General features: G+C 46.1%; 2 protein-coding genes, 1 long non-coding RNA gene and 1 pseudogene across 5 annotated transcripts; 2 read left to right on the top strand and 2 right to left on the bottom strand.

Moving 5' to 3' along the window:
- Positions 1 to 12,943: 12,943 nt before the first annotated feature.
- LOC149355531 (uncharacterized) lies at positions 12,944 to 32,196 on the bottom strand (annotated as a pseudogene).
- A 12,060-nt stretch (positions 32,197 to 44,256) lies between these two features.
- LOC149355530 (uncharacterized) lies at positions 44,257 to 47,255 on the bottom strand. Its single transcript, XR_016291535.1, has 2 exons — positions 47,004 to 47,255; positions 44,257 to 45,027 (listed from the first exon to the last, which is right to left on the bottom strand). It is a non-coding gene; the product is annotated as an uncharacterized LOC149355530 (long non-coding RNA).
- Positions 47,256 to 47,333: 78 nt separating this feature from the next.
- LOC149355529 (inhibitor of growth protein 3-like) lies at positions 47,334 to 74,723 on the top strand. 3 transcript variants are annotated; one of them, XM_089583833.1, is made up of 10 exons: positions 47,334 to 47,475; positions 47,667 to 47,738; positions 49,346 to 49,446; positions 49,662 to 49,727; positions 50,637 to 50,733; positions 51,915 to 51,962; positions 52,777 to 53,060; positions 55,920 to 56,152; positions 65,616 to 65,811; positions 74,573 to 74,723. In XM_089583833.1, exons 1-10 carry the CDS (start codon positions 47,448 to 47,450, stop codon positions 74,687 to 74,689), a joined length of 1,242 nt encoding a protein of 413 aa, XP_089439959.1. In that variant the 5' UTR covers positions 47,334 to 47,447; the 3' UTR covers positions 74,690 to 74,723. The 3 variants fall into 3 exon arrangements, with proteins under 3 accessions (XP_089439959.1, XP_089439960.1, XP_089439958.1); XM_089583834.1 differs by lacking the exon at positions 74,573 to 74,723 and having other exon boundaries at positions 52,804 to 53,060; positions 65,616 to 67,043; XM_089583832.1 differs by lacking the exon at positions 74,573 to 74,723 and having other exon boundaries at positions 65,616 to 67,043.
- Positions 74,724 to 77,394: 2,671 nt separating this feature from the next.
- On the top strand, positions 77,395 to 109,133 carry LOC149355528 (inactive selenide, water dikinase-like protein). The gene is made up of 4 exons (XM_089576134.1): positions 77,395 to 77,441; positions 81,656 to 81,840; positions 82,948 to 83,160; positions 108,949 to 109,133. Exons 1-4 carry the CDS (start codon positions 77,395 to 77,397, stop codon positions 109,131 to 109,133), a joined length of 630 nt encoding a protein of 209 aa, XP_089432260.1.
- The last annotated feature ends 7,891 nt before the right edge of the window (positions 109,134 to 117,024 follow it).

The following is a 117,024-nucleotide window of genomic DNA, read 5'->3' as shown; positions in this document are numbered from 1 at the left end:
TCAGTCTGGTCAACTACATCGAAAGAAAACATATAGAAACTTAAAATCTGCCAGAAACGTGCCTTGCGTGCTATTGCTAATATCCCTTGTCGTGCACACACTTCCGATTACTTCTTGCGCTATAAGCTTCTTCCCACGGAATGCATTTATCCTTACCGTCCAGCTTGTACATATCGCTCATCCGTATCGGCGTGCAATCACAGCATCCTGAATTTGTTAAACCTTCACCCCCACACTTACATTTACAATACACGTCATAATGACGCATGGGTGGTGCCTCACTGTCACACAGAGTACGGTCGCCAGTCCATTTTGTATCATGCTGCTATTCTTCTTAATAGCCTTACGCTCATCGATACTTACCCGGAAAAATTGTCATTACGAGCGCTACTGCACATTTCCTTGCAGCCAACATCACATGATTCTCTTGTATGTTTGCGTTTTGTGTTTTTCTTGGTGCCTTTTATTTTTTATTGGTGCTTTTTTTTGCTGTAAAATGTCTTCTAATTTCTGCTACCACTAAAGGTAACGTTTTTCCAGAATTTTAAAAAACTTAAAATTATTAAACTGAATGTGTTTTAATCTGAGTGTGTAATTTTTATGTTTAAAACCTGATGTGTTCTCGAATGTGTGTTTCGAATGTATTTAAAACTGCATGTGCTTTCATTTGGAGTGTTTTTGTTCTGTAGGGTGCAAATTTTTTAGGTCTGTGAGATGAAGTGTGAAATTGAATCCTGTATAATCTGTACGAGCACTACTGCCAAACTGTACATAGAGGTGGCCGGGCTTTGTAAAGCCGCAGTTATGCGGCTTTTACCCGTCACCCCCTTTTCTCCTTGAGAGAGAAAATAAAGACGATTTGATTTTGATTTGAAATTGCCTTTCTTTCGTACAGGTTTGTCTGCAGCCAGGCCATCTTTCATCTGGATGGCTAACCGCCTCATTCTTGCTACCTTCACCTTTGAGTGTACTGCAAGTGACAGCCACACGGCCTTTGAGAAGGTATGCAGCCAAACGGACTCCCACCTCTCATGCTTCCTGGCATGCCAGGAAGCACAAAAACTGTGTGGTGTGCAGGAGCTCCCCTCCATCCATCAGGGGAAGGGTGCCGTGCAGGAAGAGCACCGCATCCACAAGAGGTGTGCACACCATGCCTGCATTTGCAGCTGCGTGGGAAAATTGCCACAAGCAAGGCATTCCATCTCTGATGTCTCCTCTGAAAATACCTGTAGAGCTTGTCAAAGAGTGTTTTGCAGAAGTGCTCCAATTCAGCTGTAGGCAGCTCTGCAATTCTTCTTTGCCACTTTGCTTTGCCGAAACTTGCCTATCATATGCTAGCGGCAAAAGTTCATCTAAAGCAGCAGCACCGGTACAGTGTACAACACTGGGCTCCATTCGGGTCGCTGCATCTACCACGGGCACCGTTCACTCGCGTGCTTGTGTCAAAGGCAAGGCAAGGTCCATCGCCTACGGTGAGGCGATGGACAAAAATCAGAGCTCGCCTCCGCCACATAGGCGGCAGAGCTCTCTTGGGTGAAAAAAAAAGAAAAGATCTATTAAGAGGCCCCCAACAAGCAAGGTTCTGAATACATCCCTTGAAAATTATCATGGCACTTTTTATTCACTGGAACTGGCATGGAATATCCTTAAAGACTATCGCGATGCAACAAACCTCCCAATTTCTCTGTCGCCTTAGCATTGTGCCTACAGGAGACCGACTTGGGAGTTACTTGGAAGGCACCAGTCACAGCACTCTAGGATAGTTCAGCTCCTATAAATTACATTAAGATGGCCTCTGCTCCTGCCCTCATGAAGGCAAATTCTGTTTTTGAAATGACTGCACTGAACAGAAGCATCACTGATTGCTGCTGCTTCCTTTGACAATCCACACACAATTCCTCGTAAGGCAAAATGGCTTGCACTGCAGTTGTAGCAAAAATCTCCATCTATTTTTAGAGATATCGGAGAGCAGGCAGGAGGTGATAAATCGTAATATTTTTCAAGAACTGCATGTGCCATCAACTGTACAGCTTCATTATTACTTCAGTGACACGATCATAGAAAGCAATGTGCCAAACTAATCATCATAGTGAAGGTATTCTGGAGCTGTTCAAATGCCAGCTTCTTGCCCTGTGAGCCTCTCCAACTGCACCCAAGTGGTTTTCGTGGTCAGCAAGAGCCATAGCAGAGTCTGTACGCAATCCTGGATGTATGTCCCCCCAAATCTTGAGAAGTGGTGAACCTAAGTAAAGAAAGCACAGTGCATACAAATGGCTAGATCCAAGCAATCAATTTTCATCCTACACGGCTTAGCAGCTTTTCGAGGTCACTGTCTTCCAACAAGTACTCATCAACCAGCAGCAGCTCCTGGCAATGCAGGCCAGTCATTGGGGAGATAGTAGTGCTGGCTTTGTGTTTATGACTTAAACACCCTCGCAGTTGTCAATTTGTGTAATGTACACATCTGATTATCAAAATGCTCCTTCTCAAAAGCTGAAAGATGTAAACAGATATTTACGAGTAATTCTTTAGGCCGCTCATACTCGTAATTGTTTGATGAAGACTGCAGAAGTACAGATAAAAAGTTGCGTTCTTCCTGCTCGCATGCATTTTTCACTGACTAGTTCAAAATGTGGTGGAACTCCTAGTTATTACAATTATTTAGATAACTCTGTTCACATAGCAGTATGAGAGCTATCCGAGTAAAATAAAGGATCATTCAGAACATATTACTGCTTTAATTTAGAGCAGTGAAAGTAGTGTATCCTGAATAAATTCAACTGAGTGCATACTTCCTGGAAAGCGTATAGTTATAATTCTTATTCACACTTGCGTGCAGGGTAGTGGTACAGATGTGTATAGCACAAGTCATAATCGTATATATTAAGAATATAATGCGTGCACTTCAAGACTTCCCTTGAGCGAATAACACTGGAAACTATTAAACACAAATCATTTGTAGTTCTAAGCTATAAAAATTTAGTGCATTTGAATTTCTCACCAAGGAATCACTGGCTGAAGCAGTGGAGTTGCTGTTCCAAGGATGTTGAAAAATGAAAAATGGAGAATGAGAAAATATTTTGCACTAGCACTTGTAATGCTTCACAAAAAGATAATTGCTGCAATATGTATAAATAGTTTGTGCTGTGTGATGCAGCACTCTCCACTGCACACAATGTAGATGCGATGCAAGCTGAACTGATGAATTATACTACAATCAAGAGGCTGTATACACAAGGAGCAACAAGTGGCTGTAATTGTTCAGCACATGCCTGCTCCATACACTGTCATAAGTCCTTGATTCCAGATTGCTAAAATCATTTGGTCTTATGCCAAAGTCTAGACTCTCTAGACAAGCACCCAACTTTCCAAGCACAGTAGAGAAGAGCTAAGAACACTACTGTGCTCCATTTGCAATTTGTAAGGGAAATTTAATGATAGTCCCAGCAACTACAGAGTAAAAAAAAACATTGGGATTTCCAGTTAGAACCAACTGATTTTTTCACACTATTGGAACTAATTGGGCACAAAACCAAATGGTTCCAATTGGGCAGAATACCAACTGGTTCCAATGGTGTCCAAAAATCAGTTGGTTCCAATTGAATTTGGAAACCCAATTGGACCAGCTAGGGTTATGCGTGTCATCCAAAAAATGGCCTGTTTGGAAACCACCTGGCAACATGCAAAGTTTCACACAAGACAACAGACATTAAAGGATACTTTCAGATAATTTATTTATTAGGAAAAGTCAGAAAAATGCATGTATTCTTGGCATTACACCTCCGTGGCCTTAACCCCAGACCTAGAAAGGACAGAAGACAAACTATTACTCACCAATAAACCACTTATTTTCAGTATAAAAAGCAGCTTTGAGCTTTGACTATAAGAGCAACGAAATGCAAACTGTACATGTACAACCTTCTCTTGTGTTTGTTACTTGGAAAAAAAAAAGGTGAAGAGTGCTGAATAAGAATGTTTTCCTAAATAACTACTGAAAATCTTTTCCCATGCCCTTGCTTGGGTGGCACAAAATGAAAAAGCAGGCAAAATACCAGAAGTGCATATCATACTAAGTGCACTGAACTATACATCCTGCACAGTATTTGTATACACACATACCGCTTGGCTGTTTTTTCACTTATAAAGTGATTGAAGGACTTCATGGCATTCACCATGAGTCTGTGTGGCAGGCCGTGTTAGTGCAGGTGCTCCTTGTAGCAATCTGTGAAAAAACAAAAAGTTACAAAGTTCAGTGTACCGATCAAATTAGCTTGCCATATGCCAATCTGCATGTTCCAGCATTTATGGCTCAAAGCTAACTAATGGTTACATCTGACGACAGCTAATGCGGCACTCGGTTATCCTGCACTGTCCAATGTTTTTAAAGCTTTCCAGTGGAAGCCGTACACTTTTGTATCCATGTATCACAAGCACATTTCTGTGCAAGTCAAAAAGTGCACAACCCTCCCACCCTTGCTGTTGTTTATAACCATATGATCTGACTTATGCTGCATTTCTGTACCTCCCAACATAGACACTTTCCACGGTGTCAGCGCTTCTTGTCTGGGGCAGTCCGGGTACCGAGGGCAGTGTTTTCCCGAAAACATGACAAAGTATGCAACATGTATACCCTGGTCATCACTTAATATCTAAGTAAAATGGTTGGTTGGTTTATGGGGTTTAACGTCCCGAAGCGACTAAGGATATGAGAGGCGCCGTAGTGGAGGGCTCCGGAAATTTCGACCACCTGGGGTTCTTTAACGTGCACTGACATCGCACAGTACACAAGCCTCTAGAATTTCTCCTCCAAAGAAAGAATAAGTAAAATGAAACCAAGTACATGCCTTTGCCTTCAAGGCACTTGTTTGCCAGTGCTGCTGGGTCCCACAGAGTCACAAGAAGGTCTTTTACAAATAGAGAGTCTTTTGCCCGGCTCTATATTGCTTTCCACACATGATCAGGGATTTTGAGTCCATTCCCAAGATCAAACTGTAAATCCAAAAATTAATAAGTTTGTTCACAATTGTTTCACATAAGTCACAGCCATGCATGTGTCATGCTTACATAGTAGTGCCAAATTCGAATTTGAATGGTGAAGAGTACCTCATAAATGTACATCACCTGTCCGTGAGCAAAAAAACCAAAGTTCACTCATTATTTTTGCATGCTGTAAGACATCCAAGTAGAAATTATATTCATCTCTCTCTGAATAAACAAACATAGCTGTAATCATGGCAGTTAGTTACAACACAAGTAGACAATGCACCCTTTTTTAAGTCTCCACTATTCCAACTGCCAAACATGAAAAGCAGTGATAAGTAAAACACAGGAGCTTACTTGCCCGTTCTTTTTAGCAAGCAATATTATTGGCAGTGCAAGACAAAACGCAAACTGACCCTGCATGCCTAAATTGCAGCCATCAAGCTCTCAACTTTACTGCATTGGAAAAGCTGTGCAATGGCTTTCCAAAATTGCCCCCGAACCTTGTCGGCTGATGAGTCCTCCAGCGCTTCATTGCTGCAACCAGTGGTCTTTGGTGAAGGTGGCGGGCTCTGTCTATGTGGCCCAGTATGGGAATTGTTGGCCAAGCTTTCCGTGACAGGTCTGCGTGGCTGAGGTGGAAGCCAATGCATATCATCTTTCGGGCATACAGCAGCTGTGCAGGTTTCACATATAACATGCTTAAAAGCAATAGCAGCCCATAAGTTTGAGCACAGCATGCATTCCTTTTACATTGCGTGCGAGCTTTGTCTTGTTGATTACAAAAACAGTACCCCTTGACAATGGTTGAAAAGTACCTTTCATTCCAGCATTGCGAAAAAATTCCCTCTGGACGTCAAGCTGAAAGGTACCATACCTTCATTCCTCATGTTGATTATATCTGCTAACGGCAGGAACTGAGGCGCCGCCGTCTCGAACAGCACCTGATGTAGTGGAATGTTGCGAGCAGCTTCTTCTAGATCCTCACAACCCGGGAACCCCACCTCTGGTGTCAGGCCCAGGTAGACGTTCGGAAAAGCTTCTAGCCAAAACTTCGCTTCGAGCCAGCCGCCGGCAAAGCCTTCAAGGTGTATTGGGTGGTAAAACTTAACTGTCTCTCTAATGAAGTTCACGGTGTCTTGAGTTGCGCTGCGGGAATATCTGACCACGGGGAGGTGCCGTTCGGCAGCCAAAACTACCTGCCTCTTACAGGCGTGTTTTTGCTGCTTGTGGTTGGGCCAGCGCCATCGGAGTAATCCAGTCCGATCGCGCCTGCTCCCATCGCCGAGTCATAGCCAAGGGCGTGGACGAGGGCCATGTCGACCGCTTCCGAGTATTCGTTGGCATAGTATGGGGGGCATCTGGAAGAGCCCCAGAGGCAGTCTTCCTCCAGCAAGGCTTTCCATCTGCTGCACCGTTCCAAAGCAACTGGGTTGTAGAAGATTGCACTGCAGCCACTGTACAAATATGAGAATGTATGACGATGATTCAGGAGGAACTCGGCAAACGTTCCGACATTGTCTAACCTCCTAAACACGTCTTTGCGGTGGCAGAACATGTCTACGATGTCATTCTCCCATGCTGCTGCATACGGCTGCGCCCATTCAGCTGCAGTTCGAATAGCAGATGAAGTGTCCGGACAGAGCTCCTGGGACAAAGACTGCATGTCCACGTTCAGCTGGCTTTTAGCTGACTATGGCTGGTTCTCTGTTGTTGCTGTCGATGGAACGAGCCAGTGCGTTTGCTACTGGTATCGAGCACACTGCGGGTCTGTAGTCTATCCTAATACGTGTTTTTCTCATGCTGGAGGGAACACGTCAATGGGCACGCACCTCGAGGGCCTGCGCGCTCAGCAAGGAAAGAAGGGAGTAGCCGGTGCCACTATGCACACCAACCTCTTCTTTTATGTTCATGTAAATAAAAAAAGGACATTTGCTTGGCCACAGCCCTTCTTTGGGTGCCACTGTACCATAGCGCATGCTAGTGCGTTATTGAACCTGTCTTTTATGCAAATGTTCGCCTTATTTTTATGGGCTGCGGTAAACGGAGCATACCTCATATTCATCTGATCATCATCATCAGCCTGACTATGCCCACTGCAGGGCAAAGGCCTCACCTATGTCTCTCCAATTAACCCTGTCATTTGCCAGTTGCGGCCAACGTATCCCCACAAACTTCCTAATCTCATCCACCCACCTAACTTTATGCGCTCCGTGCTATGCTTGCCTTCTCTTGGTATCCACTCGTTGCCCTTAAAGGTGCACTGAAGAGGAATTTGAACTCGTTTTTTTGCCGCGGGAACTCAATCTGCACGTTCCGAGCATTCTTAGAAACTTCGATTTATTGCCCTGTGTGGCTGATTTTCCTAATTAAATCGAATTAACGTCCGGCTCCCGCCTTTTTTTTTAATTCTCCCTTGTACGGTGGGCGGAGTCGACCAACGCGCGGAGTGCCTTTCAGCCAGTCCCGCGGCAGCTTGCCGCCCTGCCATCGGCGGAGTAATACGTAGTAGTCCGTAGAAGCAAATAGTCCGCACGTATTTTTATTTCTGCGGGCTTATTTTGCGGCTATATTATCTGCGAATGAAACTATTTATTCACGGAAACCTAAAAAACAAAATAAAGCGAAAGCAAAGCCTCCACGGAGCTGGCTGCAAGGCACTCCACGTGTTGGTTGACTCCGCCCACCGTACGAGGGAGAATTAAAAAAAAAGGCCGGAGCCGGACGTTAATTCGATTTAATTAGAAAAATCAGCCACACAGGGCCATAAATCGAAGTTTCTAAGAATGCTCAGAACGTGTAGATCGAGTTCCCGCGGCAAAAAGACGAGTTCAGATTCCTCTTCAGTGCACCTTTAAGGACCTAACACCTAACATTTTTCTCTCTGCAGCTCACTGAGTTGTCCTTAACTTAAGGTGAACCCGTTTCGTTAGCTTCCATGTTTCTGCCCCGCAGCTGCGATGCAGCTAGTGCATCAAGGTGGACCAGGGGTTTTGTACCCCTGGTCCACCTTGATGCACTAGCTGCATCACGTTCATGCAAGTTGGCATTTTGAATTACGCTTGTGGAAGAGGTGGATTTCGGAAGCAAGGCAGTTTATTACCTTTTTTCTGCCTGAAACGGTGCGCAACTTGTCACCTTGTACTGTTTTAATGACAGCATGTTTTCAGCAAAAATGAACATGCATATGTCACCATATATGGTGAGTTAAGCTGACTTCGCGAGGGTGGTTGATGCACGCAGATCTGAAGTAGCAGGTGTGACAAATGGCAATCAGAGCCAGTTGTGGTTATGAGAGAGACAGAAGACACCTTATGGCAAAGAGTGAGAGGGCGGGATATTAGGTTTCTTAAATGTCTGTGGTGCTTGCAGTATGCTAAGCAAGCAGAATGAAATGCATTGAGCAAGTGTGCACATTCTTGAGGACATTTATAAGCAGACATACCACGGCCCACATAGGATGAGGATATCATACATTTAAGCAAGACATAGGTAGGATACAAATACTGTTTCAGTGCCATTGCAAAAATTGTTTTCTAAATATATCAGCATGCAATTAACTTTTGATATTTTATAGGCAATATTAGTTTTAGAGATGTCATTTCGAATAATAACAGTAGCGATTTTTTGGTATCAGTCAGGGAATTGAACTGGAAGTAGTGAGAAATCTACCTGTATAACTGGGGCTCACAAAACAGAGCAGAGACGTCCCTGTATTGCGAAAACTTATAGCAACAAGGACGAGCAAGACGATTGGCTGTGTGTACCTAATCATTTTTGTCGTCCTTGTTCCAGGGTGGTGATCGTTACTAGCTTACGCACCTACATACAATGAGCATGCCATCATGCGGCTGTACAACTTAACTTTGCTCCACATTTCATGCTTCATGGTCATTGTGCATTTGCCAAACAAAAACAGAATCGCACATCCCACACGTCACCAACTGTTCACATACCTGGCTGTGGGTGTGGAGGTGTGTGTAGATGCGAAAGTGAACTGCATGTGGGTGCAAAGATGAATTGACAGCTGATATGTCCTTGTGAAGGTCTTCCTGCAGTGAGTGCACTTGAATGTCCTCTTTGCATGTGGATGCGAATGTACCTCACCCTATTGATCTTCTGGCAGAAGCTCTTGCTGCAATGTGTGCACTTGTATAGCTTTTCACTTGCAAGAGCGTGAAGGTGGTTCTTCAGGAAGAACTTTCTACAAAAGGTCTTGCTGCAAAGTCTGCAGTGAGAAGGCCACTTACCGCTGTGTGTTCTATGATGGTTCTTGAAGTGAATCGTATGAACAGCTGTGGCACAGCCACACATAGGTCACAGGAACCGCTGCCTGCCTGCTTGCAATTTCCTTGCAGGTCAGGAGCTCAATGCTCTCCCAGTAGTGGCAAAGCCTGCACAATGCATTAAAGCATGTTTTCTAGGTGAGGGATATGCCCTATTAATTTTGTTGGGAGCACTTTTGAAGCAAGACCAATGATTGATGCAGGTCTTTTAAGCAGGTGTTCTAATATTTGACAAAAATGATGCCACAGTTGGTGCATTAAAGCCAGACCATAAACATATCTGTTCTCGAGTCGGCATGGAGCTGAACAGTGCACACAAAAGCACATTTGTGGCATTAAGAAGCTCCACAGTTCATAGCTAAAGACCTTTTTCAAGTAAATATCACTTACATATTTTAATCAAACTTTCCAGTTGCTCTTTCAGGCATCCTATGTGTAAAGTTAGTAAATATGTGTGAGCACAAATAATAAAATACCGAAAAAATCAATGGATTGCGAGGCACAGGATTTGATTTTGAAATAGGCGTAAAAAATATGTCGCACTCTCCGATTTTCACTACTAGTGTGAAATAATGAAGTCTTACTGACATTGCTCTAATGTGAATTATTAACAAACAATTAACGAATTATAACCAAGCTTTGTCACCTTTGTCTTGTCCCTTTACACTTTAAGCCTTAAAGGCAAGTACAACTAAGTATGTGACTGTGCTTGCCTTAAAGGCAAGCACAGTCGCACTGCACCAGTGCTAGGGGATCACTGACATCTTCACATAGCTGCCACTAAACTTTAATAATCTCACTAAATTTAATGAGACTGGCCTGGTCACCACAAAAGCTTCTCTGAGAAAACAATAGCAAGTATAGGGCAATGCATACAAACTGCACCTTACAAATATTTTGAGGTGCGTGGCAGCAACAAAAAAGTGTGAGATGCTAGCAGAAACTGTTGCTCTTATTGCAAAGTGAAAATAATGTAAAAGATCATTTATTTGGAGTATATGAAAACTTCAACGGAGATTGAACAAATCAAAGTAGCTAAAGCAAACAATGTTGATGATGATGATACACGTTATGGTGCATAGGTTGCACTTTTCTAAACAGCGCCACGGCACAAGGTACTTTTTTTTGCACAAGGTGGGATCAGAGACCCATTGTCTAAGCATTTGGCAAACCATCACATAAAACCTCAATTGTAAAACAATACTACCTCAGTTTTGTTACAATGGTAAGCAAACATGCGAATTCACATTACAACAAATAAAGGCACACTCTTGAACACATTGCACTGCAGTGAAAAGGAGGAATGGCTTTGCCAAAAGTGATCCACTGACTAGTAACTTGCCTTTCATCGACTATGGCACAGAATCCTATAAATACAAAAAAGTGATATCTTATCACTGGCCAAATGTTCGAGGCATTCCTACTCATGCGCTTTGCTCTTTTAGGCTTTATCCATAAACACATAGAGAACTGTGACAAGATTATATAGACCAGTAGAAACAAAAATACATCAGCCAGGAACAAAGAAATTAATGCTGATGTTCTCATAGGGATTAGGACACCAGTGATAAATTAGGATCACAAAAGGAACTGGATTGTTGCAGTGCTTCTTGTATAATTCTGGTACCTGTGCTGCGTACGTAACCTGACTTTAAGGCACTGGATCTGAACGCCGCCCTTACAAGCAATTATTCTGATGCTTCCAACTACATTCAACTTGCATACAAGAGAGTGCAAGCTCAGCACTTCTTTGACCCTTAAAGTGACCGTTAAGACAAAGTTTGATCTACAGTTCCCAAATGCAGAGCATTCTACAGATTTAAACTCATTAGTTTCACTGACAATTTCTTGTTCATATACTCAAAATCATCAGCGATGCATTGGCCACACTTTTTCTGCTGCTTAATGCATTACCAGGCAAGAATGTTTTCAATATGATATGTTTACTGACCAATTCTGGTACCAGAGGAACACAATGTTCAAGAGGTCAGCCAACTTTGGGGCCATATTCAAATGAAAAACTTGTCAAAAAGCATCAATTAACCCCGCCATGGCCACATTCCTATTGGTTGGCCGTACCCGGTGGCCATGTTGCTTTTTTGAGTCATAGGTGGCTGTCGTTTATGTCACGGACATGACAGTAGTGATGACGTTGCACACCTAATTGTACAGGCACAAACTGACGTTTTTTTGTGATCACTTTGAGGTGGTGAATTTGACCATTGCGTTTTTGACAGAAAATGGCGGCGGCATATGTGGCTATAAGACTGAGGCGGCTGCGGTGACGCAAGCAATGGCGAAGGAGGGCGCACGAAGACGCGTTTGACTTGCTGGATGAGCTGTTCTGGTGCCTTTTTCGACTGGAGAAACAGACTGCGGTGTGGCTGTGCGATGAACTCGCCGTTGAAATGGGAGGTGTGCATGCGAGTGCATTGTTGATGTGGCGGCAGGTGCTGTGTGCACTGTGGTTCTTTGCCACCGGCGGCTTTCATGCTGCCGTTAGTAACGAGGCGCACATCGGCATCATACAGCCAATGGTAAGCAAGCGCGTGCGGCAGGTGGCGGCGGCAATATGCAAAGTTGGCGTGCAGAAGGGCTGGGTTCAGTTCCCTGTGAGCCCTGAGAAGAAGGCGGCGGCAAAGGAGGGCTACCTTTGCAATGGCAGCATCCCTGGCGTCGTCGGGTGTGCCATCAAGGCGCCACGGGGCAATGCGGCTTACAGGGCAGCCTTCTGGAGCCAAAAGGATATTATGCCCTGAACGTAGAGATCGTAGTAGAATTTGGCCTCTGCTTGCTCACATGTGTTCGGCTACAAGTTTGGGCATCGAAAGTGGAAGTTCACAACTGAATTTTTACTGTATGTTCCAGATTTGCGACGCCAACATGTGCATTCTGGCCGTCAACCCCCACAGCCCAGGATCATGCCATGATGCTTTTGTGTGGCGCTATTCGTGGATCCAGCGAGAGATGGAGGGAGGGCTACTAGCCGATGGAGAGTTTCTGCTCGGTAAGCAGAAGAAAGCCCTGTCAAACATCAGGCCATCCCACTTACACATAGCACTTTGCAGTGACCTGCATGCACTGAAGCTAAAAGAATCAGCCTCGTAAGTTAGTGTTTTGAAGACACGGTGTAGTATGATATGCATGCCTTGTCCAAGGAGACTGTATCTTACTACTTATCACGCCGAACACAAGGCATATGAACCGTTGGTGAAGTGTACTGCATTATCGGGGCAATTTAAATCAAGGCAGAGGGTGTCTGTGTTGTGTAGCAAAGCATAGCACACCATGATAAGTTACAAGGCTGCTCTTGCAGCAGCAGTTGCTTAAAAATCTCAAATATGCATTGTATTCGTGTCGATAAATATCAGGTGTTTCACAATGTGTCACTGCGCTACGCAATGTGAATGCTCCGTTGTATTGTAGAACTTGCTTCAATGGTGTTGGAATCAGCGACGACAAAGGACATGTTTAACTGTGTGTCATTGTTGGTTACACAGGGGACAGTGGCTATCCACTGGAGCCCTGGCTATTGACACCGGTGCCAGGCTACCCAAGCACTGCGTCTCCACAGGGGCTGTACAACACGGCACTTGCCTCCATGCGATCGGGGGTTGAGTGTGCCATCGGCGTGCTTAAGAGCCGCTTTCAATAAGAGCCGGAGTGAGCGGCTTGCATCACCGCAGCGTGTGCTTCACTGCAAAACCTCTGCAAAACCCAGCAGACGAGGAGGATGCCACTGGCCCGGATGAGAGCGGACCGCCTCTGCCAGACGGCTACATGCATGGCACAGGAACTCACCTGACATACCTGCGGGGTGCAGCCATGAGGAGCAGTGTTGTCGACCTGTTCCGAGAAACACGTTGCCAGAGGCTGGACTATCTCCGCATGGTACGTCGGCGGTTTTGGAGCAGTCTCAGCCAGCGCAGTAGCAGTGAGCAATGCCTGCCTGGAAGCCTCCGGTGCCAAAGAAAGAAGTGCTCACACTAGCTGCTGCTTCACGGACAGTGCAATTGCCAGTGTACCTCCCAGTTCATCGGCAGTATGTCACACAGTCATTGCGCAGTCTCCTTCCCCAGTCGAGCTAGGTGTCGAAACAGCTTGTCAGACAAGTGAAAAGTGTCATCATGCACCCTTCTTCATCGTTGCTTGCGTCAACCCACCTGCCTCTTTGCTGACGTCACTTTGCAACATAGAACAGTTGCTTGTGTTCACCACCTTTGCGTGTATTCATGTGTGTGGCACTTCATAAATGACGTGGTTTGGGTGAACAAGGCAAAAACTGTTCTTGGTGTTTTTTGGAAGAGGAAGACCACACACACGCACTGTTTTGCATCTCATGTATTCAACATGCACATTTAACCAGTTAGACACAGTTTGGCATCCATTTTGAACTTGAAGCAGCGCATGTACTGCACACAACACAATTGGCACAGATGTAATGCACTTGGCTGTGCCTCGTGATGCACAACTTGTGCCTTTTAATTCCTGATTTCGATTACTACTGCAATAAAAAGCATGCATTCGATCTTTAAAAAAATATCTGAAGCAAACACGAAGTCGAATTAGCATATTCAAGTTTATTATGTCTCACAATACAGAAAACCGACTTCCTGCTGGTAATGAGCAATAAATATATTCAAGCAAGTCATGAGGCAAGCTTATAGTGAACGTCTTACTGGTAACTGCAAGAAAAGGAAACCGAGGAGGTCGCGTAGGGATGTTATTGACGTCGATCTTCATCCACTCATGCGCGCTCGCAAAGTTCACTTCTGAGCAGTCTTCTTTATCGGAAAAATTGATCAGCGCAATGTCATCACTGTCATCCTCACTCTCTGAAACAATGTACACTTCGGTGTCTGAATCACCATCATCTGAAGATGACAAGAAAACCGTCTTTTCCGAGAAGACGGGCCACCAAAACACGCATTGCCTCCGCTGGATGCCATTTTTAAAACCCAGGTTCCCATACAAAAAAAACATTTATGCAATAGAAAAAAACGAAATTAACAGGTCAGTGCTTCCATCTGTCGAGAAAAAAGCCATCTAAGCCACACACGAGCGCTGCTCATCCGAAATGCTGAAGGGAAGAACTTGTTCAACAAGGACGAGCTACAGTCGTCCAAAACAGTTTGGGGACGGCTTGGCAAGGACGAGCGCAGCTTGTCCAAAACGGTTAAGGGGTTAAGCATTTGGCAAACCATCACATAAAACCTCAAGTTTAAAACTAAACTGCCTCAGATTTGTTACAGTGGTAAGCAAACGTGCAAATGCACATGACAACAAATAAAGACACACTCTTGAACACATTGAACTGCAGTGAAAAGGAGGAATGGCTTTGTCAAAAGTGATCCACTGACTAGTAGCAGAGACTTGCCTTTCATCAAATATGGCACAGATTTAAACTCATTAGTTTCACTGACAATTTCTTGTTCATATACTCAAAATCGTGAGTGATACAATTCCCACACTTTTTCTGCTGCATAATGCATTACTAGACAAGAAAGTTTTCAATATATGTTTCCTGACCAATTCTGGAACCAGAGGGACACAGTGTTGAAGAGGTCGGCCAACTCTGGCCACAGCTCACGCTTGCAAGCTGCCGTGTAGCCCTGGGAAAAGGGTGAAGACGCGTAAGCCAGTGGTGGGTGCTGCTCCATAAACTCCAAACATAAGCTCTTGTGCGCGCAAAATTCGAGCCAGTGCCTTTGAAGAAGCTATTTCAAATGATAACTGCAGCAATGATTTGGGTATCAGTCAGGGAATTAACTGGGAATAATGGGGAATCTACCTGAATAACTTGGGTTCACACAAAAGAGCTTAGACATCCCTGTATTGCAACAACTTATAGCAACGTTACGAAGCAGCAAGGATAAGCAAGACGATTGGTAGTGTGTGCCTAATCATTTTTGCCGTCCTTGTTCATTCTCAGGGTGGTGATTGTTCCTAACTTACATACCTAGATACAGTGAACACATCATCATGTGGCCATACAACTTAATTTTGCTCCACATTTCATGCTTCATGGTCATCATGTTTTTGCCAAACAAAAACAGTCACACATCCCACATGTCACCAACTGTTCACATACCTGGCTGTGAGTGCGAAGGAAGTTAAACTGCGTGTGGGTGTGAAGGTGAATTGACAGGTGATATGTTCTTGTGAAGGTCTTTCTGCAGTGAGTGCACTCGAATGTCCTCTTGCCTGTGCGCATGCGAATGTGCCTCACCATATTGACCTTCTGGCAGAAGCTCTTGCTGCAATGTGTGCACTTGTATGGCTTTTTGCCTACAAGATCGTGAAGGTGGTCCTCTAGGATGAACTTTCTAGAAAAGGTCTTGCTGCAAAGTCTGTACTGAAAAAGCCACTCACTGCTATGTGTCCTCTGATGATTCTTAAAGTGAATATGAACAGCTGTGGCATAGCCACACACAGGGCGCAGGAACCGCTGCCTGCCTGCTTGCAATTTCCTTGAAGGTCACGAGCTCAATGCACTCTCAGTACTGGCCGAGCCTGCACAATGCATTAAAGCATGTTTTCTAAATGAGGAATATGCATTAAGTGCACCTGTAGCTATTGACCTTTGACCTGCTCCTCTCGGGAAGTTTTGTACTTTTTTTATACCAGCTCGACAGACATCACCAACTATGCGACACCATAACAGGGACTACAAACAGCTCTGCATGGCTCTGAGGCACCAGCTAAAGCAATCTTTTAGCGCTGATCATATGGGCTTCAATAATAAAATTTTAAGGAATACACCACATAGCATTTGTTCCATGTTAACCGCATTATTTTCCCAGTCGCTATCAACTGGCACCATTCCTAACGACTGGCGCATAGCTAAGATAATACCCATTTTCAAATCAGGTGATCATGCTTCTCCACTTAACTATCGTCGCATCTCCTTAACAAGTACAGTTTGTAAATTATTCGAGCATATTATACATACTCAGGTCATCAACTACCTTGAATATCATAACATTATTTTCGATCATCAGCACAGTTTTCGGAAGGGCTACTCATGCGACACCCAACTTGCCGGTTTTATTAACAATATTCATGCACTGATTGACGCTGGTTTTCAAGTTGACGCACTATTTTTAGACTTTTCTGAAGCATTTGATCGTATTTCACACCAAAGGTTGCTTAAACTTCACCAACTCAAGATTCACCCTAATATTATTGCATGGATAGCAGATTTCCTCTCATCTAGAATCCAGTTCACATCAGTTAACAACTCTAACTCATGTTACGCTAATGTTACGTTTGGAGTTCCACAAAGCAGTGTACTGGAACCTTTACTTTTCCTCATCTATATTAATGACTTACCCAATTGCGTGACGTCCAGAATCAGACTATTTGCTGACGATTGTGTGCTTTATCGATGTATAACCTGTAACACTGAAAGCCAGTTACTGCAGTCTGATCTTGAAGCAATAAGCACATGGTGTTCTAACTGGTTAATGCCGTTAAATCTTTTTTGCAAAACTAAGCACCAACAAGCCACGTATTCCTACCTCCTACTTTCTCGATAGCAATAGTGTAGAATTCACCACAAGTTACAAGTATCTTGGCATTAACCTTCAATCCGACTTATCATGGAATCATCATATTAATCTCACTCTTGCCTCCGCTAACCGTACTTTTGGACTTCTCAAACATAATTTGAAAGAGGCCGCGACACATGTAAAAAAAATAGCATACACCACATTAATCCGTCCGAAACTCGAATACGCGTCTGCCATTTGGGATCCTCATCAGAATTATATCATCAGTAACATTGAAGCCCTGCAAAACCGTGCTGCGCGATTCATCTTTTCTGATTATTCATGTTACACCAGCGTCACCTCATTGAAGACTGAAGCCAAGTTAGAAAACTTAGCACTGCGCCGAAAAATTTCCCGTCTATCACTCTTCCACAAGCTTTATCACCATCCTTCCCTTCATGATGAATTCTTTCAGCAGCCACCGCCAGTTATCTTTCCACATTGCGATTATCCTTACAAAGTTAAACGCATTAACTGCCAGTCATCCCATTATGCCTATTCTTTTTTACCACACACAATAACCGAATGGAACACTTTACCATCCGACATTGCCACAGAATCTGATCTAAATAAGTTCCAACACCTTATTCACTCATGTTTCAACAACTAAAAAGGCTTTTCTTTTCAGCGCACTTTCTTCCGCCTTGTCTTCTTTTTATTTTATATTTTTTGTTTTGTACTTCAGCGCACTTTTTCTGATGTCGTCTTTTTCTTGCAGTGCTGTTATTTATTCTCAAATTTTGCTACTATGTGCATTGTTGTAACTCTTTCTGTGGATGCCTATTTTTTTATTTATATTTTGTGATTTCTATTTTACTTTAATGCAATATTTTAACCTTATACCAATGCTTTGTACTTACTCCCCCCCCATGTAATACCCTCAAGTGAGGGCCTTTGGGGGTATTTTGAATAAATAAATAAATAAATATCTGCTGGCTGACTGTATAGTTAAAGGACAAGAAAAAAGAGCAAAATTCACTACCACTACCTAAAGCCCCCGCAAGAGCACCTTGAGTCGTAAGGTGATGGTGCTTGGCGGCGCCACGGACCCTTAGCCCCAATACCGAAGCTGTAAGATGAAGAGTAGAAACCTTGAACGGTGGTGGTCGGGGCCATGGTCAAGCCCTGGCCGACGGGCTCCCCATCTGTTTCCCAGGTGGGGGGCTCCGGGACCTTCTTGTGTCTACAAGGGTGAAGCACGAGTGACAGAATAGGAACCCTTAACCCAAACAGGCCACATGGATTCTCAATTTTTCCCTCTAAAAAAAACGATAAGAACTTGAAACGGTACCGCACCGAAGGAATCAAAGTTCCAACTTCAAAATCTGCTGAAAATTTCCCACAGTTCCTGATATTCCTCACTGTTGAGCAAAATGCTCCAGTGGCCTCGCAATCATTGTTTGTAATACAAAATTGGCTAGTGACTAATATAGGCAAGGTATACAAAGCAAAAAAACTATCATCTGGAGATCTGCTTGTACAGGTCAAGTTCAAGAAACCAGAGCGATGCATTACTCAAACAACAGAAACTTGCTGACCTAGACATTGCAGTAACACCTCACAGAAGCCTGAGCAGCATTCAGGGAATAATTTCTGAGCGGCTGCTAATGGCAGAGGATGAAAACGAGCTCCTCGAGAATTTGTGAGACCAAGGCGTAGCGGTCCTTCGCCGCATCACTATCAGGCTTGAAGGAGAAGAAAAAACACCACATCGTGCTAGCAATCGGCAGCACTCGCTGCCCCCAGTCTGTCTGGGTTGCATTCATCAGGTGCCCAGTGCGCCCATACATCCCCCAAGCAGCAGATTTTTATTGGCCCAAGCAAGGCAAATCGTCATTGGCCAATGCTTCCATGATTGGCAAAATGCTGGACACCAATCAAAGTTTGTGTTTGGATGTGGTGACAAGCCAACCATTGGCCAATGTAAGGAAGGCCAAGCATGGACAATCATTGGAAATGACTTGGGCCATCATAGGGCCTGTACTCTTAACACCATGTTGAATCCAAGCAGTTTCTTTGCTTGTAGGCCAATCATGTTGGCCAATTAATGTTTTAGCTTTTCCTAGCGCCTTGTTTTTTCAGTACCTGCAGCTGCTTCTAGCGCTCCCTGGTCCATTCTGTGAGGAGTTAACTGTACAGCAGTTTGGGGCCACCACTTGCCAAACATCTCAAACATATACAATCGCTTCTAGGAGATGATGGTCTCAAAAAACACCATTATCGCCACTTGGCAGCATGGTGCGAAATGCAACAGTATAGCAGCTGATTGCATTGCTGCAAAAGACTTCTGCAAAGAAAGGTGCAATGTACTATTTGGACCAGGCATCTAAAAATTGCACATTTTTGTAAATCTGCCAAAGTCTGTACGCATTTTTTTTTTTGCTCCACATTTACAGCACTATTCAAATGTCGTGAGGCACCGTGAATTCAATAACTGTTGGAACACTCTTTGCAAATGCATTTTCTATTCTCACTGCTGCGCTGAATGCGAGAAATCTGCAGCAACTTGGGCAAAACAGCAAGAGACAATTCATGAGGTCTTGTATCTCGATGAAGGATGTTTTTCAGATAAACTGGAAAAAAATATCCCTGAAAATGCTGTAATCAAAGTTTCTGCCCTATAAAATTAAGAAACCTCGGGTTCAAAAGGGACCAGAAAAAACCGTTGTGCATTGAACAGCCCTGTACTCAGGCAGTAGATACTGACATTCCAGAAGCAAGCAGACTTGCTGCAATTCTGCATGAACGAGTGAGGCACCCTAGGAGATGCTTCAAATGCCAAAAGTATGGCCATGGCAGCAAGACATGTAGAGGCAAGGAGACCTGTGGCAAATGTGCAGAAACCGCAAACATGACAACTGCCAATCAACTGAAACAAAATGTGCAAATTGCAAAGGTCCTCATGCAGCCTACTCGCAAACCTGTGAAGCATTCAAAAAAGAAAGCAAATAATCAATCTGAAAGTGCGAGAAAATATATCTTACCCCGAGGCACGAAAAAAAATCAATAATTAAACATCCAGGTCATATGTTGACACCGTGCGCTGGGGGGCCCAGCGGCGTCTGGTGACAGTGGGCACACTGTACATCACTGTTGATTTTTGCTTGCCCTTTCCCCCACCCGAACGGCACTCCAGTGTCGGCACGATCAACATCCCAGAGGTGCACCTGACAGCAGCCTCTGGCACAACCAATGCTAGCGGGAGTGGTAATACACCACTCCAACCTCAGGCCACTGGCCAGGTGCAGCCAAGCCTGCCCTGCCATCTCAAAAGAAAGGCTCGCTGGCCCTTGAGCTGGCAGGCCGCATGGCTTCCCCCCATCGGGAGAAGCCACAAATCCGTACACCCGCGGGTTCCCCGTGGAAATCCATCGCCTCCTCCTAGGCGATGGATATAAGCAGTAGCCCGCCTCTGCAGCAGCGACGGCGCAACTCCCTTGAACACAAAAAGGGGAGGGAAAATTCCAATAACGGCCCCACAAAACCGGGAGCTTAGGGTTTTAAATACATCTCCAAAAGGCATTAGATATGACGTTCCTAATTCACTGGAACTTTCGAGGCATACTAAAAAACTACAGTGATGTAAAAGATATTCTTTCTTTATATTCCATGGTTTTTTTGTCTGTCCAGGAGACAAACTTGGGATCAAAACATAAAAATATTTTAAGTAAATATAGTCTTTCGCCACAACCAAGAGAAAGCAAATAGGCTCTCTGGAGGCACTGCCATAATTGTCCAAAGTAGTGTGGCCACTCTTGATGTCAAGCTTCAGACTACATTTGAAGCTGTTGCAGTCACTGTTGTACATTTTAAAACAATTACAGTATGTTCCGTATATCTCCAACCACACCTGACAGTAACACTCCATGACTTAGAAGAACTTTTAAAGCAATTACCACAGCCATATCTGTTAGTTGGTGATTTTAATGCTCACTCCAATTTGTGGGGAAGCAAACAAACTGACGCTAGAGGCCGTGTTTTAGAAGATTTTATTCTATGCAATAATATATGCCTACTCAACAGGGGCAAACACACATACTGCTCTCCAAGCTCAGGAAAATGGAGTTACATAGATTTGTCTCTTACATCGCCTTCCATTTTTACTGGTTTTAAATGGGATGTCTTGGACAATCCGTATGGCAGCGATCATTTACCCATTCTTATCAACCTAGCATCTTCTCCGCAAATCATTCCTACAAAACCATGACATTGCAAGCTTCATTTGGCCGACTGGGCACTATTTCAAGAAAATGCCAGCCTAGAAAAATTAGATCCACATAACTTAAGTATAGATGAACGCTATGAAATGGCCACAAACTGCATTATTTCCACTGCACACCTGGCTATACCTCAGTCTTCAGGAGTGGTGAAACAAAACCACAAAACCTGGTATACAAAAGAATGTAGAGTAGCAAAAAAGAAACAAAACAAAGCATGGGGAAACTTTTGGAGGTATCCCACGCAGAAAAATCTTATAAGGTGCAGTGAAGAGGAATCTGAACTCGTCTTTTTGCTGCGGGAACTCGATCTACACGTTCCGAGCATTCTTAAAAACTTCGACTTATTGCCCTGTGTGGTCGATTTCCCTAATTAAATCGGATTAACGTCCGGCTCCCGCCTTTTTCTTTTAATTCTCCCCGTACGGTGGGCGGAGTCGACTAACGCGTGGAGTGCCTTTCAGCCAGCTCCGTGGCGGCTTTGCTTTCACTTTATTTTGTTTTTTAGGTTTCCGTGAATAAACAGTTTCATTCGCAGATAATATAGCTGAAAAATAAGCCTGCAGAAATAAAAATACACGCGGTCTATTTGCTACTACGGATTACTACGTATTACTCCGCCGATGGCAGAGTGGCAAGCCTCCACGGAGCTGGCTGAAAGGCACTCCACACGTTGGTCGACTCCACCCACCGTACGGGGAGAATTAAAAAAAAAAGGCGGGAGCTGGACGTTAATCCGATTTATTTAGGGAAATCGGCCACACAGGGCAATAAGTCGAAGTTTCTAAGAATGCTCAGAACGTGTAGATTGAGTTCCCGCGGCAAAAAGACGGGTACAGATTCCTCTTCACTGCACCTTTAAAAGGCAACAGCAGAAGCCCGATATATCTGCCATTGTGCAGAAAAGACTTCTTGGCGAAGTTACGTGACATCCATAGATAGCTCAACCACATCAAAAGAAATGTGGGAGAATGTACGAAAGCTTAATGGCAAATACTCCCGATTCACACTTCCTCTTCTAACAGCCCCTGGTATACAGGCAAACATCGAAGAACTGGCAGAAATTTTAGGTGAATATTTTCCAGCAATTTCCAGCTCATCACACTACACAGAATTATTTCTAAAGTACAAAAACACAGCCGAGAAACAAAGACTCCCTACAAGTGAAAATACAAATGAGTCATATAATAATTTATCTACAGTTCAAGAAATCAACACAGTCTTGACCGCTGGTAAACAGACTGCGCCCGACCCTGACGGAATACACCATCAAATGCTGTCCCACCTCTCTGAACCTGCCGTAGAGGCACTTCAAAATTTTTTTTAATAAGGTTTGGGTATCGGGTAAACTACCCGATTCCTGGAAGAAGGCCATCATCGTTCCATTTTTAAAACTCGAAAAACCACCAACCTGTCCCAGTAGTTATAGGCCGATAGCCCTCACCAGCTGCCTTGCGAAATCCTTTGAAAGTATCGTGAATATTCGATTAAACTTTGTGCTCAAAGCTCGTGAGCTTCTCGATGTTCATCAGTGCGGTTTCAAAAAGGCATGCTCCACAACAAACCACCTAGTTCGTCTTGAAAATACTCTCTGCGAAGCTTTTGTACACAAACAACGATGTCCTGCTGTTTTTTTCAATTTAGAGAAAGCATATGGTACAACCTGGAGGTTCGGGATTCTTCACGACTTGGCTGAACTTGGCATTCACGGCAGTATGTTGAACTGCCTAAAAGACTTCCTGTCAAACCATTCATTCCATGTACGCCTCGGTTCAACCCTCTCGAGAACTTTCATTCAAGAAAATGGAGTGTCTCAGGGGAGTATATTAAGCATGACCCTCTTTGTTATTAAAATGAATTCTATTAGTAACATAATTTCAAGGTTCATTATGTATTCAGTCCATGTCGATGACCTTCATATAGCTTGCACATCCTCAAACATATCGACATGTGAAAGACAAGTGCAGTTAGCAATAAATAAACTTTCAGCATTTCGGGCTGACCGAAATGGTTTCTGGTTTTCCCCACAGAAAACAGTGGCCATTCTTTTCTCACTCAACCGTGGCCTACAGGCAGATCCTAGACTACACCTGAATGAAACCGAATTACCAGTAAAGAGTGACCACAAATTTCTGGGCGTAACTTTTGACAAAAAAGTGACCTTCTTGCCCCACATAAAGAACCTGAAGAAGAAAGCTCCTCGATAATTAAATATCTTAAAATTGCTTTCACGTAAATGTTGGGGGTCTGATAGGACCTGCCTTTTACAGGTCTACCGCAGCATGGTTCGCTCTTGCTTAGATTATGGGTGTATAGTGTACAGTTCAGCTTGGCCGTCCTACCTGAAGCAATTGGATTCAGTACATAACTCAGGTCTGCGCCTTGCAAGTGGGGCATACAGGACATCACCCATAAACAGTCTATATGTAGAATGTAATGAACCACCCCTAGCAGGTAGAAGAGCCATGCTCACATGTGCATATGTCCTAAAAACTCATTCACTACCAAAACATCTCTGCTACTCCATAGTTACGAAGTGCCCATCTGAGCAGCTTTTCAGAAACAAACCGAATGCAACGAGACCCCTTATCCTCTGTTTTTAAGAAATTTGCCAGGAATTATGTATTCTGGACAAACTACCTGATGTTGCCCAGAGACCCAAACCACTGCCACCTTGGTACACCTTTCCCACTGTAGGCGACTACACACTGACACAATTTCAAAAAAGCAAACTCTACGTGAACACATATTACAAGAATTTTTGGCGTTAGAAAAAAAATGCAAAGAATGCTCAGCATTTTATACAGACGGTTCCAAAACAACACTTTACGTCGTAAGTGCTGTAGTGCAAGATAAATAGGAAAAAGTAGTAAGGTTGCCTCAGTATGCATCAATTTTTTCAGCCGAATGTAATGCCATTTTGGTGGCTGTATCAAAAATAGTAAAAAAGAACATTCAAAGCAGTATTATCTACATGGACTCGCTGAGTGTAATCACAGCACTGAAAGCCAGAAATGTAAGAGAACATTTAATAGGAGATATAATACATAACATAATAACTGCTGAAACACAAGGACATCAAATAAAGCTCTGTTGGATACCAAGCCATCTTGGAATTAGAGGCAATGAGATAGCTGATGTGTGCGGTGCTCAAGCTCACCTTAAGGAAGTTAGGACTGTAAATATACCCTGTGCAGATTGCATAAAGTTAGTTAAAAATGAACTTAAAGAAAAATGGCAGTCTGTATGGAATAGTGAAGAAAATAACAAACTACATTTAGTAAAACCTATTCTGGGAGATTGGAGACCATGCAGGCACCAGGAACGTTTTATAGAGGCAATTTTATGCTGCCTGCGCATCGGACACACAGACCTAACAGTTAACTTTTTACTAAAAAAACAAGACAAACGTTTATGTGAGAAATGTGGAGATGAACTCACTGTAAGTAACATCCTATTCTTGTGCACAAAACTCAAAAGGCTAAGGAAAAATTATTTTACTGTATTTTACAATGAACGCATTCCCTTCCACCCCAATTTACTTTTAGGACATAATCCACTTGCAGGCACCTCATCTGTTTTTAGATTCCTGAAAGAAACGGCGATATTAAACAAAATAAAGTATCACAGAGCCATTAATTTCTCAAATTTCCTACCCCGTGCTTTGACGCATTTGGTGATGCACCTCATTCATTCTTCTCACGCCTGAGAAGAAGGCTGAGGTCTTTGTTTTAATATGTTGGGCTCCTCAGAGTCCTTGTCCGCACAAGGACTGTCGCTGAGGACACCCAATTTTTGAAAAATTATACCATGTGTTTGGCGCATGATAGTCTGTGTTGCTTATGTGCCATAAAACCCAATACAATACAATACTACCTAAAGCTGCACTAAAGACAAATGCTCCTAATTGCTCTCAACTGTAAAGTGCAGAATTAATGAGCACTCACCAACAATAACCTTGAAGAGCTCCATGCCCACTAAAGCCTTCTTCTCCTTCTGTCCGTACAAACTGTAGTTAACACCCACGGAGTCATGGAGAAGGTGCTTCAGCATATTGGCTGTATTATTGCGCACAGTGGTGCCACCGATGTGTGAGAGATCCTTGCGCTGTTGCAAAGTAGCCGAGCATTGCCTTGTGCAATATTAGAGAATCCATGCCCTGCTTACCAGTTGCTTGCGAGCTGCCTCAGAGTTTTTCAGGTTCCTCTCTGCTTCCTCCACATCATTTACAGTCATCAAAGGGTAACTGTGCCATGCAGGCTCCTCAACATCAACCTCACCTGAACAAATAATGAAATTATGACCTCATTCAGTGCTTTTATAAATGCTATTTCTTTTAGAATTCTATATGTGTTGCCACTGAAAAAGAAGAACTGAAATACAAATAAAACATACCAAAACTTTAAGGCTACGATTTCTTTTTACTCAACTACAAGAATAATTTTGAAGACAGCTTTGTATGAACTATTATGATCTACCGACAGCTATATGTACTTTTTCACATCAACTAAATTTACTACTTTCATCTCGTAAGTAATGCCTCACTGAGATCAAAATCTAATCAGCCCAAAAAAGTGATAAAGCCATTAGGTAATTTGCCTGAAGTGATTAGGAAAATTGTCAGGAGGAACTCGCTCACAGTTTTAAACTTTTCAACAGATTAAACATTTTAAACAAGGCCTATGAAACTCCTAAACTGAAAATTGAATTTACTAAAAGTGAAAACATTAAAGTTACACTATCAACTATTAGCAAAAAAAATCTTGCACAGGCCACTTGAATGAACTGCTTCAATAGAGCAGGGAACATGCACAATTTAAATGCCTTCACTTGATATTTCAGTCCTGATCACGGCTGCCAAGCTTTCATGATCATATCTTGAAAGTATAAGAAATAGGCAGAAAGCAAGCACTCTATTATCAGTTTGAACAAAGGAAATAATGCAATATCAGAGAAGATTGATTTCTGCTAAAAGTAACATTTGACTTCCTGCAGTGAGTCTGATTTAACCAGGACCTATACAAATTTTGGCATTGGCAAGTGAGCATCTCAATACAATATGGCAGGATGCAATTTAAAACAAACTCCACACCATTTTTATAATGCTGACTTGTGCATAAAATAGAGCAAACATATATCATGCAAGTTCTTTTACCAACGCAGTGCAGATATTAAAGCAAAAAGAAATTAAAAAGAAAGAAATTAAAGCAGTGCAGATATTCAGTGCTTAGGGTGCACATCTTACCTTCTTCAAATGAAACATTGGTTAAAGGGTCTCTTAATGTGTTGTCTGAAAGAAAAATAAACTGGTCTATTTCCAAAGAATTCAAAGTAAATGGGGTCAGATATTTGAAGCATTGCATTACCAAGAAATTGAGCTCCAGCCATCAGTTCATGTGTGCAGTTTCCTTAAAAAGAAAATTGTACAGCAACAATGAACCAGATCTCTACATGCATTCCAGACATACGGCTGAACTGTTAGACATTCCTCTCAAGGCTTACCTCGTGCACTCTGTGCAACTCCCTGTGGTGGGACTGTGGATGCAACCCAAATTGAAAGAATAAATGCAACAATTCAATGGGATAAACAAAAGAAAACATGCTGGCATTGATATCATTTCACTGTCATAAGGAAGGGTGCTGGCACACTGCATCATACCGTATTGGCCTGGCTGGCTGTCTTGTGGCAAGCAAGAGAGTCTTCCTGCCAAGAACAAGGATACTGCACTAGGACTTCAGCAAACCATCTCTCTTGTTATAAACTTATGCACTAGGAACTAAAATGCCAGCTAAAACTTACCCTGGGCACTCTGCATAAGGCCCCGCAGAGAATCTCCACCAAAGAAGCACAAGCAAGAAGACATCAAGAAATCAAAATAATGAATGAGATGGGATGATCATGCAGTGGCATCAATCCCCTGCCATGAATCAGGGAGCTGGCATGTCTTATCTTACCAGAACGCTGTGACTGCAGTGAACGAGTGTGACCTTCTGAAAAACACAGGAGCAAAAGCACCAAGGCTTAAGCGAACCAGCTCTTCCAACCAATTTGCCAGCAAGAACTCACCTGAGGTAGTCCGCAAAGACTTTTGCGGTGAGCCTGGATCAAAGAACAAAATTGGAACGACATCAAACAATCAAAGAAATGAATGAGATAAAAGACACGTATGTGGTGTTATCATTCCCCAGCACTGAACCAAGGAGTTGACACGACGGATCTTACCAGAACATTGCAACTGCAGTGAATGAGTGTGGCTTTCATTCATTCATTCATTCATTCATTCATTCATTCATTCATTCATTCATTCATTCATTCATTCATTCATTCATTCATTCATTCATTCATTCATTCATTCATTCATTCATTCATTCATTTTATTTCTACTTTTGCCATACAAATTACCAAAACACTGATTGAACCCATAGCCAGAGGCTAGTGTGGGGTTCAGAAACAAAATATATCAAGGCAATGACACAGCACTTGTGAAAAATGAACAGCACAAAATCACGGCGAAAGACCCAAATACATCATACAACAAGGAAAAATAAAATAATGTGCATTTTACAGCAGAAGGAAAAAAAAAATCTTTCATGAACAACATGGTACAACAGACACAAACCGAAGACAATTGTCACATATGTCAAATAAGGCTCATAAAGTATGTTCGCAATGCTCTATTTGTTTCATGAGACTGTTTTATTTCTGGGGGTAAAGCATTCCAAACCTTGGCTCCTGAAAACTGCACCAATCTTTCGCTGTAAACGTTATAATTCGGTGGTAGATTAAAGTTGCTATGTGTAAGGTTTCTTGTGAGTCGAGAAGATGAGCGAAACAGGGAGGCATTGAAAGGTTGATTATATTTGACTATGTTGTTTACACACACCGCTATCTTTAAAGAGCGCAAAAGGTCAAAAGGAAGGATATTTAATAACTGGAAAAGTGGTTTACTTGGCTCGGTATACTTGCTTTGTGTTACAATTCGGATAGCCCGTTTTTGTAACCGCCGGATAGGATCAAGGTAAGTATTGTATGTCAAACCCCATGATTCTATACAGTATGTTAAATGACTATTAATAAGTGCAAAATAAAGGATACGCAGTGTTTGTGTGTTAAAACAATCGCGGGCCTGTAGTAAGGCGTAACAGCCTGAGGCCAACTTCGAACAGACGGCGTTAATCTGACTTTTCCAGTGAAGATGTTCATCTAGAATGACTCAGAGATACTTAAATGAGTGTGTTCGTTCAAGTGAGTGGCCATTAATAAAAATGTTAATTTGGTTGCTATGGATGACTTTTCCTCTTGAGCTAAATACTATATATTTGGTTTTGCTTGAATTAATTGTTAGCTTGTTGGCAAAAAACCAGCTTGAAATTTTTTCCAATTCAGTGTTTGTTTTTGCTTCTAGATCCTCATGGTTGTCAGCTGTAACTATGATCGCAGTGTCATCTGCGTACATTAAGCATTTCTGCAAAGCATAAGAACAAATGTGCTAAGGCTTCAGTGAACCAGCTCTCCAAACTAATATGCCGTCAATAGCTTACCAAGGGTACTCTGCACAAGCTCCCGTGGCAGGTCTCGATCAAAGAAACAGAAATGCAAAGGCATCAAAACGATTTAAATGATGAAAAAAATCCCTGCAGTGTGCCATCATTGCCCTAATAGGGAGCACAGAGTTGCCATACAAGATCTTACCAGATTGGCTTGGCTGGCTATGCTGTACTGAGTAAGAATGGCTCCCTGCAAAGTGCAGGTACAAAGGCTTAAGCAAAATGCTTTCCTTGGTCCTGAGCACATGTTGCATCTGCTCAAACACAAAGACAACTGAAATGCCTTACAGGGTCTACTTTGGACACTGTGCAAAGAACCAGAACATCTACGAAACAAGTAGAAATGAAAGGATGGAATCGAACTCATCCATGTATTGGTATTTCATAAGTACTTAAGCAGCATACTATTAACTATAACATGTGATTGTTAGTCCAGCATTGTCCTGTGTACTTCTCCTCCATGTTTTCGTGTCTTTTTATCGCTGGTCCCGTCAAGGGTATGCAGAACACGGGATAATATTCTTTAACTTCTGGCTTCAGTGAATGTAATGTAAAAACAATTTGATTTTAATTTATTTTAAGAGATACGACAAACGTTCATAGATGTGTTATGAACTTACCCGTGTTGTCACTTTCTTCCCTCTGCAGACTCCTGCAAAAGTTTCCATAACTGGTGCCATTGTTACAGTCGAACAAAATAACCATTATCTTTGGAGACGGAAAGGTGGCTCCGGAAGGTCAAAACACTGAGCTCCAGTCTCGTCATCATCATATGAGCTGGACAGCAGCAAGAATTTTTGTCGTTTGCCTCGCCCTTTTTCTATCAAAGTGTCATTCAGTATGAGAAAAAAAATTTACTCGAAATAAAGAAACCAGAAGCACATACCCTGATCTGTTGATGCTTCCAAATGGTCTGTATCTTCTGCATTACGCAGTTTTTGTCGTGCTTTGTCATACTTTTCTATAAAAAGCATTTAATTTCTTTCATCAAGCAGTTTACTGACAAACACTTGGCTATAAATTGCGAGTAATTTATTCTAGTATAGCATCAGATAGCAATGGCTTAGTGGTCTGCCTATCTTGAGGTAGGTGCAAAGTTTGACCCACTGCTTTTGCCTACTCACTAGCTTTACACTATTTACAAGCCTTCCCCTTGCCTGATGCTTGGGCTCTTTGTGTGAAATTCTTGGAAAAATGGGTGCCCCATGAAGTGCGGACTATTCTTAGGCGTGACGCTCTTAACAAGCTATTGTGAAAGCAATAAATCATAGCTAATTACATATTGAAAGAAACCTGGCAGTTATTACTGACATGCTGGGCAAGATGTTGAGTCACATAAAAGTTTCGGTTCCCAAACTAAACCGGTGCACTGCTCTTCACGTCTCTACACAAGAAAGCCAAGCTCGCATGAACCTTGGTGCATTTTCCTAGCTAGTATGTTGTGCATGTATGCTTCCAATGCAAAGCCCATAGGCTCCCATGTTTTTTGCAGGCATTCCATATTTCTTTGCCTCTAAAATGTCTTTTCTGCATTCTGAAGGAAACCGTATCAGTGGAACTTCATTGCATGCATATATGCACAACTGGAATGCACAACTGGAATGTACACTGCAAGTATGTGTGCCAGAGCACTAACTTGTGCCTCACCCTATTGATCTTCTGGCCGAAGCTCTTGCTACAATGTGTGCACTTGTATGGCTTTTCGCATGCAAGAGTGTGAATGTGGTCCTCCTGGATGAACTTTCTAGAAAAGGTCTTGCTGCAATGTCTGCACTGAAAAGGCCACTCACCGCTGTGTCCTCTCATCATTCTTAAAGTGAATGTGAACAGCTGCGGCATAGTCAAATACAGGGCACAGGAACCCTGCCTGCCTGCTTGTGGTTTCTTTGAAGGTCACGAGCTCAATGCACTCCCAGTATTGGCTGAGCCTGCACGATGCATTAAAGCATGTTTTCTAAATGAGGGATATGCCCTATTGATTTTTTGGGAGCACTTTTAAAGGAAGACAAATGAAGCAGGTCTTTTAAGCAGGTGTTCTAGTATTTCACAAAAAGGATGCCACAGTCAGTGCATTAAAGCCAGACCATAAACAAATCTTCTTTTCACAAGTCGGCATGGTGCTGAACAGTGCACACGAAAGCACATCTGTGGCATCAAGAAGCTCCACAGTTCATAGCTAAAGACCTTTTTCAAGTAAATATTTTTTACATGTTCTAATAAAACTTTCCAGTTACTCTTTCAGGCATCCTTTGTGTAAAGTTAGTAAATATAGTAAATATGTGTGAGCACACACAATAAAATACCGAAAAAATCAATACATTGCGAGGCACAGGATTTGATTTTGAAATAGATGTCAAAAATAAGTGCACTCTCTGATTTGCACTACCAGTGTGAAATAATGAAAACGAAAGCAGGTATGGGGCAATGCATACAAACAGCACCTTACAAATACTTTGAAGCGCATTCCAGCAACAAAAAAGTGCCAGATGCTAGCAGAAACTGCTGGTCTTAATGCAAAGTGAACATAATGTAAAAGATCATTTATTTGGAGTGCATGGAAACTTCAACGGAGATTGAACAAATCAAAGTAGCTAAAGCAAACAATGTTGATGATGATGATACACGTTATGGTGCATAGGTTGCACTTTTCTGAATAGCGCTGTGGCACAAAGTATACTTTTTGTTACACAAGGTGGGATCAGATACCCATTTTCCAAGCATTTGGCAAACCATCACATAAAACCTCAAGTTTAAAACTAAACTGCCTCAGATTTGTTACAGTGGTAAGCAAACGTGCAAATGCACATGACAACAAATAAAGACACACTCTTGAACACATTGAACTGCAGTGAAAAGGAGGAATGGCTTTGTCAAAAGTGATCCATTGACTAGTAGCAGAGACTTGCCTTTCATCAAATATGGCACAGAATCCTATATTATGATAAAAAGGTAATATCTTTCCCCACTTTATCCACCTAACAGAAATCGAAATGCTTCAAGGACTCTCCGAACAAAATGTAATTGATGTCCACAGGATCAAAATCCACAAGGATAACAAGGGAATAGACACTAAACACATGGTCCTTACATTTAACACCAGCAGCTTGCCCGAAACGATCGAAGTTGGATACTTGAAAGTCAACGTCAGGCACTACATACCCAATCTCCGCCGATGTTTCAATTGTCAGAAGTTTGGCCACGGCTCACAGAGTTGCTGCGGCCGTAAAACTTGCGCGAATTGCACTTCGAAGGACCACCCTTCTGAGAAATGTGACGCAGCCCTACACTGCGCAAACTGCGAAGGAGACCATGCTGCATACTCCAGGGCGTGTCCGTCCTGGAAGAAAGAAAAAGAGATAATCACCATAAAGACAAAGGAAAATATTTCACTCAAAGAAGCGCGGAGGTGTTTTGCGCTTACCAACACATTCTCCTTCACAGCGAAACCAAACTTCGCTGATGTGGTGCACAGGGGCGTAGCACCACAGAGCACTCCAGCACCTGCTGAGGCCACTTCCACCATGCCTGTGGCAGGGCCATCCATGCCCCAGGCAGAGCCAGCGAAGGCTGCTCTGCCAACTCCAAGCTAGGGAGTGGCGGCCCACGGGTCAGCATCCCGCAGGACTTCCCCCCTTCGGGGGAGGCCTGACACCCACACATTCACAGCTTCCCCGTGATCGTCCAGCACCTCTTGCGAGGTGATGGAGGTAACTCCCAATCCGCCTGCTTTGCAACGGCGAAACCGCTCTCCTGAGCAGAAAAAAGACAGGGCTGTCATAATGTCCCCAGAACATAAATAAACTCCTTATCGTTCCTACCCAAAAAATAAAAATGGCTTTTCTAGTTCAGTGGCACTGTAGAGGAATGTTGAGGAATATCAATGACATAAGAGATATTTTAGGGTCGATATCGCCCGTAACCTTATGTGTTCAGGAAACCAATCTAGATTCACGACATATGAATATCCTGAAACATTATAAACCTTTTAGACACGATCGTGAGCAGGCAAATAGACTTTCAGGAGGCACCGCGATTGTCGTACAACGCGGCATCCCTGCTCGAGAAATCAAACTCAGAACCAAACTTGAAGCCGTTGCTATCAGTGTCGTCAGCTATAAAACAGTTTCTATCTGTTTTGTATATATTCCTTCACATTTTACTTTAACAGTCCATGATCTACAGAAACTCTTCAATGATCTACAGGAACTCTTCAATGAACTTCCAGAACCGTATCTAGTAGTTGGGGATTTTAACGCTCACTCCCCTTTTTGGGGAAGCGAACGCTGTGACGCTAGGGGTCAAATGATCGAAGATTTTATTCTTACGAATAATGTAGGTCTTTTAAATACAGAAAAAGGCACATAGTGGTCCCCTACCTTGGGGAAAATGACCTGTTTAGATTTTTTTGTTTAGTTCACCTTCTGTTTTTACGATTTTAAATTTGATGTCATTGACAACCCATATGGGACCGATCACCTCCCTATACTAATCACTTTAATATCCCCACCGGAAATAATCCCAACAAAACCGCGACGCTGGAAACTTCATCTCGCTGACTGGTCACTTTTTAGAGCTAAAGCAACTTTAGAAAATATAGTTCTAGACGGTCTACTATCGATCAAATAAATGAAGAGTTCACGAATCGTATCATGGTTGCTGCACTCACAGCTATTCCTCAGTCTTCTGAAGTGGCGCCCCAAGGCCACATAGTTTGGTGGACAAAATATTGCAAGGAAGCAAAAAAACAACAAAATAAATGATTATGATTATAGATGGTATGATTAGTTTTGTTTGTTTTTTTGTCCTGTTTATATGTGCATGTGTTTCGGAATAAATCTTCAGTTGTGAGTTAGCGCTCGTCCTCGTCTTGTCTTTGCTTCGTCCTCGTTTTTTCTGCGCAATTTTTTCAGTATGCATATCAACCAACTTGCCCAACTTTCTGCTCTACCAACAAAATAGAGCTTGGGGTAAATTCCACAGGCATTCAACACATGAAAATTTCTTAAATTTTAAGAAGGCAAGAGCTAAAGCTCGGCACGTCCGTCGCAGTGCCGAGAAAGCATCATGGCAGAATTATGTTTCATCTATCAACAGTCAAATCTCATCTAAGAAAATGTGGGAACAGGTTCGAAAATTAAATCGCAACTTTTCACCATTCACACTTCCTTTTTTAACAACACCTGGCACACAAACAAGCATAGGAGAACAGGCAGACATATTGGGGGAACATTTCGCTGCAGTTTCAAGTTCATCACACTATATGCAGTCCTTTTTAAAATACAAAAACACAGCTAAAAACAGAGGCTGCCAACAAGTGAAGGTGCGAATGAAATCAATAGAGTACTATCTGCTGGCAAAAAAACTGCTCCAGGACCCGACCATATATACACTATGCAATGCTAGCAAACCTTTCCCAGCCTGCCGTAGAGGCAGTTCTAAGATTTTTTAACAAAGTTTGGGTATCGGGGAAAATGCCCGAGGCCTGGAGAAAAGCCAATATTGTACCATTTCTTAAACCTGGAAAACCTCCAACCTTTCCTAACAGTTATAGACCCGTAGCCCTGACCAGTTGCCTCGCGAAATGCTTTGAAAGTGTCCTTCAATCCTGTGAACTTCTTGATAGCCATCAGTGCGGTTTTTAAAAGGGATGCTCCACTACAGATCACCTAGTTCGTCTCGAAAATACTATCAGAGAAGCTTTTGTACATAAACAACACTGTCTTGCTGTATTCTTAGATTTAGAGAAGGCATATGACTTAGCGTGGAGGTTCGGGATTCTCCAAGACCTTGCAGAGCTTGGCATCCGAGGCAGAATGTTGAACTGCCTAAAAGATTTCTTATCTAAGAGCGTACGTTGTTGGGCTAGTCGGTCAATCTAACCGTTCATTCCATGTACGCCTGGGTTCAACCCTTTCAAAGAATTTCATCTAGGAGAATGGGGTACCTCAGGGGTGTATTTTAAGCACCACGCTCTTTATTGTAAAAATGAACTCTCTAAGTAAAATAATCCCAAGGTTGGTTATGTACTCCGTCTATGTAGACAACCTTCAGATAGCTTACACATCCTCCAACATATCAACATGTGAAAGGCAAATACAGCTAACAATACATAAACTAGCAACATGGGCGGACAGAAATGGCTTCCGCTTTTCTCCACAGAAAACTGTGGCCATTTTGTTCTCACTCAAACGAGGTTTGCAAGCTGATCCCACCCTACACCTTAACGAAATAGATTTACCCGTAAAAAATGAACAAAAATTTTTAGGCATAACTTTTGACAGAAAACTTACTTTTATGCCTCACATAAATGCATTGAAAAAGAAAGCCTCCCGATCCCTTAATATACTTAAAGTACTCTCCTGAAAGCACTGGGGTGCCGATAGGCCATGTCTTTTACAAATTTATCGCTCTGTAATGCGCTCTTCCCTGGATTATGGGTGTATAGTATATGGATCAGCGAGACCATCGTACCTGAAACGACTGGACCCAGTACATAATTTAGGCTTGTGACTTTCCACTGGTGCATACAGGACTTTGCCCATTAATAGTATTTATGTAGAAACTAATGAACTATCACTTACAGAGAGAAGAACCATGCTCACATGCTCTTACATTTTAAAAATCCATTCACTACCTAAACACATCTGTCACTAAATAGTCACAAAGTGCACATCGAGAAAACTGTTTAACAACAAACCACTAGCTACCTGGCCACTTCTCCTATATTTTGAAGAGATGTGCCGAAACCTCGGTATACTTGACACATTACCCGACATTGCTCAAAAACAAGATCCATTGCCTCCATGGTACAATTTTCCTGTAATCTATGATTTAACTCTTACGCAGTTTTGTAAAAAACAAACTCTACCGCAGCATGTATTACAAGAATATCTTGCACTGGAGGGAAAATACAGCACTTTCACGCCTTTTTATATAGATGGCTCAAAAACAGATGCCTATGTTGGAAGTGCTGTGGTGCAAGGGGAATGGAGTGAAATAGTAAGGCTTCCACAGTATGCATCCACCTTCACTGCTGAATGTTACGCCGTCTGTGCAGCCATTAAAAAAATAGTAAATGAGAACCTCGCAAACACTGTCATTTACACAGGCTCCCTAAGTTTACTTACAGTTCTTTACTCTAGCAATGCAGTCGCTCCTATAATTGGTGACATCATACATAACATAGTAATAGCCACAGGTCAAGGACAGAATGTTAAACTCTGCTGGGTGCCGAGTCAGGTCAGAATAAAAGAACACGAGAGAGCAGACTTCTGTGCTGCTCAAGCTCGTGACAAGGAAATTGGAAAAGCAAATATACCGTTTAAAGATTGCATTAACTTAGTCCATCGTAACATAAAACAAAAGTGGCAGTCCTTATGGAACAATGAAGCAAATAACAAACTACACTTAGTAAAGCCAGTTTTAGGTGAGTGGAAGTCCTGCACCCACCAGGGATGTTTTAAAGAAGTGATTATCTGCCGACTTCGTATAGGACATACACACCTCACGCATAATTTTCTGTTGACACAGGCAGACAAGCCCAACTGTGAATTATGCGAAGAAGAGCTAACCGTTAACCATACCTTATTTTCGTGCAGAAAACTCAACACTCTGTGGAAAAAGCATTTTGCAGTTTTTTACAATGAGCATATACCTTTCCATCCAGTATTGCTCTTGGGTGAAAATGCACTTGTAGACATTTCACAGGTTTTTAAGTTTTTAAATAGTGCAGGGGTTTTAAACAAATTGTAGATATAATAAATAGTGATCACTTTTTTACAACAAGCAGATTGTTTTGAACCACTTCTCAGCCACTCTCATCCTGAGAAGAAGGCTGAGGTCTTTATTTGATTTGTTGGGAGCCTCGACATCCTTGCACAGCCAAGGATGGTTGCAGAGGTTACCTGACCTTTAAAGCTTTTACCATAAGTCACTTCTAAAATTTCGTGTTATACTTTTACCAGGTTGCACGAAATAACTTTTTAGGCCCATTACACCACCGTTGATTTACACTTTTGCATAACATCCTATATAAAACAATTTTCTCTGCCCTGAGCTTGATGCATGATAGTCTTAGTTGCTTATTTAATCCCAACACAACACAACACTAATTTATAAAGATTCAACAAAATTGCAATTTGGGTGCATTTTTAATGCATGAGAATGCATAAGGCAGAAAATATTTAAGTCCAGAGAATAATGGTATAACACAAGGGGCTGACTTTCAAGATTTGTTTGGACATATTGCCCTTATATTGAGAAGCACTATTCAAGGAAACTGTAAATTCAAAACAGCAAAATACCTTAAAAATAGTGCCATATACATGGCAGGAGGAAAAAAATCTGCACATCTGTCCACAGATGGAAGTTGTCAACAAAAAAACAAGTGACTTTACACCTGCTCCTGCTGCTCTGAATTTATGTGGTGTTTGTTTTGTACCATGTTTAACTGTTGGCCAATGTAATGCCTGCTGTGTATCCAAACAAATCGTGTTAAGTCAGCACTTGTGTCATGTCAACCGTCTTCTTGATTAAAAGTTTTTTATGCTGCAGACCAAAGAGGTTATCTTATGGTGATGTGTGGTGCTATATGGGTACATGTGCAAGGCATGATAAGCATGCCTATAAAGCTTGGCACTAGGAATGTTCGGTGTGTTTTGATGTCAAACGTGATCTCGAGGCCCAGGTTCTTACCACTGCGGGGGTGCAACAGCTGTGTCTCTCTCTGAACATGCACGATTTGATTTTTAGCAAGCGTTTGATGTGACCAAGGTAGCCATGCGTGTAGCTGTATTTTGCCTTTGCTGCTTTATCTGCAGTGTTCCTTACTAGTCTAGCAAGTTACCTGCAGTCACACTTTTACACTCGTCCTGTTTACACAAAATGCGTTGGAAGAAGTATGATGGTACTCATCTTGGCAATGCAACTAGACGCATACTAAAAGACACGTTGCCGGATGAAACAGCCAGCCACTTCAGTTGGCAAGGGGGCAATGGAAAACTGCATTTGAAAAGAAGAGCCTATTGCCAAGTAATGTTTGGTACGTTATGACTCTGTCTTTTATTCACAGATGGAAAAATTGACGTATGCACAATGTAGTGAACACTGTATAGCAGGGCCAGTAAAGCGGCTAGGCAAGCTGCTCTGTATTAATCTATTGGCCTTGGTTTCTAGCTTTTTTGGTGGCCATAGTGTATTACAAACTAATAGTTACGTGCTCAAAGCAAACAATGGCCACGCTTTGCTTTATGTGTAGCTTCTAACCAATTTGTAGGGCTGCTGGAAGGGAACACATGGTTTTTCTTCCTGTTTTTCATACTGCCTTGTTAATGGGTGCTGTCTAGCATCGCACATGACCTCCGCAAGGCTGCTTTACCACATAGCACTGCAAAAAAAAAGAAGATATAGAATTTTTTTCAAAAGTACAGCACATTATAAGAGAAAAAAGGAGAAGGACAGTGTGATTTTTAAAAAAATAACAGGCATGGCTGTTTTGGATTTTTAGTGCAACACATGCCACTCCTACAAAACATGTTGGTAACACATTTTTTCATCATTTTTACATTTTTGATACCTGTCACATGGCAGTGATAACTGCAATCTGTTGTGTGTGAAGTTAAACAACTTTACTTACATAAATAATCGAGTCAAGCTTGGCTTTAAAGTAGACTGAGTGCCTTATTTTTCCTGCTTTTCTGTGAAAATCTTTGTTTTGCCCTGTAGTGTTTATGGTAAAATATTTTTTATGTTGAGGGTTTGGTAAGAATGCATTTGACGTCTTGTTAAAGGTTATGTCTGTTGTAGTTGCACAAGAATGTCATTTTTTGCAGATGGTTTGACTACCAGTTCTTTGCTTCGAGATGGCATTCTAGCTCAAATTGAGCAGGTTATCAAATCATGGCTTTGGCATGCAAAATAGTTTATGGAAAGAAAGGCAAGCAAGAATGCAGTAAATGACAGGCAAGAGCATCATTTTTGTCTCAGCATGCACTCATAGTAGCTTTATGTTCATTAAAAACAAAGGAGCATAATAATTAAGCAAAGAGTGGTAGCACCAGTATTTTCATGGGTGCTGCCAAGTGGCCTTAAGATGGTGGTTTCAAGTAACAGCAAGCATGTTTGTACCCCCGTCACACGTTAATCCTTAAAGGCCTTTCCAGCAAAAGTTTCTCGTTTCACCAAAGGAGCAGTGACGCTGCAAGCATTCATTCTCCTGAAAATGTTGAACAGCTGGACTTGTGCTCCTAAGGTTGCATAAAGAGGCAGAAGTGTAGCTTTAAAGCTAGAGTGGAGCATTTTATTCATTTTTTGAGCTCAGAAATTTATTTCATGATGTTTCCTTCAAAAAAGAATACTGATAGCTTCTCTCATCAGCAGCAGCAGGTTTTGTTTATCGCCCTAGCCACCATTTACTCGGTGTTGCTGCTGCATTTTTACTGTCTTGAGATCTTAGCATAACATAAGACGCATCCAAAAACTATATTCAGGCACTTTTTTTGATATCTGATATGTTTTCAATGATATTTAACTGCTTAGGTTTTCTTTTTGTGTTTAGTTTTCTATGGTGGGGGGTGCTACAATCGCAGCTTCTTGAATGCTGCTAGCTTCAAAGGTCTCGGATGGCTATCTTCATTTTTGAGACCGTTTGAGGCGACTGCGCATTACGCATGCTGCGTAGATACACACCATGTGCCTTTGAACAGAAGGGCCCCCATTCTCTAAGGCCTTTGCAGTGCCCATGTGACAGGCGTGTTAACCCCATCTGAAATATAACAGCATTAATGCAGTGGTAGAGATGCCATGTCAGATTCTGACACTGTGCACTCAGGTAATTAAGTGGCCTTGTCCAGGTTGTCAAATTGTATCATAACTGCAGCACAGTAAGCTACTCCGCACTCATCAGGAGTGGCGTGACAAAACCATAAACTATGGTGAACAAGACTGTAAAGAAGCTAAAAACAACAAAATAGAGCTTGGGGTAAATTCCGTAGGTATCCGACACAGGAAAATCTCTTAAATTTTAAAAAGGCAAAAGCTAAAGCTCTGTACGTCTGTCGCAGTGCCGAGAAAGCATCATGGCAGAATTATGTTTCATCTATCAACAGTCAAATTCCATCTAAAAAAATGTGGGGGCAGGTCAGAAAATTAAATAGCAACTTCTCACTGTTCACTATTCCTCTTCTGACAACACCTGGCACACAAACAAGCATAGGGGAACAGGCAGACATATTGGGGGAACATTTCGCTGCAGTTTCTAGTTCATCACACTATATGCAGTCTTTTTTAAAATACAAAAACACAGCCGAGCAAAAAAGACTTCCAACAAGTAGAGGTGCTAACGAAAAGTACAATAATCTAATTACCCTCCAAGAAATCAATAGAGTACTGTCTGCCGGGAAAAAAATTGCACCGAGACCCGACCAGATACACTACGAAATGCAATTTCTCATCTTTCCCAGCCTGCCGTAGAGACGCTCTTAAAATTCTTTAACAAAATATTCATAGAAGGTAAAATACCTATGGTGTGGAAGAGAGCTTTTATAGTACCATTCCTTAAATCTGGGAAACAGCCAACCTCTCCTAGCAGTTATACACCCATAGCCCTGAGCAGTTGCCTTGCCAAATCCTTCGAAAGTGTCCTTAACATAAGATTAACTTTTGTTCTTCATACGTCTAAACTTCTTGACAGCCATCAATGTGGTTTTAAAAAGGAATGCTCCACTACTGATCACTTAGTTTGTCTCGAAAACACTGTTCGAGAGGCTTTTGTTCACAAGCAGCAATGTCTTGCTGTATTTTTCGATTTGGAGAGGGCATACGACACGGCCTGGAGGTTCGGGATTCTTCAAGACCTTGCAGAGCTTGGCATCCGAGGCAGGATGCTGAACTGCATAAAAGACTTCTTATGTAACCGTTCATTCCATGTACGCCTAGGTGCAACCCTTTCGAAGAACTTCGTCCAAGAGAATGGGATACCACAGGGGTGTATTTTAAGCACTGCACTCTTCGTTGTAAAAATTAACTCTCTTAGTAAAATAATCCAAAGATCCGTTATGTATTCAGTGTATGTAGATGACCTCCAGATAGCCTGCACATCCTCCAACATATTAACATGTGAAAGACAGATACAGTTAACAATAAATAGACTGGCAACATGAGCAGACAGAAATGGTTTCCGGTTTTCTCCCCAGAAAACAGTCGCCATTTTTTTCTCGCTCAAACGAGGTTTACAGGCAGATCCCACCCTACACCTGAATGAAATAAAATTACCTGTAAAAAATGAGCATAAATTTCTAGGCATAACATTTGACAGAAAACTCACTTTCCTGCCCCACATAAACACATTAAAAAAGAAAGCCTCCCAGTCCCTTAATATACTTAAAGTGCTCTCCCGAAAGCACTGAAGTTCCGATAGGTCACGTCTTTTGCAAATTTATCGCTCTGTAGTGCACTCCTCCCTGGATTACGGATGTATAGTATATGGGTCAGTGAGACCATCGTACCTGAAACGACTGGACCCGGTACTTAATTTAGGTTTGTGTCTTTCTACTGGTGCATTCAGGACTTCGCCCATAAATAGTCTTTATATAGAAACTAATGAACCATCACTTACAGTCAGAAGAACGATGCTCACGTGTTCATACATTTTAAAAATCCGTTCACTACCTAAACACATCTGCTACCAAATAGTCACAAAGTGCCCATTAAGAACACTATTTAATAACAAACCGCAGACTGCTAGCCCACTGCTCTTGCGTTTCAAAGAGATGTGCGAAAACCTCGGCATACTAGACACATTACCTGGCATTGCTCCAAGACTAGATCCATTACCTCCATGGTACCTTTTTCCTTCAATGTGTGATTTCAGTCTTACAAAGTTCCATAAAAAAGAAACCCCACAGCAGCATATAATACAAGAATTTTTTGCACTCGACGAGAAATACAGTACTTATGGCTCAAGAACAGATGTTTACGTTGGAAGCGCAGTGGTACAGGAGAATTGGAATCAAATAGTAAGGCTTCCGCAATGTGTATCAATCTTCACTGCCAAATGTTACACCGTCTGTGTAGCCACTCAGCAAATAGTAAACAAGAAGCTCACAAACAGTATTATTTACACAGACTCACTAAGTTTACTTACTGCGCTCCACTCTAGAAATTCAATCACTCCACTACTTGGTAACATCATACGTAACATAGTAATAGCCACAGGTCAAGGGCAGAACATTAAACTCTGCTGGGTCCCGAGTCATGTCAGAATAAAAGGAAACAAGACAGCAGATTTCTGCGCTGCTCAAGCTCGGGGCAAGGAAATAAAAAAAGTAAATGTGCCGTTTATAGATTGCATGAATGTAATACAGTGTAAATTTAAAGAAAAATGGCAGTCATCTTGGAACAATGAGGTAAATAACAAACTACACTTAGTAAAGCCAGTTTTAGCTGAGTGGCAGTCCTGCACCCACCAGGAACGCTTCAAGAAGTGCTTATCTGTCATCTTCGTATAGGGCACACACATCTGACGTATAATTTCCTACTAACAAAAGAAGACAAGCCACAATGTGAATTATGCAATGATGAGTTAACAATAAACCATGTTTTATTTTCATGCAGAAAACTAGAAAGACTGAGGAAAGAGCATTTTACAGTTTTTTATAGCGAACACATACCATTCCATCCAACTTTGCTTTTAGGCGAACATGCGCTTGTTGACATTTCACAGGTTTTTAAGTTTTTAAATAGTGCAGATGTTTTAAACAAATTGTAAATGTAATAAATAATGGTCAGTTTTTTTTACAATTTGCGAATTTTTCGAACCACACCTCAGCCACCCTCTCGTCGTGAGAAGACGGCTGAGGTCACTATTCCATTGGTTGGGGACCTCGAGATCCTTGCACAGCCAAGGATGGCTGCTGAGGTTGCTGACCCTCTTTAAAGCTTTTACCATAAGTCACTTCTCAAATTTTGTCTTATACTTCTAGGTGCACGAATTAACTTTTTAGGCCCTTTACACCCTGGAGGTTGGTCACCCTGCTCGCATCACTTCAACCTCTTGCTCCAACATCATATACCATTCGGCCTCCCCCGCGGTGATACTATGCTGTTGTGCTGCCTGTGGCTGGGAGTGGCGTTCACAAACGCCTATTCCCATCTCATCGCAATGGCTGACTCTCCTGCATGTGACCAGTGCGGTTGTGACGAGACGATCAGCCACCTCCTCTGTGACTGCCCTCGTTTTGAGCGAGAGCGCGGCCTCCTAAGTGCTTCTCTTCTCCGCTTGGACTCGCGTCCTTTAACAGAGTCTAACGCTCTGGGGCCTTGGACACAACCTTCCAGACAACGGAAAGTGGTGAAAGCGCTCCTGACTTTCTTAAGGGACTCGGGGTTGCATTCCCGCCTATAATCTTAATGTTTTCAGTGCGCGCCCTCTGTCTCTGTGACATAGTGGTCGCTGGTCACTTAGAAGACTCATTTCCTTGCCGCTCTTTTTCCTTTTTTCCCCTTTGTTCCCCTCCCCAAGTGTAGGGTAGCCAACTGGGCATCGCCTGGTTAACCTCCCTGCCTTTCCGTCCTTTTCTCTCTCTCTCTACACCGCCGTTCATTTAGACTTTTGTATAACATCTATTAAAACAATCTTTTATACCCTGAGCTTGGCGAATGGTAGCCTTAGTTGCTTATGCACCATTAAACTCAACTCAACTCTTTTAGAAATGTAATCCATGCACAAAAGCCAATTTATGGATGCCACAGCAAATCAAGCAGGCCTGCTTCTTAATCATCAGTGCTTGCATAATCACAAAGGCAGCACACATAGACATCACTTTGTTCATGTGTGGGACCAGGCTTAGTGGCATTCTGTTGCTTAGGATATGATACATTTTCAACATGGATGCGTACAGACGCAATCTTGTATGTCTGGTGCATGTCTTGTTCAGACAGCTGTACACCCCCTCAATTAAAAGGAGACATTAGTAGAACTGCACCTTCACCTTCTATAGTTGTCCGTACACTTGGGAATCCTTTGTCACTTAAAACTAAGTCCCCGGTTTGAGAAGCTGCAGGAAGCCAGAGTCCTGGCTTATGAAAGAATCAGTGAGCCATCCTTCATAAACCTTAGAAATAAAACTTATCATTCCATTAAGAATTATGCCCATCAAAAATTTCAGCTTGTATCCTCCTTTGTAGTGTGAGTACAACATATGCTGACAATCAGAATTTCATGGCGTTTCTGTGTGGACCTTGGTGAAATTTGGATAGTGTTGTTTGAATGGGGAGGCAAAGAAAGCTTAATTATTTCTAGGGAAGGCATGAAGACCCAATCTTTCAGGGGAATGCTTAGAATATCAAGTGTCTTTCTGATCACAGTTGACGCTGTTGTGGCTGATACTGAACATAGCTCCCAAGGCACTGTATGTATCCCAAGCTGTAGCTTGGCAATTGGCAAGGAATAAGCATAACTTGTCTTCCCTTAACATCGCATTACACCTGTAATGTGGCGCTGGCAACAAGTTCAGCAGGAGGCAAAAACTTGCATTGCCTCTTCCTTTTCCTTTAGGGATTCAAAACCAAAAAATCTACAGTTTCACTTTCAATTTCCATCTGTGCTTGCAACCTTCAGGAGAGAATAAACATACAGGATGATGAATTGAAAAAGGAAATACATTTAGGTAAAAGGAATAATAGATATAGAATGATATTTGTACTCTCCTGCAACTAAACAATTTCATTCTAAAGAGAAAATAAACACCGGTATTGTAAAATGAAAAACAGGAACGTTATACAGGAACAACAAATTAAACATGAACCTTGCTCAATAATGCAAGTAAACTGGAGTCAAACAAGAAGTGGGGGCTAACAGTTAGACAACACCATAGTTCAACACATTAGATAACAAACAACAGCATCATCGTTGCACTTTGTGACTCATTTTTATGTGTGCAACTTGAGTAGACGCTGCAGTGCCATTTGTTGCTGAGAGAAGTATAGCTAGCTTTCCTGAAGTAGCACATTCTTCTGTTTGGCATGCCTGAAAAACATGAAAGAAGAATGTTTTGGGGCATTTAGAAAAACTTCCTGTGGAGCAGTTGAAGGGACACTACAGCACTAGTGGCACGCTTTGTTTGCAATGACTGCACAGGAGCCCCAAACTAAAAGGTATCCTTACAGCGCCCCTCTTTCTTGCCGTGGAATGACTTTCTTGTCCTGCACCACACACAAGCACCAAAGAATGCGAATCACTCATGTCGTTGAGCAGAGAGGCAGCTGTGCTTGTTTCCAGATATGCATTGCTGAAATCCATGATGTTCAAGTCTCGATGCACATCTTCCAGAATGGACGCTTTCAGCACCTGCATTGGTGCCCCATCAGCTGTTCTTTGCGATGGATGCTCATCTTTTGCAACAAGCTGTCTGGCTGAGATTTCCTTCTTGAAACGTGCCTGCTACCTACCTGCATTGGACAATCAAAAGTCAATGTTACTACCAATCTCCTGCAAGGTTCAAGCAAACCTGCCATGAAATGTAATCTCTGAATGTTTGCCTATGCACCTATTATTCATATTACCTGACATTGTGATTTCACAACCCAGACAACACCAAATGTCCTGAGGACGTCCTCAAATGGTCAAAACGTCCTCATCCCGAACAGGACATTCTGAGTACTTTTTGAGCACATCACGGCCAAATGTCCTCATGAGGATGTCCTCAGTTTGTACTTCACGGGACTCGAGGACGAAAATTTCTCAAATGTTCTAGAAACGTCTTATCGCGGGACAATATTGTGGCGTTGAACTAAGATAAAACCAGCTTTATCTCTCGCACTCGGCTTTCATTCCGTAAAAACTGCAGGTTTATTAAAAGATACTTGTGTACAATGCAGATGTAATGTAGGAAACCATTGTGGCTGAAAATATTATGTGCCTTCAGGAGATATCTTAAGATATTTTGGTTTTCAAACCTACTGCATGCTTCTGATGGGGTTGGACAGTCCAGATTTTTGGAGATTTGTCGGATTGGCTTTTCCACTGAAGTGGCAGAATTCAACTCCCGAGAGAGTTATGTAGTGATCGCTGTAGGAAAATATTGCATGCAGAATAATGCCTGTAACTGCCAACAAATATGGGGAACGAACCAGTCACTTGTTGTGTATGTGAAACATTTGCAAAATTTGTTTCCTAGAATCCAAGACAAAAGAAGCACACAGAAAGCTGTTTCGCAACCCCTGTGCACACTGCCTACAATAAATAAGCAAACAGTGATCCACATGCCTTGGGATACATCGTCATCTGATGTCCTGAAAACAGACTGAGAAGGTCCACCAGAGGAAATTTGAGGATGTCCTGAGCACGCACTGAGGCCGGACAACAGGAATAAATGAGGACCTTTTGAGGATTAGAAGCAGACGTCCTCAGGACAACACAATGTCCTCAAAAATTAATCCTCAGGACGTCCTGAGGATGTAGTTGTGTTGTCTGGGAAAACTGGTAAGTCAACAGAACATACTCGGAAACATGAGCAATTTCCACTGGCGGCCTCCCAATTTTTTTTCATACCTATTCGCCCTTTCCTGATCAGATTTTTTCTGTAGACAGGTGGAAAAATGGTTGAATGTAGGATGGATGCTGGCTGATTTCACTCTTGCTGTTTCCCACAAAATGTCTGCTGCAAATTCGCGTATGTTCTTTGGGCTGCCACAGAGTTATATCGAGACTGCACAAGAAAGAACAGCATTCTCTCTTTTATCACACGTGCACACGAACATGCACGCATGCACTCACACACATTCACGAACACAAGACGAAGGCACACACACACACAATGACGCGAACGAGTGCACGAACGCTAACAGGAGTACACACGAACACACCAGCACACGAAAACACAGAAGCACAACATATGAACAAATAAAAGAAAATTGCAGAAACTCTCAAGGTAGCAAATGAGAGAACCGCCGAGCTTCTAAGCATTCAATAATATTCACAAGTTAAATTTCTACCACAGTAATGAGGCACAGCAAAGAGAACAAACAAAAACAATGTCAAAAAATGTTGAAATTAAAAGGAGTCCGTTCCGACATGAGAAAGCTGCTTTCCCGACGCGTAAATTGCAGGCGTTTTGACGCCTGTGTTTTCTTCCACTCTGTCTGCGTTGTTGCGCTGTTTGCCTTCGAAAAAAACTTTTGACAACGTGCGTAGTTCAGCTGAATTAAACTACAGGACAACAATCACATGCGAGTGTGAATTTCAACAGCGACATCTAAAAGCACAAGCCGAATCAAAACACTTAATGTTCTCACCATGCCACTGTAATTTGGCTTTCATACACACATGCTGCAAGAAGGCAGCCAGCTCGAGATAACTTTCTGCAGTCATTAGGAGTCGCGTTAACGAACAGAAACAAGTAGCTGAAAGGGCTGTCACGACTTACTTGACTCTAGCGGTGATCCAGGCTTCGTGGGAATCGATACAGTTTCACAGGTGGGTCGCGTTCCCTGCTGTCGTCTGCGCTGTTGTGGCAGCCCACGACACAGCAATACTTTGGACCCGCTTCTGCTTTCGTTGGGCCGTTTCTGCCATTCCGAAAATTCCTCTTCAACACTCTCGTCGAAGCAGTAAATCACACATTACCCGTGCGGAGACCGCTGCGCGCCGGCCGGTCTGAATAGCACGCGCGCGCGCCGCCGCAGCCGCTGTCAAGCAGGCAGTAGTTCCTCTTCGCTCCGCGCGGCGCTGCCGTCGCGCGACGAAACGAGTTTGGCTTTCCTAACGGGACTTTTTCTGGCAAGGCCTAGCTTACAGCGCTTTGCATAGCTCTGAAATTTGAACTTTTTTTCGCCTGCTTCGTTCAGAGAAGTGTCCCCACAGTAGGAAGATGCATTACCTCGAAGTCTACATGGAAAGTGAGTAATTCTGGGTGTTTTTACTGCTGCCAGTGTAGGCATTTTCTGTGTTTTTGACCAACGAATTTCTTGATGGGGTGAATGAAATGCGAGTGTCGTTCCGAGCGCGCGCGCTCGTTCGTTCTGCGCGATTGCAGCAGAGTTGTAGCTATGAACTCCTGTTTTGTACTCATGTTTCTTTCTCTTCGTAGTGATCGAGCATCTCCCTCAGGAACTTCGAGACAGGCTCACAGAAATTCGTGAACGGGATCTACAAGTCCAGAGTAAGTTGTTTTTGAGCTACCTTCACAACCATTCAAATGTAGGCAAGCACTGAGAGCTCACCCCAGTAAAAAAAACCATTGGAACCAAATGGAACTAATTGGACATTCCCATTGGTTTCAATTAGATTTGCCAATTGGAACCAATTGGTTCCAGTTGTGTTTTTAGCCCCCGACCAATTGGACCAGCCAATTGTGCCCATTAGGCCAGGCAGTTATTTCACACAGAAAATATTCACAAAATATGCTATGTTCATTGAGAGGGGTAGCTAAATGTTTGTGAATAATATGCTCTAGAATCTTGGATAAATATTTCTACAACTTAACATATTGTAATGTGCAAAAGGAAAACTGATTTATGAGGACTGCAGGGAGATGCTGTACCTAGTGTCAATCAGCATTATCTACGGAATTGAAATTGACATGTTTTTATGGAAATCAAAGGCAACAGGCACACATACATCAAACACAAGCAACACTGCACATTCAGGCACTAGTAGCATATATTAGCTCAATATGTATATCCAGAGAACATACTTCAGCTCCAACTTATATATACCCCATTTGTGAGGCTCTCATGCTGGGGCCAGTGGCGCTTTCGTACTGAGCGCAGTTATTTAATTTAATTTCAGCTGCAGTGGTGGTGCAGATGATGAGTACAATTTAGTAGGTTAAGCTGCTGATAGCTCTTATTGGTTCTACCTTGTTTGTCATATTGGTTCTACCTTGTTTGTCAAAAATGCAAACATTCATTGGAAAAATTGGGTGTAGTTGGGCTGTCCAATTGGATGCAATGGGTAAGACCAATTGGGCCCACCAATTGAAAACCCAACTGGTTCAATTGGATAGTCCATTTGGACCATCCAATTGGAACACCATTCCAATTGTAACCAGTTGGAAACTCAGCTAGTCCAATTGGAACCATTTGGAAATTCAATTGGTTCCATTGGTTTTTTTTTGACTGGGACTTCTGAGTGCGTTGACGAGTAACGTCTAGCTGCATAAAAAAAATGTACCTCTTATTGTAGCAATAAACTGTTCTCAAATCAGAGACAGAACTTGAGTAGAGAATGATTTGTCTCAATTCATACCTCCCCAAGCAGTACTGAAACCGGTGTGTGAGCTTCATGAAGTACTGCTCACCTCAGATGCGTTAGGTATCTCACGTGATCTGCACAGTTATATTAGTATGGCTGTACACATTGGCTTTTTAATGCAGCTTTACTTGTGGATGTTGGGCTCCTTGTTTTGAGGCAATTCCTGCATTACATGGAGCACTTGTTTCTAACATGGTTTGAGCTCATTATTTTCTTGAAGAAATTGTTTGTGTGTGTCATGCATAACAGGCATTTCATTACAGGGAGCAAGTCTTGTAACCTTGCCAGGATGTAAAATTCATCATGGAATGAACTGCGTTCACATGCATGTTTTCCGCTGGCAGAGATGGCCTGAGTTTTAGGATGTGCGTTCAAACATCGGGTAGTTTTTGGTTAAACGGCACACTGAAATACATGCGATATAGCTTGTGTGATGACCGAAGCCTGTTTCAAAATTAAAGTAAGCTCAGTGTTTGACTCTGCAAACCTTTTTTTGTTGTTGTTCTCTTTCAGATGCTATGGACAGCATTGGCGAGCGAGAAAAGCAATTCTTTGTGAATGCCCGAAAGATGAAGCCCGAGCAGCGGGACATGGCCTTTGACAAGATCCGAAAGGTGGTCTTTGCACCTCAGAGCAGTGCTATCTTGCAGCTGAGTGCATAGAATGCTGCACCGTCTCATTACTCTTTAAAAGGCTTTTCACAAGAGAAGTGTGGTAGTACTTGCCTTGGTTCGTGTTTGCACTTTTTGCGCTGCTTGTGCCTGACGGATGCATTTGGTGTCGATGCGCAGTGGATCACCGGTGTGCTTGTTGCATGTCCTTCTTGCAGGACTATTACAAGGTACTTGAGGTCGCAGATGTGAAAGTGCAAAAAGCAGAGCAGGCTTATAACCTGGTAAGCTGGCAGCCCTTGTTTTTAAAACTCTGTCAAGGTGTTACCGCATTGGATCATTTCCCATATTCCCATGCATGCGGTCCTGGAGTTGCAAAACGCTTGAAGCTTTTACATTGTAAATTAAGGGTACAGTGATGAGAGCTCCATCGGATTTTCGTTCTCTGTAAAATTTGGTTGACCAGCAAACGCCGTTTTATTTCTTCCGTTAGATTCAAAACCGGGATGTTGATGGTGATGTCTAAAGCGTTATAGATACTGCTGGCTGGGGATGAATTGTGGTAATGTGTAGCCTCGGAGATCCAGACACAAGAGTTCATGAGGCCATTTCGGCTTGCTCGTGAAAACAGCCTTAGGAGCCAATACTTGTATTTCACTTTCTGGCCTTTTTTATTTCAGAAAGTTTTTGCTGTTAAAATAGAGTAATAAGTTTACTTGTTTAAAGACTGGCTTTGTTATTCTTTGCAGCACATATGTGTGCCTGTGTTGTTCCTGTCCAACTTTAATGGTAGAGGAATCAGTAGGGCATACTGCTTTGTCAAAGAAAGTTAACTCTTATGTCTTTGCTTAGTCTGGCATACATTTGTTACATTCTCCTGGCAGCCAACACAACTTGGGAGAAGTATGGATTTTGTGGTTCTCTTCCCTGCTGCTTCGTACTTAGGAGGGAAGAGGGGTGAATAGGGGATGGTAATGGTTGGTGATGCAGAGAGAAAATTGGTGTGGCTATATACAAACTGGTCACCAGTGCACCTTGTCACATCTGCAAATCAAGAAATTTCTGTGAACGGAGCCAGATAAGCGACCCCCTAACACTTTGTTTCAATGTTGTGCGACTGCAGAGCAGTGGACCTGCACTTGCTTCACTATTGTGTGTTCTGATAGTTTTGTTTTTGTTGCACTAACCATCAGGGGGACCGTTACTTGCGGCTCCTTGACCAGGAGATTGAGAAGTGCAAGATGGAGCTTGAGGTGGACAATGCAGGCATCACAGAAATCCTCGAGAGGAGTAAGAGCACCAGTCCCACTTTCTTCATTTTTCTTTGTTTTTTTATTTGCATGCACCATTAATTTTTTTTCTTGAAGCCTACCACCCACCCACTTTGGTTTCCAGGACACGTGTGCACCTGCGGTGCTTACTGTAGTCGAAAGTAACGCTAGAGAAGCCATGTTTATTGTGTAGCATTCCTGCACATTTGGAAGAATGACAACTTCTAGTGTTTTTATTTGCCAAAGGAGTCCCTCAGTCGCTGTTGTGAATCCACCTCTGCACCTTTTCAACCACACACACTAGGTGCACACAAGACAATTGGTAGCATTTTTTTACTGCACTTTCGCACTGGTTGCACCTGGGCTCACCATGGTCACACTGACCTTGAGCCATTGCTCACCAACCATGGGCCTTGGTGGCATGGACCTTGAGCCCTTGCCTAGCAACCGCCCTGGTGGGCACATGAACTGCACTGCACAGGAAGGGAGGAAGTGGGAGTGAAAGAAGAAACACAGAGGGGCCCTAGTGAAGAAGATGAATTTGAGGAACGGAAATTTCACAGTGACTGCTCAGGTATCTTGGTGGACACCCATCATCTGTTGAACCACAGGGAAGACCAGCTCCCTAATTAATGCGGCTCATCTGTTTCTAGAGGAAGGGGCGAAGTGAGAGTGAAAGAAGAAACAGAAAGAGAGGCTGTAATGACGAAAATGATTTTAAACTCTGAATCCAGGTCCAGGGATGAGGATGAAGGAGGGGGCAAAAGACTGACTGCAGTTCCACTCAGAAGAGTGGAACTGGGCCAGCTGTGGCCAGCTATTGTGTCACTCCAGGTTTAACCACAGCTACACCACAGCCAATTTCTCTCTCTCTCCCCCTTTGTTTCTTCCCTTTGCCCCTTGCAAAACGGTTCAGGTTTGTTCTCAGAGGGAAGCAGTTACTGTGCTTCTCTTTTCCTATTAACTTCTTTGTCTTCTTCAGAAGGCGGTGGTGTGAGAAGCCTACCGCATTGCTGGAGAGCAACATACAAGTTGTTTTGGGTGTCACTGGAAGGATAATGTCGCAGTATGTCCAGTTCCTTCATAGCTTTCTGTGGTTAGGAGAGAAATGCTTGCTGCTTCGTGATGTCATGCTGCAGCCTTGCTCTGGTGCATTCATTGGTTGGGTGGGCTGATGCTTAATGTATTCTCTTCCAATAGGATCCCTAGAGCTGGACGAGGCACCGCCATCATCTGTGAATGCTAAGAGTAAGTGGAACTTTGATACCACTGGTTGCTTGTCAAGTGACTGCATGTACCATCTTGATACCAATTACAACTTTATCTTGCGCAGTGCTTGCTTATCTGGTATAGTCTTGATGCCTTACAAAAGCAGTGCACATTTTGTGCTGCTGGCATAGCTCAGTTTTTCAGTCATGAGAGAACTCTTAAACACTTGGGTTGTTACGGAGACATATTTGGGGGTTTTTTCAGGCCAGTATCATTGCTGACATTGCCTACTGGAGTGGTTGTCACAGTTATGGGTGGAGCGCGAGCCTAGACTAACAGTTCTGTTGTGTGCTCAACTGCAGCATTACTTTCACAAATCCACTTCTGGTATGATAGTGAACCTTTCAGATGAATTAAAAAACACAGGGTGACGTTGCGGATATGGTATCCCAATAGTGAGCAGGTTTGAGCCTTGCAGTAGCAGCCATAGTTCAATGAGCCTAAAATATGAAAACACTTGCATACCAGAATTTTCGTGCATAATAACCTTACCCAAAATGTTGGAATCACTGCAGAGCTCTTCGTTATGTTGTGCCTCATAACTGCTCAGTCGGCTTTGGCGCATTAAAATCCGTATATTTATTCTCAGTGCCTCAAAGGCCCCTGTAATGATCCTTTCCGCGAGAGGTGAGCACATCTGTTCACAGACAACTTGTTTGATGATGCACTTGAAGTTGCCATGATTACTGTTGATGACAGAAGTAGCGGGACTCATCAAGAGTGTTTGCCCATCATTCCAAGCTGTGTCTCGATAGCTTGGTGACCCAAAACAACCCCACCGCACTTTGCCCAGAGCGCAAGCATGTGGCGACCTCTCTAGGTGGCTCATCGATGTGTGTCAGCGGGCAGCACCCAGGGAAGCGTCAGGCCGCAAAGCGGGTCTTCCCGTTGTTCGGCGAGGTGTCGGGCGGCCGGCCAGTGGCCACCGTGGTGGGCGCTGCGGCTGGCGCTGTGGCAGGCACCGCAGCACTGGCACCCGCAGACAGGCTCCTCATTCCACCCTCGGCCCTCACCTACGGTCTGGGCAGCAACACCATTGCTGCAGCCACGTCACAGGCCACCACTGCCACCCAGCAGGCAAGCATTGTCACTCATCGCTTTCCTGGAACGGCCAAGTTCACTATATTGTTTCTAAAGCTAGCCATGTATTAAAGTTTTTAAAGGGCAATTTCAGGCATGGGCCCACCAAATTGAAAAAAACGCTCTTTTTCACAAGTGTGCGTCCCATCTTAGAATATGCCGCCACAGTGGCTCTATGGTTATGGCACTCGGCTGCTAACCCGAAAGAGTTGGGTTCAGTCTCGGCCGTGGCGGTCAAATTTCGATGGAGGTTAAATTGTAGAGGCTCGAGTACTGTGCGATGTCAGTGCGTGTTAAAGAACCCCAAGTGTTCAAAATTTCTGGAGCCCTTGAATACGGGGTCCCTTATAGCCCGAGTCACTTTGGGTTGGTAAACACTTTCAAAAACCAAACCAAACCATCTTTTAGCATGGTTGTGCGACTTTGGATCCTGAAACTAAACCACTTATTAGCGAACGTGAACAGATTCAGAAACCTAGAGCACGATTTGTATCCACATACTATCATTTTACCCAAATCTCCTCTCCGATACTATGCAGAAGTTTGGGCTGGCCTCTCTTAAAAGATAGATGGAAGTGTATACAGTTGAAGTTGTTCCATAATATCTTTATAGGTGCAACAGATTTGATAAAAGATGCATACATTAAAGGTCCCAGCTATGTATCCTCCTTTTTAGACCATACTAACAAAGCTCAAGAATACATGTGCCGTGTAAATATATTAAAAAACTCATTCTTTCCCAAAAAGAGTCCACGATTAGAATAAATGCCAGAGGAGGTCGTTTCAGCCCTGCCATCTTCTTTTGGAAATATTTTGGCGTGTCTTTTGCCAAACTAATAATTGTGTCCATCGCATTGCTTTTTCTCTCTTTTTGAAATTCCTGAACACAGTTTTCATGCAGACATAGTATATGTTCCCATTTGTAGTTGAACATTTTCGGATAAGTATGTACCATGTCTGAGTTTCATTACAGTGTGCTTTCTGTATGAAAATTTTATTTTACCTTGCCTTTCTGTTTGTTTACTCTTGATTAGTACTCATTTGTTTTTGTGTTTTTTACTGCTCCTTACTGCTCGTTTGTTTTTGTGCTTTTTTACTCTCCCTTAGTAATAGTTTGTTTTGAGATTAAGATGTGTTGTATTTTTTGTTTATATTGTTTCCTTTTCTTTTTTTTCCTTTTCTATATACTTTGTCACCTGTATGGAGAGGTATTTTGCACCCTGTAGCCCTCACTACAATAACGCCCACAATGGGCGCTGTAGGTATTAGAATAAATAAATTGACGAGGCACCGGGGACGTCTCCCTTCCACTTTTTGTTCTTAGTGAAAGTCAGTTGTTTTGCTCTTTTGTCTGTGTTCATGTTTTTTGAGCAGCAAAACACACATTTATTGCTTAGAAAATTGGATTTCAAAGGGAAGGCGTTTTTTTTTACTGTCACTCGACGCAAACTTGGGAAGTCAATGCCCTAAAAGGGCTCTGCGATCACTGTATGGAAGTGAATCGCAGTGAGGCCTGGGATGAGAGATCTGAAACACAAGAAAGGTATTGAAGGCAAGTCCCAAATATAGTATAAAACTAAACTTACTGCCAGATGTCACCTCTGTATGAAGTTTGAGTGCGAACAAGCGAGTAGTTAGGCCAAGAGAATTTTTCAGTAGTCTCTCAGTGGTGCAGCACTTGGTTTAAGCAGCTGGTAGTGGAGCGGTCTCTAACTGCAGTGGCTCAATGGTTCTCTTGTCTTGCTGCCAGGAATGTGTCCACTAATTGTGCACCCAGTTGTGGCAGCTGCATTTTAATGGGAGTAATGTGCAGAACACTCGTGGCAAAAGCAGAAGAGGGGGCGAAAAATTTAGAAAATACCATTTTCAATCTGATGATGTGTGGCTGCATCATGCCATCACTCTTTTCAATTATCTCTCCACGGCACGGTTTTTTTATTATGTAACAGAGGGTGTTTTTATGTAACAAATATCGGGGCTACACCTGACATCCTCATTCATGCTTTTTGGAGGTGCTCATGATAAGATGATCAACTGTTCATGGTTCATTCATATTTCTTTTAGAGGAAGTGTACTGTAATTCAATAAGAGGCTGGAGCAGTAGTTCACATAAAAGAATGCAAAATTGCTGGAAGATGGGCAGTTTCAAACAAAAGAATGGGAACATGCACCGAGATCAAAATGACCTCCCTTTGTATCAAAACAAGCTTAAAACCAATGCTTTTCAATGCTCCTTGACATAATCTGTGCTAGTGAAGGTTCTTTGTTTAGAACTGCTCTAAAAGAATGTTAAAACTCAGCTGGCATTTGGATCTTTTTTTAAGCAGAGCCAGTAATTGCATGTTGCCAGCTTGGTACTATGGGTATTTGGTGGGCCATTTTATGAAAGCAGTGATGTGAAATCTTTTAAGTTGGAACCGTATGTACTGCTGACTGTGAAGTTTTTTTTTAGAAATTTTATGCTGTACACTTGTTTCCATGTGCTGCTGCTGAGGGCTAACATATTGTTGCAGCAGTATGGTTGTTCGTGCGTTGCTTACTTGTACAGCCTGTAATAAGGTGACGATCATTCTGCAGACAGGCCAAGCATGAAAAAAAACAAATCTTTCCAGGCATCATCCCTGCAGGCTTTCCAACATAAGTATCTGTGACGGGTGGAGGAATCAAGGTGCTACCTTTGCTCATGTTGTCTTCTGTTTGGTCTTTTTGCAAAAAACAGGCTGCAGTAGAGCACTTTATTGGCTGTGTAGCCAAAGATCAGCAGGATCGCTTTAGTATGTATTCTCACTGTACCATCAGCTTACCGTCCCCTGTTATGGCTTTCTTTCTTTCTGCCTTCAATGGCACCTCGTGCAGATGCAGCAGGGCCGGCACACAGCCAGCCGCAAGGCAGGCTGTGAGGCCGTCAATGCCTGGCTGCAGAGCCTCGCCTCCCAGGAGTTCACCGTGGGCTCGACGGACATTGGCTACTTCTCCTCTCCGCCACCAGCCCCGACCCCACCCCTGCTCATGGCCAGCCCCACACCGGCTGCCACAGTTGCAGTGCCACCCGCAGCTGCCCCCAAACCAAAGCGATCCTCGTCCAAGATGTGAGACATGTTTCAAAGCTTATGCACACTGCATACCGTACGTCACTGTCTTCATGCAAAACAGTTGAACCCACATATATATCAAACTGTCAGATAAGTACCTGTCAGTTCAATATAACATGTAATTCAGTGAGTAGTACTGGCAGTAAATTTATGAGCATACAAGCACATTTAGAGTGAAAAAAAAATTTATTTCTATGATAGCACTTAGTGCGCTCAGATTGCCTGGCAAAATAGTTGCGCATTTTTTTTCCCGTTTCTTCATCTCTATTGCCTTGGAGAGAACGCATTTTTGGACGTTATTGATGGACCATGAACAGCTGAGCCTGCAGCCTTCAGTCGCCATTGTTAAGAGTGGACAACGTGGTCCTGGAAGCCGGGTGTGACTCATCGCAAAGCAAGGGATATGACGAGGCCTGGCGCCGGCGGCAGAAGCATAGACGACGACGGCCGGGGTTGTTGCTCTCCAAATCACCGAACCTCCGAACCGATCGAAGGACGCTGTCTCCCACGGGCCTGGGAGAAATTACTGTCAGACGAGTGTCGTCGTTAGGCAAAGATGCGGCGAGAACTTGGGACAGCAGCAACAACGCTGGAAGCAGAGATGCACATGAAGCACGGCGGAAGCAGCGGTATACGTTGGCCGAGTCGGCCTTCGGGTCACCGGACTGGATGATGCTACGCAAGGTCACGCTGAGCGAGGCTGTTAATTGAAAGACGCTGTGTCGAAGGAGTCTCGTGCTTCGGCCATCCGGCGGGGGAGTTCGAGAAGGTTCAACCACCTGCGAGGAGACTGCAGGATTCTGCTTTCCCACGGAGGCAACGCACAAAACACTTGCGGCAGTGGTCAAGGTGACGCATCTGTGTTTGATGACTGTCTTCCCCTTCTCATCCCCCGAGCTGTGAGAGAGCGAGAGGGCATCAGCACCACCCTGCCGTGGGTGGTACCGCCAGCGTCATCAATGGCCCATCCGATTGGACAACGTGATTCGAACTAAGTTCCCCAGTCAGGGATCTGGGGAACGCGAACCGTATTTAACGGGATGTTGTTGTGTGATCGGAGCATTCGCATAGCATTCGAGTCGATTCTCATCTGTAAATATGTAGAATAAACCCTTCTGTACAGTTTCCTCGATAACGCAGTCCGACATTGTCATTCGGAGCCGGTACCTGCGAGGCTAAACGAGTTAGTCATCTCCAGGACCCCTCCGTCTTCAACTCTGGTTCCAGCGGTGGGATAGAAGCCCCATCTTTAACACTGGTTCCAGCGGCGGGGTTGTGAGGCCCCGTTCCTAATCCTGGTTGGCAGCAGCTGGGATGGACCGTGCGACATCGTACTTTCTCCACGGGTGAGCGTTTTGGCTTTTGCTATGGGATTCGCCAGGCTGTAAGATTCAGAGAATAATCTTGACTGGGAATCAGGGCTTTGTCGTTTGAGAGGGGTTATTCTCAAGGCATTGTTGTGTTAGCAGAGCCAAAGCGGAGAAAGCGTTGTCATGGACCTAATGAGGTTGTACAAGTCGGACTTGCTGTTGATATGCGAGGAACTGTCGGTTGAAGTGCCTAGCAAACTAACCAAAATTGAATTGGGCAAATTCATTCTTAAACAAGTCAAGCATAACGATCAGTTGCTGGTAGATACGTGGAATTTGGTACAAGGGGAAAAAGCCCGCAAAGTAAAACCCGACCAGGAGGCTAAAGAGAAAGCCGAACAGGAGGAAAAAGCGCGCACAGAGGAAAAAGCGCGTAAAGAGGAAGCTGATCGGGAGTGGGAAAAAGAGAAGGAACGGCAACGGCAACAGTGGAAGGTTGAAGATGAAATAAGGAAACTAAAGCGTATACAGCTTGAAAACGAACTGCGAAGAAAAGGCGGTATTGTGAGAGCCGGAACTCCTGAAAGAGCAAGCGATGCTTATGAAATAGGTCCGCAGGCAAGACCCGTAAAGTCTGTGACCGTAGGCGAGTTGGTAAATCGCGACACCACGAGGGAAGTGGCAGAGAACGTGTGCAACCGGTACGGTAGTCCAAGGAAAGCCGCAGAATCCGAGACCGTGTCCAATGTAGTTGGACGTAATGCTAAGAGAGAGCATTCCGAGATAGCGTCTCAACGACACGAGTGCGAGGGTTCTCCTCCAAGTGAGGTAGGAGTGGCAACGGACAACTTTGTCGGGACTGTTACGAGCGCGACCCTCTCAGTAGAATCGATACAGGTGTCAAACCGGCAGGACCGCGAAAAGGGAGATTTTAATATCGAAAAAGGTTTCGAAGTTGAAACAGCGGAAACCCCTTTTGAGAGTAACAACCGCGGTAAGATCGAGTTGAGATGTCACAGTGGCTTCAGTGACAAAGGCTCGGGAGAGGCTACCTTGGCAAAGCTGGCGCAAGAAGAATGCGAGGCTGCCGAACATAAAGATAGAAGTAACAGCCAGACTGCTAGACAGAGGGAGAATGGCGCGCAGAGCGACAGCCAAGCGGGCTCAGTTGTAGCTGAGCACTGCAGAGTAGAGAATGGCGCGCAGAGCGACAGCCAGGCGGGCTCAGTTGTGGCTGAGCACTGCAGTAGAGAGAATGGCGCGCAGAGCGACAGCCAGGCGGGCTCAGTTGTAGCTGAGCACTGCAATGTAGACAATGGCGCGCAGAGCGACAGCCAGGCGGGCTCAGTTGTGGCTGAGCACTGCAGTAGAGAGAATGGCGCGCAGAGCGACAGCCAGGCGGGCTCAGTTGTAGCTGAGCACTGCAGTTCAGGGAATGGCGCGCAGAGCGACAGCCAGGCGGGCTCAGTTGTAGCTGAGCACTGCAATGTAGACAATGGCGCGCAGAGCGACAGCCAGGCGGGCTCAGTTGTGGCTGAGCACTGCCATGCAGAGAATGGCGCGCAGAGCGACAGGCAAGCTGGAGAGGACAACTCCCGAGGGAATGAGCTGGGGATCTCAGGGGCAGTTTCATGTCCGTCTGTCAGCTGCGTGGAGCTGGCACTCTGCTGCGAAGGCACAGAGGCCAGTTTGGAATTTCATGAAAATTTCCGAGGTGCGACGGAAAAACTAGAGATAGCTAGTTGTCATCAGGAGACGCACGCGACACAGTCTAGGCGCAGAAAAAGAACAAGGGCAAGAACCAAGAGAAAACGAATCAAATTCAAAGCCCTAAAGTCGGTTGCGCGGACAGGTGCGAAAAAAAGAAATGCGGTGGAAGGAAAGGCGAAGCCTTCCCGCGTTGCGCCTCGTAAACTTGCAGCTGCAGTTGATGATCTCGCGACGCGTGCAGCTCGTTCGAAGGCTGACTGCAGTAATGAAAAGGGAAGAGCGCGTCTTCCAAGCAAAACTGGCGCGAAGTGCATAAAGGGGCATCGGCCTGCAAGAAAGACTAGACCGCGCCGTCCGGACAAAAAGCCAGTTAGGAAAAAGGCAAAGCGGCCCAAGAGATCAGAAACCGCAAGGTTGCGCGGCACTCAGCACATGCGAACGCAGGCGTCGAACAACCGAGACGACACATGCAGGCGTGTTCGGCGGGCGCACTTGAAAAGGAATCGTCCTTCACATTTGGCACCGCATTCTAGGAAGCGCGCATGGCGAATGGGTAGCCGAGCTTCCTGCTTGGGGCGAGAGAAAGAGGTACCTTCTCGCGCTGGTCACTGCTCGTCGTCCAGAGCCAGAGTCGGTTATCGACATTGTAGGCACGACCAAGGTTTTCGGAGAGCCTCGAGGGGGCGCGGAAACGACAGTGAGAGTCGGGGATCGTTTTTTTCTGCAGCCTTTTGTCACGAGTTGACCGCAGTACAATCAGTCAAAGCGCGACCCCGGCGGGCGCGTCTGAAAGACTAATCCTTTCAACTCGGCGGCGGGGAGTCAGCTTTCCCCCCCGCGTGGCGACTCCAAGTAGCTGTTTCGTTTTTTTTTATTCCTCTTTTTTTTCTGTGTGTGTTTATGAAATCAGGCAGGGAAAGGCTACTTTTGAGTTAAAACAAGTTGATCGGAGGTTACTGTTTTTTTTTCCTTACCTTAGAAAGGATATGGCGTCACTGAGTTAGAAATCACAGGTGTTGATTTCCCATGCTACCAAGAGATAAGGGCACTCACAGGAGTGCAGCTCGAGTAGAACTACGCTTAGCGTCGCGTAGGCGGAGCGTTGATCCCTTGATTGACTGACACCTTACGAAAAGGGAGCCTCACTGACATACACGGAAATGACCGAAGAGAAAACTCGTCTGAAGGAAGCGCTCGTGTCCCAACCTTTGCTTCAGGCCTCTTATTTCAGAAAGAAGTTCAGTGTGACGCCAGTGATAGAGGACTGGGTGCTATTTTAAGTCAAGTTGGCGACGGCCACGAAGAGCACCATGTTCAGTACGTCAGCCCCAGGCTGACATGTAGAGAAGCGTTAAGCGCTTTAGACAAAGAGCGCGCGTTTGGTTTAGGCGGCACAGATGCTGTAGGGTTACCAGAGTTACTTGAACGGCGCAAGGTTCAGGTTTGAGACTGGTCATCGTCTCAAACATGCTTATGACAGTTTTGTCCCCCCAAAAATGGTCGCTTGCTTAGACGGAGTCCTGGTCTCCAAAAACAATTTCTCGAGGCGTTTCAGGAACGGAAAACCGCATGGAAATGCTGATGGATTCAGCCGATTGTTGTAGACAGGAGTACATGGTAGGACCACCTACTGTGTGTGGGTTTTTGTTTTTAACGTTGGTCCAAGCAGTCCGTCTTTGGCGATTTCAAAGGGGATAGTTTGCGCTTTCTCGGCACCAAAATTACGCCAAAATTCAGTCAAGTTTTAGTAAACCTTTGTTGTCATTGTGGGAAGCCTGGTGGGTCTTTGGCAAATTCCGAGCGCTTGCTTGTGGGTCAGTGCCCTGTCTCGTGGAACAGTCCACTGATGCCATTCTTTGTTGAATGTTCGAGCTTGGATGCCATTTCTGGAAACCAGCCCTTCCACCCGACTCCGGCCTCATCTCTTCCTGCCCAGCGGTCGTGAACGCTGGCCATTCGAGATTTTTCGGGCCGCGGACGAGCTGTTAAGAGTGGACAACGTGGTCCTGGAAGCCGGGTGTGACTCATCGCAAAGCAAGGGATATGACGAGGCCTGGCGCCGGCGGCAGAAGCATAGACGACGACGGCCGGGGTTGTTGCTCTCCAAATCACCGAACCTCCGAACCGATCGAAGGACGCTGTCTCCCACGGGCCTGGGAGAAATTACTGTCAGACGAGTGTCGTCGTTAGGCAAAGATGCGGCGAGAACTTGGGACAGCAGCAACAACACTGGAAGCAGAGATGCACATGAAGCACGGCGGAAGCAGCGGTATACGTTGGCCGAGTCGGCCTTCGGGTCACCGGACTGGATGATGCTACGCAAGGTCACGCTGAGCGAGGCTGTTAATTGAAAGACGCTGTGTCGAAGGAGTCTCGTGCTTCGGCCATCCGGCGGGGGAGTTCGAGAAGGTTCAACCACCTGCGAGGAGACTGCGGGATTCTGCTTTCCCACGGAGGCAACGCACAGAACACTTGCGGCAGTGGTCAAGGTGACGCATCTGTGTTTGATGACTGTCTTCCCCTTCTCATCCCCCGAGCTGTGAGAGAGCGAGAGGGCATCAGCACCGCCCTGCCGTGGGTGGTACCGCCAGCGTCATCAATGGCCCATCCGATTGGACAACGTGATTCGAACTAAGTTCCCCAGTCAGGGATCTGGGGAACGCGAACCGTATTTAACGGGATGTTGTTGTGTGATCGGAGCATTCGCATAGCATTCGAGTCGATTCTCATCTGTAAATATGTAGAATAAACCCTTCTGTACAGTTTCCTCGATAACGCAGTCCGACATCGTCATTCGGAGCCGGTACCTGCGAGGCTAAACGAGTTAGTCATCTCCAGGACCCCTCCGTCTTCAACTCTGGTTCCAGCGGTGGGATAGAAGCCCCATCTTTAACACTGGTTCCAGCGGCGGGCTTGTGGCCCCATTTCCAACACCATGCAATAGCAATGAACCATGCTGAGGGCATGGAACACATTGAAGCACGTGGGCACAGGTCCTCTCAAGTCCTTGTCACAGTTCTCATCCACGACGTCAACAATGATATCTTCATCCCCAAGCTCCTCTACGGTTTTAACTTTGTTGTCCGTGGAGACAAAGTTTCCTGTGGATGCCTCATCACAAATGGACCAGGAAATTCAGACTGCTAGTTCCACAAATCAAGACCCACCATGGCTTCGTCGAGCTCACCCAACGAAGAATTTTGCTTTGTCTTCTCGGGAAAACAGCGAGCAGAATGTTAGAAGCAGTTCCGTTGAGTTTCGTTTTTTCACATCGTTCCACGAGCCACTCTGCACAGAGAGACCACCTAAGAGGTCAATTTTTATGTCTCTTCCAGTCCTCAGGTTCTGCAGGAGCTTATCAATTGGACGTTTCCTATAACCAACCTTCACCGTGTGATTTATCCCCTGGTCCAAGGGTTGAAGCACCAACATAGCATTCGGCAGCTGGAAGCAAAGAGTTTAGTGTTTCTGCTCTGCTGTACTAGCACTGCAGCAGTGTGCCGAGAAGTTGTCTACAATGAGGCAGACGTGATCTTGGTGTACTAGGTCGTCATTCCAACACTTCAGCCACTTCGCAAAAAGTTCGCAGGTCGTCCGTGCTCTTAGATTGGACCTGCAGGTCACCGGAACCAGAAGCGCATTCGGAACCAGAAGCAAGTCTCCACAAGCATTGTGGAGACTTGCTTTTTCCAATTATGAGTGGGCAAAGCTTCATCGATCCATCTATGTTCATGGCGAGCAACTGTCATATTTTAGTTTTGTTAGTTTTAGTGTGAAAGCACTAGTCCAAAGGTTCAGAGCCGAGCAAAAGAGTCTAGTGTATGCTTGTGTGGCAGGCTGGCCTAGCGCAAGCGCTCCTTCCCGTGGCTCTGACCACTCATCGTCATCTTTTACGTAGCACAAATCCATGTTTCCGCACTGATTCGAATGTAGTTCACTGCAGATTTGTACATTCACTTGTTAGCTGACAAAACCAATAGCTTTGGTTTTGCTATGTGCACAATCTCAAATAGGGTACAGATTTCTAGTGCATTGTGATTTACTGTTGAAAATGAAAGTACTTGACTCTTTCATCTCCTCTGTTTGGTTTATTTTGGGCATCACATTAGAGGAACATATGCATATAATACGACTAATGCTGTATAAACGCGTGTAAGGGCCGCACATTTATTTCCAGATTCGAGGGCCAATTTTCGGGCTGCGGCCCCTATGTGCGTTGTGTAAAAAAGAATTTTTTTTGAGTAAAAACATACCAATCAGGGAATGAGCGGCACTTATTTTGCGTTCAATCATCACTTGCGGAGTATTTCGACTCTGAGCTAGTGCTGTGCTCTGGTACACGCTCATCCCAAAAGAAGCCGTGCAGCATGTGCACTTTCAAAGCGTAGCCATTGTTCTGCACTTCCATCACATAGCAGAGCAGCTCTTTTTCCAGCTCGGGAAACTAGCGCGGCTTGCCTCGGAAAGCGCGCTTTTTGCAGCTTGTGTTTCTCAATGCATCCTTTTGGTTGCACCATCATAGGACGCTTTCCTCAGCCACGTCAAATTTCCTGCCCACCGTGTTCGAGAGCTAACTCCCCGCCATGTAGTAATTAAGGCGCTTGCTCATCGTGCTAAAGCTTCAACGCTCGGCGGCAGCATGCGAAAGCCACAACCACGGTGACTACGGCGAGCACAACACGCCACAAAACAACCAAAGGCTGGAGGTGGCGATGCCGGTGTGGATAGTGGAAGGTCACGGCGAAGGAAAATGTTGACGATGATGATGATGACTGTAAAGTGGCTAGATTTTGATGATGATGATGATGATACAACCTTCCCTTTCACACGGAGGGCGCCTAACAAGGGTGCCCTGGCTGGATACACACATACACTAAAAAAAAATAACACTATCAAACGCGAAGCGGCAAATACACACACAAATACTGCGACCTCGGGCGCTATCCATGGACAGCACTTGGAAGCTTCTGCGCGCATGCGTTGCCTCCGCAATCAAGCAACCATTGCTCGAAGGCCGGAGCTGATCGCAGAGGCCACGGCGCATGCATTTAGAATGCTATTCCCACCAGGATCGTGGAAAGTTCGGGTGTGGCCCTTACACGGATTTATTGTTTTTTAAACACGTCATTTAGGGAAACGGGGTGCGGCCCATACATGAGTGCGACCATTACATGTGTTTATACGGTTTAAACAATTGCAATAAAAATCTGCTTGTGACAGCAGTAAATAGTGCTAAAGGAAAGTACGAGTACATCGTTGAGTGCATGTCAGCACAGCATAATTGTATGATTTCACAGCTCGTCATGTTTGGCGATTGCAAAATTCTAAGCCCTTGAGTAATTGTCTGGATTACTAATCAGAACAAAGGGATTTTATCAAAATATTGTACTCAATAATTGCAAGGTCAGGAAATGAAAACCACAATAAACTGGTGCATGCAGATGTAGGCTCTACTTTTTGCTAGTGCTTAAATCAAGTAAATTGAGTTCATGAGTTTCGGCATGCTTGAACTGGAATATTGAAACCTGGTAGCGTGTGGTATTTTGTAGCAGTGAGCTAGTTTTTTTTATTATTGCCTGCTCAACCCAGTCAAAAAAAACCATTGGAACCAATTGGATTTCCAATCGGTTCCAATTGGACAAGTTCAGTTTCCAATTGGTTCCAATTGGACGGTCCAAATGGACTATCCAATTGGACCGTATGGGTTTCCAGTTGGTTCCAATTGGAATGGTGTTCCAATTGGATGGTCCAAATGGACTATCCAATTGGACCATTTTGGTTTCCAATTGGTGAGCCCAATTGATCTTACCCATTGCATCCAATTGGTCCGCCGAACTGCACCCAATTTATCCAATGAATGTTTGCATGTTTGACGAAAAAGGTAGAACTAATATGGTACTTACAATAAGAGCTATCAGCAGCTTAGCATAATAAATTGTACTCATCACCTACACCACCACTGGAGCTGAAATTAAATTAAATAACTGCGCTCAGTGGGCAAGCACCACCGGCCCCAGCATGAGAGCCTAATAAATTGGGTATATAAGTTGGAGCAGAAGTGTGTTCTCTGGATATACATATTGAGCTAATGTATGCTACTAGTGCCTGAATGTTGCTTGTGTGTGATGTATGTGTGTCTGTTGGCTTTGATTTCCATAAAAGCATGTTAATTTCAATTCCATAGAAAAATGTTGATTGGCACTACCCAGTCAAAAAAAAAACCATTGGGACCAATTGGTTTCTAGCCAATTGGTTCCAATGGTGCCCAAAAATCAACTGGTTCCAATTGGAAATCTCAATGGTTTTTTTTGACTGGGAACTGTCAAGAGCATTCCAAGGTGTTTGAGAGGACAGTAACTGTGGCAGTCTGTTGAAGTCGAATCGAATTGCTAGTGATGAGTGCCTCGAAGTGGTTGACAATTTCGCTGTGCGACATGCAGGCAAGGCCAGGCGTCAGGCAAGCAGCAGCAGCCTGCTTTGTCACCCGCGAGTGAGGACTCTGGGGAATCCCTGGTGCTTCTGGGCGGGGGGGTGGATGAGGCAAGCCTGGACTGGGGCTCCGACCCCAACGAAACCCGCTACTGCATCTGCAACCAGGTGTCGTACGGCGATATGGTGGCCTGCGACAATGATGATGTGAGTAGACGCACGCAGTGCGCCCCAGCACATTGTTGCCTCAGTTACCAGTGCTCGGGGCCTAATGAGAAAGTACAAGGGAGGTCGATGGTGGTGGCTGCGATATTAAGGGGCAGGCAGGAATAGGCTTACATTTAACTGGTCGGCAATCGCTCCACGTGTGTCACCGTGGTCTAAACAACATGCAATCCTACCACTGCTCCAGAAGGCCAGTGTTTTCTAAGAACTTCAAAAGTAGCCTCGCCAATGTGCCTCTTAGTCTGTAGACCTTCAGGGAACATGATATGAGTGACGCTGTCTGGAGACATTCCATCTCCTTGGGCTGCGCAATAATATCATGCTCCTGAGAAAAACATGGGTATACTATGCAAAATGGAAGGGAGGTTGATGTCATTGTTGTGAAGCGCTGCACAATGCTGCACCCCATGGTGCAATGTTGGGAAGTAAGCATAATGTAATAAGGGCTAAGCGTGCTACCGCCCCATATCGCTATTAAGTGTTTTTGCGAAAATATTGGAATGCCTTGTACATAAACGACTTGCCACATATGCAACTGATTTTCATTTAATCTCTCCCAAACAGTTTGGCTTTTGCAAAAATAAGTCGACTGAAACAGCACTAATTCAGATTAAAGAGAAGATAATCGAGAATATCGAACAAAAGGTTTTTACGGTTGGTATCTTCCTCGACTTAAGGAAAGCGTTTGATTCCGTAAACCATCGCATACTAATCGAAAAACTAAATGCTTATGGAATTCGGGGACATGCCAATAACTTAATTCAAAGGTACTTAAGTAATCGAAAACAGTTCGTTAAACTGGGTGATTATGTGTCCGAATTGAGAACTATAAGGGTGTACCACAAGGGTCAATCTTAGGTCCGCTTCTCTTTTTGTTCGTTATTAATGATATTGAAAATATTCCTTTCACTCTAGACATACTCTAGTATGCTGATGATACAAATGTTTTTTTTTTCCGGATCAAAATTGAAAGAAATTGAAGAAGCAGCCAACACTTAACTTATCGAACTGGCTTATTAGCAATGATTTGCAGTTAAACATCAAGAAAACAAAATATATCCTATTCAGAGCAAGAAACACACCTATTGACTACGAGATTAATCTCACCTTCCACACTGAAAGTTTGCAGCAAACAAAAACCATTAAATTCCTCGGTGTCCACTTTGAAGAGTTTCTGAGCTGGAATGATTCAACAGGAAAATGGCGCAAAAGACGTGGACAAAAGAGACAAACACGACAGGACCAGCGCCAACTTACAACTGAATTTTATTTCGCACCAAACCCGCCTTTATGTAGGCCAACACGCCCTAACATCCGTGTAATCACGCACAGGCAGTAGAAAAGATCACAGTAAGATATCTAGCACATGAAGCGCAATAGCAACCACGTAACATACTATCATGGCTAAAAAAAAAAAACCCCAAAAAAACCAACAAAAGTATAGCAAACAACATTAAAACGGTCATGGCCAAGCAACTCTTCAACACCAAAAACGATACACACTCATGAGTGATACCAGATGACCAACAAGAAACGTGGAAAAAAGATGAAGAATGAAGCGTTAAGACCAAAGCAGTGTCAAAGGTAAAAAAAGGTTGAAATGGATGAAGAGTGCAAACCTTAAAAATTGGAAACCAAAAACCAGCAGCCACATGAATGATAACCGATGACCAACCAGAAAAAAGATGGACGCGAAGCTGAGACCAAAGTCGGCGTCAAAGGTATCAAAACGAGAAAAAAATTGGAAACGAACAACCAGCAGCCATATGAATGATAACCGATGACCAACAAGAAACATCAAAAAGGATGAATGCGGAGCTCAGACCAAGGTCAATGCCAAAGGTGTAAAAAACGAGAACAAAAACCACGCAAAAACCGCACATCGTCAAAAAAATCGTCAATAATTGCAACCAATGCCAAAGGAAAGAGCGTGCACAACAAAACAAAACGAAGAGCCTACAGAAAACTTTCTAGAAAAGTGTACTCCTTTGTTGGTCATCGGTTATCATTCATATGGCTGCTGGTTGTTCGTTTCCAATTTTTTTCTCGTTTTTATACCTTTGACGCCGACTTTGGTCTCAGCTTCGCGTCCATCTTTTTTCTGGTTGGTCATCGGTTATCATTCATGTGGCTGCTGGTTTTTGGTTTCCAATTTTTAAGGTTTGCACTCTTCATCCATTTCAACCTTTTTTTACCTTTGACACTGCTTTGGTCTTAACGCTTCATTCTTCACCTTTTTTCCACGTTTCTTGTTGGTCATCTGGTATCACTCATGAGTGTGTATCGTTTTTGGTGTTGAAGAGTTGCTTGGCCATGACCGTTTTAATGTTGTTTGCTATACTTTTGTTGGTTTTTTGGGGGGTTTTTTTTTTTAGCCATGATAGTATGTTACGTGGGTGCTATTGCGCTTCATGTGCTAGATATCTTACTGTGATCTTTTCTACTGCCTGTGCGTGATTACACGGATGTTAGGGCGTGTTGGCCTACATAAAGGCGGGTTTGGTGCGAAATAAAATTCAGTTGTAAGTTGGCGCTGGTCCTGTCGTGTTTGTCTCTTTTGTCCACGTCTTTTGCGCCATTTTCCTGTTGAATCATGAACCAACTAGCCCAAACTAGAGTTCTTCTTGAGCTGGAATGAACATGTAAATCATTTGAAATTAAAAATGTCGAAAGTAGTTGGAGCATTATGGAGAGTGAAGAACCTGATTCCAACTAGGTACAGATTAAATACATATTATGCAATCATCCAATCCCACTTATTGTCTCTTGATCTGGGGGAAAACAACTAGAGGTAACTTGCAAATGTTAACAATCATTCAAAAGAAAGCCATTAGGGCTCTGGAAAGCTTAAATTATAATGAGAGCACAAGGCCTTTTTTCAAGAAACATGGGATTTTTATCTTGAACAGCTCTATCTATACAAACTTGCACTCTACATATACACCCAAAGGAAACAAAATTCTCACAGCTTTGATAATACATATCTCATGAAAAATGACAGCTTTTGCTTCCAGAAAATAAATTACATATTATCACGTTTACGAACAAATTATGGATTACAAAGTATGAAATACCTTATTCCCAATGCTTTAAACGAGAATGCGGTGTTAGCTGAAGCTATCAATTATCCTTCTATTAATACACTTAAAAGATTTTTGCGCAAAATTTTCATTGTGTGGTTGTAGTTGGGTTCACGGTTTTTGTGAATTTCTATAATGTGTACTTTCTTTTCGAGTGACTGCTTTTGAGTGGAATGGGCTATATTTGATTTATGTTCATCATACTTATTTGTTGTGCATTATTGATTATAAGTGTCTCTCCTGATGGATTCTGTATTTTTCTGATGGTTTCTGCACAGGGTTTTGCTAAAACAGTTTTTATTTTGTTTAAATATTGGCAGGAGTGTTGTGCACAATTTCAAATATCATGTTAAATTGTTTTCGCTCAAAGTGCTTTGTTCGTTTTTCTTCATTAGTTTATTATTTGTTTATTGAGAGTGCATCGCTACCAACTTTGTTATGGGGTCAGGGGACCCAGCCAGGTACAGGTTTTGTACCTTTTGTTCCCGGCCCTTAGTTTTCTGTACTGAGAAATAAAATGTTAATAAACTGAAACTCAACTCAACCAATGCTTTACAATGGTGCGCTGTGTCATCATGGGAACCACTTCATTCTTTTTTTACCATGAAACACGAAAAGTGCTGCTCCATTAACTGTATATTGCCCCAACTCACAGACCTCGCTAGCCAAAAAAAGTTGAGCTTTCTTGTCAGTGTCACTTGCGTTGGACATTTCGCCATGTGGTGTAGGCACTTCACCACATTCTGCAGTCCAGGCAGAATTGTCAAAGGCAATGCTTCAGCCAACACAACTGATAAAAAGGAGATGGAGATAAGGAGATGGAGATAAAAGGAGATGGAGGCGACTGAGTCTGATTAATTGCTTCAGTGTGAGGCAAGCACAAGTATGCCAGCAAACATGACAGAACTGGCTGATATAAATGAATAACTGGAGAGGTTTTAATGTGGAGGAGATCTTATATTAACTTTCAGGCTTTGTAAAGAGAAGTGACAAGCCACTCATCAGTATATTTGGGCTACTACACTCGCAAGTATATATGCATAGTATCTGCTCATCAGGTACACATTGTGTGACATATTTTGCAAGGTGTCTCCTCTTCAGTTAGTACAGCATAAAATTTCTAATTGAAGACCTGTCAGGTGCGATCTTATACCAGTTATGACAAACTTAATTTTGTAACACATCTTTGCTTTTCCAGCATCGTTCGCCTACCTAAGGGATTTGGAAACTTAAAAGACAAGCTCCAGGGTGCTTTGATGTTTTATTGCTCCAAAGTGCTCCAGACGTTACTGCTCCAGACTGCTTCTGCATCAACGTCCCTCTGCTCCAGATTGGAAATATTAATGCCCCGAAAATTGCCCCAGATTGCATTCTACCAGTACAGTAGGACGCTGCTCTAGTAAACTCGGATATAGTAAACTGAAGCTGCAGTCCCATTTCGCCTCTCATCGACGACTTTACATTTTTTTTGCTATAGTAAAGATTAAAAAAATGGCTATATTAAAGAGCGTCTGGCCGTGGCAACGTACCTCCCGCTGTATGATGACAACGTGGCACGCGTGGGTTCGACATTCGGAAGCAAATGCATACCACAGACCATAGAACGATGCTCTTGAGATAGCTTCACCGCGAAGCTGAAAAGTTGTGAGAAGAAGCCAACTTGTTCGTGGTGCCCTGAGGGAAAGCACACGACGTGCACGAAAAAAAAACCGCTGGCTATGAACATATATAGAAAGAGGCGTCGGCCGCTGAGAAAGAAAAGAGTAAAAATGCAGTGAAGAGTAGGGAAGGGAAGAAAATAGCGAACATTTACAGCACGGCAGCACTAAACACAGGGAAGTGGCGGCACTGCGTGAGTGGTAGCCACCGCTCGATCGGTTCTCTCTTAAACGGCACTAAGGCTGCGGAAGATGACGCTGTGTGCACGCAAAACTTTGGTTTTCAGATGAAATCAAACTCACGTTATATTCGTAGCCACATTATATTTGTGGCAATGCGGTACTTCCTCAAGACATAAACAAAATCGAAAACGTGATAACTGAAAATAAATAATTATCACATAAAGGGACAATATAAGAACCTGATGGAAGGTATTTGTGAGTGTTTCTTTTATAAACCAGCACAAGTTTAGTAATTAGTCAGTTAATTACTTGAGAGCATCCTCAGAGCCATGCCATCACCAACAACTGATACAGTAAAGACCCTGATGTAGTTAAGATTTTTGCTTGTCTGAGTCCCATTACCCTAGAGGGGTTCTACTTGTGGGGTTTTAAAAGGGGGGGAGATAAACACGTTCTCCCCGCTTAACCGCGGCTGACCCAGTTCAAAACCGCGCGGACCACACCCCATGGTTGCGAGCGCTACCGAGCGCTCGCCGACCACGGTGGGCCTTGCTCTACGGGAACAAAGGAACGACACACTGGCTGACACAAACAAGGCATTTATTGCTATAACAACAATAACGCAAGCTTGCAACGAAATACACTGAGGAATCGAGGATGTCCGACTCACCAGCACGGTTACGAGCGAACGTTCGCCCACGGTAGGGCAGGGGGAAAAACTTCGAGGTCGGTTGGGACGAGCTGAGGGGAACATGTTTCCACACGAGGTCGCCCGCCCACGAAGAGTGGAGCCTTACGCGTGAACGTCCACGCGCTTCCCCGATGCCGAGCAGAAGAGAGCCCGTCTTCCCCCGCGCGCGAGCGGGAAAACACGCCATCCGTGGCGCTAGTGTCGCTGCGACGTGAGCGCCCTCCCCTGTTAGTTAAAGTAACCCAACTGAGAAGAGTGCGTTGCGCGGGAGCTATCCACAGTTGGGGTGCATTGCGGGAAAGCGGACCACGGAGAGGCGAGTGCATCCCCCCAACCTTAAATAGACCCACGCGCCTGCAAGTTACATGCTATGAAGGAGTCTCTTGGTCTTCATGCACTTGAGGCAGGTCTTGCAGCGGAGGTCACGCCGACAGCGTGCATGCAGACTTCCGCGGTATTCCGAAGACGGCGTGAAGGTCTCCGCTGGGACATCTCGCATGGCCCGCGGACTACATGTCCGCAGGCCCGCGAAGAGGAGAGCCGGTTGGAAACTACAGGCCAGGATTCTGCAGTAGTTGCCAGGGTAACAGCAGCCGGAGGTGGCTGCTGTCTGGTCTCGCCACGGCTGCCCTGGATGGATGCGGCGAACAGGATACAGGCCGCTCCGTCGCAGCAGGCGGCAGCAAGACGATGTGCACTGGGTCTGCAAAATTTCCGAAACACACTCAGCATACCTTTAACGTAGGTCACGGGAGGGGAAACGCCGTACACAAGGGCCTCATTGCTCAATGCTCAACTCGCTAGCAAAACGTGTCGGGCGGCTGTGCAACGCAAAGTTCGAGTGAACAAAGCCCTTTCTTGAGTTGAACGAGAATGATCAGTTCATGCGAGGTTAAAAAAACGGGTGGGCAGCAAAGTGCGCCCCCTCTCAACACCACGGTCCAGTGGTCGTGTCTCTTCCGACATGGTGCAGGCAGCTATGAAAAGCCTTAGGCCTCACTACCATAGTGACGGTCGACGACCCCCAACAAAAGAAAGACCCGAAACGGGTTTTGTGCGCGCAGCCACGAGGAGACATCAGCTTTGTGGGGTGGTCCTACCCCGCTCACTGCACGAAGCAGCTTCTGAGCGGTCGGTGCCCACCGTATCGGACGGTGTCGGAGCGCCCGGCGCCGAGCTGCAATACCAGCGAGCTCGTAGCGGCACCCGTGGCCCCAGGCCACCCGGTTCCCGGAGCCGCGACTCCCACAGTCGAAAAAGAGAGCGAGAAAATATATAACTCTGACCACCCACGCGGAGTCGCTTCGGACTCGGCAACTCCGCGGGCGCTAGGCCTCGCGCTCCCTCGATGCGGACCAAGTGGTTCTCGCGCTGAAGGTACGCCAGAAAAGAAAAACTTGACGAAAAAAATATGCTGGGCATGTCGAAAAGTTCAAACATGCTGCAGCGCAATACCCCTCGCACTCAAGAAAGCATGCCGCAGGTCCTAGCGATCACAATTCACACTAGGCCTAGCACTTGTCAAGTCAGGACAAAGAGCGTTCCTCGAACCGAACAGACAGTTGTCCAATGTTCCAAGAGCAGGCCCCACGTTGGGCGCCAAATGTGTTGTTTTAAAATGGGGGCAGATAAACACGTTCTCCCCGCTTAACCGCGGCTGACCCAGTTCAAAACCGCGCGGACCCCACCCCGTGGTTGCGAGCGCTACCGAGCGCTCGCCGACCACGGCGGGCCTTGCTCTTCGGGAACAAAGGAACGACAGACTGGCTGACACAAGCAAGGCATTTATTGATATATAACAACAATAACGCCAGCTAGCAACGAAATACACTTGAGGAATCGAGGGTATGTCCGACTCACCAGCACGGTTACGAGCGAATGTTCGCCCACGGTAGGGCAGGGGGAAAAACTCCGAGGCCGGACGGGACGAGCTGAGGGGAACTTGCGACGAAGAGTGGAGCCTTGTGCGTGGACGTCCACGCGCTTCCCCGATGCCGAGCAGAAGAGAGCCCGTCTTCCCCTGCGCGCGAGCGGCAAAACACGCCATCCGTGGCGCTGGTGTTGCTGCGACGCGAGCGCCCTCCCCTGTTAGTTGAGAAGAGTGCGTTGCGGGGGAGCTAACCACAGTTGGGGTGCATTGCGGGAAAGCGGACCACGGGGAGGCGAGTGCATCCCCACATACTGTAGCATCACTGTAACTGTAATATATTTTTTATATAGCTTATGAAAGCTTCATTTAAGTGAATGTCGCATCTTTATCAATTGAACATTGTAGTCTTGTCAATACAGACCAGTTCAGTTTGTCCGCACTGTTCCTTGAAGGTTTATCTCTATCAATAGATTACAACATTCAAACGACAGAGGCAAAATTCACTGAAAATAAAGCTTCTGTAAATTACTAAAGGCCAGAAAATGAAAGTGCAGTGACCGACCGTTTACACAAAGCTCACTCCAATGGTGTCAGTGCTTTATTTTGGCCACACAGCTGTGAGTCTAGGCGACACCGTGATTCAGTTCCAACTAGTAATCGCAGATTGTTTTTCAATGCTGCCGTCGCAAGTTTGAAACTAGTGGCAGGAAAGAAAAGAAAAGGTGTGCATTTTGAAATCTCATTTTCTCAGCAATGTAAACGCATCTTTTTGTTGTGGCAAAAACACCATCCCGGCCAGAAAAAGTAACAAAATCGATATTTACTAAGAGCAAAGGTAGGAGTTGTCCTCCTCTTGAATCTTGTCATCTTTGGGTCTTGCACAAGGTGCATGAGTGTATGCTTGTCACTTAATAAACTCATCTGGGTTGCACTGTTCAGTAGTGCACGAAACTTTGCTAAACCATGCCTGTACAAAACATCGGAGTTTCTCAAAGTTAGAGACACGATTTTCCTCCAGAATGGTTACACCGCTATTTAAGCAACTTTAAATAGCTTGACCTTGACAACCTTTTTTTTACTGCTATTTCAAAAACTGCTGCCTGCAGCTAAGAAATCTTTCATTTAAGCGAACACCCTCTCTAGTAAAGAATGTTTAACTTTAAAGAAAAAGAGGTGTGGTTATTTTTGAATTAGCATAGCCTCAAATGCGGTGTGAACACATATTTGACTGTGCTCGATTTTCTTCTGGGCTTTCTTGCAGTGTCCATTCGAGTGGTTCCACTACCAGTGTGTGGAGATGGTACGGCCGCCAAAGGGCAAGTGGTTCTGCCCCACTTGCACTTTGACCATGAAACGGAGGGGGTGCAAGGAGCACTGAGTACTTTGTAAAAATAAAGGACATATTATCAGTGTTGCTCGGCCTTGTACACTGCTTTCATGAGCTGTGGTCACAAGTAGTTGATGTGTCTGTTCTGGGGTCTACTGAAAGCTGTAAGAGCTTGTGGGGGTCACTGCTTCACTAGATCCGCCAAAAAGTTCGAAATTATGTTCAATCTGCCAAGGTCCTGATCTTGCACCACTGTGGCAGTAATGCCGCAGATTCCTCGAGCATCATTTTAGGTGGCTGAGGATAACCAGCACATTTGCATGTGCTGATTGCTGTTTTAGTAGGCATCACATGGAAATCGAAACAGGGAAACACTCAGGTAAGCTCTAATTGTGCACAAGAAACCTTGCACTTGTGTACTGATTTTCGGGTACACATTGCATCATTGGTTCCCTTGTCTTGCAATGAAGTGTATGGTGGCTAAGCAAGATGTATTTATGAGCGCATGCACAAATGTGCGTATTTATGGGAAGATGATTTCATTTGGCAGCTGTCTAGCAAGTCTGTGCCTCAGATGAGAGTACTTGCCTTCATTTAAACTGTGCTGCATCATAGCGAAATAAGATAAGAAGAGGCACGAAATCTATGAAGTATTTCTAATTACCTATTTAGACAAGCAGGATCTTTACTTTTGTTGTGAGGTGGAGGAGCCAGAAAGGCATAAACAGTTAAGGATATGGAACGGAGTCTGCATTAGAGTTGTCTTAGTTGTTAAGGGTTCTGTGTGTAAGAAAAGCTAGCAGCAGCACTGGGGGGGGGGGGGGGGGGCGTCTGCGAAAAATCTTCAAAAATACGCCAGGGAAGCAACCTAGGTGGCAAGTGGCCCACCTAGGTCACATGTCCTTGTGACACAACCTGCCCACTGGATTGTGGGCATTGTGGTAGGGGGCAGTTAAACTAATGATTGATCACAAAGAGGAAGAGAAGCCAGAGTCTTGCAAGCCGTACCGGTGGCAACACCTGCCACCGCAAGGCAGTAGTAGCACATCGCTTAGCTGCTGCACCAGGAATGGTGTGACTCCCAGGGGTCTATGAATGTAAATATAGAGAATGATCAATTCCGCATATATGAGCAATAACGTCATCGCATCGTATCCTTATGGAGGGACCGTGAGTGCCCCAAAGTTTTTTTATATGCGCCGAAATGCAAGGCAAGAAATATTGCACAAATTCATTTCACTTGCTTGTTTACGTGTCGTGCAGCTACATCACCATAAAAAATTTCAGCCATTGCTCTAAAAATACATCCTTGGCTCTGTACAGGCTCTTGTCAAGTCGTCACCCAGAAAAGGATTGTCACTGATTCATTGTAAGGGAAGCTTTGCATACAACCCTAGAAATTTCTTCGGACTGCCTGTTGAGATGTAAGCTTTTCTATTCAAAATGACAAAGTGCGAACGAGCTCGAGCACCTCGCTACCACGCCTTTCCTCTCCTTTCAGCCAATCACAAGGCGTTCTGTGGCTTTGGGCTAGAAACCGCCGGTGGCTCAATGGGTGCTTGGCTGCAATGAGCTGGAGGACACGGGATCAACGTTGTGGTCGCGTTTCAATGGAGGCAGAACGCAATGGCGCCAGTAGTGTGTTGAGCGATGTCACTGTCCCCAGGTGGTCGCAATTCTGGATTAATTCTGAAGACTTCCACTACTTCATTCACGCAGTTCTCGTCCATTCCCCCGCAGCACAGTTGAGGAGTCCGCCGAGAAGTGTGGCGGTTATTGCGAGCTTTCCTTTCCTCAAAGACAATGTTTGTTTCTTTTTTTTCCGAACCACAACCGACTTTTCCGCACCGGTGGGAGTACTTGTATCTGGCTGTCGCAAGTAAATGCAGTAACAGTGGGAAGTTAAATTTTCATACCCATATTAAACGGAATGAAATGAATGACATAAAAGATAGAAAAGTACATTACTTACAAACCTCTTTTTTTTACCTAAACCAAAGCTCATTCACCCTCAAACGATGCATAAGATGTTTGTTTCTTCGTTCCAGCTGAAAACTCTAGTATGGCACTTCCGTTTCGGCTATAGCGAAGTAGCAAAAGTTGTAAAAAAAGTAACGCCACTTTTCTGCAGCGTTAAGGTTTTGGTTCAGGAATTTTGAACGCAAAAGAAAAATTACAGCGAAGACCTCTGCACCCATCAAGAAATAGAAGCTATGGAGCCGCACACCTATTTGCCTTCTCTGACAACGTCCGCCGTCCGGCGCACGCTTTTGTCGATGACTGGCAAAACAAAACGCGACATTGCGCGCGCATGTGGCTTGCTACGGCCCGCCAGTGACGACTGCATGTGACGCCTGTTCGACCAATGAGCGTGCGACCGCACAGCGCGTCGTCCTGCCGCAAAAGCCTAGGTGAGCGCCATCTTGCTCGCGAGGGGAGGTCGAAGAGACTTGTTTTTCAGACCACCGGCACGCTGCAGACGCTTCGTCTGAAGGTGATCTCGGAAGATCAGGTCTGTCATCGCCGTGAAGCTTGATGGAAAACAACGGTAACGCCAACAACGTCGCACAGCAGGCTGCTGTCCAGCTCGAAGTCAGCGGCCCTGTGCAGTCTTTCGACCAGGCATCGCATGACTTGGGTCCCAGTTTCAGGATGACGCGGTTCGCCGATTTGAAAGGACGACGGTGTAAAGTCCCCCAGGATTCCCAAACTAAACTCCTCGAGGGACTCTTACAACTCGGCAACAGCGACGGGTCATGTCAGCAGCGGCAGTATTTTCAAATTCAGGGCGTGCCACGTTCAGGTGAGCGCCAAAAGTGGCATGATCTCGATCGTTGCTCGAAATTGGTGCGATACGCACTCTCAGCGCTGCTACGAATCGATGTTCACTTCTGTTCGGTTCGGGATTTTCTTGCCATTATGATTTTATTACTTGCTAAACTTCCGCCTAGTCGAGACCGTTTGTATGTTTCAAAAACAAAACTATGACCCGTTTGAGTGCTTCGATTATGTTTCGATTGTATTTTGGAACTTCCAGTCAATTGGTTGAATATGTCTGTGGCTGGACAAATGGAAGTTTCGTCTCGTAACGGGTTAGCACTGGGCGCGCCGGTTTTTAGCGCGGGGGGGGGGGGGGGGCGTACCGACCAACCAGTGCTAGCTACACGCTAACTTGTATGGCAAAGAACAATGGCACACAGGCATATAGGCTTCTCATCCCTGGTTGATTATTGTGCTACAGTTACATGTTCGTGACAACAACTTGCAGCATTCCCTGATCAAAATCTCTTCTGAAGTTACACATTATCAAGGCGAAAGCCTTTAATGCCTCATTGTTGTCGACAGAAGGTTGTCAGCAGAAGCTTGTCAGCAGAGGTGTTACGCTTTTGATGAGATATGTGAGACAGTTACTGCGTAATTTCCTTTCCTCAAATACAATTTTCATTTTCTTTACGGCCCCTCTTTCTTCTTTCACTCCCACTGCCTCCCTTCCTCTACAAATGGATGACAGGTGTCCACCGAGATATGCGAGACAGTTACTGCATAATTTCCTTTCCTCAAGTACAATTTTTTATTTTCTTTATCATGGCCTCTCTTCTTTCACTCCCACTTCCTTCCTTCCTCTACAAACAGAAGACGGGTGTCCACGAAGATATGTGAGACAGTTATTGGAACTTCCTTTCCCCAAATACAATTTTTATTTTGTTCATCACGGCTCCTCTTTCTCTTTCTTCTTTCACTCCCACTTCCTCCCTTCCTGTACGGTGTGGTTCAGGTGTCCACCAAGACGACAGAGAATCAGTGTGCCATTTCCTTTCCTCAAAAAGGGTTGGGTTCAAAGGGCAAGGCATTCAGCCAGTTCCGTCGACTCCTTGGCAGCGCGTTCCACTCTTAAAGGGGAGCTTAAGCATCATTAATTAGCAGTTAGTATTTAGTCATTAATCAGTTATTAGCCATTAATTAGTAATTTTTCATTACTTAGTACTTAGTCATTAATTATGTGTGACATCATCGAGTGGTGATCACCAGTGCCACAGAGGTAGTCAAAGTGGTGCAGAAAACGCTTTTGCCTCTATGCACTTTAGACAGTCAAAGTGCCCCCCGAACTTTGTTAGGCAGTTAACTGCAAAGACTGAAGTCTGTGCTTTATTTTGAATCAACTGAGTTGTGCTGATGCAGCGTCGGCTCAGTTGCTTTACGTGCAGCTTTCAAATATTTGTTTTTAGGTGAAAAATGGATTTAATTAAATATATGTTGAAGTAAATACCAGTAAAAAGAAGTAGGGGTATCTGGCCTTTGTCCGGTAATGCCTGGGGTATTGTCGTACTGTTTATGCTGTATAATAGGTGCATATTGTGCCTGATTCTTTATTTTCCTTAGTTACCACGTTATACCGTGATGTTTACAGCTGTATTGTTGAACTGCAGCAGCAGTGAAAAGCTGGCGGGTTCCCCGATTCCTCTGTCATAAAATCTCATGCAGAGTCATGAGAGGTAGCAGCACAGCATTCAAGGCAGTTATGTCTCAGCCGTTCACATAATAAATGTGAGGTAGCTTCTTGGTGTGGTCTCTTGCTGCACTGGTTCTCCCACCTTGCTAGGCTGAAATCCTTTGCTCAAGGAAATAAAAAATTATGCAGAAATCTATGAGGAATGTTGCAGTAACTCTCGTGATTGACACCTGAACCACACTATGGTTAAAGCGAACAATGAGGGAGAGAGACGCACGTTCTAGTGGAGGACTCTGAATTAGTTTCGATCACCTGGGGTTTTTTAACATGCATTGACATCGCATAGCATGCAGTCATCCGTGCATTCTGCCTGCGTTCAAATATGGCCGTCATCACTTGGGTTTCACCCCGCGGCTTCAGGCTCAACAGATGAACATATAGCTGCCCATGTGGACAGGATCGCTGTCAGGAACACAAGTGCTCAAAAGATATTAGCTCACATAGAAATAATGGAGCTTTGTAGCAATGACTGCTCATAAAATTGCTTATTGCTTACGCACTGACTGCTTGAGTGTCGAGCGAAATGCACATGATAAAGCAGGGAGTAGAAACAGGGCATGCAATTCATTCAGAGTCACATCGCTGCAGTGAACTTTGTGCAACTGGAAAAATTTTGTGCCGCGTCCTTACGTCATTGTACTGATCTGGCCCTGAATGTCCACGTTTTGGTCGTTTCTTGTGAGCTTCTGGTCAGTGAGCTTATGGTGTGGAACAATGCAACGTGTGCTCAGCCCATGACTGAAGGCTTGCTGAAGTCATCATGGTCATTCTCATCTTTTCATTGTTGCAAAAAGCAGGGAGCACACAAGAATTCTCAAATCCTTTTACAACTCCAATATAACTCCATGTGTTATGCTTTTATTTTTACGTAGAGTATTGAAATGGAAGCTACCGTTACTTTCCACTGCTTATAATTCTACAGCATTTGTTGCAATGCATGGAGCGCCAAAAGAACATTTGTAGCTGAATTTTTTTATCTCCATTTGTTGTCTCGGGACCATCGCTTTAAAAGTGGTGCCAGTGGAGGGGTTGGGGCAGGGTATGTTGCCATCATCAGTGCTGGCTTCAAATGTAATTGCAGCAATGCATTGAACTTGCATCTTTGACGGCAGTAGTAGTATGTGGGCTTGTAAGGTAGATTACAATAAAATAAAATAAAAGTGAGTGTAATAATCTGGGCCTGCCAGAACAGATGAAAATTGTCACACCAGTGTTGCTGTCGTAGCAAAATAAGTGTCTGTTTTCTTGAGCAGATTTTGCACATTGGTGTGCCTACAAAGCTAATTTACTCGGTGGTGTTGCTCTGTTATGATGTTGCGCTCCCTCTGCTCAGTGTTCGCCAATCTTCTTCACTCCTCTGCAGGGCAAGATAGCCTGTGCCAGCATCCTTTTTTTGAAGATGCGGATTTTGCTCAAAATTGAGTAAAAGCATTCGATGTCGATCGCTGGTGGCAAAATCTGTCCGCCTAAAAATTGCAAACGACGTGCTCCCGGTTCACTGTTTTATGAAATTGCAGTAAAATAAACAACTTATTTGTGACAAGAAAGATGCTTAATTCGACTGAAACAATGGAATCGCAGTTAAGTGGAGCACAGTGTCCAAAAAAGCAGCGAGTTTGCTATGTACACAGTTCCGGACACAGAGCCTTTAAACGGTTAAGAGGGCTCACTAGCTGTAAGGCAACTCCAGAACCTGTAAAACACAAAACTACAGGCTTTATGCAGATAAAAGTTGTACATAAATAACCCGGAAAGAAGAAAAAGGGAGGAAATTTTGTAAGCAAGACTTCAACAGTTTATTTTTTTTAAGAGGTGTAAAGAGTGAAAAGTGGCCTTTCAGCCACTTTTTCAGGATATTTGCCCTTTGTTTTGTAGATATTGAAAGTGTCAGTAAAAAATTAGTGCACAGCATTTTCTCTCCTTAAAAAGATGAAGAAAAAGTTGCTGCAGACACTCAAGAGAATTGGTCAGATTTAGGCACACTACAGCTTTTGAGAATGTGTCGACCACACTGGCGAACCCTCCTAAATGACGACAATTGTCATGAAAAATTGGCAGCTGCTTACCCTCAGAATATGATGAGTGATTAGCGGTAGCTGGAGCGTGAACACAATGGTGACAGTGCCACTGGTCACACTCCAATATATGTAGTAGCCTATGAATGATTGGGCAAATTCGTAACTAAGTAGTAGTGTACTCAGCATCACGGTAGCAGTTAGTGCTTCCAGTTCAAATTTCATTGCCCAGGTCGGCCTTCACCAAAGGGTGCAGACCAGGGTAAGTATGGCCGTGCCCCCGAGCCAGCTGATTTTTATCTTTTTGCTTTGATTCTTCCTACGTTGCTTGAAGGAAGGCGCGCAGACTGGACAACAACAATGAAAAACTAGCGGAACTAGCCTATTACAGCTAGCACTTCAAAATAGTAGTGAGCACGAGCTTCCTCGCTGGAATCTGGCTTCTGCCTTTTTGTGAACATTCGGTGACCGGCGCGCGTGTTGTCATCCCAGGGCGGACAATGCTGTGGTGGGCGATGTGCTGGTACTGACTAAGCCCTTGGGCAGTCAGGTGGCAGTGAGCGCCCTCCAGCGGCTAGAACAGCCGGAACGGTGGAACAGGGTGCGCCTGGTCGTGGGCGAGGACGACGTCCACAAGACATGCCACCAGGCCCGCGATTCCATGGCACGTCTGAACTGCGCTGTTCGGGACGACTGCCGTATTTACACAGTTGTAAGTCGACCCCCTTCAGCGCTCTTATATCACATGTCAGGAAAAAAAGGGGGGGGGGGGGGCGGGCATGTCTGGGCTCATTTTAGAATGAAGTATTAGTCACTGACTACTTGTCCACACCATCGCCCATCGTCCTCACAAGAGCTGCCGTCGTCATCGCTGCCATGGTCCCACAGCACGTTCTAACGTCGTCGTCGAGCAAAATTCCCCACTTCGCAAACAACCTCAGCACGTCCCCGTACCGCGAAATCTCACATTTCGGAAACAACCGCACCAGCATATTGCGTGGAACAGCTGAAAATTTTGCATCACTGTAGCCGCCACGCCTGCATCAACCGTTCCAAAACGTCGAACTTGAAGCCCAGCACGCGCAGTTGTTCATTTCTCCGGCGTAAAAAATGACAGCCATCTTGAATGTAGCCGTGAATGAGCGCCAAATGCCTACCGTCCCCCGGAGCACAGGTGATGACTGATGAAGCACCACATTAAAAACTGGTAAAGCATGGCCAGCAGTCAAGACAAATGCGACAAACAGAGCCAAAGAGAAAATATGCGTGAGCAGTATCGGCTCTTCCATCAGCTACTGGCACTCCCCGGAAGCACTGCCATTCCTAGTGGCAGTGCTGGCGCTATTGGAACAGTGGCCCCTCCATCAACTAGCGAAGCTCCCGTGAGCGCCAAGTAATACTTCCAAGCAAGCGTGCAGAGTAACCGAATGCTACTGGGTAGAGGCGTAGAGCAAACATAAACGTGCAAACACGCTTTAGTATCCCTGATATCTTGTTTGTCTCGCCTTTATTTATGGTGCTATGCTTTGGTTTCGATTATAAGTCGCCCCCCCCCCCCCTCACTTCGGATTTTCAGATTAAAAAAAAAATATAGATAGACTTAAAATTGTGTAGATACGGTGGTTGTCAGCATTACAGTGAAATAAGCGTTTTTTCTTCCATATCCTCCTTGTTCATACAGCTGACACTGGAACTGACACTGAAGTTGACAGCGACAGTGTCAGCTGTCATCACATGAGCACCCCTTCAACTCTCCTACACTGTCGCCTTTTTTCCTTGTGCAGCTGTGCTGTTGATGCACAAGTACAATGCCCACAGTGCCACAGATGTGCGTGGTGGCGGCCTCCTGGGCCATGCGCAGCTGCTGGCTCAGGCACAGAAGAACGATGTCTCGTTTGTCAACCACAACCTGCCAGTGCTGGCCAAGATGGCTGCCGTGGCCAAGGCCTGTGGCTCCACCTTCCAACTGCTGCAGGGTTTTTGCCCCGAGCCTTCTGGTGAGTAGCGCACAGCTGCTGAATAACTGTAGGAGGTAGCCAGGGGGGCTTCAGACTGGGTTGAACTCCAGTCTCTTTAGTTACATAAACGGGAACCATAGTAAGGCTCTGGGCTTTCTGTGTTCTCCTGACATCTAGAAGAAGAAATAAAGATATAGATTTGTTATGGCCGATATTGTTGCATCTTGAAGAAGAAGGTTCAGTGCTATTGTTATGCTGGTGTAATTGGAAATTTTGATTCAGGCCGGCAACGTTTTATTAAAAACTTCCAAAAGTGTCAATGTTCAAGAACTTGGAAACTTAGTTTTGTACAGCGTTACAGAGAAACTTAGTTTATATAACATTACAAGTTTGTGATGAAAAGAAGGTACTGAAAATTATTTAGCCTGTTCGTATTAGGGCACGAAAATTTATTCTTCCTTGTTTTGCCCAACCTGCCTGGACCATAATGTGAGGTCTGCAGCATTGTGTAAAATAAATTTAAAGGAAGTCTGAGGACAGTTCCATCCAATTTTTGTTTGTAAAACTTGTGTTTCTCCTCAGTGTCTGTGTAAAACATGCAAAACTGCCGCCCTATATAATGGTGTGCGTGTCACATGATATTTATTTCACTTGTTTCAGTGCAGTTTCACTTCTTGATAAAGACCCAGCAGAGTTAGGGTGCCGTCTTCACCCGCTCTAAATGACTCGACGGGTGTAGCTTACAGAATATTGATGCTATGTTGCAAATGTGCTCAACACTTTGAAGTAACGTAATGTAACGTGTATAGCATTTGTACAAAGTATGCATAGTTGTGTCCTGTAATAGTTGTGACTCATGACTCATAGTCATTCTGCAACATAGCATGACTCAGCACTTTAATGCTTACATATTCTCACATGTGTCTCTGCTGAATTTTGACATTGTTACAAATTTGCTGCATCGTAAAAGGATTCCTGAAACTAAGGGACTACTGGCACCAACGTACGGGACACCTGATTAACAGTGCGGAGTATGCTAGGTCAAGGAAGGTTGGTAACATCACAGTAAATCTCCATATATCAACTTGTTTTTGCAGTTCATTCAAACTGTAAATGTTTTTAAAGCTACTGATTGCATAAAAATGGGGAAGCTTGCATTGTTTTCAAAATGGTACCTTTTCAAAGCATACATATTTTCCACATTTGCTGTTCATAGGTATTACCACGGCCGCTAGATACAAAGCGCAAAGCGAGGTGCGGCCCGCCACGTCGCACAGAAACGGCGTCTTGGGCCTAGTTCTCCGTGCGCCCGCCGCGGCGCCACTGCTCGGGGACAACTGCTCGCAGGGAAACGCCGCGACAGCTGCGTCGGTACGCCCGTTGCTCACTGTTTGAGGGCGTAAACAGTGCGCTTCCTAGTGCCTCATTAAAGACTGCATTTTTCAGTCGTCATTGAAAGCGCCGATTATGCCACAAATCACCGCAGCAGGTGGGAATCCCCCTTCTAGTGTACGCCTGAACGCTGTCCATAACGGCCGCCTATACTATGCACGACCGGGCCAGCGGCTCTACCTCAGGATGTAGCGTTAATGTGCACGAAGCTTTCATTCTATTTTTAAGTTAAAAGCCTTTTATGGCTCATGACTCGCCAGCGTGTCCGTCCGTCCATGCGTCCGCGGCAGCTGTCAATAATGGTTACTTGAAAAGTCAGTAACGATAGTTAAAGGTGTGGTTGTAGATGTACGAACAGTAATGATGATTAGTTAATGATACCCACTAAACGCGCACACTGCGCATGCGCAGTGCCCCATGCGCAATGCTCAGGTGGTTTAACAACGGCGCATGTGCACTGACGTCAAAAGTTTGCACAATGGTCGTATCACCGAGAGCTCTCTCAGGTGCTCTCTGAACGTTGATTGAGGAAGGATGCAGCTCGCGCGCGCTCCAATGTCGCCCGCTACGAAACGCGCTCGCGAATTTAGAGATGTAAAATTTCAAGAAATTTTGAATGGCATAAAAAAACCGTTTTTTTTTCAGGGTTTTTTTCATGAAAAATTGGAAATTTTGCAAAATGTGACAAAAACATTTATTTTTAACAGCACAACGATCAATGATAATGCTCCGAAGTTCAGTCGAATATGCAGTTATAGATGTCATATTGTGAAACGAACTTCATTTCATTTCCTCTTTATTTCCTTTCCTTTCGAAAAGGTAAGAGCTGGGACTAAAAGCTGAAAAAACAGCTTGACAGGGGCCCCGGCCCCTACATGGTGGCACTGCAGCGTGTCGGAAACAACACCAACATAACAAACGAAAAATAAATACAGATACATATTACAAAGGCAATATAGTTCGAGCGCAAGAAATAAATACAAATTCAACATTGCAAGGCATTAACAGTTTGTAACGCTTCAGGCACAGAAAACAAAGAAAAGAAAAAAACAGATGAAGTACAATGTGTTGGACATTCTGGACACAGTATGTAACAAATTGAAGCGACAGTAAATTTCTACAAAACGCCTCACATTACAAGATCTAAGAAAACTATAATAATTTCTGCCGACAGAAATGACTGATGGTATGTTTAGGTTCGTATGCTGGATCGAAATTTGACGACTCTAAACTATTGAGTAATGTGGGAGTAATATATTTCAAAGATTGCGTTTGGTGTGAGGTGCGCGGTGTAGGTACAAGCCATTTTAACTTGTGCCTCGTAAGGCGAGGTCTGGCGTTTTCTTGTAGTTTTCTTGTAGTTTCTTGCAGTTCTTGTTCTATTGCACCGAGAAGATAAAAAATGATTTGCACTTCAGGCGAATATGGAGATATAAATATCATATTTGTCGAACGAACTTCTTGTTCTATTGCACCGAGAAAGGGAACATGAAAACTGATCTATTAGTCACTCCATATCTGACTCAGAGGCACTGTCGCTTGTTGCGGCACTATGCGCAGCAGAACCGCTTACGTGCACAGCAGCCTATATTATTTATGCCGTGTGTGTCGGGCTGTAGAATTTGTAGCCATTTTGTTCTACTTCAGCCGCGAGTTCAAGTATTAGTGTGTTTTGAAGTCAAGCCTGGATCTTATATGTGACCTAGCCTTCTGTTGTGTCCCCTTATTGCTTTTGTGTGTGTGCGCCCCCGCACCCTCCTCCTAACGACCACTCGCATCCTCCTCCTAACGACCACCCGCATCCTCCTCCTAACGACCACTCGCATCCTCCTCCTAACGACCACTCGCATCCTCCTCCTAACGACCACTTGCCCCTCGTCGCACGCTGTCGCCAGATGCCCCCCCATGGTGCGCCCCCGCATCCTCCTCCTGTTTTGGGAAGCCACTCCCTCCCGTGGACGCTTCTCCGCTCCCTCCTTTCTTCGGGCGGCCAGTTCGGCTCCTGCCTCGGTCGACGCTGGTCGCACCCTCATCGGCTTTAAATAAACGAAGTCTTAAAGTACCGTGTGCGTCTTTCGCTGCATTCAACACAGCGACCGGACACGACAGTGGCGACGAGAAAGTGGATTCGACCCGCGCTACGCAACGCTATTGACAAGCCATGGCTACGCGAGGGTTTCACAATCAGATACCAGAGTTCAACGGCTCATCGTGGTCATCGTGGGTTGGACGCCTTCAGTTCTACTTTGAAGCTAACAACATCACAGACCCAGCCTTGAAGAGGGCCAACCTGCTGACGCTGTGCGGGGAGCAGACCTACGATACTGTCTGCGCCCTTATTCAGCCAAGCACACCAGCGGCAGTGTCTTACGACGACATCGTAAAAGCGCTGCAAAAGCACTACGACCGAAGGCCATCCGAGGTCTACAGCCGGGCTCGCTTCCAACGACGAGATCAACTGGGAGGAGAAACTGTGAGCGCCTACGTAGCCGCGCTCAAGAAGCTCGCTGCCGACTGCAATTTTGGAACGCTGTCGACAACAGCTACCGGGCAGGAGGGAGACGCAGCTTCTTCTGCTAACACCACCATGCTTCCCTTGGACGTGATGTTACGCGACAGATTTGTGTGCGGACTGAGTGACGAGTCACTGCAGCAGCGCCTGTTCGCTGAGAAGGACCTCACATTCAGCAAAGCTTACGACATCGCCGTTCGAGCGGAGAGCGCCGGTCACCAGCAGAGAGGGATTCGCCGGAACACCGAGCCGGTACACCAGACAAGCAACCAGGTGCGCAAGCCTTCTGTTGTTGTAAAATCGGTCAAAAAGGCACAACGCTGCTGGCGGTGTGACGACCAACACAACCCCCAGGGATGTCGATTCCAGTCAGCCACGTGTAATTTTTGCCACAAGCGAGGGCATATCGAAAGAGCATGCATTACGAAACGGAGACTTGCCAAGATAAAGTCACCTTCCCAGCCTAATCACAGCGTCAACGCCTCAGAGAATACGCCGCTATCTGATCTCCATGGAACAACATCAGCAACACCATCTGTGTTGTACGACCTGAACACCATGAATCTCGGCACGCGACCGAAGATTTTTACAGAAGTAAGCGTACATCACCAGCTGATTAAGTTCGAGATGGACTCCGGCGCAGCCTGTACTCTGATCAGTGAGGACACGTTCCGAACTTCATGGCCATCTGACGCACCCGCCCTGCAACAAGACGACACGCACCTTCGAACGTGGTCAGGACAGAATCTGCCACTATTGGGCTCTGCCAACGTGCAGGTTAACTACAACGGCCAGACCCATACGCTACCTCTGCTTGTTGTGAAGGGCACAGGATCAAGCCTTCTAGGGAGAAACTGGTTTTCTCCACTAGGCGTGATGATATGCGGCCTACACCAGACGCCGAGCCAGAACATGGTTGAGCAACTGCAAGAGAAATACGAAAGAGTATTCTCGGAACAGATTCCAGGAAACGAAGGGCCCCCGGTCACACTGGAGTTGTTGGACAACGCGCAACCCAAATTTCTGAAGGCCAGGCCGGTGCCGTTTGCTCTCCGAGATTCAGTTGAAAAAGAGTTGGACAAACTGGAGCAGCAAGGTGTCATCGAGCCGACGCAGCATTCAGAATGGGCCACACCACTTGTCGTAGTTCGCAAGAAGAACGGAACCATACGCCTCTGCGGAGACTACCGGAGCACCGTCAATCTTGCGACTAAAGCGTCCTCTTACCCGCTACCGACACCTGAAGAAGTATTCAGTGTACTACGTGGCGCAAGAGTCTTCAGCACATTGGACCTCACCCAGGCGTATCAGCAGCTGAAGGTGAGCGAGTCAACTGCTGAATTATTGGCAATTAACACACTGAAAGGCTTGTACAAAGTCAAGCGACTGCCTTTTGGCGTAGCTGCAGCCCCGGCCATATTTCAAAAATTCATGGAGACAGTGCTTCAGGGCATCCCAGGAGTTTGTGTCTACCTTGACGATGTCATCATCAGTGGCACTTCCACTGAAGAGCATGCAGTGCGCCTAGAGCTCGTTCTCGAAAGGCTAGCAAACGCTAATTTGTGCATAAGCAAATCGAAGTGCTGTTTTGCGGTGCCAGAGGTGCAATTTCTGGGACACCGAATTGATGCGGAAGGCATTCACCCTACCGAGGACAAAGTGCGAGCGATCACAGAAGCACGAGCTCCAACAAACAAGCAGGAGCTACAGGCTTTTCTCGGACTCTTGACGTTCTACGACCGGTTCTTGGAACAAAGAGCTACCGTGGCCAACGACTTATACGAACTCCTTCGGAAAGATGTGACATGGACATGGTCGCCACGCCATCAGCAGTCATTCGATGCCCTGAAAGACCTGATTCGAAGATGTACAGTCCTCCGCCACTACGACGAAAGGAAGCCTCTGCTTTTGGCTTGCGACGCATCACCGTACGGAGTCGGCGCGGTTCTATCGCAAACTGACGAGCAAGGAAGGGAAGCTCCCATCGCCTTCGCCTCACGTACGTTGTCGCAAGCAGAACGCAACTACGCGCAACTTGACAAAGAAGGGCTAGCCATCGTCTACGCGGCGACACATTTTCACCAGTACATTGCCGGCCGGAAGGTGACCTTTATAACCGATCACCGACCGCTATTGGGCATTCTGGGACCACAAAGGCCTATGCCACCAACTTTGTCTCCGCGAATGACACGTTGGTGCATCAAACTCTCAGCGTACGACTACGCTCTGGTCTACCGCAATGGGAGTAAACATCAAAACGCCGATGCGCTAAGCCGTCTGCCACTAGACGCAACTGTTGACGAACCATTTCCACCAGGAGACGTTCTGATGTTCGAAGCACTGCCAGAACCTCCGCTTACAGCAGGCACAGTTGCAGCATCTACGCAGAAGTGCGCAGCTCTCCGGCTAGTTTACACAGCTGTTCAACAAGGCAACGTGCATAAACTCAAAGGGGACAACTTCGACGCTTACCGCAGGCGAGCTACAGAGTTGAGCACCCATCGCGGCTGCATCATATTTGGGTCCCGAGTTGTGATGCCGAGAGAACTACGCGCACAAGCTATGTCTCTCATCCACGCCGGACATCGGGGCATCGTTGCAATGAAAAAGTGTGCCAGAAGCTACATGTGGTGGCCTGGCATTGACAACGACATCGAAACAGTGGTGCGAGAATGCAAGCCTTGCCAGAGCAGCCGGAGCGCCCCGCCGAAAGCTCCTGTCCCAGAATGGGAAAAGCCAGACACACCATGGCACACACTGCACATTGATTTTGCAGGACCAATTGAGGGCTGCACTTTCCTTGTGGTCGTAGATGCCTACACAAAGTGGCTTGAGATAAGGCAAATGGGACAGACGACTTCGGCAGCAGTCATTGACAACCTCCGATCACTATTTGCAACGTTCGGCCTGCCGCGCAAGGTAGTGTCGGACAACGGAACACCGTTTGTGTCTGCGGAGATCCTCAAGTTTTATCGCGACAACGGGATCTCATCAGTTACATCGGCCCCCTACCACCCAGCGACAAACGGACAAGCCGAGCGCTACGTAGCCGAGCTAAAACGCGCCCTTGAAAGAGATCAGACAGGCTCGCTGCAGCGCCGCCTTGCGCGCTTTCTCTTCAAGCAGCACAGACGGTTCAGAGCACAACAGGCGAGACCCCCTCGAAAATGATGTTCGAGCGTGAAATGCGAACCCAGCTCACAGCCATCCTCCCCGAGCCAAAGGCAGAGACGTTCCGGGAAGAAAAAGCAATTCCGCGCTGCGGCACGCTTAATGAGGGGCAGCGCGTCCTCGCCCGACAGTTTCTGAAAAAGCCACGCTGGGAGGAAGCTACAATTGTCAGACGCATAGGCCTGCGCTCTTGGCTCGTCAACATACATGGCACAGTAGCACGCCGACATCTCAACCAGCTGCGTAGATTTACGACGCCGTCTGAGAGCTGTCCGCCAGCGGAGAGAACACGTGCACCATCTTCCCACATAGCCTGGCACCTCTTCCCGGAAGAAGAGACTTCGCCCAGGACAGACCTAGGAGACACAGCGAACAACAGCCAGCCTACAAGTGTTTCTCCCCCGAGCGCACAAAGCCAGCGCGCCTCCACGCGTGAGCGCCGACCCCCTGCACGATACCAGGCAACTTTCTAAGGGGGAAGGAAGTGTTGTGTCCCCTTATTGCTTTTGTGTGTGTGCGCCCCCGCACCCTCCTCCTAACGACCACTCGCATCCTCCTCCTAACGACCACCCGCATCCTCCTCCTAACGACCACTCGCATCCTCCTCCTAACGACCACTTGCCCCTCGTCGCACGCTGTCGCCAGATGCCCCCCCATGGTGCGCCCCCGCATCCTCCTCCTGTTTTGGGAAGCCACTCCCTCCCGTGGACGCTTCTCCGCTCCCTCCTTTCTTCGGGCGGCCAGTTCGGCTCCTGCCTCGGTCGACGCTGGTCGCACCCTCATCGGCTTTAAATAAACGAAGTCTTAAAGTACCGTGTGCGTCTTTCGCTGCATTCAACACAGCGACCGGACACGACACCTTCAAACCGCGTACTCGCAGCACGAAGGTTTTAAAAGCACTACCTGGCACCGGCGATGACGACTTCTCTAATCGTTCAACGATGCGCGCTGTAATGGTTTTTAAAGCAAAAACAAAAATCTAAACTAAAAGCAAGCAATCATGAAACCTAGAAATTGCATTGTGAAATTTTCGATGTTTTTTTCATTTTTTCTCATCTGAAAAAAAAAACACGAAAAAATCCGTTTTTTTCCAAAATTGCAGTGTTTTTTTCAGGCCTTCACATCTCTACTCGCGATGCCGTACGGAAGCGTTCAAGAGTCGCCAAACAATCTTCAACAGTTGCCAAGCAGAGGGCAGCGACAGAGGCGGTTAGAGGCGGTTAATGTGCTCCCTGAATTTTATTCACTTCTCGCTACCCCATGTAGACGGTGAATGAGACGGACACGCACAGCTGGTCACACGCTGTAAATTTCGCTTCGTGTCACGTCGAATATTGGCTCTTAAATACACAAGTTATTGCAATTTATAAAAAATAAAAAAAACGATCATTATAGCTGAAGTTGTCGAACTTCATAAGCCCACCTGCAGCCGAGAAAACCACAAAGTACTTGACACATTTATTGCATGGTCATACAAGAAAGGAAGGAACCATTCACAGACGAAGAACCTTCCTTGACCTTACTTTTTGTAGCCAATCTGTAAAATGCAAAGAACATACCAGAGACCTGTCGCTTGGCACCCACTTGCGTCCTTTCCCTGACAGTCCTTGGCGAGCGATATTTTCAGCCACGCTTCTCGACGCTGTAGTTCGGAGGGAAACCCGTGATTTCTCACAGTTGGCTGTTTTCTGGAGTTTGTGACGGACAGTGGCACACAGCAGATGAGCGGTATCGTGCCCCATACACGTCCCTGACCTCCACACACGCATGCACCAAAAGCCCAAAGCGTGCATGGCAGACACGAGGCAAACATTCATTCACGCGCACACGAAAAGTCCAAATCCAGCACCGCAGACGCGAGGCAAACGTGCTCACTCACGCGCACAGCAGAAAATCCAAAGAAAGCACTGCAGACATGAGGAACGTGGGTAGTAGTAGTAGTGGTTTTTATTTTGCATTGAATATGGAAGGCAAACGCGGTTTTACACGAGGCAAACGCGCTCGAACATGACGAAGCAAGGAGCGCTTCGGGAGTCCACTCCCGGGAAACCGGGCGGCCTGTCCCCGAACAGTGGCGCCCCCACCGAAAACAGCGGCCGCGACTGTAAACTCCGCCAGGACATGCTCACGCATTGTCGGCGGCGCGACGTGGCTGGCCGCACCTCGCTTTGCGCTTTGCATCAAGCGGCCGTGGTATTACTGGCATTTTTTCAAAGCTGTCCTCTGGAATCTCATTTGAAAACTAGTTTTTATGCTTCTAGTGGAGGTTCTTTTACAGATGTAGTTGTTAGAGAAACGTTTTAGGAGAAAGTGGTGGCAGGGCTGATTGTGAAGGAAAATGAGAGGAACACTCGGGCACTCGAGCTTGGCACGGTGAGGAGGGAGAGGTTTTGAGGAGAGGGAATAGGTGGTAGCTGTCACAGGAAGCACTCCATGCTTTGGCACTCGAGTCTGGGACACTTACTCTTTCAAGGAGGATGTTGCGAGCAGGAGAAGCATATTCATTCTTTAAGTTGTGTCCTGCATCAGGGGCCTTCATCTTTTTAGCCTTGGGGTACTCCAGCAATACGAGACCTTACCATTCTGTGGTCGCTGCAACGGACCTTACCGAGGACATCCACATCCTCTACGATGCCAGGGTGTGCACACAGTATGAAGTCTATTTCATTTTTAGTCTCACCATTGGGGCTCTTCCACGTCCACTTCCGTCTCAGCGATAGCGTGCGAGAGCTGATGAAAGCTCTTTTCCTGCTCGTCTCCCCATATCCACGGAGAAGACTTTCTTAGCAATCTTGCCAAGGGCGCTTGCAGTCGCACACAGTTAGGAATGAAATGGCGATAGTATCCCACCATGCCAAGGTAACGGCGAACACCGCTCACATCTTTAGGCGCAGGAAACTCCAGGATCCCCCGAAGCTTCTCTGGATCAGGAGACACCTGTCCCCGTTTTACTCGATATCCAAGCAAGCTCACCTGAGCCTGGCAGATTTGCACCTTTGCGGGATTGAGCGTGATGCCAGCCGCCCTGAGATTTCCCAGGACATCTCTCAGGTGATCGAGGTGCTCCTCGAAAGTTTGAGAGTAGACGATCACATCGTCCAGGTATGCGAGAGCGTGATGCCATCTGGCGTCTCCGAGTACACGGTCCATCAGCCTTTGGAATGTGCTCGGAGCTCCGGACAAACCGAAAGGCATTCTCGTGAAGTGAAACAGACCTCTGTGACACGTGAAGGCCGTTTTGCACTCATCGCCCGGCCGCATTTCGACCTGCAGGTACCCCTTACTTGCGTCAAGAATCGAGAAGAACTTAGCGCCGCCGAGATTTGAGACGATCTCGTCTATTCTCGGGAAGGGGTACGCATCTTTCTTTGTGACCGCATTCAGCCGCCGATAGTCAACGCACAAGCGCCACGTGCGATCTTTCTTCGGCACAAGAACCACTGGGAACCCCCAGGGACTGGAAGAGCGGCATATGAGACCAGCATCGAGCAACTCCTGGAGCGCCTCGTCGATAGCTTGCCGTCTGGCAGCACTGACGGGCCTTGGGTTACATTTCCAGGGCAGCGCGTCACTCGTATCTATGCGGTGCTGCACCAAACTAGTGCATCCCGGCTGGTCCGTGAATATCTCGTCAAAGTCATCCAACAACGACAAGAGGCGGTCACGTTCGAGCTGTGTCAGCGCACCGGCATCTGCCAGTAAGTTGTGCATTTTCTCCCCCGATCTCGGAGGAAACCTGTGCTGACATGCCGCCGCTGCCGATCTCGGCATTGGGCGGGGAAACCCGCTGTCTCTTAGCTCGCCGACATCTGTCGGTACAGCCTGCTTTCCCTTCTCCGACCTCGGAGAGGGCGCATTGAAGCGGGCCGCTGCTGCCGATCCCGGCATTTGGCGGTGCGGGCTTTGCTCGTGGGAGGTATTTCGCTCCTCCGCGGGCGTGTCGGCCGTGCGTTCTGACAACGATCTCGTTGCAGTCGGCGGGTCGACAAAGGGCCTCAGTGGGGCGCACGGGTTCTCCCGATATCCGCCACGGGCGATGTCTACAACCAGTCCAGTTTTCGCCAAGAACTCTCGGCCTAGAATAACTGGCACTGTGAGACCAGGCAGGTGAACGAAACGCATTCTGCGCACACGCTGATCCCAGCGCACTGCGAGGCGAACGTCACCACAGGACCGCACTTCTCCGCTAGCTAGCTGGAGTGGCGTCCTTCGCTGTCGCAACCGAACGGATCTCCGCCGGAGCTGGGAAACGACCTCGTCTCCTATTAGCGAGATGCTTGCCCCCGTGTCCAGCAACGCCTTAAAGGTTCTCCCCGCAACTGCGAGGTCCATGAAAGGCGCAGGCGTGTTAGTTGGTTCTCCAACTTTGAACGCGGACGTGACGGGGATGGGCTCCCGAGCGTTGGTAGCCTCCGCCGGTGCTGCTACCGGCGGCCTGCCTCGTTTCCCGATCTCGAGGGGCAGTTTCTGGCTATGTGACCACTCTGGCCACAATTAAAGCAGCGCACAGATCTCCATGCTTCTCGCTGCGACGCTCGGGGGGTCTCAGTGGCACCTCGGCCATCCAGCCGTACACGGACCTCCGTGGGTGCTTTCTGAGCAGGCGTGGGCTTTTGTGGCGGTACCCCGCAGATCTCTGGGGGTTGTGTATCAGCACTCCGCAGCCCGTACCTGTAAGGATCCAGAGCACGATCCGATATTTCGAACGGCATCCGCTCGTTCGTGAACGCACCTGCCATGGGAGTGATCTCACCCCTTATCGCTGCAACGCCGCTCCAGGCACACCTTGGCTCGAGGCACTCCTCAGCCGGCGGTGGGGGCCGGTATTTACGGGCCGCTGAAATTTGAGCCTGGACTCGGCGCGCTTCAATGGCAAGCTCGTTCAAATCGCTGCATCTGCAGCCCCTCAAGTAGAGGGAAAATGTCGGATGGCTCTGCCGGATGACACGTTCCACTCGCTCCGAACTCGGAGCTCCTGGGTCTGCATATTCATACAGCTCTTGCATCGCTCGTACGAACTCGACAAGCGATTCATCCGGGGCCTGTGTCCGCAGTTCAAGCTCTCGTCGCATACGCAGCTTGTAATCGTATGGAAGGAACTCCTCCCTGAACAAGCGTCGAAAATCAGCCATGTTGCCTGCTGTGTGGCCAACCATCTGGTACCACCGGGCGGCTTGATCAACGAGTGCGACGGGGAGAACTCGTCTCAGAATCTCGCTCTCGCTCAGGTCACTCGCTAGCTCGTACCGGCGCAGGGCCAGCAGAAAGTCATTCGCACTTTGCTTGTCGCTGTAGCCACTGTAATTCGGTATCGGCACTCCGATCCGAGGGCCGGGCGAGCGCGCTAATTGCAACATCTGCTGCAAAGCGTTTGCGAGGACGTTTGCGATGTTCTCTCCCTCTGCCGGACACACTGCGCGCTCTTCAGCCACCTGGCTGGGTGCGCGTCCCACATTTGCGGGCGTAGTTAGAGCGGGGCCAACTGGCCAGCTTTTGTTGCCTTCGCCAACTGGCGGTGGCTTGTAGTGGTGCTCGGGACCTCCCGGACCAAGTTGCGCTGCGTCACCCTCTGCCATCTGGCGGGGAGCGCGGCCCGCATCTGCGGGCGTTGACGCAGTTAGACCACCTGGTCTGAATGCGTGCGCAGGAGTTGAAAGGAGCGAGTAGCCGGCGCCAACTGGCAATGGCTCTACGAGCAGTCCAGGATCTCCTGGGTGGAAACTCGGTTGGCGAACCGCATCTGCGGACGCGCCTGAGACGTAGCGGAGCGTTTGGAAGCCATTGCCACCTGGCTTGGACTTTCCTTGCTGGCCGGGATCTCCCGCCGCGTAACCAGCTGCGCGACCCACATCTGCGGGAGCGCCTGGGGACACGTTCAGCAGAACGGAACTCCTGTAGCCACAGCCATCTGGCTGCTCCAGCTCGGAGTATTCACCAGGAACTCCTGGCGCAATATTTCGGACGCCAGCCGCGCCTGCGGCTTCATGCATAGCGCCACACGGACCTTGCGCTACCGCATCCGCGGTCTGTTTAGATGTGGCCACGGAAACGATGCTCGAGATCTCCCGTGCTTCGCCGCATACATCAGCCAACATCATTAGGTCCGGCAGCCCGTAGCGCGGGCTGGTCATGCTGTTCTTCGTGAGCTAGCACCCCACCTGGAACTCCAGAGGGGCCCCACGTTGGGCGCCAAAATGTGGGGTTACTGGCACGGTTCGGACCCTGAACTCAGGGCCAACGCCACTCCGCTAGCTCGACCACACCTGTGGCCGCGAAGAACAACACCTCCGAGGAATAAGCCCGCAAGCAAGAGCTTTAATTGGGATCTCCCAATAGTTTTCCTCGGTCGCGCGCAGACAGCCGCGGCAGGCAACAGGCACAGGACACAGGCACAGGAGACAGGCACAGAGCAGTTCAGGTCACCTGGGCCGCCGCTGGTCTCGCGTCCGCTCTCTCTCAAGGCTCGCTGTCAACTCTCCGTCAGACTGTCCCGTGCGCGCGGCCCGCGCGGCCGCCGAAACCGAGAGTGCTGGGTAAGGAGGGCTGCCCACGTGACGACGCGTAGTCGCGGGCGCCTCCCCTCCGCTCCATGTCGGGGGCCGCCAGAGGAAGAGCCGTGGTAGGCCGCGAGAGAGAGAAGGGTGCATCCGGCGGGCGAGGGGCAACATGAATCCCCACAGGTTCTTGCGTTAAACGTTGCCAGGTTCAGTTTCCAATGACTGCGTGTCCGGAGCCAGAGATTCTTAGCACCCTCCGCTGCGTCACAGATCTGATTGAAGAATTACAGACCGATCAGCTTATTGTCCGTTGCCTACAAGGTATTTACTAAGGTAATCGCTAATAGAATCAGGACAACCTTGGACTTTAGTCAACCAAATGATCAGGCAGGCTTTCGTAAAGGATACTCGACAATAGACCACATTCACACTATCAATCAGGTGATAGAGAAATGCGCAGAATATAACCAACCCCTATATATAGCCTTCATTGATTACGAGAAAGCATTCGACTCAGTGGAAACCTCAGCTGTAATGCAGGCATTGCGGAATCAGGGTGTGGAAGAGTGCTATGTGAAAATATTGGAAGATATTTATAACGATTGCACAGCTACTATAGTTCTCCATAAAGTCAGCAATAAAATTCCAATACGGAAAGGTGTCAGGCAGGGAGACACGATCTCGCCAATGCTCTTCACTGCCTGCTTACAGGAGGTATTCCGAGGACTGGAATGGGAAGAGTTGGGGATAAGAGTTAATGGAGAATACCTGAGTAATTTGCGATTCACTGATGACATTGCCTTGCTAAGCCACTCAGGACAAGAACTGCAAAGCATGATCAATCAGCTAGACAGGCAGAGTAGAACGGTGGGGCTAAGAATTAACATGCAGAAAACCAAAGTAATGTTCAATAGCCTTGCAAGGGAACAGCAGTTCGCAATTGGTAGCGAGGTGCTAGAAGTAGTAAGAGAATATGTCTACTTAGGGAAGGTAGTGACCGCAGATCCGGATCATGAGAGGGAAATAACTAGAAGAATAAGAATGGGGTGGAGCGCGTATGGCAGGTTCTCTCAGGTCATGAATGGTAGTTTACCATTATCCATGAAGAGAAAAGTATATAACAGCTGTATCCTACCGGTACTAACCTATGGGGCAGAAACGTGGAGGCTAACAAAGAGGGTTCAGCTTAAGTTAAGAACAACGCAGCGAGCTATGGAAAGGAAAATGATAGGTGTAACGTTAAGAGATCGGAAGAGGGCGGAGTGGGTGAGGGAACAAACGCGGGTTAATGACATCCTAGTTGAAATCAAGAGGAACAAGTGGGCTTGGGCAGGGCATGTAATGCGAAGGCAAGATAACCGCTGGTCCTTAAGGGTAACGGAGTGGATTCAAAGAGAAAGCAAACGTAGCAGGGGACGGCAGAAAGTTAGGTGGGCGGATGAGATTAAGAAGTTTGCGGGGATACAGTGGCGGCAACTAGCAAAGGACAGGGTTAATTGGAGAGACATGGGAGAGGCCTTTGCCCTGCAGTGGGTGTAGTCAGGCTGATGTTGATGATGATGACTCCAGCAAGTTTCAAAAGGTGCTGAGGAAATCCACATTTGTTCGCTTCTATCCCTTCCTTCCTAATATTGCCACCTAGCATTGCCAAGTGGCGCATAGCTGCTGACGACGACGAAGTAGGACTCGCGCCGTGTGGAATCTGTCGCCTTTGCTGCCCCAGCTTGCGTGGCCTTGTCTGTATTCGCACTTGTTATTAAAGCCACCTTCGTCAACAAGTGCGTTACAGTCTGGTGGAGGTGCCGGGTACCCGTGAGCCCATGCAAGAGACTCCTCCAGGCAGCCGTCGCGCCAGCCCTGTACCGCTTGACACCCCGGTACATCGCTTCAGTCGGAGGATCCAGGGACTGCCTTCGGAGGTAGGACTAGTAGAGAGCGGCGCCATGGAGACAGCCGCTCCTCCTCCTCTGCAAACTGCCGCTGCCGCGCCATCCCACTACACCTTGCAGACTCCGCAGATTCCCAAGACGTTCCGTGGGGAACTTTTTGAGGATGTGGAGGACTGCCGCCTTCATTTTGAGCGCGTAGCTGCGTTTAACCAATGGGACGACGCAGCCAAGCTCCGGAACGTTTACTTCAGCCTCGAGGATGGTGCTCGCACCTGGTTTGAAAACCGAGAGGACGTTTTAATCTCGTGGTATGAGTTCCGTCGTCGGATGCTGGAGGCCTACACAAGCGTGGATCGTCGTGACTGAGCTGAGCGTGCACTAAAATCTCGCATCCAGCTGCCGGACGAAAGTGTCCAGATGTACGTCGAGGACATGACGCGCCTCTTCAGAAGAGCTGACCCGGCCATGCCGGAAGAAAAGAAACTCCAACATTTGATGCGTGGCGTCAAAGAGCAGCTTTTCGCAGGCCTCGCGCGCAGCCCACCATCGACCGTTGCTGCATTCCTTACAGAAGCCACAACTATGGAAAAGGTGCTGCAACAACGTTCTGCGACCGACGACCGGCCCGTGCATGCTGCTGCTGTCACCGCATCGTTTGCTACCTCCGGGAGCCACCCTGACGATCTGCGCGAACTTATTCGCACCATCGTGCGTGAAGAGGTCCTGAAATTTTGCAGCCCTTCGCAGCCAGCGCTAGGTTCGATTTCTGCTCTTGTTCGCGAGGAGGTGCAACAGGCGTTCAGGGCTCCTGCTGTCGAAACACCTCCTCTACCAGGAGACTGCCACCGCCCCACCTATGCTGAAATTGCGAGGCGCCCGGCTGCGGTTTCGCCACCACCGTTTCCGGTAACGCCTCCTGAGCAGCGGTCCTCAGTGCCACCAGTGCAGTATTTCGACGATCGCCGAGCGCCCTTGCGGAAGGCCGATGTCTGGCGCACACCTGATAACCCGCCACTCCGCTTTCACTGCGGAGAACCAGGACATCTCTACCGTCATTGCTCTTATCGGCGCATCGGTCTGCAGGGCTTTCCAGCCGATTCGCCCAGACCCCGGTTTGGCCATCGGCCCCCTGCCATTGAAGACTTCCTAGCGGAACAGCGAATTTCAGCCCGCGCGCCGCATCAGCCGCGCTCATCGTCTCCGAGGCGCTCTTCCCCGAACCCCCACAGCTCCTCGCGAGCAGCACAGGGTCGCTCGCCCAGCCCTCGCCGGGAAAACTGAGACCAGCGACCTTCGGGGGCGAGGTCGCTGGGAGTCGCTGCGCTGAAGACCTCCCGTCGCCGCCGCTACGCTCCGACCGTGAACAGATGGCACAGTCATCCGACCTAGACAGCCCCGTTTCTTTGGACATACCTGTTCTTCTCGACGGTCACAGAGTCAGTGCATTAGTGGACACCGGGGCCGACTATTCAATTATGAGTGATAAATTGGCGACTCTTCTGAAAAAAGTGCTTACTCCATGTTCTGTGGTGCATCTTCGTACAGCCGGTGGTCATCTCGTTACCCCAAAGGGCAGTGCACGGCTCGCGTTCAGATTCACGGATCTACGTTTGTCATCAGTTGTGTAGTTCTGTGCAACTGCTCCCGCGATCTCATTATCGGCATTGACTTTCTGCGGGAGTATGGGGCTGTTATTGACCTCCGCCAACGAATCATCACCTTTTCGACCAGTCAAGCCACCCACCTCGCCGACTCTTGCCACCGCAGTGCCGCCCTTCGTGTTTCTGCTGACAGTGTCACGTTGCCGCCACGGAGCAGTGTTTTGGTTGAAGTCACCTGCAACGACTTGCATGACGCAGAAGCAGTCGCCGAGGCTAACTGTTCACTCCTGCTTACTCAAGGCATCTGTGCCGCTCGCAGTCTACTGACGCTTCGTGGTGGCCGGTCTGCGGTCCTGGTCACAAATTTTTCTAATGAATACCGACACCTTTTTGCAGGAACTGCTATTGCTTCTGCAGAACCTGTTATCGATACTCGTGTTTGTTTTGCGTCCGCGGCAGCCGGCACTAACGAGCCCTCCCATGAAACCGTCGACATAAACTGCCACGTGCCTCGGGAACAACGACTGGCTTTGGGGCAGCTGCTGAAGGAATACAAGCTATGCTTCGCTTCTTCCTCAAAGGTTCGTCAAACACCCATCACGCAGCACCGCATCATCACCTATGACGACGCTCGCCCTATACGACAGTAGCCTTACCGTGTTTTTGCTAAAGAACGGGCAGTTATTCAAACCCAGGTTCAGGAAATGCTTGATGATGGCGTTGTTCAACCTTCCCAAAGCCCGTGGTCTTCGCCTGTCGTCCTCGTTAGGAAGAAAGACGGCACTCTCCGGTTTTGTGTCGACTATCGCAAACTGAACAGTGTGACCAAAAAGGACGTCTACCCGTTTCCGCGCATTGACGATTCGCTGGATAGATTACGGCGCGCTAAGTACTTCTCATCTATTGACTTGAAGAGCGGCTATTGGCAAATTGAAGTAGATGAACGGGACCGCGAAAAAACCGCTTTTGTGACTCCAGATGGCCTCTATGAATTCAAAGTGCTTCCTTTCGGTTTGTGCTCCGCCCCGGCTACGTTTCAAAGGATCATGGACACCGTCCTCACAGGCCTCAAGTGGCAAAGCTGTCTTGTCTACTTGGACGACGTCGTCGTTTTTTCGGAGACGTTTGATCAACATCTCCAGCGCCTGCGGGCTGTTCTCGACGCTCTCCGCTCGGCTGACCTTACTCTGAAGCCCCAGAAGTGTCATTTCGGTTACGAAGCGCTCAAATTTCTGGGTCACGTACTGAGCGCTGAGGGAGTGCGGCCGGATGCCGAAAAGACTGCCGCCGTCGCGCGCTTTCCCGTTCCAACCGACAAGAAAGCTTTCCAGCGCTTCCTGGGTCTCTGTGCGTACTATCGGCGCTTTATTGCGGACTTTTCCACGATTGCCGAGCCGTTGACGCGTCTCACAAGGAATACCACCTGCTTTGTCTGGACCACTGAGCAACAGACCGCTTTCTCTACGCGCCGCCAGCGCCTTCAAACACCTCCCGTTCTTGCGCACTTCGACGAAGATGCCGATACCGAGGTCCACACCGACGCCAGTAACATCGGTCTTGGCGCTGTCCTTGTTCAACACCAAGAGGGCCTTGGAAGGGTTATCGCCTACGCTAGCCGTACTCTCTCCCGCGCCGAGAGCAATCACTCCATGTCTGAAAAAGAATGTCTTGCGGTCGTGTGGGCCACCATGAAGTTTCGCCCTTATCTATACGGCCGCCCATTCAAAGTCGTAGCCGATCACCACTGCCTATGCTGGCTGGTAAATTTGCGAGACCCATCTGGACGCCTGGCACGCTGGAGCTTACGGCTCCAGGAATTTGACATCACTATTGTCTACAAGTCCGGCCACAGACACGAAGACGCCGACACACTGTCGCGTGCACGAGTTGATCCTGGCGACGCAGCGCCCGATGACGACAGCGGCTTCCTTCGTACGCTCACCGCCTCCGACCTACTGACCGGGCAGAGGGCGGACTCGGAACTTCGCCCTCTCATTGACACCCTTGAAGGTAGCGATACGGCTATACCTCGCCACTTCTCTCGACGTCTTGGCTTCTTCTGTTTGCGGCAAGGCCTCTTGTACAAGAAGAACTCGAGAGGCAACGATAGGCCTTACCTTCTGGTCATTCCAGCCGATCTCCGAGCTGACGTTCTTTTCGCCTGCCACGATGAGCCCACATCTGGCCACTTGGGCTTTTCACGTACGCTCGCCAGAGTGCGGAACATGTACTACTGGCCTGGACTTTCTGCTGATGTCAAACGCTACGTTAAAAGCTGCCGAGAATGCCAGCGCCGGAAAACGCCACCACTTAAGCCGGCGGGTTTTCTCAAGCCCGTTACAGCCCCTCGCGCTCCGTTCGACCAGATTGGCATGGACCTCCTCGGCCCTTTCCCTTTGTCGCAGGCCGGCAATAAGTGGATCATAGTTGCTACCGACTATTTGACTCGCTACGCCGAGACCAAGGCGATCCCTCGTGACACAGCTTCCGAAGTCGAGGAGTTTATCATGCACAACATCGTCTTGCGACACGGCGCCCCATCGCACGTAATTACAGACAGAGGGACGGCGTTTACAGCGCAGCTAATCGACCACATCTTTCGGCTGAGCCGCACAACGCACCGCAAGACCACGGCCTACCACCCGCAGAGCAATGGCTTGACCGAACGATTGAACAGGACCCTTTCGGACATGTTGTCCATGTACGTAGATGTCCAACACAAAACTTGGGATGAGGTCCTGCCGTATGTCACCTTCGCCTATAACACCGCCCTGCAGGAAACTACGCGCTTTACACCGTTCCGCCATGTGTACGGACGTGAAGTTCAGAGCATGCTTGATGCCATACTCCCGTGCCCAGAGGATAACCAACTCGACCCAGACGCTCAACAATTTGCCCAACGCGCTGAAGAAGCCCGTCAACTGGCCCGCGTCTACATCGGGCAACAGCAGAGCACCGATGCGCGCCGTTACAACCTTCGCCACAGACAGGTTGACTACAAACCCGGTGACCAAGTCTGGGTATGGACTCCTCTCCGTCGCCAAGGCTTGTGCGAGAAACTTCTCTGCCGCTATTTTGGCCCTTAGAGAGTTATCCTGCGTGTGAGTGACAAACTATGAAGTGGTTCCGGACGGTGTTGCGCAACCCCGACGCCGACAGCCCAGCTCTGACATTGTGCACGTTGTACGGCTTAAACCGTACTATACGCGGTGACGCAGACGTGTTGATGTCTTGGAACGCTTCAGTTGCGGAACTTTGCTCGTTTTTCGCTTATTTTTTGTTACGTCGACAGCGCTCTTCTTTTTCATAAGGGGGGAATAATGCCACCTAGCATTGCCATGTGGCGCATAGCTGCTGACGACGACGAAGTAGGGCTCGCGCCGTGTGGAATCTGTCGCCTTTGCTGCCCCAGCTTGCGTGGCCTTGTCTGTCTTCGCACTTGTTATTAAAGCCCCCTTCGTCAACAAGTACGCTACAATATGCATGTGAAAAAGGACACGCAGAATCATCACCCCTCAAGGAATTTTCAAATCCACTTTATAACTGCTGAATTTTCAAAACAAAAACCGCACAAGTGACAGGACGCAGGAAAGAAGCAGACAGGACGAGCGCAAACTTGCAACAGTTTATTGAAGCAAGCATGTCCAAGCGGTGCGAAGTTTGAGAGCCGTCCAAGTATCTGTGTTAGCTTTATTTATTTATTTATTTATTCAAAATACCCCCAAAGGCCCTCATTTGAGGGTATTACATGGGGGGGGGGGAGTCAGTACAAAGCATTGTTATAAGGTTAAAAATATTGCACTAAAATAAAATAGGAATCATAAAATATTAATCATAAATAGGTATTCAGAGAAAGGGTCGCAACAATGCACATAACAGCAAAATTTGAGAGTAAATAACAGCACCGCTAGAAAAAGAAAAAAAAAGATGACAGTGGAAAAAGTGCGCTGAGGTACAAAACAAAAAATATAAAATAAAAAGAGGACAAGGCGGAAGAAAGAACGCTGAAAAAAATACCTTTTTAATTGTTGAAACATGAGTGCATAAGATGTTGGAATTTATTTAGATCAGATTCTGTGGCAATTTCTGATGGCAAAGCATTCCATTCGGTTATTGTGCGTGGTAAAAAAGAATAGGCATAATGGAATGACTGGCAGTTAATGCGTTTTACTTTGTAAGGATGATCGCGACGTGGAAAGATAACTGGCGGTGGCTGAAAGAATTCATCATGAAGGGAAGGATGGTGATAAAGCTTGTGGAAGAGTGATAGACGGGAAATTTTTCGGCGCAGTGCTAAGTTATCTAACTCGGCTTTAGTCTTCAATGAGGTGACGCTGGTGTAACATGAATAATCAGAAAAGATGAATCGCGCAGCACGGTTTTGCAGGGCTTCGATGTTACTGATGATATAATTCTGATGAGGATCCGAAATGGCAGACGCGTATTCGAGTTTCGGACGGATTAATGTGGTGTACGCTAGATTTTTTACATGTGTCGCGGCCTCTATTAAATTATGTTTGAGAAGTCCGAAAGTACGGTTAGCGGAGGCAAGAGTGAGATTAATATGATGATTTCATGATAAGTCGGATTGAATACGTGGCTTGTTGGTGAAAGACATGAGCTTAGTTTTGGAAAGATTTAACGGCATTAACCAATTAGAACACCATGTGCTTATCGCTTCAAGATCAGACTGCAGTGGCTGGCTGTCAGTGTTACAGGTTATACATCGATAAAGCACACAATCGTCAGCAAATAGTCTGATTCTGGACGTCACACAATTGGGTAAGTCATTAATATAGATGAGGAAAAGTAAAGGTCCCAGTACACTACTTTGTGGAACTCCAGACGTAACATTAGCGTAACATGAGTTAGAGTTGTTAACTGATGTGAACTGAATTCTAGATGAGAGAAAATCTGCTATCCATGCAATAATATTAGGGTGAATGTTCAGTTGGGAAAGTTTAAGCAACAACCTTTGGTGTGGAACGCGATCAAATGCTTTAGAAAAATCTAAAAATATTGTATCAACTTGAAAACCAGCGTCAATCAGTGCATGAATATCGTTAATAAAACCAGCAAGTTGGGTGTCGCATGAGTAGCCCTTGCGAAAACCGTGCTGATGATCGAAGATAATGTTATGATCTTCAAGGTAGTTGATGACCTGAGTATGTATAATATGCTCGAGTAATTTACAAACTGTACTTGTTAAGGAGATGGGACGATAGTTAAGCGGAGAAGCACGATCACCTGATTTGAAAATGGGTATTATCTTAATGCGCCAGTCGTTAGGAGTGGTGCCAGTTGATAGCGACTGGGAAAATAATGCGGTTAACATGGAACAAATGCTATGTGTATTCCTTAAAATTTTATTATTGAAGCCCATATGATCAGCGCTAGCAGATGTTTTGAGATTGTTTAGTAGAGATAAAACACCAGGCTCACTGATGACTATCTCGTTCATAGTTAGTCCCACTAATGCGCTTAATGTAGGCAAGGAAGTAGTGCACTGCACGGGCTCGGGCCAGCCCGAAAGCCCGGGCCCGGCCCGGCCCGCGGGCCGGGCCGGGACGTGATTTGTTTTGCCGGGCCTGGGCCGGGCCCGGGCCTGAAGTTGCGGGCCCGGGCCGGGCTTAAAGCTGTGGACTCGAGTCGCGCTTGGGTCCGTACAGAAGCGGCTGGTGTCCGACTATTCATTCATTATTGCAGACTGAAGTACACAACTGCGGCATAGGACTAGGAGCAGCGACTTGGATGAGCTATGGGTTGTAGTACGCGCTGAGGAAAAAAGTAAGCATTATTCAATGATTTACTTATTTCCACGGCACGGTGGCTTAGTGGTCAAAGCGCTTCATTATTGAGCCGGAGAACCAGGGTTTGCTCCTAGCCCTGGCGGCCGCATTTCTATTTAAGCGGTAAGCATGGCAGCCATGTACTTTGTATAGTATCATTGCTAGTTGAAGAAACCCAGGTGGTCGAAGTGATCCGGAGCCCTCCGCTCACTCACAGCATGACTCCCCTTGGGCCCTTAAGCCTCAAAAACATAGCTTTTATTTTATATGTATCTTTTGCTCATTTGAGAAAAAGCACAAACTAAAGCGCGTTTTTTTTTTGATCAGCTGACCGGAACGTCTCGTGAGTGAAATAGCCGCAAAAGCTCGCAAGAGTTTGTAAATCTCATCTCATAAGCACATCTATCTCTCCTCCCTTCTTCAGCCTGGTTGTCATGGCAAGTGTTTTGCCCTGTAAGTTATCACGTGGCTCGCGCATTGTCTTCTGCTCCACCAGTAAGAGTAAAATTCAACCGGTCTTAATTGGCCATTGATCGTTCGTTATCCCAGAACATATATACACTATTAGAAATTCATTCTTAAGAACATATTAGTTTAGGACGCTTATAGCCTTCAAAACATACACCGTGAAATACTCAAGCTTTTAGCTTTTCGTTTCTGCTGAAAGGCGACCAGTTCGGCTATGAGTTCAACCTGTGAGATCGCGTTCGCTAAAAAAATGTCATCCCACTACTTGCTAGGCAGCTTTAATGTTCATACTTCCGAGCGGCAAAATATAACTGATTAAAATCATGGGGGAATGCAAAAGTACTCTATTACGCGCCTACGCAGCCCTTTTTATTTGGCTCTCGGAACTTCCGAGTTTATCTTTGCGCACCTACACAAGATCACTCTCCTAAAGATGGGCCTGGCGAGCATTACTCTTAATCACTTCCTTCTGGGTTAAAAAGAACCAACTTTCTGCAAGCCAAACTGTGGTTTCAGAACCTTTGTCGGCCAGTTTCTTATCGGTCTAGTAGCAGTCTACTTGCTCAGAGTGAGCAGTGTACCTCAAGCGTTACTGGGAAACGGGTCGGGCCGGGCCCGGGCTGGGCTTCACTCCGGGACTCACGGGCCGGGCCGGGCTCACTACAGCGATAATTTAGCGGGCCTGGGCCGGGCCCGGGCTTGAAGCCGTGGGCCTGGGCCGGGCTCGGGCTTCAGGTCTCGGGCCCGGGCCGGGCTTGGGCCTCAGATTGAGGCCCGTGCAGTGCTCTACAAGGAAGTAATGTCTTCATCTGTGAACACAGTTACAAACGCATCGTTAAGAAGTTGAGCGCACTCTGAATCAGGGATGGGAACAGCAACAGAATCTGTAAGAGTGATGTCAGGTCGAATTACTGGGTTAACCACACGCCAAAAACGGCGAATATTAGTTTTCAGCATGGAAGACAAGTCATGAGAAAAAACGTTGCGCCGAGTAGATTTTAATAGTGCCTTATAATCCTTTTCACATGCTCTGTATTTGTCATGTGAACTCACAAGACCATTCAGTTTTGCCTGTCTGTGTAGTTATTTTTCTTTTTGTTGTTCAGCCGCCGAAGACGGTTGGTAAACCAAGGAGAACTGCTATCACAGGTAATGGTTAACATGGGAATGAACTGGTCGATGAGATCATTGAGGGCAGTTTTAAAAAGGATCCAGTTCTGCTCTATAGAGCGAGAGCAGAAATCATTCATAAATTTATCAGAAAACTTTAATAATTCTGCATTAATTGCATCAAAATTGGCTTTGCGGTAACATCTTATTTTCTTTTTAGTAGTTACCTTTTTACTAGGGCGAAATATAATGTACCCAGTGATAACATCGTGGTCAGAGATGCGTTCCTCATGAGTTATGCCTGAAAATATATTAGGTTTGTTTGTGAGAACTAAGTCAAGTACATTGGAAGAGGCTTTAGTTGATCGTGTTGGTAAGTTAATGAGTTGTGTTAACGAAAAAATCAAGGCAAGTGCTGAGAAAAGAATGTGCTGCGGCATCTGTGTCCACTACGGAAAGTGTTGACCAATTAATTCTTGGAAAATTAAAATCTCCAAATATAATAACAGCGGAATTAGGAAAACGCGCATACATTTCACTGAGCACCCGATGATATTCATCTGAAAACGCACCAGACTTGTCGGGCGGACGGTAGAAAACGCCGATGATGACACGAAATGCACCATCATTCAAAGAAACCCAAACACATTCAAGGAAAGAATCGATAACGATAGGTGTGGCAATGAATTCTTCCTTTATCGCGATGAGAACACCGCCCCCCCCTTCGCAATTGTCTATCACAGCGAAAAAATTTGAAATTGCATGCACTGGTAAAGATGTTGACATCATGAATAGTGTCGTTCAGCCACGTCTCAGTACCACTAAAGAAGCTTGACATGAATCGATGAAAGATGATAGTGAAATACCGTTAGCTACAACACTTCTAATGTTGGTGTACAAAAACAGCCATTCGTTATCATTACCACAATGTAATTTGGCAGGTGAGGGCGTCGATGAACTCAGGTTTACGGAAACGGAGGGAGGACGTCATTCGCCATCCTCGCGCCCTGATACAAGAATGGCTCGACTTTCGTTGGCGTTCCACATGTAAAGATCATCGTTAACGAAGAGCTTGTTGAAAACGAGTCGCACTGTATCCCCATCTTTCTTAATAGTTTTTGAAAACTGGAGAAGCTTCCGTCGCTTTTCGCGAACGGCTTCGGAGTAATCGCGCGAGATGCTTAAATTCGTGTTTTTTAACTTATAGCCGTGGCTATAACACTGTGCTGAGTATAATAGGCGCAGTGATGCGGTTGCACCAGAACCATCTTTTTTTTAAAAACAACGTCTTTGAAAATGACATGTTGGGACACAGCTGCCTTTGCCTTGCACTTGTCATAATTTTTCAGCACCGCAATAGTGGCGCTTGCTATTCGGGTTTTTTTTTTGTCACCACAGCTGGCCTCTTGATCTGCCTCCCCCGAGAGCAGGCGGCAGCCTACTGCAAGGACATCGAGAAACAGGAAGGATACCAGGCATGGATCATTGGCATCGTGGAAAAGGGCTGCCGGACTACATGCATCATCGACAAGCCTCGAGGGATTGAGGTGCCCTCCAAGGACAGGGAAGGTGAACTTTGGTAGCACACCACTGACAAGGCAAACTGTGCGCTGGGTGTGGTCCTTCGGCACACAGCTGTGCCTGTTCTCTGCAGCTCAACACCATCACCATTTTCCAGCAGCACAAGTCCAGCACTGATGTCCTTTTGTCTGGCAAGACGTGATCACCAACTGAGGATCGACCTGTTCTGCGAATCAGTTGTGCATTGCCGAAACCTGTTTGGTGGTGGTAAGCAGTTGACTGGGGAGTTTCCTTTCTCTAACACACTGCATTTCTTCATAGAGATGGGGCTGTGCATCTTTTGATGTCTATGGGATGTGCCAACAACGAGGGGTCAGGTATAGCCGTAGCTTTTGTGCGTGGATAGCCCCTGTGCATTTTTCGCGCGCCTCTCTGGTTGCACTGCATTCACTGCCATTTTCAAGTGTGTCAGTTTTCTGGGCTGCCGTCTTTCGCGGCTCTAAATCCTGTGTTAATGTTGCATTTACAGTCGACCACATGCATTTAGTTGAATAAGTGAAATACCAAGAGGAAAGTATTTGCTAAATTTGCGCAGAAATTTAACCATAGCTCTGAGACTTCAGTCAGCCATATGTTTGATTGCAGCTTCCCTGCAAAACTTTGTAATCTGTACATGCTAGGGGCCACAGTTATGCATTGTTATTTTTTGGCAGGAAATGTGAAGATAGAAAAAGGGAGCTAACTCCACATAGGACTGTAATGCAGATAGTGGTGAACAAATATTTCCTTGTACAATTGTAGGCAGAGTTTGAGGCCACAAAAAGAGATGGACTTCCAAAGGGTAGTGCCTGACATTGCACTGTCTCATTTACTTTTCCTTTCCATGTGGTAGTATTTGAGCCGAGGAGTGCGTTCCAACAAAAGAAAACTGACGCATTCTTTGTTTTGTTTTTCCTTTGTAACAGCTAACTGGACTATTATCATGTTCGTAGTGCTGCTTTTAACTGCGTGATAGCCAGTTCAGAGAACTGCACATGCTCTAGTCTGCTTGTTGGCACAACAATGAAGTTGACGAATCCGCGCATCTACTAAGACTACCGACCAGCTCTCGGGCAACGAGTTCTTCCAGACTGCCGAGCCGCTGCTTTGGCAACCACTGCTCAAGGTGCCTGTCTGCTGCAGCCAACTCACTGCGGTGCTGGCTGCTGCTATACTGCCCCACTGTTTGTTTCGAGGACCCACATGTGTTTGTGGAGATCGGAGTGTACAGTGTCAAACTGTATGTTCGTGAAAGTGGGTTTCAGGCTCCTTGGACAGAAAGTGTGCGTGTGCGTGGTGTAGACTTTTATTTCTTGTTTAGGATTGTTTAGTTTTGGGTTGGTTGTTTGGCTTTATCTTTGTTTTTATATTGTACTGTTTGTGCTGTGTTTGGCTTGCAGTGCATTATATATTATTTTCTTTGTAGCTGTACAAAGTTGTCCACTTTGGAGATGGACAAGCGAGTCGTGGTCTGCAAGGCACAGGTGTGGAAAGAACCCAGCGTGGTGCTTTGCGTTATCTGCTGCAACACACAAGCACGCGTTGTCAGTCAAAAGTCAGTCATCGCAAAACGCTCTCTATGCCGAAGCATTGCTTTAGAGTACTTTGTATCAAGGACTGAATGGTTCACTCCACCTTTAGCAAAATGCAAATGGCAGCAAAATTCACTCTTCCTTAAGCAGTAACAGTTTTGTGCAACACATAAACTGCCATAGATGCTGTAAAACAAGAACTTTCTTTGGAGCTTTGGCAGAAACTCTGTGCTTAATAGTCTAGAGCAAATGGGTTGTGCAAAGTTCAATCTCAGCGGTGAATTATACTGTGAGAAGGTACATTGTGTGTAAAGATGGGTTATTGTTAAAAAATTGGAGGACGCTTAAGCTTCGTCTTTAAGGATGGGCGCAACATTGTTACCGCCTTCTCATACTCTTGAGCTGCTCACCGACCTATCTCACGCGACACAACACACTTTTACACGTCCTCAGCCTGACTTTGTTGTTTGGTATGGTTTAGGTTATGGAGTTTAACGTCCGAAAGCAACTCTGGCTAAGAGATATGCTCCACTCGGGCTTAACGCACGCATGTGCGGTCGCCGCTGCCTGCCCGTCTGAAGCCTGAAGAGGTTGCGAAAGGTTGCACTCATGCTGCCACCTGCAGGGGCGAAACCGCTGTGTTATCACCAAGCTCCACGTTCGGACCAGCTGACGTCTTCAGGTTTTGTTTTCCCCAAGACCTCCAAATTCAAATCGACTACCCCTGTGCAATGTCACTGCACGTTGAAGAGCCCCAGATCGCTGAAATTACTGAAGCCCTCCACTACAGCGTCCCTCATAGCCTGTACTCGTTATCCCCGTTTAACCGCGGCTGACCCAGTTCAAAACCGCGCGGACCCCACCCCGTTGTCGCGAGCGCTACCGAGCTCACGGCGGGCCTTGCTCTGCGGGAACAAAGGAACGACACACTGGCTGACACAAACAAGGCATTTATTGCTTTAACAACAATAACGCCAGCTAGCAACAAAATACACTGGGGAATTGAGGATGTCCGACTCATCAGCGCGGTTACGAGCGAACGTTCGCCCACGGTAGGGCAAAAGGGTGCTCCGAGGCCAGACGGGACGAGCTGAGGGGAACATGTTTCCGCACGAGGTCGCTCGCGGCGAACAGCGGAGCTTTGCGCGTGAACGTCCACACGCTTCCCGCGGTCCCGAGCAAAAGAGAGCCCGTCACTACCCGCGAGCGCGCAGCAAAGCGCCATCCGTGGCGCTGGTGTCGCTGCGACGCGAGCGCCCTCCCCTGTTAGTTAAAGTATCCAAACTGAGAAGAGTGCGTTCCAGGGGAGCTAACCATGGTTGGGGTGCATTGCAGGAAAGCGAACCACAGGGAGGCGAGTGCATCCCCACATGCCCCCAAACTTAAATAGACCCACGCGGCTGCAAGTTACGTGCTATGGAGGAGTCTCCTGGTGTTCATGCACTTGAGGCAGGTATTGCAGCGGACGTCACGCCGACAGCATGCACGCAGTCTTCCGTGGTATTCCGAAGGCGGCGTGAAGGTCTCCGCTGGGACGACTCGCATGGCCCGTGGACTACGTGTCCGCAGGCCCGCGAAGAGGAGGGCCGGTTGACCACTGCAGGCCAGGATTCTGCAGTAGTCGCCAGGGTAACAGCAGGCTGAGGTGGCTGCTGTCTGGTCTCACCACGGCTGCCCCGGATGGATGCGGCGAACAGGATACAGGCCGCTCCATCGCAGCAGGCGGCAGCGAGACGATGTGCACTGAATCTGCGAAATTTCCGAAACACACTCCGCATGCCTTTAACGTAGGTCACGAAAGGGGAAACGGCGTCCACAAGGGCCTCGTGGCTCAATGGTCAACTCGCTAGCAAAACGTGTCGAGCGGCTGTGCAACGCAAAGTTCGAGTGAACAAAACCCTTTCTTGAGTTGAACGAGAATGCTCGGTTCATGCGAGGTTACAAAAAGGGTGGGCAGCAAAGTGCGCCCCCTCTCAACACCACGGTCCGGTGGTCGTGTCACATTTAACATAGTGCAGGCAGCTCTGAAAAGCCTCCGGCCTCGCTACCATTGTGACGGTCGACGACCCCAACAAAAGAAAGACTCGAAGCGGGTTTTGTGCGCGTAGCCGCGAGGAGACATCAGCTTTGTGGGGTGGTCCTATACCGCTCACTGCACGAAGCAGCTTCCGAGCGGCCGGCGCCCACCGTATCGGAGGGTGTCGGAGCGCCCGGTGCCGAGCTGCAATACCAGCGAGCTCGTAGCGGCAGCCGTGGCCCAGGACACCCGGCTCCCGGAGCCGCGACTCCCAGAGTCGAAAAAGAGACAGCGAGAAAATATACAGAAAAATCGGACCACCCACGCGACTTGCGTGCTAACTCGCTTCGGGCTCGGCAACTCCGCGGGCGCTAGGCCTCGCGCTCCCTCGATGCGGACCAAGTGGTTCTCGTGCTGAAGAAACTCCCAAGAAAAGAAAAACTTGACGAAAAAAACATGCTGAGCATGTCGAAAAGTTCAAACATGCTGCAGCGCAATACACCTCGCACTCAAGAAAGCATGCCGCAGGTCCTAGCGATCAAAATTCACTAGGCCTAGCACTTGTCAAATTCGGACAAAGCATTCCTCGAGCCGGACAGACAGTCGTCCAATGTTCCAAGAGCAGGCCCCACGTTGGTCTGCCAGGGCGGGTGGCGATGGGCAAGAGCCACTCCGCGAATCCAGCGTCCTGGCTTGCTCGCTCCACCAAAGTACACTGCTCAATTGCCTAGTTCGCCCCACGTTCGAGTACCAGATGTGGGGTTTAGATTGGGGAGATAAATCGGTTGTCCTCGTTTAACCGCGGCTGGCCCAGTTCAAAACCGCGCGGACCCCACCTCGTGGTCGCGAGCGCTACCGAGCGCACGGCGGGCCTTGCTCTGCGGGAACAAAGGAGCGACACACTGGCTGACACAAACAAGGCATTTATTGCTATAACAACAATAACGCCAGCTAGCAACAAAATGCACTGAGGAATCGAGGATGTCCGACTCACCAGCACGGTTACGAGCGAACGTTCGCCCACGGTAGGGCAAGAGGGAAGCTCCGAGGCCAGACAGGACGAGCTGAGGGGAACATGTTTCCGCACGAGGTCGCCCGCGGCGAAGAGCGGAGCTTTGCGCGTGAACGCCCACACGCTTCCCGGTCCCGAGCAAAAGAGAGCCCGTCGCTCCCCGCGAGCGCGCAGCAAAACGCCATCCGTGGCGCTGGTGTCGCTGCGACGCGAGCGCCTTCCCCTGTTAGTCGCTGGAGGCAGTCACACACTCAGCAGCAGTGGTCGGCAGCGGCAGTACCGAGTGGTTCAGGCCTGTTTCAAAGACGGCACTTGTCATGTTGCAGGTTGGTTGTTTTTCACCTTGTACTTTTCCGTCTATTGCTGCCACTGCTGCTGAGTGAACCTGTTTTTTGGCGTGACGAGTAATTGTTATCATGTCGGACTGTCTCGTTTGCAACAAAGTGCTTCAGGACGATGAATTACATCTATCGTGCTCTGAATGCGATTATAGTTATCATCTGGGCCCTTGCTCGGGGGTGACGTTAAGCGCCTACCGCCAAAAATCGGAAACCGCCTTGAAATCCTGGAAATGCGCCACTTGCAAAGCAGGCAAGACCCGAAGCGGTCAGAATGTAACAAACTATTATGAAGTAACGGAACTGAACCTTTCAAGTGAAATTTCAGAAATACACCGCAAACTTGCAGTGCTACTTGAAATGAAAGTTAAGCTAGACGCTTTAGAAGAAATAAAAGAAACTGTGACTAGCGTTGAGCAGGCAATGCAGGAAATGGCTACAAAATATGATGAGGTCATTATTGAGATGAAGCAGCAAAATGAAGATATTGCAAGCCTTCGAAAGCGTGTGGAAAAACTTGAGGTCGACGTAAAGGACCAAGAAATTGACGAACTTAGGCAGGAATTAAACGACCTCGACCAGTATGGCAGGCGGCTCAATCTAGAAGTGCATGGTCTGCCCCACCATATCAATGAAAACCTGCTAGAAAAGCTAAACTGCCTGGCGGACGATCTCGAGCTTCCCCACCTTTCGGGACATGACATTGAAGCCGTTCACCGGATTCCGTTGAAGTCCAGGACTGGTGCAGGAGACGATGGAAACGAGAAACCCGGCACTGAAAAACCGGAGAAGGTTCCGCCTGTTCTGTTTCGCTTTACATCTCGCGCTACGAGAGATGCTTGGCTTGGAAAAAAGGCTCAACTGAAAGAATCAGATTCAAAAATTTTCCTGAATGGAAATCTCACAGCGCAGAACAAAAAACTTTTCTGGCATATGAAGACGCGAGCGGCTGAAAAAGAGTACAAATTTGCTTGGCACAAGAATGGGAAATTTTTTGTGCGTCGTGGTCCTCGTTCCCGAGTCATCAGAGTTATCACAATGGAAGATCTGGATAGGATACGGTAGAGCCCGTCAGCATATTTTTTTATGCTAATTTTCAAAGATGGCAATCCCTTTTCAAGGATGCAGGTACTACGATAAGCTTTCTTTCAAGCAGAGTAGAGCGTCAACTAACAACAATCAGATGTCCTTATTCCTTTTGAACGCCCAAAGTTTAAAAAGCAAGCACAAATCTGTTTGTATGCTCCTAGATGACCTAGAGCACGAATTTGATGTCTTGGCTTTCTCTGAGACATGGCTTCGCGATGATTACGATGCAGTTCACTTTTCAGGGTACAAGTGTTGCTCAGTTTCCAGGAAAAGTAGGAAAGGGGGTGGTGTAGCTTTCTATGTAAAACATGATCTCTGTTTTGATGTAATTTCTGAGTTTTCTGTCATACAAGAGCACTTCGAATCTCTCATGATGAAGTGTGCGAACACAATATTTGTGGTTATTTACAGGCCTCCTTCCGGTGCTGTATCCATCTTACTAGATTTTCTCGAATGCACGTTGGAATTTTGTACACAACTGGGTTATCCCCTCATTGTCACAGGGGATTTCAACATTAATCTGCTTTCTCTAGAACGTGCCAAACAGATGTTTTTGGATGTATTCATTTCCTTTGGCTATGAAAATGTGATCAATGTTCCAACCAGAGTGACGAATGGTTCTGAGAGCCTAGTTGACTTATGTTTCACGATGCGAACAACTGAATTAGAATCGGGTGTCCTCAAAACTGACGTAAGCGATCACATGCCGATATTCTTATTTTTCACACGTGAGGCTAAAATACGAACGCAGCTCAAAAAGGACAGCAACTCAAAATACAGACTGATAAACAAGAACACGATTGCTGATTTTCGTGCATTAGTGAGCAAAATCGAATGGTCCGAGATATACACGTTGACGGATCCTGTTAAGGCGTACAGTCTTTTTGTTAGTAAAATCAAGGAACTTTATTACAAGGCATTTCCTCTTAGACAAGCAAGAAGAAACAAGAAATGTAGGAAACCTTGGGTTGATACCGCGCTTTTAAAACGAATTAAAGAACGAGATAGGCTTTTTACCACGTTCATAAAGACAAGGCAACCAGAATACCTATCGGAATTCAAAAAGGTCAGGAATAAGCTAAGCCGCGACATCAAGCTGGCGCGTGAGAGCTATTATGAGAATAAGTTTACTCATATTCTTAATGATCCAAAAAAAGTCTGGAAAGCATTGAATAATCTGCTCCCGCACAGTGAACACAGCTCAATTTCTGAGCTCATTGACAAAGGTGTCGTATTCACAGGGACTGCGCTGACAGATAAGTTTAATCAGCACTTCTTAAATTGTGGTGCGTCAAATGCTTTCGATTCTGACAGCCCGAATTATCAGTCATATATTCCATGCAGTATTAGAAAATCCCTGTTTCTTGCACCAACAGTTGAAGCGGAAATAAGTACCTTATTCTCCAAGTTAAAAAATTCCACAACATGTGGTGTGGATTGCATAAAGGCAGAACCAATAAAAGCTGTGGTGGCGCTTATCAGTAAGCCTATGGCACATATATGTAATTTAATAATGTGTACTGGTTCATTTCCCGATGAGTTAAAAGTTGCACGAGTATCGGTAATTTTTAAAGGGGGAGACAGAAACGACATGAACAACTACAGGCCGATTTCAGTTCTACCAGTTTTTTCAAAAGTCATAGAGAAAGCTATTAATGACAGGATTTTAAATTTCTGCACCCGAAACAGCATTTATCAGACCATCAGTACGGTTTCCGGAAACACCAATGTACCGAAACGGCGCTGCTAAACATTAAAGAAAAAATAATAAGTAATTTTGAAGACAAGTTGTATACAATAGGAATATTTCTAGACTTTAAAAAAGCGTTTGATTCTATTAAGCATGATATCTTGTTTCAAAAGTTAAATGAGTATGGGATCAGAGGTACCGCTCTTAACTTAGTTAAAAACTACTTAACGAACCGA

This window comes from Amblyomma mixtum, chromosome 3 (assembly GCF_055824585.1).
Source record: "Amblyomma mixtum isolate Tamu chromosome 3, ASM5582458v1, whole genome shotgun sequence".
Lineage (NCBI taxonomy): Eukaryota > Metazoa > Arthropoda > Arachnida > Ixodida > Ixodidae > Amblyomma > Amblyomma mixtum.
Note: the sequence above shows the minus strand (reverse complement) of the source record. Positions and strands in the feature narration are given on the sequence as shown.

Bases quoted from the DNA above. Each gene is read 5' to 3' on its own strand.
- LOC149355529 (XM_089583832.1), top strand. From the start codon at position 47,448: ATGCATTACCTCGAAGTCTACATGGAAA. The intron at 49,447-49,661 runs GTGGTCTTTGCA...TCCTTCTTGCAG, and splicing joins CCTTTGACAAGATCCGAAAG to GACTATTACAAGGTACTTGA. The intron at 49,728-50,636 runs GTAAGCTGGCAG...ACTAACCATCAG, and splicing joins CAGAGCAGGCTTATAACCTG to GGGGACCGTTACTTGCGGCT.
- LOC149355528 (XM_089576134.1), top strand. From the start codon at position 77,395: ATGTCAGCAGCGGCAGTATTTTCAAATTCAGGGCGTGCCACGTTCAG. The intron at 77,442-81,655 runs GTGAGCGCCAAA...TTGTCATCCCAG, and splicing joins TCAGGGCGTGCCACGTTCAG to GGCGGACAATGCTGTGGTGG. The intron at 81,841-82,947 runs GCGCTGTTCGGG...TTCCTTGTGCAG, and splicing joins TTCCATGGCACGTCTGAACT to CTGTGCTGTTGATGCACAAG.